The following is a 144,179-nucleotide window of genomic DNA, read 5'->3' on the forward strand; positions in this document are numbered from 1 at the left end:
GGGTGGAAAATGATCCATAAAGTACACATCAGAACGCGAGAGAGACCTTTTTTCATAGCACTTATAATTTGTACTTCATTTTTATGTACTTATTTCTTGTCTTTCTCCTTTACTAGATTATAAATTCCATGAATCATGTTTTATTCACTCCATTACATAAAAAAAAATTAAGGGATTTTAGAAATAAAACACCAGCAATACCAGCTTATGGCAGTCAATTTCATTAATAATAATAGTTATCATTTATTGGATGCTTAGTCCTGGCATGTACTGCCAAATAAATTATTTTATTTGCAGCTGGCCAATACAGGGATTGAACCCTGGACCTTGGTGTTATCAGCACCATGCTCTAACCAACTGAGCTCACCAGCCAGCCTCCTAAATAAATTGCTTTTAAAACATTATCATGCTTGATTTTCACACCAACCCTGTCATGTAGGAGAAGCATATTATCCACATTTTACACATAGGAAACTAAGGCTTATAGAGTTTTTTTTTTTTTTTAAGTTTGTTTGTTTTCCAAAAGGATACATAGCTAATTAGAGGCAGATCTGCTTCTGTGATACTTCGTATCAATGATAATGCATTTTCTGACCATAAAGCCAGATTCTGCCATATTTCTTTAAGAGTGTGATATCTGATTTCAAATTTTACTTTGCTTCTTTTACTCTTTATCTTATTCTTTGGATTTTTCTTAAAGTCTCATAAAAATTATTTCTGAAAAAAAATCCGTTAGTGAACTGTTTCTACTCACAACACTTCTGACACTAACTGTGTTTTTTTTTTTTTTTTTCTTATCTACAACTGGCTCTGACACCAGCCGAGTGTCCTATAATTCAGTGCAATTCTGACACTACCCAGAGTCAGAGTAGACCCCACAGGTTAAGGGCTCGGTCCCACAAGACTGCCCCCACTTCAGACACCATTCCCACGTCCTGGGTCATCACCTATATTTTCTGACCAACCAACTATAAATTGGGGGTTCCCTCCTGAGCTCAATGATTTGGTAGAACACCTCACAAAACTCAAGAAAACAGTTTGCTTATTATTACCAGTTTATTATAAAGGACACACCTCGGAAACAGCCAAATGGAAGAGATGCACAGGGCAAGGTTTGGGGGAAGAGGAGGAGTGCTGAGCTTCTGTGCCCTCTCCAGGCATGCCATCCTCCAAGGACATCAGTGTGTTCACCAACCTGCAATTTTTCCAAACCTTGTTGTTTTGGGTTTTAATGGAGGTTTTATTTGTTAGGCATGGTTGATTAAATCATTGGTCATTGATTATTAATGCAATCTTTAGCCCTTCTCCCCTCCCAGAAGTTAGGGTTGGGGGTTGAAAGTTCCAACCCTCTGAGTTGGTTCCTATAACAACCAGCACCCTTCCTGAAGCTATCTAGGGGCCCACTAAGGGTCATCTTATTCACATAAACTTAGGTATGGTTGAAGGGGGCTTGTTATGAATATCAAAAGATGCTCCTATTACCCCTATCACTCAGGGAATTCCCGAGAAGCTCTGTATCAAAAACTAGGAGCAAAGACCAAAAATGTATTTCTTACAGTATCACAACTAGTTTTCAGTATGATAAGCAGTATTGTTTGCTTTGGCAAGGTCTTAACCACTTGAATAAATACTGACCTATTATAGATTATGTTTCTAGCTCTGTCTACAGTGCCCCATCAGTTCCAGCTCATTTCCCATCACTTTCTCCACTTTTTAGCTTGTGATCTCGAGACACCAAACCACACTCAGTTCCGCCAAAATGGGTCTATGCTTTCAGGCATTCAGAAATTTACTTCTGTCTTAAATGTCCTTTCTTTGCCATCCCTCTCCCCTGGTGGGCACTCACTCTTCAATGATCACCTAAATCCCTTTAAGCAATAGATGTTGATATCTTCACTGTACAATGGTGAAACTGAAGCTTAGAAAGGGACTGTGCACCTGACCTCTCTCCCCAGATTACTTATGGTCTTTTAATGCCTGCACAATTCCCCACCTTCCTCCTTTTGCTCCTGCCACCTCCTTCACCTTGAACCCCCTTCTTTCTTACCCTAACCCATGGAATTCAGGTCTATATTTTGAAGCCCAGTGGAAATGAGACTTTCCCAGGTCCCTTGGTAGGCCCACAGCATTTTCCTCTGTACCTCATTATATCCCCCTCCAGGCAGCTACTGGGTCTAATCATCTTTGTATCTTCCATGGAGTTTAGCAAAAGAATCTTGTACTAGTGGAGACTCAAGATATTTTTGTTATAACAAATAGAATCCAAATGATGCTAGCCCAACTCACTCCTTTTTCCACTGACTAGTTATTTTTAGAATCTCAGGGTTGCCCTAGTATTTTAATACAAAAAACTCTTTGCTTGCTGAGCATGCTCCATTTTGTTTGACTTCAGGAGAAAGGGAGCTAGAAGCCCATTACCTATCGAAGGTGTTTTATTGTATTCACCAAAGGACAATGGGTAGAAGAATGCAATAATGTAACAATGAAGGAAGGAAATGAAATAATTCCTGCTTTGGGGGAAGTCTACAACAGCTGTGCACCCAGCTGTAGGAGTGTTTTCAAAAAGCAAAACAAAACAAAAAATGATTGTGTGCACTGAATCCATACAGTGAGCACTTTTAAGAGAGATAAGGGAATGTCTCATCACTGTAGTTAGCTGCATACTCTGAATTTGTAAATGCTGTCTCAAGGCCCTATCAGGAATGGGATTGCTTGAGGGAATATTTTATGTGAAAAGCACTTTCCATATGCTATTCTTTTTGAACTTCGAAGAAAATAGAATGATCCGACAGGGCTAATAAAAATGAATGAATATTCACCAGGACTTCAGGGATGAGAAAAGTACTACATATGTTGTAAGAGTTTGTCCTCTTTAAATTATGCCCTCAGGTTCAATAAGACGTCTTTCATCGTTGAAAGAAATAAGGGTATGTTAGCTCTCATAGATTTTCTTCATTTCTAAAAATTCTTTTTTCTTTATCTTGTTCACCTGGGTTATTTCAGAAAGACTGTCTTTGTGATTGGAAATTCTTTCTTCTGCTTACTCTAGCCTGCCGCTTATGCTCTCAGTTGTATTTTTTTATTTCCTTGAATCAAACTTTCAGTTCCATGAATGAACTGGGAGAAAATTATGTTAAGTGAAATAAGCCAAGCACAGAAAGAGAAAGAAAGAAACAACACAATAATACATTGAACTTTCAGAAGGAGAACACAGAACTGTGGTTATTACAGGAGAGAAAGGGGAAGCAGGGGAGTTAGGGAGAAATTGGTTAATAGACATAAAGAATGAGCACATTTTGTAATGAATATGCTAACTTTCCTGATTTGATCATCACATATTGTACACAAATACGGATAGTCGACTCTGTACCCCATAAATATGTACAATCATGTTTCAATTTTTTAAAAAAGGAGAAGAAATAAGGTATATTTGTCAATTTTTTTCCCCAAAGAAAAGCCTGTTGGCATTATGTTTGGTTTATTGTCAAAACTGAACACAACACTTTAATAAAATATATGCAGTACAGTAAATGAAGAGAAAAATGAGATTTCCCTAACTCAACAGATAGAATTGAAATAACGATCAATTCAGTTAGACAAATGGCATGCCAATGACAGTGTAGGATTCCCCGAAGCTTCGTAAAATGCACCGTAGAGAAAGTAATTCTATCTAGCCTGGTATTTACAATTGTGGAAGTTGTATAATTGCTACATAAATATTCATCGAGATTCTTGAGTGAAACCAGGTACAAATGAAATAAAAGAAGTTATACATCGGATATCTAGTACGAGGAAAAAAGGAGCTAGACCCTTCCCCTGTGATGTTCCTCACTGCACATCCCAGATTTCACAGAGAAGTGGGGTAAACTTGTGGTCATTCACTCTCCAGGACATCAGCATCTCAGCATGATGATGATTGAATGTCCGCAACTCAGTCAGGCGGCCCAGGAGACAGGCAAAGTGTTGAGGGTTTTCAGGCTGATAAATCTTACACAACTTTTGTAGCAAATCAAGCAGTGGTTCCTGAAGCTTCTCCACGGCCTCTCTATCTTTGATGTATTGTCTGTCTGTTTCGAAGTTTAAAATAAAATGACAAAATAAAAGAGAGGAAAAGCATGAATTTGGCATAAGTACGGCAATGTTTACTGTTTTGAAGTGTGAGTTTACAAATGTTGTATGTTTAAAATGTACAAAATAAGTGTTCAACTTGATAGATTTTTACACACACAAATATATCCCTGTGTAATCACAACTAGATCAAGATACAGAACATGTAATGATCCCCAGAAGCCTCCCTCAATTCCCCTTCCCATCAAAACCCCTAAAGGTAACCCATCTGGTGGACATAAACATCCTTTCTGGTGGAATTGCTGGGTATATACATGCACAACATTAGTAGATTCTGATGAACAGTTTTCTTTTTTTAATCATAATTTTTTATACTAAAATAAAGTAACAACTAGCTTCTGCCTCAATAGCATGTATAAAAATGGTTTAAAGCTAACATTGTAATCACGCTTTACAAACTAGGAACATGACATCACTCCCAAATTATTAAAGTAATCCAAAAATATAGACAAACCTTATGAACAGAGGTACTCATTTTAACATTGTTTAAAACACACACAAAAAATTGGAAACATTCTGAATATACAAATATATGCTAAAGAATAAGTAGATGATTGCACATCCATACAATGGAATGTCATGCACACATTATAACAAACTTTTACCAATGTAATTATTTAATGATTTGGGAAAAGACTTTTGAAGAACTTTAAACTTTGAAAAAGAGACACAGGGAACACTTGTTCTATTTTATGGAATGATGTGTTATCTGACTCTAGAATTGCACATAAAGCCAATTTTGATCTTTAAAAAAGAGAGAGACAATATGTTCTATATTATGTTAAAAAGTGAGAAATTTCACTTAGGTCCCTGCTCAAATGTCAGCCACTTAGAAAAACCTTCCCTGACCACTAATTAAATACCATTCTCAAAGAAAAAAAAAGGAAAAGAAAGAAAATAAAAATAAAGAAAAAAATAAAATAAAATACCATTCTCCTGCTACTTTTCCCCCTTATATTGTCATTATATTTTTTGTAACATTTACCACCTCCTGAAAAATTATTTTTATTTGTTTTTTCATTTATCATCTTTCTCACTACTAGAATGTAAGCTTCATGGGAGCTGTATCCTGTTGTATCCCCAATGTCTAGAACCACGTTCAGTACACAGTAGGTGTTCAATATGAATTTATTGAATGAAGGAGTGTGTTTAGAAAAAAGACTGAGAAGTACACTGACATATTAACTATGGTTCAATTTGAATGGCAACGTTATAAGCCATTTTACTTTTTCTTTATGTTTCTGTGTTTCAGATTTTTGTTTTTCTCTTTCTTTCTTTTTAAATAATTACTATATTTATCATTACACAATGAAATCACTTTTTGTGGCCTTTACCAATTTTCTCACCAGCCCCCCTGTTTCTCCCCCCTTCCCACCTCTTATGACCTCAGTTCAGATCTTCTTTAATAAACATTATATTATTACACTGAGAGAAAAAAATGGCATAAAAATTAAAATGTAACATTGAAATTACCTGGAGAGAGGATAACAATTGCTGTAAGCAGAGCATACTCTTCTTGAGTCATTTTCAATTCTCCAACACTTTTATAAAAACTAAACATAGGTGTTATATATTCATCAGAGATACCTATGGGTAAAAGTTGAAAAATTACAGTCATAATAAAATTTTTGTGTGACTGAAAAACGTAAAACTAGAAACACTTTATACATACACACACGTTAATATTTACGTCTATATGTGCAGGTTCAAATAATTACTGTATATTATAAGTCCCGGCCAAAGGCAGGACATTGCAAAGAGGACCAGGTAACAAAATCCTCAAAATATAGCCTAATTAATGATTTGTACATCTTTGATTTTAGCAGTGACTTTGTTTCAGTCACTACTGTCTGACAATAAATGGTAATGCCCTTGAATGGCCAAAAGAACCTCAGAACTTTACCATTTTCTAGATGGGGTTTAGTTAATCTTTTTTAATATTTCTACCTGTAATCAAGGCAGAGATAGCATCTTAAACAACTAACAAAAAATAGTTGTTCTTCAGTCCAGAAGTATAAACAGCTCCATTTAATCAACTGGCCAGGGTTCTTACCAAAGAGTTCTGATCTCTCTTTTTGGTTCTGAAGTACCAAATCTATTTATCCATTGCCTACTAGGCATTGGTATCTGGCTGCTCTCTTCAAACTCAATATGTCCACAATCAAAGACACCACATACAGAAGTAAAATCCTCCATCGTCCTCCACGTCCACTCTTTTCTCCTCGTACCCATTCTCAGCGACTGGCATCCTCGCTCAGCCAGCTGCCCAGGCCTGACAACTGAGATTCAGGTGCCCGTCCTGTGGGTTCTCCCTGCTTTCTCTCACTCGATGCTCCCTCTCTCTCCACCGCACCTGACATTGACCTGGGTTAAGCTCTCAACTCTTTTCACCTTGATGACTGCAGTTGCCTCCTCACTGGTCTTCCTGTCTGCAGTTTGGTCTCCTTCAATCCTTCCTCTATCTAGATTCCAGAATAACCTTTCCAAAAGTCAAATAACACACTTTATCCCTACTTCTTACAAACCTTCAAAAACTCTCCATGGCTCTTGGTATACAGTCTGAATTGTTTTCCTTTTTACATAGGAACCGCTGCAAGCTATCCTTTGCCTGCCTCACCATCCATGATAATAATGGTAGGAGTTCATAACTACTGAGTACTTGTTATGCAATAGGCACTGTTCTAAGCACTTCTTATCCTATAATTCTATTTCATCTTTCTCACACCCCATGAGGCACATTCAGAGAGGTTATATAACTTGCCCAGGAATCAGGACTCAAGTCAAAGCTGGCAGGCTCCACGGTCCTGATTGTTAGCTACAACTAAGCGTCAGTACCCTTCTATCACGCAGCCTTTCCTCCAGCCACATCAGCCACTTGCAGTTCCCTCAACAATTCACTTTGCCCAGTGTTCGTACACGTTTTTCTCTCTCCTGCTCCTTTGTCTAGCTTACTCCCCTTCATAATTTAAGACTTCTTTATATCACTTCCTCCACTCATTCAACAAATAGTTTGGTGCCTGCTCTGTGCATGGCTCCATTCTAGAAGAGCCTTTGGCTGGGGAATCATGGAAACAGAAAAAAAAAATAAAATAAAAGACTGTGGTGTGATTTATGGATGAATTAAGATGAGGATGAGTTTCCCAGGATTGATCCAGATGAGAATAGACTGCTCTATTTCTTCTCAAACCAGATCTAGGGTCAAAGAACTCTGGCTGGACTGAACCAGAATAAAATTTGATCCCAGATGCTAAAGAGTACAATCATCATCTAATGATACAGTTCACAGAAAGCGAATTTATCAGAAAGTCTAAATCCCCACCTTTACAAGAGTCTAAAAAAGAATCTTCCCGAATTGAATCCTTGGCCTTTCCCTCTTTAGTCAAAATACCGCGCTCTTCTCCCCTTTGACTTTTTATTCTTTAATTGACCCCAGTTGGCTCTATTAACAACAATGTCTCTGTTGAGCAATTTGGGGATTACATCATGTGGAAGCTTGCCCTACATTCTGCTCTTACAGATTGAACTGAATACCCATGACCAAACTAGATGCAACTTAAAATGCAGGGGATTGGAGTATGTGAGCCTGAGAATACCAGTCCTGGTTTCCAGTGAATAAAAGGGTTAAAAGGTTGTGCTCTGAGTTTGAAATCCGACTCCACGACTCGATCTTGGGCACATTACTTAAACTCTTTAAGACTTAGTTTTCTCATCTGTGAAATGTGAATTATATGATAACAGTATTACATAAGATAATATGTAGAGTGTTTAGCACAATGCCTAGCTCATAGTATGCCCTCAATAAATGTTAGAGCAAATAATTATAATAGCTATTATTATTATTATTTGAGAGAATTGGATCAACATATGAATTCATCTTAATCTCAGCTTATCTTACTCTTAAAGTTGTGCACTTTTGTCTTTACAAACCTATATTAGCTTAAAAAAAAAGCATTCTGCAAATTACTGGGGATGAATACAAACTATCTGCTCAGTGATTTGCATCAGTATTTTTCCAGATATTAAAGCTAAACTCAGGTCTGTATTTTTTTTTTTGGTAAGGTTATTCTTCATCATCTTCAAAAAATGGCAGTCTTTATGCTTTTTTCAGCATTCAAGGTCTATACTCATGAGTGTGGTTACCTAAAATAATAATTCATGACTGTGCTATTACTTTAGATAGTAGATGATGATTTGGAGATAATACTCAATGCAGCTGATTTGAAAATATTCAATTTCTATCTATTGAATCAAAATTCAATTTGATTACCTAATTTCTTATTTCCTTTGTCTTTCTAAATCCCCATTCACCCTCCAAAGATGTTACCTCCCTTAGCTATCTAATCATAGTTGCTAATGTTCGGGGGAAATTAGGTAAAAATGTTTATTATGATTGTTTCATCTTCTGTACGTTGTAAAAGCCAAGAGTGAATATTAGAGAGAATGTAGAAAATATGTAATAGGGGAGTTTTTAAACAAAAAATTTTTTTCCTATGGGATAGATAATGTAAATCTGCTTTTGGAATGAGCGTCAACAATCAGAATTAACCATGCCAACATAAATGAAAGGGGTGTTTCGAGTGTTTGTGAACCAGCAATTTCTAACATAAAAAAAAAAAAATGTAAGAATAACATCATCCTGCAGGGGACAGCCTTTTCCTGTTTCCTGCTTACTCCTCCTTCCTGGAGACTTGCTTAAAATTTGCTTCATTTTTGCTGTTATCACCAATCAGCTGAGTTTTGGACACAAGGGGGAGCTATTTTCCAGCTTAACCAGAAAGACTTCGCCATGGAAAAGTTTGAAGTAAAAAAAATGTTTACTCTTCTGCTTCCCCTTCTTATTTGTTTTCCCCCATCCCTTTTTTAAAAAGTGTGTGATTGATAAATTAATTGTTCAATAATCAGAAATATTCTTTGAGAGAATAACCATTTCACAGAATTAACACTATACTGTGTTAAGTAAATTGTTTTAAACTTAAGTGTCTTTTATTTCGTAAGTAAACCCTACTCTTAATTGGGAACAAAAACAAAGCAGAAGTTTATTTGTGTGTGTGTGCGTGTGTATTATATGTAAGTATGCACATTTCCTGGTATTTTTAATACCTCTATGTTATTTGTTATCATTGACAATCCAAGATAAACTAAGCACCTTGTTAAAAATGATGCTATTTGCTCGAAATCATGTAATTTGAAATTTTTCTAGAAATGACCCCACCCCATAGCATAGAGCTTGAGGTATAAGCCCTGGCATGGCGTACAAGGCTATGTTTCCCTTCTGCCTTCCTTTCAAACTAAGCTCTCACCATCCCAATGGTTTCTCTATGAATTAATGACACCAATACTTCTAGGTTCCTGAAGCTGATTCAATTTGTTGCTACACAGCATATCTACCTTCCCCCATCCCTGCCCCATGGCCATGTACTATGGTGGAGGCAGATTCCAGTTCCAGCCCAAGGTCCAGCCACTGCTGGTCTCATTTCCCACATCAGAGGTTGGTATAGTCGGGGATAGCAATGCAACTCTGACTAATGAGACTAAACGGGAGTCTCGTGGGAAGCTCCTAAGAAAGAATCTATACTCGTGAAGAGACCATCTCTTTTTCCTTTGGCCATTGTTGTGCCTGGATGCAATGCCTGAATGGTTGTGGCCATTACAAGTCCAGGGGGAGAAACAGCCAGAGGGTAAGAATAGCAGAGCAGAAAGATAAGAAGGACCTGTGTTTCTGATGATGCCTTGAGCCCCTGAATGAACCAATTCTGCCGCACCCTTCTTCTGGGTTTCTCGTTTGAGTTAATACATTTCCTTACTTTTTTAGGCCATGTTGAGTTGGATTTTCTGTTACCATCAGCCAAGAGCATCCTAACTGACACCTCCCCTAACAAATGAGATATACTCTGTATGTCTTCATGCTTTTATCCTGAAATATAAGGCAGGATCCTTGTTAGGCTAAGGCACCCCACTCGTCAAGGCCAAGTTCAAATTTTGCTTTCTCTGTAGAGCTTTCCCTGTCACAGTAAAGCAGAATTAGTTGCTTCGTTCTCTATGTTCAGTTCTATTGCACCAATCATAATTTGACTCTCTCCTTCCACTGGAGTGTGAAATACCATATAAATTTTATGAGAGCGGGAAGGAGTTACTGTATCCCCAGTGCCTGGCGTGCTGCTTTGCTCGTAAAGGTGCTCCACAGGTGTTTCTTACTCATCTCTGCATCTCTAGTAACTGGCATCCTGCTGAAGACATGGTAGGACATTAATAAATATTTGTTATATTATGCAGTATTATGTTTTGCTTGTTCTTTGTGACAAAGGTGACATAGTTGTGAGATATGATGGGGGAAGGGGATGACATTAAGACAATGGAAACATTCTTGTGGTGCTAAGAGATTGGACTCTGTCCTCTACTTCAACTGTTGAACTCTACCCAGTGAGTCATCCATGCCATATTCTTGGCCTTGAGTAAAAAGCTGCCAACAAATGAGCAATTCAAAAAAGAACTGCTTTCAATGTAAAATATTTAATTTAAAATATTTAATCAATACTGCTTAGTGGCTGTTCCCAGTGGCTAAAAATTATCTGGCCAAATTAAGTCTCACCAATGCTTAGGAGCTGCCAGAGCTTGAAGTGTCAAGTTCCAGATTCATCTCAACAAAATTCACCAATACTTGTATATCTAATATGTGCCAGGCACTGTGAGAGTGCTGGGAATACAGAGCCCTCAAGCGGTTAACAGATTAATGGAAGAGGCAGATACATGAATAAATACACAATGTTCAAAACCAAGCAAGTACAAAGGGCTTGGAGATTGAGCTGAGAACAATGGATTCTGCCCAGAGGCAATAAAAATATCAACTCTTGTAGTCCTTTAATATTTCCTCTTAATTGGAAGATTTCTTCCTATAATTTGAGCCCCAAATTTGTCCATGCTGAAATTATCATGTGACCACTCTGAAAAGCAAAATTAGAGGTGTTAAAAATTCTAATCTTCAGCAGTTATCTTTCTTATAAATATTGTGTCATTTTTTTCTCGATTATTCATTTACTTTTTCACAAAATGTGCAATATAGGTTTTAAAAGATGTAGAAAACATTTTTGCATTAGATAAACATCTTAAAGTATAAGGTGAGACTACAAAACAGTGTAACAGGTTTTCCTCTGTAACTTGTAAACTGAATTAGAAGGCAATTCCCAGAATTCCAGAAATGTTGTGGTGACATTATCATTTTAATTTACAATCAAGATAAAATGCATTCAACCAGGAGTCACAAGGTCTGGGTTCTAGTTGTCATCTTGCATGGTGTGATCTTGAATTCATGTCTTTCAACTTCTAGATATCAGAAGCCCCATCACAGAATGAAAGGAGTTATATCGTGTCATTGAATATCCTTTCCAGCTCTGTTATTCTGTAATGCCATGAAATCAGAATAACATGTGCTAGGCTGTTTGGGGTCAGGGATTTTAGAAGCAGTATTCAAAGTATCATACTTTTAAAATTTCTACTTTTTTGAGTATTATTCCTATCTAAATATACATATGTTTTTATCCCATGTTTTTTGTGCATTTAAATATATATTCCTATTTAATAGCGTCTTCATCATTAGCTGTAAAAAAGTGTCTCAAGGATGTATTTTTCATTTCTTGCTTTTATTTATTGATTTATTTATTTATTTGGCTTCCTTTTTTAATTTCTCCAAGATCTCTTCTGGAGTTGCAGAGGCCAAGAGCTTCATCACGTTTTCAAGAGATTTAACACCCTTATTCAAAACCACATCACTCTTCCCAAGTTCTAAGACCTTGGAAAGATACCAACAGAGCTCTCTGTGTCAGCCTCTTTCAGATGGAGGTGCCTCAATAGCTACATTTATGGCTCCAGCTGTCAAATCTGTTTCAGCATTTTGTCTCGAGCCAGGTTTGGCAGGGATGGCTATGATGACACAACCTTTAGGATCAACTGCCAGAGGACCTAAGGAAGGAAATGTTCTCTCGGGTTCCTTGCTCTGACTTTCACCCTTGTTCCGAGTGGAGGTTCAAGTGCCCAGTCCTGCCCTGGGCTTCCTCGGCCTGCAGCCAAGTTGCAGCATCCCTGCTTGGGGAGGCCTGTCGTTTGTTTCTTTACACTTCCAACCCTTCTTTCCAAGACAGTATCTGGACCGATGGATAATCAGCTTACATCTGCTTCTTTGGAAAATTTAGTTCTTATCATTGTTTTCATTTTATACAAGTTGCAAAGGCTAAAGCAGTGAAATCATATATATTTAAATAACAGAAAAATAAGCACGTATACTTTACTAACATACAATATATGAGTACTTTAGTCTGATACTACTTAACTAGCCACAACTTCACTCTAATAAGAGTATCTCTTTTCTCTGACCTCATTGTTTCTATTCATTTTAACATTTACTTAAAAGTGATTTTAAATAACTAGCTGCTGCTTGTACTTTATTTCTCAACCAAAGGGTAGGAACCATGTTTTACCGGGTCTTTATAGTCCCTCCTAGCCAGTAGTTGGGTGAATATTAGACCCCTGGCGAGTGACAGGTGCAGCAGATAAAAAGTGTGCTGGGCTTTGCATTAGAACACCTGTGTTCATTTCCTGGCACTCTGCTGATTAGCTGTGTGACCTTGGGCAGGTCATCTAGCTCTATAAGCCCATTTCCCCATCTATAAAATAGGAGTGTAACACTCACCTATAGGGGCCGTTGGAAGTACTAAGAAGATGCATGCAAAAACAAATTGTTGCAAAATCATGAGAAATGTGGTCATCCTGATAAATACTTACTGAATTGAATATTTCATTTATGTCTCTTGTGGGGGCCACAAAAGGCCAAGGAACACTATAAATTTCAGGGGTTATTTATATTTGAAATGAACAGAGAAATTTGCTTTGGTCTGTGAGAGGTTATTTCTAATTTCCTTAATGTTAAAATGTAAACTCAGTGTTAACAAGCCTATTTCAGTTATATCGTATTTTGGATATCATGATTATTCCTATTTTTATTAAAAATTCCAGCTTTAAAATCTAGTTTGCATTATAATACTACATTAGGAATAAAATCATTGATGCACTAGAATTTGTGGAAACAACCACAGGTTGTGTCAGATATATGTTCTGAAGCCTCAGTTAGCATAAATGAACACTGTAACTCATTAAGTAAAGTATCTCAGGAGATGGTATCTTTGTGTTTGTAATTGTGATTTAATAATAGCACACAAAAGAGTATAAATTTGAAGGACAAGAAATTTCACATTATATTCTTTAAAGAGTTCTGTAGGCATAAACAGGGTAACTTTGCAATGTTATGTTACTCTATAATTAAATGTACAATAGAAATAAGAATGTGTTATATTAGCATAAGAATAAAAAGTTATTCTGAAAGTTCATCTTGCAAGATCAGGTTTTTATATGGTGTGCAGAAGAGACAATGTTCTGAAAATCCACTGGAAGAAGCAAATTCATAAATATTAATAAATGGAAGCATCATTTTAGATAAAATATAAAGCAGCATGTGAGTTTGGATGGCGTTTATTGTCATAATATGTGGTTCATATTTGGGGAAAGTATTTTATTATGAACTAGAGACATGCATATTTATCTATACAGATTGTATTCTAGAAAACTTCATTCTTGAACTTTTCTGAAACTTGAAGAATCACCAGTTCTGAAACTTAGGAAATTACAAGCAAGGTTTTCTTTTGTTTTCTTTGTTTTGATTATATACATTTTAATAATCTGTAAGACCCTCATCATTTCTCACCTAATTATTCCATTAGTCTCTTTACAGGAGTCCCTGCTTTTTGTCTTGAGGTGTGATGAAAAAAGTTAAGTTTTTGCCAATAGAATGTCAGTAGAAGTCACGTGTACTACTTCTGGATCATTCCCTTATGGGGAGGATGTGCCATTCTTTTTTCCCCCTTTGCCTGCGCACTGTCTGGAATCTGAATGTACCAGAAGGGTAGAGAACCACTTTGGACCATAATGATGACGTCAGCACTATCCGCATGGATGAGCAACAACCCAGGACACTGTGAAGCCACCCTATCAGCCCGGTTCTCCTTATGCCCAAACTATTACAAGATAGGAATAAACTTCTACCTTGTTTGTGCCCCCCCCCCGCCTTTTTTTTAGTCTCTGTTATAGCAGCCAAGCCTCTAACTTAAATCATACATGACACTCAATTGTGATTATTATTTTCCTATCTACTTTCCCAAGAAGACAAAGTCCTTGAGGTATGTGACTTTATCTTACTTATTTTTGTATCTCCGTTGTACCTGGCTCATAGCAATATTCAATAAAAGTTTGTTGAAAAAAAAATAAGTAAACAGATAAACAAATACAAGTCCCAGAGGAAATGATCTTTCACTGTTACTGGATGGTTCAAATTTGAAAGAGTCAAATAGAAATGACAGGATTTTAAACTGACTCAGGGCTCATCAAGGGAGAAGAGGGGGCTAATGAGCCAACAACCTGAGAAATGCAGCGTGTTCTTAAAATCTACCTTTTCTCAACAAGGTCATCTCTTGAGATTGAGGGGTGAGAGATGTTGGAAGTTTGAAGACAAGATGAGAGATGATTTCCCATAAGAATAAGACTAAATAGAGAAGAGGGATAAGTGGGTAGTACTGAAGTCGACTTGCAGTGCACGATCATCAAATTAGGGTACGCCAGTCATACTGTTTCAGTTCTCAGGTTCAAGCCCAGAGTGAGTGGAGAGTTGTATTCAGTCAGGGAAGGGGTTTTCTTAGGTGAGAAAAAGACAAGTAGTTGAGAATATCCAGTGAATGATTCAAGGGAGTGATCGTATCGATGGATTATGAATCCTAAGCCAAGTACTGAGGGAAGTGATGTCAGGGAAAAAATAGAATCAATGGATAGAGGGCTAGTGGATGGAAGTTCAATGAATGGAGGTTATATTGGACCAAAGAATCTTTGGAGTCAGTGTACTAGAAGGGGGTGAGCTGGAAAGTTAGAGGGTAATGTCAGAGGGCAGGAATACGTGGGACTGAGATTTTGGAGGAGGGAAGTATTGGTATTCACAGGGTCCAGGTCTGGTGTAAGATGCATAACAGCTATCTCAAAGTGTTGTGAAGAACAAATGAGATATTTTTGCGTTGGCCATGGAAATGCTCCACTCAGATCTCCCTTTAAGAGAGCCTGAAGTAGGGAGCATAGCTGACTGACAGCCTCCAGCTGCTGCCCTGTGAATGCTGAAGACATACTTATGCCAGTCTTCTCCCAACCAGTGACTGAGCATAGTGGATGTGTTAGTGCTGGTCCATTCGATGGGCCACTCAGACCTGGTCCCTCTCCACTGACCTAGCTTAGACTTTCTCAAGACTGTGCTGTGCTCTGAGGCTCTTCATACCCAATCCTTCATTCCTGCTCTTTTTTCACAGGTGTCAGATCAGCATGGTGGCAGAAATTGTACTCTTTTTAAAATTAAAATAATAAATAAACTAAATAAACTGTAAAATACTCATCTTTAAGGAAGAAGAGAGAAGAGCTTCCTTACCCAAACTGTCTTTTTCCTTTTCTTACATTCAAATGCAAAAATGGTATCTGTCCTCAACACTAATTACCAAAGGTAAGGTCTGGAAAAAACACTTTGTTGGTTAGTTGTCAGTCTGGGATACAAATAACTGATATTCAGGGAAAGAACCACTAGAAAATAGGTAAATGAACCAGACTCATGGCTGCAGATAAACCTTCATTCATTCATCCATTCCACAGATTTCTGTGGAACACCCACTGCAAGCCAGGCATGTGCTAGGTGCTGTGATAAAATACTGATTCAAAAACAGGCAGACCCTGCCTCACGAAGTTTTTAATATCAAAATCCAGGCAAGACTGCAGAACAAGTACTAAATTTACACACGATTTCAAAGAGATCAAATTGCTTATGGGATCTATTTCAATAACTTTTTAAAAAATGGGACGTATAGCTAATAAGTGTTGGAATCTAAATTCAAGGCAGATTCTACAGTCAGTATTCTTAATCACCACTCTTGCTGAATAAAACAAACACGTTAAGTAGAGTAGGATCCTTTGAGAGTTAAAGAGCTCTGTCCATAAAAAGAATAATATTTTGTTACACAAGCCATCATCCCTTTTTATTTTATTAGTTTTTTAAAAATTAGATTTGACACATAGATTTTCTTAAAGAGAGCACTGCCATGGTCTATGGAAGCCAGAACCAAATAAATGACTAAATTCAGCTGGGGAGGCTTTGTCCATCACAGACTGAGGTCATGACAATTTTCTGCATAAAGAGAGAACCACCCAAGTATATTTACTAACCTAAAACAATTAAATTCATACAAGTGAAAATTCGGCTTAGGTCCTTCAACTCTTTCTTAAGTTAAACGGTCAGTTACTAATTGCAGCTTTAAAATTAGGATACTTAAGTAGCTGGCCGAGTGACTGGCAATATCACTAACCAGAAAAAAATGAATCATTTAAGAGAAGAAAAGCAGGAAGACTTGTAGAATGGAATGGTGTGAGCCTTGGAGATTAATTCAGCCCTTCTCCCTTGGTCTAGGCACACACACACACACGCACACAAGAAATTAAGACCCAGAAAAGATAGGTGATAATATCTATGCAGAACCAGAATCCACATTTCTTGACAACATGTCTTTCAAAGGTGAAACACTGACCCAGTATACTCCTATCTCCCAGATCCTTTCTGTCCTCTCCTTTTTTCCTGGCAGTGGGACTCACATCCCGGAAACCTCTTGCTTCCAATAGGTGTCTCCCATCCTGGCCTATCCTAAGTGCTTGATTTTGATGTCTCTCCCTCCTTTGTTCAAAAATCTTCAATGTGCCCTCATTACTTAGAAAATAACAAAATCTTTAGCCCAGTGTTCAAAGCCCTCCATCTGGTTCTGACATTTCTTTTCATTTCCCCTTAATGTGGTCCAATCAGTTCAACTACTCACTCTCCTTTGTGTGCATGCCCCGAGCTTCCTTGACTCTCTCCGTTTGCTCCTGCTGGTCCTTCTCTCCTGCACCTCCACCCTGGGTACCCAAATCTCATCCAAGACCCAGCTCAAATGCCAACAAAACCTTTCCAGAGCCCTCCCAACAAGGCGTCACCTCTCTCTCAGTTCTTCTCTTTCATATTTTATTATGATTAGGTACCGTTCATCTCTTCCCACTAGACTGTAAGCTTCTTAAGGGAGGGAACATGCTTGATTTCTCTCTTTGATGCCACCATAGTACCTTGCCCTCAAATATTTGTTAAATTAGTAAATCAATGAATGTATTAAGAATAATGCATCTTTTAAAAGTGCATGTTTTTAAAATCTATCAGTGATGCTAACTATACTTTTAGTTTTTAACTAGGAGGAAAAGGCATAATTAATGTGGGAAGACTGCTTTTAAAAATGTTTCAGTTTTTAAATTATTTTACTTAAATCACAAATGCAGAACTGCCTGAAAACTTCTCTTCCAGTCTCTATTCTAAAATATTGGTTTTAAAAGTCTTTAAACTTGATTCAGTCCATCACAGAATACTAACACTTTAGAAAGAAAAGATCTTGAGAAGTCATCTTATTTCATTCATTCCCCCCTCCTAGCCCATATATGAAATCTCTCAGGAAAATAAAAACATATTATATTTTAAGAATCTCCTAAGATAAATTGCACATAATTCCTGGCAATTCATCCCAATGTCTCTTGAACTTCTAGGTCACAGTATTACTCTAAGTTAAACTGAGTTATTTGTGCTATTATTTCATTTTGTCTCTTGCAAGGTAGTACAGTATAGTGGTTAAGACACATAGCTTCTGAAGTTAGACTTCCTGTCAGCTTTGGAAAAGTTATTTAACCTCTCTATCTCAGTTTCCTCATCTATAAAAATGAGAACAGAAGTAGTTCTTATTTCATAGGATGATTGCAGGATTTGATGAAATCATATATAAAGTATTAGAACACTGTCTGAAACCTAGCAAGCAATGCATAAATATTGCTATTGTAATTTCTTCTTTTATTTTGGTAGGGATGGATAATAGCTAGTTACCCAGTCGTTCATACCTGAAGGTTGAATAAATGAATCTTTTTCCGGATTGAATAATCCCAGATCCTTTGTGCTATTTTTTCAAATCAGACTAATTTCCCAATCTTTTTAAAAGTCTTCCTTTAACCCTTCATCTTAGTGCAGTAAAGAGAGTACTTTTGGTATTTTGCTATTACAACAGAGATTTTTGAAACAAGCCTCTAAAAGTCCCATGTATTTAGCAAAAATCTTTTTAGAGACATTCTCCATGCCAGGCACAATGTGAATACAATGTTACATAAGACACACAAGAGCCCTGCCTTCATGGGGTGTACCAATTTTTACTTGCAGAAGTGAACTCTTTTACCATTAACCAAATCACTTACCACATTTTCGAATTCTTTCTTCCAATAGGTCAGCATGTCCAGCTGGAAGTTTCTTATTGAAAATCTCAGCTGAACGGAGGAACATAGCTTCAACTGCAGACCCTTTCAGCAGAGCAATCTGATCTTCATGGTCCAAAGTCTGAAATCCTGGGTAAAGATGATAACCAAATCAGTATCACAGAAGTGTATAGGTATAACAGTATTTTATCATCACTATTGATAAAACATTTCTATAAAGTGATTCTGTAATTGTTGTACAATTGGGTGGCCAAGTTGAGTCAATAAGTATCTATTATAATCCCCCAAATAGAAACTAACTTCTATCTTTGTTGAGTAGGATTGAATAAGCAGGTTAGGCAAAAGGAGATGTTAAGTCCATACCAAATACATATATTATGGCAGAGACAGACTGACTCAGATGAAGCAACCCTCAAAAACTGGAGGCAAGCAGACTCTTTGAGCCATTATCTTAGTCATACGTGGAGTTATGGGATCAACTCTGCAGAAAAGAAGAATCCACAAGCGAGAAAAAAAAACTTTATGTGCTCCCAGAATATTTGGCTGACTCATGAGGGCTGACTCATGAGTCTTTAGTCAATCTAGAGAATGGGTAGCATTCCCCACCACCACCCAAAAAACAATCAATGTCATGTGGAGGCAACTGCTCTGAACTCAGGACTGCACCATGCCGAGTGGGGGAAACCAGAGAAATGTGGAATTAATTGCCAACCTGAAGGACTATAAAACTGTCTGAAAAATCCCAAGTTTTTATCCAGGCTTATGTGGTACAGCCCCCAACAGCCTCACTAACTTCATTTCTTACTTGTCCTTCCCCTCCCTCCTTGTGCTCCAGCCACACTGACCCCCTGGCTCTGCTGTGAATACACAGGCCTGCATGAATGTTCTTCCCAGATATCCCCACTCCAGCACTGCAATCAGTCTCTGCTCCAAGGTTACCCTAACTAAAATAGTACTCCCCAGCACTCACTAGTTCCTATCTGCTCCATTTCTGTCCATAGAACTTATTATTACCTGACATGTATTTTAGATTTATTTGCTTATTTGTTAATTGTCTGCCACCTCTACTCAAGTGTAAACTTCTTGGGCACAGAGTCTTACTCTGTTTTGTCTATTTATGTATCCCTAGTGCTTTATTTGAAATATTTATTGAATAATTAAGTGACTGAATGAATAGGAAACAAAACACAAGCTTGTGTGCTTGCTGGTACACATAAGCGCACACACACACACACACACACACACACACGAATAGGGCTAAATAATGCCATCAGGGTGTAAGTGGCTTAGGAAAGGATTAAATAGCAGTGGGAGTTTAGAGAAGAAAGCTATGCTAGGGATTAAGAGTCACTATCCTAGAGAATCTAAGAGCCCCTCTGAGGGCAGGAGACATGCCTTATTCTCCTCCAGGTCTCCAGCACCCTGGACAGTGCCTGACACAAGATATGTTCTATGAACTACTGAATGGAATGACTCAACTCAGTTTTCACAAAATACCCTTTAAGTAGTGATATTATATCACTGTTATTACTATTTTTAATAATGTTTTAATTTTTATAATTATTGTTAAATAAAATATTTTCCTTCTCAAGGTTTTTGTTTTTTTTGGTTTTTTGCCTTTTATTTCCTTCTGTATTTTAAATTTTTTCATTCTGCTTTCCTCATTGAACGCACATTAATTGTACTCTTTCCTTCAGGAACTAGGCTACGTACTGGGAATGAAGAGATGTTAAGATATTGTCATTGCTATCAGATAATCTGCCTTCCTATGAATAAAATTTTGTCTTCAATTATTTTTTGGTTTGAGACCAACTGACCACATGAGCTAAAAAATCTTTCATGTATATATAACCAAATATACATAACCAAAACCACTATATTTCTCCCTTTCCCAATTCTCCCCCCACATTTTTTACTTTTGTGTAATCTTGTTTTTGATCAAGATTGCCTTCAGCTTAATTAGCATGTAATGAATTAAGTTCTTCTTTCATTACTAATAACGAAATGAGAGTACATTAATGTTTCAGTGATAGCAAGAACTTTCTTCCCACATTTATGAGTTTTATGTAGGCTTATGTCTATCTGTGACATATTTAATAAAGTAGTAGCATAATACTCTCAAAAAGAAGGCAAATTAACATGCCTAATTAAAATCCTATGTCAGAAGTTACCTTCTGGAATTTAATATTACAATGTTATGCTACCATACAAAGTTTTTAATATACTCTTCTAGACCATGGGATTCTAGTGCTAATATTTTTTAAAAACACTGAAAAAACTTAAACCTATTGGCTTAGATAGCATCGATAATGTGGCAGAAAGAATTTGAGTCCGGGAGCTAAGCCTCCTGTATTGTCACCATCAGAATGACACATACGACTCTCCCTCACCTAACACATACGACTGTTCATAAATCCCTATCAGTCTTTGAATCTCTCTTCATTTTGTTTCTTCTTCCCTCTCCCATGGCTGTATTGCTCTATTTCAAGCCCTCCTGCCTGGTCTCGTGTAGTAGCTTACTAACTGATCCTCCCTGCCTCCAGCTCTTCCCTTCATATCCATCTTATACGAACCTGATAAAGCCATATCTCTATAGCAAAACTTTCATCGTTTCCCTCTCTAAAAAAACAAAGGCCACTAAAATCTCATTATCATCCAGGGGACAAGAAGTAAATTTCTTAGTTATGCACTTGTCCATCTGGTACCAACTTACCTTACTGTCTAACCAAGAAGCCCACCACAGACATTGTGCTGCAGGCACACTGAATTTTCTTTCCCATCTCTAATAATTCTATTTCTCTTCATGTCTCCTTACCTTTTCACAAGGTGATATCTCAACTTGGAATGTCTCTTCTCCTCCATGTCAATTAGAAAACTCCTTTTACTTTCAGCCCAATTCAAATATGATCCTCTCTAAAGCCTCCCTGTTTTTCCCAGATGTAATTTGCTACTAATTTCTTTCCATTCAAACAGCACTTTGTATGTCTGTCTACCTATCTATATTTTATTGGCGGCCTTTAACCACTCTCCTTAAAGGTAATAGCTAGGCACTTAGTATGGAGTACTATTAAAAACTGCTTATTGAATAAATAGATGGATGAATGACAACTTTGCAAAGTCTCAACTTTTTATCTCTTGATTTGGAAGAATTATTATAAATGATTTTAAATATCCTTTGTGGCTCTAATATTTCATGTCTATAGTAGTTAATAGACATGATTAAATCAGATGTGAGATGACTCCCATTTTGCAATGAACAGACCTGCCTCTCTCAATGTCACAAGAATGCTGTACAGTGTAGCAGAGAAATAACTACATGTAAAAATACCTGGTAATAGTAATACTGATAACAGGAATGTTTCAAGAATGGAACGGAACACTAGATGTAAGTGGTTAATATAATCTGTGGCACATATTTAAATGCTCAATAAATGTTTGCTTTTATTATTTAAAAAAATACCTGGCAGTTTTTTTGTGAATTCTACAAGAATTTGTACATGACTAGTAGCCATTTCCGTTAAAATGAGAAAATTTTCTTCTGCACTGAATTCTTCTTTCAACTAAATTAAGAAAAAAGCAAATGATTAATAAGTAGATAAGGAAATAATAAATCAATATAAAAGCATTAGGCTGTAAGACAGATTTATATAATAAAATTTAAAGACTCAACTCACATTTCTCAGATCTTTGGAGACCAATTACTATTACCAAGGTAGATGTGAGATTTCTTACTCTTTAATTGTTAATGCTGCCACAAGTTTAAATGTATAACTTAAATTCTCAGCTCTAATTATTTCAAATTCACATACTTATGTACAAATTCCACCTCCAAGATAGTAAAAACTCCAGAAAATATTAACTTTAAGCCCATGTATTTTCAGATATTATACGTACAATTTTATTTGTTATTTCCTGAGGCATCCTCTGTTTGCTATATGAATCCATAATATAATGCAGAAGATTCTGTTGATCTGGGGTGAGTTCAGTTTTCTCCTACACTGGCAAGAAAATAAAAGGCGTTAGGGAAGGTGGGTATAAGGCATTCTTCCTATATGTGCATATTCATCTGGAGAGAACTCTTAGCCGAATGAGCTCTAATATAGTGTGTAATTGCTTTCTCTGGGTCTTGGACAAGCCATATCACATTTCACTAAATTTGTTCCAAGTTGCTCATTTTCCTGTCTGTAAAATAGGGACAACAAAATATTCCTTGCATGTATTTCTTTGGAATAAATAATAGTATGGGTATGAAGCCTATTGAGTCCATTCATATAAAAGGTCACTGAAAAGTTCAAGTTTTAATCATAACTAAGGAAATGTTTCTGCATATAGAACGGAGGATCCATCTAAAAGTATTAACGTAGAGAAAGAGTTCTCAAACTCACCCATGGACCAAATCCACCTGGTTTGATAAAAAAATTTTATTGGAACACAGCCACCCTCCTTTGTTTATGTATTGTCTATGCTGCTTTTGTGCTAAAATAGCAGAGTTGAGTAGTTGTGACAGAGGACATGTGGCCAAAGCCTAAAATATCTGGCCCTTTACAGAAAAACATTTGCTGACCCCTGAAACAGAGTTAGTAATCTGGACAATTCAGACCCCAAACATCTCTTTCTCCCATAAGGGGTGTCTTTTGGAGAGTGTGAATAATTGTGTTAACTCTTTGCTATCTTACACCAAAGTGTTACATTAGTACACCTTGGCATCATGGAAAAATAATACTTTTCTATAAAATTATCTTTTTTTCTGAAATGAAATCAAAATAATGGATTCAAAAAACTGAAGGTGGATGAAGTTTTCTTTGTCAATAGTGTAATAAATATTGAGAAAGGTGTGGCTTATTGGTTTTTCAGCTAATGGCAAATTAAAATTCCTCCAAATGTCCTGTGCGTTATCACGGTGTGTTTGTCTAATCATCCTCAGTGCTGTTCCCTTACTTTGTTCCTAAGTGGCTCAAAGAATTTCTTGAGAAATTTGGTCCACAGATATGTATTCACCTTGGTTTACCCATCAATAAGGACTAATTCACAGCTTTTATTGAGTCAAATCCTTCCCAGTCTGAGCCTCCCTTCTCAATAACAGGAAAGAAATGGTCATCAAAACTCAATTGGAAAAATCCATCTTGTACATCAAATCACTCCCACTGGCAACCACTAAGCAGTAGGAGTGGAATGGAAGCAGGGAAAAGGAAAACATTCACTTTTCACTTTATACACCGCTGTTATTTTAATGTTTACACTGAAGTGCATAATTACTCTCTTGATTAAAAAGAAAAGAAGAAATCTATTTTACTGCATGATTGGAATGGAGATTCTGCCATGGCTGTGGCTCTAATTTGAAAGCCCCCCAGCCAGATAGAAGCTCAGCACATGCTGGCTCTGGCGGACACCACTGCATATTATTACCCTGCATGACTTAGTTGTCGAGGTCACTTGCCGCAAGTCACGTCCTTCGCTGTCTTCATTAGTGGTCTGGTCTGCATGCTGCTTCACATTTTTTCTCAGTCGTTTAGATTTACACTGAATTTCAGTCAACAAGCCTGAAAACATAATCGTAGAGACTTCACCAATCACAGAAAATACTGTTGGGTGCATGGTCAGGAAGCAGCCGACGTGTAGTCAACTCAGAAGATCTATGCAATTTGGCACAGAACTAATTCTAGCCCTTTTGACATTTTACAAAGAAAAGGCCAAGATTTAAGACTAGACCTTGAACAGGATATTTAACCTTTGTTTCCTCATTTTTAAAATGAGAATAATATCTACCTCATAGAGTTTTGTGTAGATTAAATACAATCAGATGGTTTTCTAAAAATGTGCTTTATGTAAAGAATTTGTGATACTAAAACATTGTACAAATGCAAGGTATTCAGGCAATAAAAAGGTGAATGACATTCTCCCTATTCCTGGTCTAGAGGACCTTGAAAGCTGATGTTTCAAAGCATAGCATTAATACTATTTTCATCCATGTTTACATAGTACACCATGAGAAGTATATTCAGTTTCATATATAAAACACACATAATTAAACTTGTTGAGAAAAACAAATGTTGACCACCTTTAGGGAAAAGTTTCAAATCAGAACTGTACAAATTATTGAGGATATAGTTAGAGAGAAAAATAACCCAAGGTGACTGAAATTTCTTTCAAATGATCGTACAATATCATGACTGATTTACACTTTAACAGGGCTCTAAAAAATAAGGTCGAACAATCTTCTCTAGTCCCACTTCACATCCTTATTCTTCTCTCATTGTTAATGAAACAAAGTTCTGGGAATTTCTTTATACAGGAAATTTATTTTATAGAATCATGGAAGATCTGCATCTGTCACTTGATGAGTTTGTTTTCATAAATAATATTATAGACTCTTATAGGTGGGCTCATGTAAAGCGCCCTCTGAGCTGCAGCTGGAACAAGTTCATGTTTAAGTGATGAGCAACCTGATTCACCCAGTATCAAAGTGTTTCCATTGCAGGATTGGATTCCAGCAGCAGCCCCTACCGCAGGCTCTTATTTCATGTATGTTAAAATGAGACTGTGATCGGCCACTATAAAACTTTCATCCACCCAGAGCTAGGTTATTTACTCAGACCTATTTTTTCCCTTCCTGCATGCATTATTTCTCTGGGTCCTTCCCAGTTGCCTGTAGAGTCTGGGAACAATAGAACTGGAGTCACCTTCTGAAGGCTTTTATTTCATGTGGCATTCCCTCCCTGAACGTTATCATCCCCTTGGTGACATTTGTTTGTCTATTTGTATTTTGAGGAGGAACAGAACATATCTCAGAATCTGAGTGGCCTGTAGAATTTGCAGAATGAAAAATTAATTATGTTATATACTAGCATGCATTACAATTTTTGATGAAGATTACAGTTCCTCACAAAGCCAACAGTTAATACAATGTCTCTATCAGATCGAAAGACAAAATTATATTAAAACTCGGAGTAGTTAATTTCCGGTGTAAACCTATTCAAATGGGCTCAAAGCTGCACTAAGAAAAGATGGATTCTTAAAATGACCTGGTTTCAAACTCTATTTAGACAGTTCAGAGGCAGTTATACCTCATAAGGCATCCTTATTTTTTTCTACAACTATAAATTTTTATGTTACTTAAGCTATAAATAAGACATATATTAAAATTAAATTTGGAGGAAACATTTAGACTGTCATTCTTTGTAACTCGTTAAAGCATGTTATTTTAACTATGTAAATGTCACTTCTGTTCACATATAATTCGTTGCAACAAAGAGCAACAAAAAACCAGCTGATTCTTGCAAGTGAAGAAAATGTTCTTTAGCTGACAGTTTGGACAATTTCAGTAGTTCATTACCCTTTTCAGGAAATTAGATGGCTTAGTAGAGTCCTACTTTAATATGTGAAGTACCATTCTCGTGATGTATTACCTGACATCTGCCTCCTTAAGAGATTTTTAGCGGAATTTAATTGCTTGAAGTGAATACCTGTATACATACATTCAGCCAACATTCCCATCTCTTTGCACTTCCTTAGTCGACACTCCTGGCATTTTCTTCGCATGTACATATCCATCACACAGTTGCCCCCATTTTTACACTTGTACACGGCGTTTTTGGTAATGCTTCTCCTGAAGAAACCTGTGGAAGAAACACTGAAAAGTGTAAAAAGGCTCCTGACAATTTATCAGAAAAACACATTTGGATTGAAAGATGCCAGAACATTTTCTCAACCACTGGAGAGCACCCAGGTGATCCTTGAGTATACCTGTGCCAATGGGTACTTTCAATTACACAGTGTCATCAAGAATGCTGCGATTTTTAATTTATCTCTCAAAAATAAAGACAAGTTTGAATTATAGCCTCTGAAGAAAAATCTTTGTTTTTAAAGATAAATTACTTTTATATATCTTTACTGGAGAACAATTCTGTGGCAGTGAACACTAGGTGCCGGTGGTGTGAAAGCAAACAATTCATTCCTGCCCTCTTCGAGTTTGGAGGCTGGCTGAGGACAAAGACATGCAAACAACTAAACAAGTGAAATTAAGTGTTGCATGGTTCTGCCAGGAGGCTGGGCTGGGCAGACAAGACACAGAGACAGGTTAATTTTGGATGAAGAGGTCAGGATAGGATTTGCACTGAGCTAAGTCTTGGCAAGTGAGTTGCTATTTACCAGGCGTTAAGGGAGAAAGTCACATTCAGGGTTTCAATTCAGTACTTAATATGCCAGCCTGGTGTAATAATAAAAATGCCAGCCTTGATTTAAAAGCAAACATCTCCCCTGAGAAGGTGTAGTGCAGCTGTGGCCTGTAACAGGGAAGATGCCTAGAGTCTGGAAACGGATGTGACTGGCTTCCTCTCTGTTTCTCTTTTTCCCACTTTCCCTCTCTACTCTTTCTCCTCCATCTGACTAACCACAGATTCTGACACTTCCAGAGGCAAGAGGGCAGAGTTGAAAAGGGGAAAAAAATCACAGGAGGCAAGGGAAAATATGCCTGGAAAGTGCTTACTTGCCTGGTGCTGTCATAAGCTGGCTTGTGCTTAGCAAGTTTTCAATGTGAGTCTTTCTTCCATGGGATGTGGGTCTTTAGAGAACTCCTCTCTGCACTGGGATACTGTCATCTGCACTTCCTTGATGAGAAGTGCATGCATCTCTATTCTAGCCCAAGGCTTGAATCCCCTTCTTCAGTATCTAGCAACATGGCAATTCACTCCAAACTTTTTTCACCAAGGTCCCTCCATGTGGCCCTCTTGGCATGGACCTAAGATAACCTCATGATGGCTTACTCTGGCCCAATAAACCATGAAGCAGGGAAATCTCTCCCACTTATCCATCAGTAGTCAGCCATCCAACTTCCTCCCTCTCAACTTCTCGGGTGAAAGTCGGATGCCAGTCCTCCATGTCCCTCAGCTTAAGCGGATATGTACAAATCTCCTGAAATGACCCTGTTGACCTTTTCATTGGGCCTGGGACAGCAGGACCTCCTTAGTCCTGCTGACTTCACCTGGGAAGGACACATTTTCTTTTTCTAATTCTCACAAAAGTAGTATATGTTCCAGTGGTGACCCCAATGAGAAGAAACCCCTCACCTCTGACACTCCCCAAATCTTTACAAGACCTCTCTACAATTTCCGATTCCTGATCCCTTCATACCCTCAAAATAGGTGAGGTTATTCAACTGACTCTTGAATATTTACTGTGAAATTTCTAAAAGATGAGCTCACTTTGGAATGTAGAACCGAGAGTCTTCATGACTCTACCAATGTTGAGAGTTCTTCCTCTTTTAACAGACTGTTGGAATAACATATAACATTTATTAAGCACTTACTAGCTATTGTTTTAACCTCTTTAAGTGCATTTAGTTATTTAATGCTCATATCAATTTTATGATAAAGATAATACTATATGTCCCCATATTATAGATGAAAGAAAACAAAAAAGGACAGTGAGGTTTAGTACCTTGGCCACGATCACACTGTTAGTAAGTAGACTGAGAGGATTCAAACCAAGGCAGTCATGCTCTAAAGCTTGTGTTCTTAACCACTATACTACGATTGCCTCCTTTGGATCAAAAGAAAGTTGAATAACTTAGTATCAAATACCTACTATCTGAAAGTTGTGTTTTCTGACCTAGGAAATATCAAGATGAATAACACATTCCTTGTCTTCGGAGTTTCCAACTTAGTGGGAAGACAAAAAAAAAAAAAAAAAAAAAAATTAACAGCATGAAACAAGATAGAGTGAAAGGAAAGATAACCAAGTTATAAATATTGGAACGTAGAAGCAAAAGTGACTATTTCAGGGCCACACTGTACACTTGTAAAAGCTGTGCCACATTCGGGGTGAGGGGCAGCAGTTACATCAGAGTCTTGAAGACCTGCCTATTTATTAAGACAACATTCCAGCAGAAGGCAAAAGAAAATTGTTCTAATAAAATAAATATAATACGATGATTTCCCAGTAGCTAGAAATCAAATGTCTTGAGATAAAGGAATTACATGGGATGGGAGCAACCTTGATTAATTCCGAGAAGAGGGAATCGGGGAGGGCTTCATAGAGGAAGTGGAATTTGAGCTGGGACTTGGAGAATAAATAGGATTTTGAAACACGGACCGTGAGGGAGGAAAAGAATTCTGGGAAATGAGCAAAGGCAGGGTGTTATGGAAGTTCCAAGGAAGGGTGGATAACCTATCTTCATAGGAGGGTAGAGGCTGGGGAGAATTCGTGGGAGATGAGTAAGGAAATGTAGTGGGAACAGAATGTGATTAAATGCCCTTGAACACCAGGCAAAGGAGTTGAGTTTTTACCATGTAGTAAGAGAGGTGCCATAAGAGGGAGAGGGGAGGGTATGATCTAACCTGCATGTTGGGAAAAGTCTTTGGGGCAGGGTAAAGAAAGGTGGAACAGAGAGATTGGAGACCGGAGACGGGAAAGTATCACCACAATACCGCTGAGAGGTGCTCAATGCCTGAACCCGGCTGGGATAGAACAGGCAGGAGGAAACCAGAACATTCAGGTCTTGGTAATTAAGTATGAAAACAGAGGCTGAAGGAAAAGTTAGAGATGTCAAGGTTAACAAAGTCATGGACTTGCTTGTGAATTTGTCAGCTGGCATACATTTCAGTAGGAAAGATCTTAACGTTTTCCTAAATGTCAAATCCAACCAAATAAAGCCTAAAAAAAAGACTTTTGTGTTTCAGAGCAGTGTTGATATAGAGAGTGCAAATATCAAAGCATGCATTTTAAAAGAAACTAAAAGCAAAAAGAGAATTTTTTTTTTCTTGGTCTCAAATCATGAGCTCAATGACCACTTTAGCCTATGTGAGTCAGTCTTCTTACTAATCCTCAGCCCCTCCCCCAAACAATTCCTATTAAAACTGTCATAGGCACTGATAGATGCTCATTAGCTAGCAAAAGGAGATCCCTTTTTCCAAGATGAGTCAAAGGACCAGTGCATAGAACAATTCTGCAGGTTTTTTAAATTCTGGTATTAGCCGAGAAAGAAATCATTATCATCTCAATAGCTGAATTAATTAGCTTTCACACTGAGATGGCAACACAATGCTATCATTATATCATTTAAATATGGGTACATATACTTACTGTATTTATACTTATGCAAATCTATCCATACACATAATCTGCCTCTATCTTGCTCTTTCTTGTGCATATTCAACAATGTTCATATCAGAAAAGTCATTTGAAAGTGAATGGAAAGGAAATTTACTGTGGAACAGAGTCTTCCTGGTAATAAAAGATGAGTAAACAAGGTTGGCAGCGCCATCTGAGGAATGTAGCACTAGGGGGATCCCTTAGGTGGCAAGCAAATAGCAATATGATGGTACTTTTTTTTTTTTTTCCACAGATCCCTGCTTTTCTGCTTCTTTATACAGTTGGAACCCACATACCACACCCTATTCCCAAGTCATGCACACATATGTGTATATACACATGCACAGGCCAAACTCCAGTGACTGACACTGGTAGCCACTGTAGCAGGCTACCCATTACTTGGAAATCAATAAAATATTGATTGATATTTAAAAATTTTAAGTGTCTTCAAGCTTTTTAAAGAGCAACAAACACAGAACTGAGTAACCAGACAATTTTACATCCAATATGGCCAAAACAGACACAGTTTTTAGGTCTGTCCCAGTGTATATATCACTTATTTTGTGCCAGGCACTATTCTACACACTTTGCATATGGTGATTCATTTAATATTCATAACAATCCAGTGAGGTAGATACCTTATTATCTCCCTCTTACAGAAGAGACTGAGTTACACTGAAGTTAATTTGCTCTGGGTCCTACAGATAGCAAACTGTAGAACTCAGATTTGTACCTTGATAGGCTCAGTTCAGCCTTCTGCTCTTAACCACTACATTATGCTGTCCTTCGAGTAAAGAATTTACATTCCTAAAAATTGTCTTGAGACATTAATCTCCCCAAGTCTCACACAGCATGGTCAGTGGCCATCCCACAGCAGAGACTCATTACCTTCCCCAATTTGTTTGAGTGCATAAGTGAGTGTTTTGCAATAATTTTAGGAATGCTAAGGTGAAAGGATAGTTTATCAAGTTATTCATGGGTGCTTTGTTCTTGTCCCTATTGCTTTTTCATTTTACTTCCCATCCCAAGCGGCTAATCATCATTTTATGTTCACTTGCTGAGACAAAGACTTAAGTTGTCTAGCTCTAAATGAAGATAACTCTCACAAAAGGCTTTTGTTTTCAACCCCTTGTTGAAAGAGTTATACTGGACCATCTGAAAGATGTTGGAGGTAGAGGTCACTGGTTTTAGAGTTGGGGGACGCAGAGGCAGCTTAGCTGGAAAGAGGTTTGGGCAACTTTTCCAGGGTCTGGGAATAGGATGAGTCTCAAAGGTTCTGAGAGTATTGAACCAGCATCAATAAAGAGACTCCGGAGAGGTGACCCATCTCTAGTGGGATGGCTCTGAGATGATGACAGAAAGACACTAAGAACCATGGCCTTGAAAATGCTGGGGTAAGATGTCCATGTTGAACTGTGGCTGAGTTGTTCACTTTCAAGGAGCAAATGCAAAGCTGGACAAGGAGCATATCAACAGATACAAAATATTTTACGCTGTGTAGAACCTCTGAGATTTGTGCATGATCCTGCAGGAAAGAGCATCTACACACATAGCTCAAATAGAATATCTCATCAGCCAGGAGGGTTATGAGCTTGGAAAAGATTAAATTTGATTTAGAGAAATATAGAGATATGTCATGTCTTACACGTAGTCCTATCTGTTCCAACTACAAAGAATTTCTTAAAGGTTACACATACAGTTAATCTGAGATAGAGATGACTACCTAAAGAACTAAGTGAAAATTAACTAAATGAAAATACAACTTATCAAAATTTGTGAAATGCAGCAAAAGCAGTGCTCAAAGGGAAATTTATAGCATTAAAATGCATATATTCCCACCTCACCTGTAGAGACACACACAGACTAAAAGTGAAGGGATGAAAAAAGATATATCATGCAAATGGTAACCCAAAACAAGCAGGAGTAGCTATTTTTATATCAGACAAAATAGACTTTAAACCAAAAAACATAAAAAGAGACAAAGAAGGCCACTATATAATGATAAAAGGGTCTATCCAGCTAGAAGACATAATAATCATAAATATGCATGCACCCAATTCTGGAGCACCCAAATATATAAAGCAAACGCTCTTAGACCTAAAGAAAGAAACAGATCACCCATTAATAGTGGGTGATCTGAACCCTTCTCTCAGTATGGGACAGATCTTCCAGGTGACAAATCAACAAAGAATCACAGGATTTAAACTACACCTTAGACCAACTGGACCTGGCAGAAATATACAGAACATTTCACCCAACAACAAAAGAATATACTTTCTTCTCATCAACTCATGGAACATTCTCCAGGATAGACCACATATTAAGTCACAAATCTAGTCTCAGCAAATCTTTAAAAATTGAAATCATTGCAAGTAACTTTTCAGACCACAATGGACTAAAACTGGAAATTAATAACAAGCAAAACTCTGGAAAGTATACAAATACATGGAAACTAAATAATAGGCTCCTGAATGACCTATGGGTCCAAGAAGAAATTAAACAGGAAATCAAAAAATTTCTTGAAACTACTGAAAATAAAGACACGTCATACCAAAACCTGTGGGATACTGCAAAAGCAGTACTAAGAGAGAAATTTATTGCAATAAACGCTTACATCAAAAGAATGGAAAGACTTCAAATAAACGACCTAATGCTACACCTCAAAATACATATATTGATTAAGATCTTAAATCAATAATCTAAGCTTCCACCTTAAGAAACTAGAAAAGTAAATTAAATCCCAAGTAAGCAAAAGAAAAGAAATAATAAAAATTAGAGCAGAAATCAATGAAATTTAAAATAGGAAAACAATAGAGAAAATCGATGAGACCAGAAGGTGGTTCTTTGAAGAGATCAATAAAATTAATAAATCTCTAGCAAGGCTAACCAAGAAAAAAGGAGAGAGAAAACACAAATTACCAATACCTATCATTACTAATCCTACAGACATTCAAAGGAAAATAAAGGAATATTATGAATTACTCTAAGCTCACAAATTTGCTAACTTAGATGAAATCCCTTGAAAAACACAATCTACCAAAACTCACACAAAGAGAAATTAACAATCTGAACAGGCCTATGCTATTAAAGAAATTGAGTAGATAAATAATAACCTTCAAAAACAGAAAAATGTTTCATTGCTTAATCCTATCAAACATTTAAAAAAATTATACCAATTCTCTACTATCTCTTCCAGAAAATAGAAGCACTTTATTTTATGAGGCCAGCCAACATTATCTTAATACCAAACTACACAAGGAAAACTAAAGGTTATTATCTGTCTTTCTCATTTTTCTTGTTCTATTTAGTTTATTAGCATTTGTGTTTTTTTAACGTTTTGGTTTTTGTTTGGTTTTTTCTTTTTCTTTTTGTCTGACATTGTGTTTTGATTCCATTATAAAGATCAGTTCATCAGATGAACTTTGGAAGTGATTTTCTTTGAGTTGATTTGGACCAAGCTTCTCATCAGCTTACTGCAAATTTGAGCCTACCTTGGAACACTTTGACTCTAAGCCCCACAGTAAGTCCAACATACTGCAGGGCCTCTCTGTCATCTCTGCTGAGGAGAAGACTCATGTTGGCAACTAGCGGCTCATCAAGATCAACGTGAAGTTGGCCTGGCACATCCTGACTGGGAAAGAGGTATCACTAATAAGACAGAATGGAGCTCCTCCTTGACTCCAGAGACTGTAAAGAACTATGTGCCAGTGTGCGGGCAGCCACGCTGGGCCAAGAGGACTCTGTGTAGTGGAAGGTGGACATGTGCAGACTGCCTGGGAGATCTCTCAGCCAGGTTCAACTTAAGCAGATATCTGGCACCTCCAAGGCTTTTAAAAGCATTGCTTCCAAAACGACCACTGAGTTTAAGCTTTAAAAGGCTGCCGGGAGCTGTCTTGCAGACAAGAGGAGGGACTGGCTATCCTCTCACCCCCAAGCCTCCCACCTCAATCCCCCTCCTCAAAACTGCAGAGACTGGAAAGATGTTTTTCTCCAAAGGCATTTCTCCCCATTGGGCCCTTCTCTGTCTTTTCTTCCATGTTTGTGGGGAGGAAAGATGATTCTGCAAAAATAAATGGACTATCCAAATGACAAAAATCCAAAAAGCAAAATACAAAAAGAAAAACAAATAAACAAACCAAACACTCAAGTGGTTATTAGTGGCTGCCTCTGGGGAGCAAGACTTGGGGTGGAGAGGGGAGGGGCAGGAGACTTTTTCCAATAATATGCCCTCCTTATCATTTGATTTTGAAATCATGTGCACTCACTGCAATGTTTATTAAGTGTTGAAGTAGGCTAAAGGAGTAGAAAGCGAAAATCCTACTGGGTGTCTGCTGGGAGGATGACAGGGGTTACGATGCTCTGTTGGAGCTTGGCTTTGTGTGTCTTTAAGAGCCATTTAGACTCCCAGGTAGGCAAACTCCCAGGAGCTGGTAGCTTACACTGATCAGAGCCTGCTCCCCAGCATCTTCCCTGGGGTGCTGTGCGTCTCCAATAGGAGAATTCCAGCCATGGGAGGTGCCTGCTGGCTGCTTGTAGCTGCCTGAGCCCAAGTGAACTAGTTTGCTCTTTGGTGTTAATCCTTACCCCTGTACTGCTGGTTAAATACCTATTTTCATTTTTTTCTTGGGTATGTATTTTTAACTCTTCTTTTTCAATGATTTATGGTTTAGGAAGTTTCTTTCAGTCACCACTTACATGTGTGCATATTGCTTCTATATTTACTTTAAACATTTTTTTCTTGTGTAAATCTAGTTTTTTATTGTCTTGGGTTTGTCTTGCCTCATAATTTATATATTTATTTGAAATATCAATTCACATCTACTGGAAATTATCCATTTACCATTTTATTTTTCCGTATGTTCTTTTAGACACGATTTCACTGATTTTATATTTTTAAATCCTTGGTTTGCTTCGCTGTTTTCTCTTTTTGTCTGTTTAGCTCAGCTGTGTAAACAATTCTCCCACTTTTGCTTTAAAATGGTGACTATGAGGGCAAGAATTCTTTCTGTTTTGCTTACCACTGCATCTTCTATGCTTGGAATAGTGCCTGGAATATAAATTGGTACTCAATAATGTTTGCTAAATAAATGATTTAATTAATTAATTAATTAATTAACAGGAAGAGAGAGTTTTGAAGAAAGTGTATGACCCAAATTGGGGAGACTGGATGAACCAAGGAATAGAGATGATAAAATCAGAAGAACTCATCAACAAAATAACCATAGCCAATGCTCATTGAGCCCTTGGTGTGCCAGGAACAGAATTTGATGTTTTAAAAATGTTTCATTTTTTGTATCACAACAATGCAGTAATAATAGTAATAACAGCACACATTTATGGAGGATTCACCCTTGAGAGGAACTGTGTTCACCATGTTACATACATTGGCTTATTTTAGTCCTCATGACAACGTGTAGATCCCTGCCTCAAAGGATTACCCTGAAGACGAAATGAGTTAGCACACATAAAGCCCCAGAACAGTGTCTGCACATAGCAGTTGCTTGATAAAGGTTATCTATCATCCTCATTATCACCATGGCCATTATCATCTCACCCTCCATCTCCTCCTCTTTATCATTATCCTCATTTTACAAGTGAGGAGGCTAAAACCCAGAGAGGTTAAGTAACTTAGAACAGCTGGAAAGAGAATCCTCTGGGACTGGAATCTAAATTGACTGCCTCATGCTTCCAACACACTAAAATAGTTTGGAATCTCACCTTGCATCATACTTTAAGATAATTTGACCTGTAGAATTCATTAGGATCACTATTAAATTTTATAAAATCAGTTCTCATTGATATCAAATAGGAGTTCAATAAGTTTCTACTTGGGTCAGGGCTCCTTAGCTTTCACAAATGTTCATAAACAAAGGATCCATTGGAAACACTCTAGGTCTATTTTATGCCAGAATAGTTTCAATAATTTGGGAAACTTTTCAAAAACTTTAGAGCTAAGTCTAACACTGGTTCACTATTTTATTTAAAAATATATTCAAAAGGACAGTAGGTCACTGATTTACTCATACAGTGCCTTTTAAGAATTCTACCATTCTCTTTCTGATATGTGTAGACTCTCCTGGCATTGAGACAGATGTGACATATGACAGACACTGACCTATTTGGAAATGCAGCCATTTGAAATATCCAGTCAGATGTAGATCAGTTTTGTCGGTTGAGATTTGAGGTTTGAATCAAAATTAATTCAGACATTAGCACATTTCCATATGCTGCACTGATAACAGAGGGGGAAGAAAGCTCTCGATTTAATCTAGTGCCCAGCAAATGGCAGTCATTGTCACTATACATTGTGCTTGTGTTCTGCAGTTATTACTTTAAAAAAAAAAATTGACAACCACAATTTCTTTCATTGATGCCGTTAAATGTCTATGACAAATAAAGCATTCAGAAAAATTAAAATATTTCTAATGGAATCAGATATAAGATGAATGAAATCAGGAAATTTAACCATGATCTTTGTTTTGTTTCTAAGTTTTAAAAAATGTTTTCTTGTTTTTTGTTTGTTTTAAGTATCACAGTTCTGACAGATCAGCAGTGAATTCCTAAAGCAAGACGGCTGCCAGGATCTTTACCTGTAATAGTCTTATTTAATCCTCACAAAGATCCTATGAAATAGATAATATCTCATTTTGCAGATTTGAGACTCAGAGAAGGTAAATATTGAATAGACCAAGGATTGGATAGTTTGGTGTCCACTGTACCCCCACTTCTAGTCTAGTGTCCCCCTGCACTGTAGAGGCAGGAAGTAGACACAACCTTTCCTGGACTCCTTTGCAGCTAACATGGTGGGTATGATTTAAGCTCTGCCATAGAGATGGCTTTGTAAGACATTTGGAAAGCAGAAGTGAGGCTAGAGCTGTGCGTCTGATGTTTCTGTGGTTTCTGCTGGCACACAGGATTGTGGAGTTTGGCTGTGGTAGCATCCTGGTTTCCAGCTGCTAGCTTCAAGGGTGTTGAAAGGCAGAGCTCAGGATATTCATCATTTGTAGGTGCAGATTTAGCAGGCAAACCATGATTCTGGAGCCTGTAACTGTAGTGCAGGCAGCTTCCCGATCCCTAGATGGCAGCTACGATGGTGTCTTCCTGGAACCAAGGGTTCTGTGGTGGCTTCCTGAGTCCCTATTTTCTTCTTTCTTTTTTTTTCCTTTATTTTTGTTGATACATTGTAATTGTCCATGCTTATGGGGTACAATCTGATGTTTTGGTAAGTATATATGTTGTATAATGATCGGGTCAGGGTAGTTAATTTAACCATAACCTCATGAATTAATCATTTTTTTGTGGTGAGAACATTCAAAAGCTTCTCTTCTAGCTATATGTAATATACAAAACTTACTTGTTACCCATAGTGACCCTACCGTGCAATAAAACACCAGAACTTATTTCTTCTATCTAATTGTATTGTATTTTTGTACCTGTTGTCCAACCTCTTCCTGTTCTCCCTTCCTCCTCCCCTCTCCAGTCTCTGGTAACCATTATTCTTCTCTGTCTCTATAATATCAACTTTTTTTTTAGGTTCCACAAATGAAGGAGATCATACAGTACTTGTCTTTCTGTACCTGGCTTACTTCACCTAACATAATGACTTTCAAGTCCCACCATGATGCCACAAATGTCAGGATTTCATTTTTTTATTGCTGAATATTATTGCTGAATATATATATATATTTCATTGTGTATATATATCACATTTTTTCTATCCATTCATCTGTTGTTGGACACGTAGGTTGATTCCATATCTTGAATATTGTAAACTGTGCTACAGTAAACGTGGGAGTGCAGACATCTGTTTGACATACTGACTTTCTTTCTTTTGGGTATACACCCAGTAGTGGGATTGCTGGATGATATAGTACTTCTATTTTTAACTTTTTGAGGAAACTCCATACTATTTTCCATAACGGCTGTACTAGTTTGCACTCCCACCAACAGTGTGCAAGTGTTCCCTTTTCTCCACATCCTCATTAACACTTGTTTTCTTTTGTCTCTTTTGGTACTAGCCATTCTAACTGGAGTGAGGTGGTATCTCATTGTCGTTTTGACTTGCATTTCCCTGATGATTAGTTATGTTGAGCATTTTTTCATATGCCCGTTGGTCATTTGTATGTCTTTTTTTGAGAAATGTCTATTAAGATCCTTTGCCCATTTCTCCATTAAGTTATTTGTGCTTTTTTGCTGTTGAGTTGTTTAAGTTCCTTCTATATTCTTGATATTAACCTCTTGTCAGATATACAGTTTGCAAATATTTTCTCCCATTTCCTAGGTTGTCTCTTCACTCTGTTAACAGTTTTCTTTAACATGGAAAAGCTTTTTAGTTTGATGTAATCCCTCCTGTCTATTTTTGCTTTCATTGCTTGTCCTTTTGAAGTCTTATTTAAAAAATCCTTGCCTAGCCCCATGTTACAGATTCTTTGCCCTGTTTTCTTCTAGTAGTTTCATAGCTTTGGGTTTTACATTTAAATCTTTAATCCATTTTGAGTTGATCTTTGTATATAGTTAGATGTAGGAGTCTAATCTCATTTTTGCGCATGTGGATATCCAGTTTTCCCATTACCATTTACTGGAGAAACTGTCTTTCCCCTGATATGTATTCTTGGCACTTTGTCAATGACCAGTTGACTATAGGTGCTTGAATTTATTCTATTCTGTTCCATTGATCTATGTGTCCACTTTTATGCCAGTATCATGCAGTTTTGGTTACTATAGTTTTGTAGTATAACTTGAAGTCAGGTAGTATGATGCCTCCAGCTTTGTTTTTTTCAGGATTTCTTTGGCTATTCAGGGTCTTTTTTGTTTCCCTATGGACTTTAGGATTGCTTTTTCCATTTCAGTGAAGAATACCATTGATATTTTGATAGGGATTGCATTAAATCTGTAAATCGCTTTGGGTGCAATAGCTATTTTAACAATTTTAATTTTTCTAAACATGGGATATTTTTCCATTTATTTATGTCCTCTTCAGTTTCTTTCTTCAAAGTTTTATAGTTTTAATTGTAAAGGGTTTTTACCTCCTTGGTTAAATTTATTCCTAGGTATCTAATAATTTTTGAGTTATTATAAAAGGAATTTTTTCTTGATTTCTTTTTCAGATATTTAGCTATTAATATATAGAAATGCTACTGACTTTTGTGTGTTGAATTTGTATTCTGAAACTTTACTGAATTTGTGTATTAGTTGTAATGTTTTTTGGTGGAGTCTTTAGGGTTTTCTATATGTAAGATCATGTTGTCTGCAAACAACAGGGACAGTTTGACTTCTTCCTTCTCAGTTTGGATGCCTTTTATTTCTTTCTCTTGTCCAATTGCTCTGGCTAGGAATTTCAGTACTATGTTGAATAGAAGTGGGAAAGTGGGTATCCTTGACTTGTTCTTGATCTAAGAGGGAAAGCTTTCAGGTTTTCCCCATTCAGTATGATGTTAGCTGTGCATTTGTCATATATGGACTTTATTGTATTCAGGTACATACCTTCAATACTTAGTTTAAGAGTATTTATTATGGAGAAATGTTTAATTTTGTCAAATGTTTTTCTGCATCAATTGAAATGGTCATATGGTTTAAGTCTTTCTTTCTGTTAATGTGGTATATCAGATTTATTGATTTGCATATGTTAAACCATCCTTGTATCCCTGTGATAAATCCCACTTGAAAAAAATGATCTTTCACTTGATTATAGTGAGTGATCTTTTTAATGTACTGTTGGATTTGCTTTGCTAGTATCTTGTTGAGAATTTTTGCACCTATGTTCATCAGGCATATCACCCATAATTTTCTTTTTTTGTTGTATCCTTGTCCAGTTTTGGAATCAGAGTAATGCTGGCCTCACAAAATCAGTTGGGAAGTATTCCCTCTTCCTCAATTTTAAAAAATAATCTGAAAAGTACTGATATTAGTTCTTCTTTAAATGTTTGGTAGAATTCAACAGTGAAGCCATCAAGTCCTGGGCTTTTCTTTAAGGGAAGACTTTGTATTACAATTCAATTTCCTCACTCTGTATTGGTCTGTTCAGATATTCTATTTCTTCATAATTTCATCTTGGTAAATAGTATTTGTCCAGGAATTTATTCATTTATTCTACATCATCAAGTCTGTTGGCAGATAGTTGTTCATAATAGTCTCTTATGATCCTGTGTATCTCTACAATATCAGTTGTAATGTGTCCTTTTTTCAATTCTGATTTTATTTACTTGAGTCTTTTCTCTTTTCCTGTTAGTTAGTCCAGCTAAAGATTTGTCAATTTTGTTTACCTTTTTACAAAACCAACTTTTAGTTTCACTGATCTTTTCAATTTGTTTTTTAGGGTTTTTTTTTTTTTTTCATTTATTTCTGCTCTGAGCTTTATATGCTCTATGCTGGAGAGTGTTCCATGTGCAGTTGAGAAGAATGTGTATTCTGATGCTGCTGGATGGAATATTCTTAAATGTCAATAAGGTCCATTTGGTCTATGGTGCAGTTTAAGTCAGATGTTTGTTTATTTCCTGTCTAGATGATCTGTTCATTGTTGAAAGTGGGGTGTTAAAGCTCTCTACTATTATTAAATTGCAATCTCTCTCTCCCCTTAGGTCTAATAACATTTGCTTTATATATCTGGGTGCTTTGGTATTGGTTGCATATATATATTAACAACTGCTATACCCTCTTGTTGAATTGATCCCTTTATCATTATATAATGACCTTTTTGTGTCTTTTTACAGTTTTTGAAGTAAAGTCTATTTTATCTGACATATATATGGAACTCCCACTTGGTTTTGGTTTCCATTTGTATGGAATATCTTTTTCCAGTCCTTCACTTTCACTCTATGTTTGTGTTTAATACTTAGGTCTCTTGCAGGTAGCATATTGTTGAGTCTTGTTTTTTTATCCATTCAGCACTTTATATCTTTTAATTGGAGAGTTTAATCCATTTACATTCAATGCCATTACCAATATGTGAGAACTCATTCCTGCCATTTTCTTAATTGTTTTCTGGTTGTTTTTGTAGATCCTTAGTTCCTTTCTTTTTCTCTTGATATTTACCTCTGTAAATTTGTGGTTTTCTGTGGTGCTAAGACTTGTTTTCATTCACTTTCTTATTTGTATATCTGCTACAATTTCTTTTTTCATGGTTAATTTGGGGCTAACATAAAGAGTCTTGCAGTTGTAATAAACTATTTTAAACTGATAGCAACTTAACTTTATTCATATGTGAATACTCTATCCTTCCTCCCTCCCCCACACAAATTATATTTTTGTTGCTTTAATTTACATTTGTATCTGTTGTATGTTCCTTAGCCACTAATTTTAGCTGTTGTGTTTTTGTTTTTGTTTTTGACCATTTTTACTTTAAGCCTTCATACTAGAAAATTGAAGGATTTACATAACACCATCACCTCACTGGGGTGTTCTGAGTTTGAATTATGAATTTACATATACAGGTGAGTTTTGTTCTTATTCATGTTTTCATGATAGTAAAGACCATCTTTTGATTTCCAGTTGTAGCACTCCCTTAATCATTTCTCGTAAGGCTGGTCCAGTAGTGATGAATTCCCTCAGCTTTCACTTGTCTGGAAGGTCTTTATTTCTTCTTTGTTTCTGAAGGATAGCTTTGTTGGATAAAGTAGTCTTGGCTAACATGGTTTTTCTTTCAGGACTTTGAGTATATCATCCCATTCTCTCCTGGCCTGTAAGGTTTCTGTTAAGAAATCTGCTGATAGTCTAATGGGGATTCCATTACTTGTTATTTGATGCTTTCTCTTCCAGCTTTCACAACTCTCTCTTTGCCTTTGACTTTTGACAGTTTGCCTGTTATGTTCCATGGAAAGGATCATTTTGGGGTTGTGTCTAATTGGAGACCTTTGAGCTTCCTGAATTTGAATGTCCACATCTCTCCCAATACATGGGAAGTTTTCATTTGTTATTTCATTAAACAAGGTTTCTGTGCCTTTTTCCATCACTTCTCCCGCAGGAACACTTACTATTCAAAGAAGTCCCCATTTTCTTGACTGTGGCAGAATAGCAACTTCCATGGCAGGCAGGTTCTGCAATGTGGCTCTGAGCATCTTTTGGAGGCTCAGCAGAGAACTTGTTACTCTGGCTCTCCTAACTTCTATATTAATTCTTTTCTGATTGAAATGTTGGTTTCTGTTTTATTTCACTGACATATTAGATAACTTGTTTATTCAGCCAAGAAGTGCAGAGCCTAAATTCAATGTTTGCTGTCTGACCCCAAAGCCCACACTCCCTTTGTTGGAAAGATATGGAATGAAATTCACTTTCCATCTGGTAAATGCAGATATCCAAGAGATGTGGTGGGGAGGGGGAGAGGGGAGGGACAAAGTTGGCTGAGCTGTTAAACCTGCCTGGCATGAGGCACTGTTTCTTTCACTTGTATTCCACCCTATTTCACGCTCCTCTGGTTTTCCTCAGTCTTTTCCCTTTCCCCATTCACTAAGTTGGAACAAATTTCATTTATTTTCTCTAGAGAACACATAAAGAACAAAAAGGAGCCTATGATTATCTTTTCTGTCACAAATGCCTAAGCCCCCAAATCCCAAATACTAGATAAAATTTCCCCAAGTTGGAAGGTGGCAGATAATCAAAGAAGAATTTAAAGGAGCTAAGACGTGTTAGGTCCCTGAAAATGTACTGAGCTCTGTCCCTCTCACCTCCTGTCCCCAGACTTAATCCTAAGATGGGTGAGATGATAGATGATAGAAACCCCATGTCATTTGGACCCTAGAACAGAGGGATTCTTGTGCCCTTTCCTGGGTAGAGCCAGGGAGGCCCTCAGGGCCCTCTGCACTCAGCAGAGCATAGAACAGAAAAAATGGCTGCATGGCTTCCCTTGGCAACCAGACATTCCAACGCAACCCTGGGGGCAACATCAGGAAGCCATCCATTGGAGCTTAATGAAGAAGACACACAGGGCCAGACATGAAGGAGTATGCTCAGAACCCCAGGATGGTGCTGCAAAGACCTTTTCCACTGGTGGCTTAGGGCAAGGTAGAATAATGTGAAGTTTCTACTAGGGCTTGAGATTGATTTAAATCCAATTATTCAAAATAAAGTTACATTTCTTGCATATGTGGGCTGTGGGTTGAGTGTTGTGTTCACTTACTACACAAGCTTCCAGTTAATTATTCATATCTCGACCCTCAAGAGTCATTGGTCAAGAGCAGGGGTCAGTAAATTAAAGCCAATAACAGCCTGTTTTTTATTTTCCTGCTTATTTTTATAAGTAAAGTTTATCAGAACACAGCCATGCCCATTCTTTACGTGGCTGCATTTGTGCTGTAGTGGCAGAGTTGAGTAGTTGCGAGAGAGACTACTGTGGTGCAAAGCCTAAAATATTTACTGTCTGGCCTTTTACAGAAAAAAAAAATGCCAGCCCTTGGTGTAGAACATGATCTCTGGCTGGCTCCATCTTGTCCCTTCCCTTGCATGCTTGTCCTTTTGCTGACACCTTTTGGAGACAAAGTCTCAATTCAAAATCAATGAAAAGGCTCTGCCTTTCTCTGCTCTTAAAAATGTATTTATATCCAAACCCAGCTTTTCCTTCCTAAACTTCTCCAAAGATCAGTTCTCCTCTGACTACTCTCTCTGTCCCTTGCCTCCTGTGCTCCTGCACTTTCCTGGCAGCCTCCTGTCTCTGACTTCTTCTATTGTGCATTTTTTATGGGCTTCTCTTCACCTGTCAGACTTTAAGGTTGGCATTTCCCAGGGTCATTCTTGGCCCCCTTGTCTCACTCTATTCATCCTGCTACTCCCCAGAATTATTCTAAAGAGGACAAAGTTTCACTAGAGAGCCAACTTCCAAAGAGGTAAGCTGTCCTAAGTTACTGATTTTAGGAATTTATTCCCTTGGCTTAGACAATACCAATACCTTAATACCTAAATGGAGCACTTGAGTTCCTTCCTTTGGCCACTGAGTTAGTCAATAATAGCCTTGAGCAAATAACTCAACAGTAGAATGATCACTTAGTGAGCAAGAAATAAAAGGCCTAATGGTCAGTCATACAGGCTCTGGAGTTACATTTATAAGCTGTAATTTTGAGGCTTCATCTCCTTATTAGCTGTGAAGCCTTGGGTAAGTTGATCAACTTCTTGTGCTTCAGTTTCCTCTTCTATAGAATGGGCATAAGATATGAGAATTAATATATTTACTATGGAGTGCAGTAAATATATTACATAAGCTATTAGCACTGGCATCTCCAAACCTCAGCCTCTTTTTGAAGTGATATGCTTACTCCTAACCTTTACCTACCTTCCACAGTTGCTCTAAAGACAAGAGAGAATGTTTGTAGAATTAGCGTGTCATTGGCAGTGAAATTTTTAGGTTCAAAGGTATTTATATTGGAATTTTCCTTTTGAATCAGATTTTCAGAATAAACTATATGTGTTCTTTTCTTTTTCTTTCTCTCAAAGCAAGAAACGTGACTTAGATTACACTTTGTGTCTTTCCAGTTGGGATTGTAGTCTAGATTTTTATCTATTGAATTGTCCTTTAGATGACCTAATGGAAAGCAGCTCCCCCTTCTTCTCTGTTCTCATCCCTGTGGGTTTTACAGTCACAGCACACAAACTGCTTGGCCAGCGGAGTCCCCTCAGATGTCTTTAAGGCACGATTTACACCAGTAGTTCTCAAAGTTTAGCATGTAGGGCTTGTTAAGTCACAGATTCTTGGGCCTCATTCCCAGAAATTCTGCTTCAGTAGGTTTGGAGTCTGACTCCAAAATTTGCATTTCTTAGAAATTCTCAAGTGAGGCTGATACTGCTGGTCCAGGGACCACATTTTGAGTAGCACTGGTCTACCCAGCCAAGGCCAAGTGGCTTCTGGCAATTTGAATCTATTTCAAGTAAGTCTTGCCAAAAAACTGTTAATGAGTTGGGCATCCCTGTTTATCAACATAAGCAGAAAATCGTCACCTTGCCACTACACTCTGTGTAAGTAGATTCTAAGACCATAACAACAAAAATAATAGGCATTTATTAAGTTCTGTGTGCCACACTTTTCTAAGTTCTTTACTCATATTAAATTGATTTTTACATTTTTAGTTTATGATACTAATTGCCTTCATTTTTGTTTGTGCCCAGAATCTCATTAACAGCAAGAAGTATGATTTACTTGTCAAGAGCTATGAGAAAATAGAAAAGGTAAACTTAATACTCATGAGATGTACCCAGCTCAGGGATGGCTACACAGAGCTTTGAATGAACCAGCAATAAACACGGATTTTCATTACGCCATTCAAAAGATGTTTGTTGCGTACTTACTATGTACCAGGCACTATGCTAGGTGCTATGGGTAGTAATAAAAGTGGAGAAGACATAATCTATGCCTTCAAAGAATTTATAAGTTCATTTCACTTACACAAACTTGACTCTCCATGAAAAGGTTAAGGACATTTTGAAGGCCATAAATTAGATTTAAAATTATTTCTTTATAGATATGTTTTACATTTTAAAGTTGGAGCATAAATACTTCTTCATTTAAAAAAAATTCTAATGACTGATACGGTTTTACACAATCTGAACATTTGAACTTTCAAAGATTTGAGATGTCCTTGAGCCATTCTTATGTGACTGGCTCCTTTGTTTATTTTTGTGGCAATCATTGGCATCTGAGAACCCCTCCTTGGCACACCATCCAACCAATTCTGCTCAAGGGACAGTTCCTATTCAGCTTTCAATGTCCTAAAAGCTAGAAAAGTGCCTAATACTTGGTAGGTGCTCCAGAAATATTTGTTGAATGAATAAATATAAAAATAAATAGATGAAAGTATTCTTTTCTCTGAAATCTTATAAACTTATTATCTGTCCCGCGAGTGTAATCTCACGGGACTTTAATTTACACTGAGTCATTTTCCTATTTCTTGTGTTAATATTTTATCCATTCTAAATGGATTGCAATTTTATTATGATTCCCCTTACAGCATCTATCACAAATCTATGTTCTTTAGAAATGAAATATTTGTTGAATATAAGCTATTATTACTTCCTTCCTTCTTTCCCTGTTTTCTTCCTCTGCTTCTTTCTCAATTAACTAAAGTGCATAAAAATGTATTTTAAAATATTTATTGAACAAAGTCTTACTCTGTTTGATCTTAATTTTAAAAAAGATGAGTTCAGCAGTTTCTCTTTTCTTTAAAAAACAAAACAAATTGAACACAACAAAAACAAAACCCCACAACTAAGTAAATTTAATCATCATTTCCTTCTGACTATGTATGAGGTTGTGAATAGAAAAAAAGGTTACTTCTATCTAAGCTTAATACTCTAACAGATTTTCCCTAAACATCTATGACAGCTCAACGAAGGTGAGGAGTTAAGAAGAGATAGGAGCAGAGGAAGAGCAGAGGGAAGTTATTTGGGGAAAAGGGAAGAATCCAGTTTGAGGGATTTCAACAACCAATACAGTAACTCTTAACAAGGAGAAAATTGCCAATCAAAAGATGCGTACCTTTGCACCCCTCACAGGTCAGTGCATTATAATGGTATCCAGATGCTCTGTCTCCACAAACAACACACAGCTCATCCCCTTTTATTCTCCCTGCTGACGTGCCCATTCGGGGCTTCTTTGTGACAGGTATCTCTGCTACCTCACTCTCTTCCTGGTACAGAGTCTCAGCTGGCATTCGCCTGAGTTCATATATTCCAGGAGAGTACCAGTCTTCAGGCTGCTGGGAGTAGAAACCCAGGTTGGAATAATAGGATGATGAGGAAATCTGTGGTTGAACTTGGGGAAACTGAACATTGTTGTACTGTGAGTACGGTTCCACTTCTAGATTCTGTCCCAGAGGTCCTGCCGCTTGTTCTGTTAGTACACCTGAACAAAAGTCACAACAAAACTGGAATTAATGTCATCATTCTAGAAATTAGAGAAGCTTTTTAGCATAATTAGGAGTGTGGGCTCTAAGAAAAGACTGAGGTATTTAACTATGTGAAAACTAACAACTTTTTACAGCATATATTTTATATATATATATAATTAAGTGACAAATTACAAGCTCGGAAAAATATCTACAACATAGAGGACAGACCAAGGATTCATATCATTAATATGTAAGGAGCTCTTGCAAATCAATAAGAAAACATTCTCAAATCCATGGAAAAAAGAATAAAGGACACAAATGAACAGTTTTTAAAAATACAAGCAAAAGTGTTTTATAAACATACAAAAATATTCTTACCCTTGCCAATAATTACATTAAAATTAGAGCTACAATATTATAGCTTTCATTGTTAAATGTGTAAAGTTTTAAAAAGTTTGATAATACACACTGTTGGGAAAAGAAACATTCTTGAAGGGTAATTTGTCAATATCTTCCAACATTTAAAACTCAAATACTCTTTTAATCCAGCATAAATTTTCCACTGCTAGAAAACAATTTTTAGTGATATGCTTGAACCTATATGAAAAAGTGTTTTTGTAAAAATATTTCTTTGCACCAACTTTGCAAGAACCATAAATTGGAAACAATTTAAATATTCATCAGTAAGAGTCTGGTTCAAAAAATTTGTTACATCCATATACTGAAGTATTATGTAGGTGTGAAACAATAATTTTGATCTCTGTGTGCTGATGTGGAAAGGTTTCTGTGATATGGTGCTCACATGGGTATTTAAAAAACTGTGTGAGTGTATGTAAGGCAAATTTCTGCATGATACAAAAGAACCAGACAGTGGTGACTGCAGGAGCTGACATTGCTATTATTTTTCTGAGGTAGTAGATTGCACAATCTTTTTACTGTTTGTAATTTTTTCCCATGTATAGGTACTATTTTAATCATTATAAAACAAAGGAGGAGCTTTTAAAAAAGAAGGCCATGCCTGGAATCTGTCTACCTGGATTCAAATTCCTGCTCTGTTATTTACTATCTGTGTTCAGTTGGCAATTTACTTAACATCTTTAAGTTGCAGTTTTCTCGTCATAAAACAGGGAATAATAATTCTTACCTCACTGGGTTGATGTATTAAATGAAATAATGCATGACAAGCACTTTGCTAAATGTTTGGCACACAGGAAATGCTCAATAAATTATAGCTGACATTAAAATAGAAATAGTAACTATTATTCCTAACACCACTATTTTTTCTTTAGAGGGTGAAAATTGTTATTGGGATGACTTTGGCTGCAAGTAACAGAAAAATTCAAACTTAAATCGAGTTAGTCATCAAAGAAATATATTGTTGCGGGTAACAGGAAGTCAAGAGATAGACTCTGCTCTGCTTCTCAGTGGTCCTTTTTGTTTTATCTTCTTCTGATGTTGGCTCCATCCTCACATTGGTAGGAAGATTGCTTTCGGTTCCCTGGAGTTGGGGACAGTCATCTTCCCCTGAGCCACATGGTGGAGAGGAGTATTGAAAACCTAACAAAATCATGACTCATCTTGATATCTCTTGGAGTCTTCATTACTTGTGTCTTCATTATTGGAGTATCACCAATTGTGAAAATATTGGTTAGTATGACATGATACCATTATGCTGAGATTGTGCGCTTCTGTAAAGAAGTGATATATGATCAAGGAGAAAGCTATTTTTCCCTTACTCAAACTGCAGAATAAAGAAGTTGATGCTGAGACAAACCACAGTTTCCAAGGCTGGGAAGTCCAAAGTCCGAAGAACACATCTGGTGGTAGTGACAGTGACCCAGGGGTCTCACATTGCAAGATGGTGGAAGCACAAGACAAAATACCGCTATTATTAAATGAGCCCCTTATCTATAAAATCTCTACATAATATAAAACTATCTGGTTATAAAAATGCTTCTATTTCCTGGAAGCATAAACTATTGCTCTTTAAAAAATAAATATATTTAAATTATGCAAAACACTAAAAAATTTAATAGATATAAATAAGAGACCTGAAATTGTACAAATGTGTCTGATTCTTCAAAGCACTGTCAGACAACCCCAGACCAAAACTCCAATGCCATCTCTTATGAACAGCGGGATTTTGAGCAAATTACTTAAACTGTTGATGCATTTCAGTTTTTACAGCAGCAAGCTTGGGATGAAAATACCTTTCTCAAGGGTTATGCTGAAGATTGAATGAAGTGATACAGAGCCACCATTCCTCATCTGAAACTCTTGGGGTCACATGAGTTTTAGAATTTAGAAATTTTTGGATTTTAGAACAGAATGCAGTGCTATTTATATATTATATAATACTCCTAGCACAGTCTGGGACAGAACCCAGAATTAAATACAGCAATATGATTTTCCACAGTAAAATGTATGAATATTCACACTAAGTTGAATAAATACAGACCCTAAACAACTTCATATCCACTCAAGACAAGTTTTGCCACCAAAGAAGAGTGTGCCAAACTTTTAAAAAACATTTGGTTTTCTGCTCTTTTGGAATTTGGAATTGATAATTAAGAATTGTGGACCTGTGCATGTATACAAGTAGAATGCTCTACAGTGCTCAAAAGATGGTTGATATTATTACTATTGTTATTGCTGTTATTGGCAGAAAACTTTTACAGTGTCCTTCCTAGTGCCAGACACTTGTATTTTATTTCTCAAAAAATCCTATGGGGTAGGTAATATTATCATTTCCCACTTACAAATGAGTACCCGGAGACACAGAGGAGGTTAAGCAGCTTTACTCAGACTTACCCACGTAGCTGAGAATTGAACTTTGGGATTCTGACCTCAAAGCCCATGCACTGAAGCACTACTCTCCAGGATTATTTCAGCTGTGTGATGTTTCAAAAGCACAATGATCAAAGCCTTTCTCTTCCTCTTCCATCTGCCCTTGAGTTTTTTGCCCTTTCAATGCTTTGCCTTGCATGTAACCTAAAACTAGGACTGTAAGGCTCCGCATGACCCTAACCTTATTTGCTTTTCCAGCTATTTTCCATGTTCCCACTTCTCTGTTCCTTGAATGTGCCTTGCTGCTTCTAGACTAAGAACTTTTTCCACATGCTCTTTCTTAAGCCTGAATCATTCCTCAACACAACCATCCACTCCTAGAGCTTCAACTTACTTGTCTCCACTTATCTCTAAATTTCCCTATAAGTACTGCTTCTCTTGGGAAGTCTTCTCTGACTCTAGATCCCTAGGAGTCGTGGGTCTGAATCTAGTTATATGGCATTTAAAGATGATTACTTACCTATCCTGTCTGGGCCTCCCTTTCCTCATCTGTAAAAAGAAGACTCCATGCTAGATAATCTAGTTCTTCTTTATTATCTAAAATCTCCATATAAGATTTTAGGAGCATTAATATTCGGGGATTTTCTACAATGGCAAAGTGGAATATATACATAGTAAATGTTGACGACAATAATGCATTCTGCATTAACCCAGGAAATGACTGGACACACAATATATAGTATCTGCAAAATCAATTTCCTTTCTTTTATGTCTGATTTATCCATATGAAACCAGCATAAGATTAGTAGATCTAACAGACAAAAAATTTCAGTAATGGTGCTTTGTTTTATGACCATGAAATGCAAGGATAAAGATATGGAATTAATAAACCAAAAAGAAAAGATAAGATGTAAGCAAAATCCTGATTTATTTTATAAACAAATATGACTAAAATTTCTGGAGCAAACAGGATTGAAAAGAACTAAAAAATATTAAAAGCATTAGTTTCACTTATACCTAGATTTATCCTCCAACCTTTCTTACGACCCTCAGTCCCCATTCCTCCCAGCCCCGTTTCTCTCCACCACAGGTCTAGTAAGGTTAAGTAACTTGCCCAAGGTCCAAACAACCAATTAATGACAGAATCTGAATTCCGTAGACTCCTGGGAAATGTGTAACTTTTTGTCCTCAGATGACAATTCCAAGATTTCTGAGCATTATTTCAACAAAACAAATATTTTCATAATCAAGAAACACAAAGGAGTCCCAACTCAAAGCAGATAATGATATCAATGTCATATCAATCTCTAGAATCATCCAGATTAAAATGGAAAACTTTCACAAAGATACAGATAATATTAGGCTAAAGCAATAAAATATGGTAGAACTATGAGAACCGTTCACAATAATATGAAAGAATGCCTCTCTTCTCAAAGCACGTCTCCACAAAGTAAAGAGGAAAATGTACAGGCAACCAAAATGACCATCGTGGCCAACATATTCCAAAATGGTTGGACAGAACAGCTTCCACAATTACCTGACCGTGAGATCTTAAACACTGCCTAACCTTTTTCTGTTTGAATTTCATCTGTAAAAATGGGATTATTAACACCCAGCCTTACTATGTCATAAGGTAGTTCTGAGTATAAAAAACAGCTGTTAAGAAAAAGTTTTGATAAGTCAAGTACCATTAAAGGACATGTTTCCTGAAGAACCTAGCAAAATCCTGATTTTAGTGATAGTTAATTGATAGTTAATTAGTCATTATCAACACAGTCTGTTTTGAGGACATAAGTATTAGGATAGTTATTTCATTATAAATATATATTGAATACTTGCTATTTAGCAGACACCGTGTTAGGCTCTGAGGATACAGCAGTGAACAAGACAGACAGACAAGGTCCAACCTTGGGGAAATGAGTACCAAAAATAAATAAATAAATAAAAGGCCCAAACTTTTTCTTTCTTTTCTTTGTGTATTGGGGTTGGGGGTTATGTCAAGGACTGTGACAAAAAAGTAAACAAGTAAACAAATACAAAATTGATAGAGAATAAAATGTGGAGGGGGTAGAAGTAATTCAACTTTAATTTAGAATACGCTTTTTGAGAAGATAAATTTATTTTTATTTTTATACAATTTAGAAGGGGAAATATGTATTAATATTTGGATTTATGAGCACATTTTTTGGAATCAGTCTACCAAGGAGTATGAGAATTTGGATTCCTTTGTGACAAGAAATTCTCTATGAGAGTTTAGAGAAGAGTTCTTATATGGGAACACATAGGAAGTCTGAGAACCGCTGAAAAAGAAAGCAAAATTCTTCTGAATAGAGGGTCTCTACTTTTCAATAGACTCTCTAAAGGAGTACCACCCAAAGGAACTTTCAGGGAAGGTAAAAGGTTTTGTATCCACCAATATGGTAGACACTGACCACATGGGGATATTGAATGCTTGCAATGTGGCTAGTGATACTGAGGAGCTGGATTTTAAATTTTATTCAATCCTAAATAATTAAAATTTAAAATTAGATAGCCAGGTGTGGCTAGAGACTGCCACATTAGACAGTGCAGCTCTAAGGAGTTTGTGACCAGAACCACCGTGCTCCCAAATGGGAAAATCAGGTTCACGTAATAGCGAAGGCACTTTCCCATGACCTCGTAGTTAATTTCTGATGCTCCTGAGAAAGGGTCTGCGTTATGGCCAGTTTTTCATCTCTGGGACAAAGCTGACCATAGTAAATGTTTAATGAATGTTTGTTGAATTGAAGTGAATGAAAAAAATTGCCTTTTTGGCCTTCCTTTATTTCCTAACCCATGCTTTCTTGACTAGATGACACAGCTTCATTTGTGAAATTGTTTGCTGTTCCTGGCACCTGGCCTTTGGGATGTTGGTGCCTCTCCCTGCTTTGTCAGCTGAACACCTCCTCTGTGAGTCCCGCCCCAGTTACCCCAGGAGGAATTAATCTCTCCTACCCTCTGTACAGACTTCTACTATAGCACTTATCAGGAGCAGGTACAATCGTTTTTATTTATTTATGGGCTTACCTTCCACACTAAACTAGAGGTGGTATGACATCCTAATTAAGAGTGCCTTACTGAGTGGAAAAATCTTGATTCAATTCACCTGCTACTTGCTAAGATATCTGAACTTGGGAAAGATATTGAACTTCTTTAAACTTCTGTTCCTTCCTCTATAAAGTTGGAATAACATAGCACCTATGTGAGAGGTTGTAACAAGGATGAACTAAGACAGAGAATGTAAAGTACATAGTGCCTGACACAATGTAAACATTCAATACATTTTTGTTATTGTTGTGGTTAGTCCGTAAACTCTTTGTGGGGAAATTTATTAGATTATATTCCCTTTTTTTCATTCCTCATACCTAACACAATGCCTGACACATAGTAAATGTTTAATGAATGTTTGTTAAATCGAAATGAATAGAAAATTTGCTTTCCCAGCCTTCCAACTAATTTCTATTTCTAAATACACTGTTGGTCACTTTAAAACATCCATTTAAAACAACATGATATGCTGCCAAGTCTATGATCAAAAATAGCTCACAATTGAAATTATTGTAAAAATGTTTAAAATTTCTTTTTGCTAAGTTTCTGTTTTGAGAAAATATTAAAATAGTATTCATATTATACTGTGTTTTAATTATAACCTATGTTTTAATCCAGAGAAAACAATAGCCTAGGCTTAAAGCTCAACGCTTTGCATATCTGATTTGCCATAGACTGTTGGGAGAAACCTGCTATAAAACTAGTTCTTTAAATTTGTGTTTTTCAATCTCTTTTTATTTATTATTTTTTTATCACAACCCATAGTCTGAAATATACTTTGTATCATGACCCTTGTACACACAAAACAAAATTTTCATGAAACGACTCTCATCCTTGCTTCTTGAGGGGCACTCTAATGTTTCTGTTCTGTTCTATTTTATTCTACTTTTTAAAGCTGGCCATAAGTCACTAAATAGATTCCATAATCCCCTGGCATCTGAGATTGCCATTTTAAAAATACTGCATTAAATAATATACTTTAAAATAATTTTTCAAGTGTCCTTTAACATTATGTCAGAACTGTTAAATGTTTTACTGAAAGAATGGTGCTAATTTGACATAATATCCAATGAGGAATTTTAGGGAAAACATGCTTAGATGTAATCCCGGTAGGGTACTCACCTGCTTATAACCCTAAAAAGTTCACCCCATCTCAACCTCCCACCCTGATCTTCTGTGTCTGAGTCATGTTCAACAGCGATCAATTGCTATGATCTCAAACAAAAGTCTCCCAGATTTCCTCAGTCCCATCGTGGAAGCAAGAGCACCTGTGAGCAGTGTCCTACCTTTCGCAGGCTTCATACTCATCATTTCCGGGACAAATCCTGACAGCGTGCAGCTGTGGTGAGGATTAATGTGACTCGAATTTTCTAACCCCTGAAACTGCATTACCATTCTTAGCTTACTCACAGAGACTGAAACTGAGACTAGGTAAGGCAAAAGAGAGGCCAGAGGTTGTATGGTTTACTGATTAACCTCATTACAGAGCAGAATATTTGTAAATGTTTATGACAAAGGTCCTCGATGCCAAATTGCCTAGTAAGCTGGAAACCAGCCTCTTAGATAAACATTTTCATGGAGCACTTTTCTAGTTTAAGAACTTTTAGAGGATAGATTTCTGTTCAGTGGCTCTAAAACTGGATTTGGAGGTCAAGTGCCAGGCTCAAGGTCTTGACATTTGTTCCTGTCGAAAAGCTACAGAATGCTGTGATTTTGTAGTGTCAGGAAGCATTAACGCTTAATGCTTAACCATGTAAGGTCTGGAGGCCAACTGACCAAGCCAACTGGGTTTGTATCCAGTGATATAGGTTGAACTGAGCCTCCTCCCAAATTAGTATGTTGAAGTCCTAACTCTTAGCAGCTCAGAATGTGACCTTATCTGGAGGTAGGGTTATGACAGAGGTAATCAAATTAAAATGAGGATTAAGGTGGGCCCTAGTCAAATGTGATTTGTGCCCTTAAAATGGGAAATTTGGACACAGAGATAGATACACATAGACGGAAGCTGATTTAAAGAGACAAAGAGAAGATGGTCATTTACAAGCCAAGGAGAGAGGCCTGGAGCAGATTCTTTCCTCACAGCCCTCAGGAGGAACCAACCTTGTTGGCACCTTGATTTTGGACTTCTAGCCTCCATCACTGTGAGATAATAATTCTGTAGTTTAAGCCCTCAAGTCTGCAGTACCTTGTTCCAGAAGCCTTAGCAAACTAATATATCCAGTCTTCTCTTGGCACTTGCTGGCTCTGTGGGCCACGGAGAAATTCCTAAACTATTTTCTGCCTTTATTTTCTCATTTGTAAAGTGAGGCTTATAATTATACAACCTCATAGAGTTATATGCATAGTAAACTTAATAGTATTTATATAATGCTTAGTACAATGGGTGTTTACCCATCATCATCACATTGATGTGAGGATTATTCAGCTTTTGACTCATGTTGTAGCTTGCGTTGCTTATTAAGCAGGACTAATTCCATTTTTTATCTTGTAGCATAACTTCTGGATATCAAGCCTAAGTCTCTTGGTTGTTTTTTTAGAAGAGAGGGCTTTACAAGGGGACTCAGGAGGTCCAGGTTTCAGCCCAGGCATAATGCATCCAGAGGTACTGTGTAACCTTAGCCGAGTCTCTCGGTGTCTCTGAGCCACCCTTGTGTGCATCAACAGATAGAAAACATAGATAATAATTCCTGCCCTGCTTCGCTCGAAGGCTTATTGCGAAGATAAATAAATATGAAAGATATGAAGATAATAAATATGAAAGCAGTTTTGAAAGGCAAAGTGATCTATGTAATGCCACAACTGTTGCTAAGACATTTCTACAGACTTTACAAGTTTACAGAGTGATTCCACGTGCTTTATCTCATGGGATCCTCATGTACATCCTTTGAGGAAGGTGTTACTTGTGACACCCACTATTTCCAGCCCTGTTTTAAAGATGAGGAGAAGCAACTCAGTTGTTTTTCATAGTCACCCAGTTTGCAAGGGATGACGCTGATACTTTAACCCAGGTCTTCTGACTCAAAACCCCACGGCTGGAAAACTAAGGCACACTTGCCATGAAAGAGGAAGAGAGTGGTGGTCTATGGGTGTATTTCGGTTTGGATGGCTCAGTCTAGAGTCACCCTTTGCAAAGCTGTTCCCACTCCTCAGTTTACTTCTGCTCTCATTCCCCTCTCCTCACAATCCCACAGCTATCCTAGCCTTGAGAGGATCTTAGAGGGAGACCTACCCAGAGGATGTGAACCAAGACCAATGCCCCCTGAATCTTCTATTTGGAGTTTTCCACTGAAATAAATGGACCTGTCTGCTGCCCTCAGAAACACCTATAAGGGGCTTCAAAAAGTTCATGGAAAGATTCGTATTACCTCTTAATTTTATTTTTCCATGAACTTTTTGAAGTACCCTGGTATACTAAATATGAAATACACAGGATGCTGATCCAGGAAACTCATTGCTGAGTGAAATTTACACAGAATGTTGTCATGATATGGCTGGCTGGATCGCTTTGATTCTCTCTCAGCGATGACTAACTGCCTCATTTTTCTTTTTTTCTTTTTTTTTTTGTTCTGGAAAAATATCACCTATTTTATTTTATTTATTTATTTATTTATTATTTATTTATTTTTTTAAATTTTATTTTGTCGAGATATATTGTGGCTGATTATTGTGCCCCATCACCAAAACCTCTCTCCCTTCTCCATCCCTCCCTCCCCCCCAACAATGTCCTTTCTGTTTGCTTGTCGTATCAACTTCAAGTAATTGTGGTTGTTATATCTTCCTCCCCCCACCCCCGTTTTTTTTTTTTTTTTTTTTTTGTGTGTGTGTGTGTGTGTGTGTGTGTGTGTGTGTGAATTTATATATTAATTTTTAGCTCCCACCAATAAGTGAGAACATGTGGTATTTCTCTTTCTGTGCCTGACTTGTTTCACTTAATATAATTCTCTCAAGGTCCATCCATGTTGTTGCAAATGGCAGTATTTCATTCGTTTTTATAGCTGAGTAGTATTCCATTGTGTAGATGTACCACATTTTCTGTATCCACCCATCTGATGGAGGACATTTGGGCTGGTTCCAACTCTTGGCTATTGTAAAGAGTGCTGCGATGAACATTGGGGAACAGGTATACCTTCGACTTGATGATTTCCATTCCTCTGGGTATATTCCCAACAGTGGGATAGCTGGGTCATATGGGAGATCTATCTGCAATTGTTTGAGGAACCTCCATACCATTTTCCATAGAGGCTGCACCATTTTGCAGTCCCACCAACAATGTATGAGAGTTCCTTTTTCTCCGCAACCTCGCCAGCATTTATCGTTCAGAGTCTTTTGGATTTTAGCCATCCTAACTGGGGTTAGATGGTATCTCAATGTGGTTTTGATTTCTATTTCCCGGATGCTGAGTGATGTTGAGCATTTTTTCATATGTCTGTTGGCCATTTGCATGTCTTCCTTAGAGAAATGCCTACTTAGCTCTTTTGCCCATTTTTTAATTGGGTTGCTTGTTTTTTTCTTGTAAAGTTGTTTGAGTTTGAGTTTCTTATATATTCTGGATATTAATCCTTTGTCAGATGTATATTTTGCAAATATTTTCTCCCACTCTGTTGGTTGTCTTTTAACTCTTTTAATTGTTTCTTTTGCTGTGCAGAAGCTTTTTAGTTTGATATAATCCCATTTGTTTATTTTTCCTTTGGTTGCCCGTGCTTTTGGGGTCGTATTCATGAAGTCTGTGTCCAGTCCTATTTCCTGAAGTGTGTCTCCTATGTTTTCTTTAAGAAGTTTTATTGTTTCAGGGTGTATATTTAAATCCTTAATCCATTTTGAGTTGATTTTAGTATACGGTGAGAGGTATGGATCTAGTTTCATTCTGCTGCATATGGATATCCAGTTATCCCAGCACCATTTGCTGAAGAGGCAGTCCCTTCCCCAGTGAATGGGCTTGGTGCCTTTGTCAAAGATCAGATGGCAGTAGGTGTGTGGGTTGATATCTGGATTCTCTATTCTATTCCATTGGTCAGTGTGTCTGTTTTTATGCCAGTACCATACTGTTTTGGTTATTATAGCTTTGTACTATAGCTTAAAGTCAGGTAGTGTTATCCCTCCAGCTTTATTTTTTATTTATTTATTTATTTTTTTCTCAGCATTGCTTTGGCTATGTGTGGTCTTTTATTGTTCCATATAAATGTCTGGATAGTTTTTTCCATTTCAGAGAAAAATGTCTTTTGAATTTTGATGGGGATTGCATTGAATTTGTATATCACTTTGGGTAGTATGGACATTTTCTTTTTTTTTTTTTTTTTTAATTTTATTTTGTCGATATACATTGTGGCTGATTATTACTCCCGATCACCAAAACCTCCCTCCCTTCTCCCTCCCCCCCTCCCCCCCAACAATGTCCTTTCTGTTTGCTTGTCGTATCAACTTCAAATAATTGTGGTTGTTATATCTTCTTCCCCCCCCAGTTTTGTGTGTGTGTGTGTGTGTGTGTGTGTATGAATTTATATATTAATTTTTAGCTCCCACCAATAAGTGAGAACATGTGGTATTTCTCTTTCTGTGCCTGATTTGTTTCACTTAATATAATTCTCTCAAGGTCCATCCATGTTGTTGCAAATGGCAGTATTTCATTCGTTATGCCTCCAGCTTTATTTTTTTTGCTCAGCATTGCTTTGGCTATGCATGGTCTTTTATTGTTCCATATAAATGTCTGAATAGTTTTTTCCATTTCTGAGAAAAATGTCTTTGGAATTTTGATGGGGATTGCATTGAATTTGTATATCACTTTGGGTAGTATGGACATTTTCACTATGTTGATTCTTCCAATCCAAGAGAAAGGGATATCTTTCCATCTTCTTGTATCCTCTCTAATTTCTCTCAGCAGTGGTTTGTAGTTCTCATTATAGAGATTTTTCACCTCCTTGGTTAACTCAATTCCTAAGTATTTTAGTTTTTTGGTGGCTATTGTAAATGGGCAGGCTTTCTTGATTTCTCGTTCTGCATGTTCACTATTGGAGAAAAGAAATGCTACTGATTTTTGTGTGTTGATTTTGTATCCTGCTACTGTGCTGAAATCATTTATCAATTCCAAGAGTTTTTTTGTAGAGGTTTTAGGCTGTTCGATATATAGGATCATGTCATCTGCAAACAGGGACAGTTTGACTTCATCTTTTCCAATCTGGATGCCCTTTATTTCCTTCTCTTCTCTGATTGCTCTGGCTAGTACTTCCAACACTATGTTGAATAGGAGTGGTGAGAGTGGGCATCCTTGTCTAGTTCCTGTTCTTAAAGGAAAAGCTTTCAGCTTTTCCCCATTCAGGATGATATTGGCAGTGGGTTTGGCATCTATGGCTTTTATTATGTTGAGATAATTTCCCTCTATACCTAACTTATAGAGGGTCTTTGTCATGAATGAGTGCTGAACTTTATCAAATGCTTTTTCAGCATCTATAGAGATGATCATATGGTCCTTGTGTTTGAGTTTATTAATATGGTGTATCACATTTATTGATTTGCGTATGTTCAACCAACCTTGCATCCCTGGGATGAATCCCACTTGATCGTGGTGAATAATTTTACATATGTGTTGCTGTATTCTGTTTGCTAGTATTTTAGTGAGGATTTTTGCATCTATATTCATCAAGGATATCGGCCTGTAGTTTTCTTTTTTGGTTATATCTTTACCTGGTTTTGGTATCAAGATGATATTTGCTTCATAGAATGAGTTTGGGAGATTTGCGTCTGTTTCGATCTTTTGGAATAGTTTGTAAAGAATCGGTGTCAATTCCTCTTTGAATGTTTGGTAAAATTCTGCTGTGAATCCATCTGGTCCTGGGCTTTTCTTTGTTGGGAGCCTTCTGATAACAGCTTCAATCTCCTTTATTGTTATTGGTCTGTTCAAATTTTCTACGTCTTCATGGTTCAGTTTTGGGAGCTTGTGTGTGTCCAGAAATTTATCCATTTCCTCCAGATTTTCAAATTTGTTGGCGTATAGTTGTTTATAGTTGTCTCGAATGATTCCTTGTATTTCAGATGAATCAGTTGTGATATCGCCTTTTTCATTTCTAATTTTTGTTATTTGAGTCTTCTCTTCTTTTTTTTCATTAGCCATGCTAATGGTTTGTCAATTTTATTTATCTTTTCAAAAAACCAACTTTTTGATTCATTGATCTTTTGAATTGTTTTTTGGCTTTCAATTTCATTCAGTTCTGCTCTGACCTTAATGATTTCTTTCCGTCTGCTAACTTTAGGTTTGGATTGTTCTTGTTTTTCTAGTTCTTTAAGGTGAAGTGTTAGGTTGTTCACTTGCCATCTTTCCATTCTTCTGAAGTGAGCGTTTAATGCAATAAATTTCCCGCTTAATACTGCTTTTGCAGTATCCCACAGGTTTTGGTATGATGTATCATTGTTTTCATTAGTTTCAATAAATTTTTTGATTTCCTGCTTGATTTCTTCTTGGACCCATATGTCATTAAGTAGAATCCTGTTTAATTTCCATGTGTTTGTAAGGTTTCCAGAGTTTCGTTTGTTATTAATTTCTAGTTTTAATCCATTGTGGTCTGAGAAGATACAAGGGATAGTTCCAATTTTTTTGAATTTATTGAGACTTGATTTGTGACCTAATATGTGATCTATCCTGGAGAATGATCCATGTGCTGATGAGAAGAATGAATATTCTGAGGTTGTTGGATGGAATGTTCTGTAGATATCTGCCAATTCCAATTGGTCTAGAGTCTTGTTTAGATCTTGTGTTTCTCTACTGATTCTTTGCCTAGATGATCTGTCTGATATTGACAGTGCGGTGTTCAGGTCCCCTGGTATTATGGTATTAGTGTCTATTTCCTTCTTTAGGTCTAATAGAGTTTGTTTTATAAATCTGGCTGCTCCAATATTGGATGTGTACATATTTATGATTGTTATGTCTACTTTATGGATCAGTCCTTTTATCATTAAGTAGTGTCCCTCATTGTCTCTTTTTATGGTTTTTAGTTTAAAGTCTATTTTGTCAGATATAAGAAAAGCTACTCCAGCTCGTTTTTCTTTTCTGTTTGCATGGTAAATCTTTTTCCATCCTTTCACTCTTAGTTTATGTGAATCTTTATGGGTGAGGTGGGTCTCTTGAAGGCAGCATATAGTTGGGTCCTCCTTTTTGATCCAGTCAGCCAGTCTGTGTCTTTTGATTGGGGAATTTAAGCCTTTTACATTAAGAGTTGTTATTGAAAAATGTTGGTTTATTCCTAGCATTTTATTGGTTGTTTGGTTGTCTTAGGTGTCTTTTCTTCCTTGCTTTCTGATTTACTGTTTGGTTTCTGTGTTTGTTGGTTCCTTAGGTTGTAGATAGCGTTTTTGTTTTCTTGTTTTCTCTTCATGAATGCCATTTTTATTATACTAGTGGGTTTTGATTTTTCTTGGGTTTTTGTGGCAGTGGTAGTTATTTTTCAGGAACCAAACCCAGTACTCCCTTGAGGATTTCTTGTAAGGGTGGTCGTGTGGTAGTGAACTCCCGCAGTTTTTGTTTGTCTGAGAAATATAGTATTTGCCCTTCATTTCAGACATATAGCCTTGCAGGGTAGAGTATTCTTGGCTGGCAATCTTTGTCTTTTAGTATTTTGAAAATATCATCCCATTCCTTTCTAGCTTTTAGGGTTTGTGATGAAAAGTCTGATGTTAGCCTGATTGGGGCTCCCTTATAGGTGATTTGATGCTTCTCTCTTGCAGCTTTTAAGATTCTCTCTTTGTCTCTGAGTTTTGCCAATTTGACTATAACATGTCTTGGAGAAGGCCTTTTTGGGTTGAATACGTTTGGAGATCATTGAACTTCCTGGATCTGAAGATCTGTGATTTTTCCTATACCTGGGAAATTTTCTGCCACTATTTTGTTGAATATGTTTTCAATGGAATCTCCATTGTCCTGCCCTTCTGGAATACACATGACTCGGATATTTGAGCGCTTAAGGTTGTCTGATATCTCTCTCAGATTTTCTTCAATGTCTTTGATTCTTTCTTCTTTCTTTTTGTCTGCTTGTGTTATATCAAACAGCCCATCTTCAAGTTCAGAGGTTCTCTCTTCAACTTCGACAAGCCTGCTGGTTAAACTCTCCATTGTGTTTTTTATTTTGCTGAATAACTTCTTCAGTTCAGCAAGTTCTGCTACATTTTTTTTCAGGACATTGATTTCCTTGTACATTTCCTCTTTCAGATCCTGTATACTTTTCCTCATTTCATCATGATGTCTAGCTGAGTTTTCTTGTATCTCATTCAGTTTCCTTAGAATTATCACTCAAAATTCCTTGTCAGTCATTTCAAGGGCTTCTTGTTCTATAGGATCTAGAGTATGAGATTTATTAACTTTTGGTGGTGTACTTTCTTGATTTTTTGTATTTCTGGTATCTTTTTTTTGATGTTTATTCATTGTGGCAGGGGGTTTCACAGTCCACTGGTTTGATACTATTGACTAACTAAGATGTTGCTGTGGTTGCCAATTTGGTATGGCTACCTCCGTGACTGCTCAGTTGGCCTCTAGTGCCTTGTGTTTATGGTTGCCTCAGGTCTTGGGCCTCTCCGGGGAGCTGCCTTTCTGGTCAGCTTGGACTCTGCTGGGCTGGTGGATCACGTACCACAGGGTGTGTGATCTCTGTTGAGCTTTCACTTCCCGTGCAGGACTTCTCCCTGTTCCGTATGGTCTGGCCCAGGCTGTTGGATCATGTACTGGTGACCCCACAGGGTGTGTGGTTTCTGTCGAGTCTCCGCCTCCTTCACCGCACGTCTCCCCACTCTGTGCACACTGGGCTGGGCTGGGACGTGTCTTCTGCAACCCTCGTCTATCAGCTGGGCCTTCAAGACCCTGCTCGGCACTGCCTCGCCCAGGAAGTCTACCAGGCTTCTGCTAGGCACAGATGACCGGTCACTCTGGGTGCCGTTGTAGCACTGTAGAGCTTTCTCGGGACTTGTTCACCTTTGTATCCCCCTGGCATGGACCGAGTCTAGCGCCCGCCTGCAATCAGCTCTCTGGCAGGTTCAAGCGGACTTGGGAACTCTCCTACCACACTATTCCCAACCAGAAATTGGTTAGGCGTTTTTCCAAGCTGGTGGCCGCAGAGATTGTTTTTGACTCCCAGTAACAGGAAGTTTACCGGGGGCCGGAGTCCAGGGTGTGGTGGAGTGACAGTCGGCCCCGCCTGTACTTCTTTGCCCTCCCAACACTGGCCTGGGACACCCCACGCCACCAGCCCCGCCAGAGAACCGCGGAGAGAGTGGGAGGGGAGGCCAGCCCTCAGGCCCCGGGAAGCCCCGCGCTGGGGCAAGCAAGTGGGAAGGCTCAGTGAGGAGCCGAGCCGGGCAGAGCTGCCAGCACCTGGGAAAATGGAGGCACAAGCTGGGTGGGCGTCAGCCCTCGAGCAGGGCCGGGCCAGGGGTCACTCACAGGGCTGCGTCAGGTCGGGTGCTCAATCTCTGCCTCTGGTTTGTCGCCTTCCCCGTTCTCGACCACTCCCGCCTCGGGCTGCTTGCTCGGTCCCACGGCGTGGCTCGGGCGTTTCCCAGGAATCTTCTTTTATGCCAGCCTGAAACCTCGAATCCTGAATAGAGCAGCTGGCCGCCTTCAGCGCAGCCCTGGCCTCCGGGATCCTGTCTGCATCCACAGCAGCCCTGGCGCCATGTTCCCTGTTTAGAGACTCGTTTTTGCAGCTATGAAACAGTTCTTTTCCTGCTCCATTCTTCAAAGCTGTTGCCTGTAAATGAGGCAGCCTCTCCTGCCGAGGGCAAAGTGGCAGTCAGCCCCCATGACCAGCCAGCAGCAGCGGTCCTCCCTTAAGAAATGGCAAGAGGAAGGTCCACAAGTTTCCCAGCTGTCTGAGGCCCAGTGGCCGCCTTTTCCACCTCAGCTACTCTGCGCCAACCGCCGCAGCCACCGCCATCTTGAAAAACCTTCATTTTTCTAAACATACACTTCTTCCTGAAGATCTGTGCTCTCTGATACAGTAGCTGCTAGCCATATATGGCTATTTAAATTTATTTTTTAATTTAAATTTAAACTAATATAAATTAAATTAGAGTTGGTTTCTCAGTCACACGAGTCACTAAGTATTCAATAACCACATGTAGATAGTGGCTACTGTATTGGACAAAGTAGATCTAGAACATTCCCTTTATCATAGAAAGTTCTATTGCACAGCACTGTTGTAGATGGTACTTGGAGGCAATGTGACTGATCTGCCAGTCATGGTGAGTGGGGCATCAGCTAGGAAAGCATAAAAAAGGGAAGTCCCAGAGCAAATGTTAGCCATGCTTTTCTTAGAACTATCTTTGAGAGGAGACATGGCCAACAGACTTTGAGTGATGCGATCTCAGTGAAAAGACTCTTTCCGCTGAGAAAGCGAATAAGAGTATTCTCTTAGCCTGAAGCCTTAAACATTCAATTTTAATTCCTTGTTCTAATTACGTTTTGGTTGCCTACTTACTACTTATGGAATCTTAGGCAAATTATTTAACATTTTTAAATATTCATTTTCTCACCAGAAAAGGGAAATAGTAATACTATCAACCTTATAGGAGCGTCATGAGAATTAATATTAATGGTAAATAGAGTACTTACAATGTGCCAGGCATTCTTCTGAGCACTTTAATAAATAAGGCAAATAACTCTCACAGAGTTAGGGAATTCGGCTAAGACCACAGAATCGTAGATGGCAGAGATGGAATTGAACCCACGCAGTCTGCTAACAAATCTAAAATGTACTTAGCATGATGTCTGACACATAGAAAGCACTCAAGGAATGGTAGTTGTCATCGTCACAATTCTTTTCATTACTCTAAGCTTATAAATTTGCAATCTAGTTTTATAGTCAATCTTTCTCAGCTTGGTGCCCCTGAGACTCTGTTTCTTAGCCCACAAGGTTGAGAGCTAAGCCCTAGACTACAATGGAATCACCCACCAGCTGGCCAACTTTATAACTCTCCATCTCATAGTGAATGATTTTTCCAAACGATAAATGCCCTATCTAAAAGAAGCAGTAGTCTATTTTGTAATAAGGACAGGCTCATTCAATACTTCTTTCCTTCTCCGATTTCTTTACTCTACTAGCAAGAATATCAGATCTGAGATTCCTTGGGACACAAAAATCCAAAACCACAGTAAATTAATAAAAACCTTAGAGATTGCTTAGAGCTGTGAAAGATATGTGGATAAGAGAGAGTAGTGACAAAATATTTCAAGTATGCTAAAACAAAGCTTGATTTTGTCTGAGACAACAGTAGCTTTCCATCTTCTGGAAACTTTCAGCTTTAATTCACCCCACAAGTCAGAACTACACTCACTTGAGTTGAACTCAGTGAGATGGAAAAATACCTTAAATCAAATGTCAGAAATGTTCTACAAAACTGCATCTCAAAACCTTTAATTGTATTCTAAAACATCTGACTGATTGTGTAACATCTGGAAGATTCTTTTAATTTAATTTTAAGACAAGAGGCAAGAACCAGATTCCAAAGTGAGTATCTTCAAAGAAAAATAAAGCATGCCCAGAGAAAATGGGCACAAACAGCTGAGTGAAGCATAAAGCAAGAAGCAGCCAAAGGAAATGGAATGTAAGTGAACAGGACTGTGTGGGATCTGCCTCCTGCCACTTGCCAGGCCTTGTTCAGAATGGCCTAGTTCAGAAAGACTAGTAGATACAATAATAAAAATAATAGAAAACCTGGATTCCAAAGCTGTTGTTAGCAATGCTGTAATGCCAAGATGAGACAGAACATGTGTTTCCTTCCTTAGAGCACTGAAAAATTTATTTACATATTATTAACACTTGTTGGCTCCCTGAAAATTCTTTGCACTTAACAATGCTAAGATAAACAGTACTTCCTTCTTGGAATGAGTGCAGTGGTATCTATCATCTCAACAGTTTAAAAGGTAACAACTACATTTCAAATCTGGATTAATTACCAAGTTTTATGATGCCTTGCACATGACAGAATACTTTCCCACCCAGCCCATTCATTCCTCCCAAGGAGCTATGAAGTGAAGGTCATTATCATCCCTTTTTACAGGGGAGAAAACTGAAGTTCAGAGAGTGTCACTTGTCTCTGGGACTTTATTTCTTTCAGTTCATTCTTTATTTCCACCAACATTCAGTGAACTTTTCCCAATATCACTGTGCTGAGTTGGGACTCCACTGCCCTGGCAACTTTCTCTTGCTTCTTCTGTCGTGTTACCAGAATGCTTTGTCTATTTACGTGGCCTTTAAAATTCTGTGATTTTTAAGTTTTTAAACTACAATTTGCTAAAAGAAAATATAGATTTTAACTACTATACCACCTCCCATCCTATTCACTGTGTCTAACTGTGGAAAGCTGTGGACTTTGTCATTATTACCTTTTATTATGCACTTATAGCATAAAACATTGCCTTCTTCATTCACAAGAGACTCCTTTCTTAATCCACTAAATTAATCTTTGACCAAGTTTCCTTTCTGGACCTCCCAAAGGAAAGGAGACCTATCTCTGCGAGGTCACTATGTCTTTCCATTTCGAGTCCTCCATGTGGATTCAGTTACTGATGGGTTAGATTCCCATCTGGATTTGTCAGGGATGTCTGACAACAGGATAAATTAAAGGACCTCAGGAAGGTGATTGCAGCCCCATCTCTATAATTCCATTCTGTTCAAGCTTCTTTCTTTCTTTTTCCAGTGTGGTGTCACATCCCTTCAGCCTGCCTGTGACTTGAGCTGCATATGCCAGCTCTGACCTACCCCGGGCTGGCAGCCTGTCGTTTCAGACGAGCATGATGCACGTCTGCTTGCTTTCTGCCCAGAACTTCTCCTATACTACAGGAGACAGCTTCGCCTGGCCACAGGACAGTCCAGAAGTACAGGGGAGTTAATGCCCCGAGGGATGACCTCAGCCAACAGGAGCAGAAGCCGGTTAGGAAACACTCCAGTTCAGACCCCTGAGCTCACCATTCTCTATGTGGCTCCTGGTGGCATCGAGACCATCTTGCCCACAGCAGAGACTTTGATAACTCGCCTGGATGGGTTTTCTCTCCTTCCCTACCTCATCGCCCCACTCCTGGCTTCTCCTCCCGCCATCAGCTCTCACATAAACTGCCTGCACCCAAGTCCTCGCTTCAGGCTCTGCTTTTTGGAGTAACCATTTGCATGGGTGAAGATACTTCCCCTTCACTTTGAGCAAAGCCTTTGGAGAATGAGGGACCCATGGCCACCTCTAGAAGAGGCTGAAAGGTCATTAGTGTCTCCAGCACCCATTAGTGAGTATTCTATAGTATTTGTCTTTAGTACAGGTCATCCCAATGTCTCAAAGTAGGGATTTAATTATGGTCTTTATAATGACCTGCAATGTGGAGGACTATGCCCGGGGCCACCTAAAAAGGACTTGCCAAGTCATGTACCAGATGAATACCACTGAGTCACCACTTTCTGGCATGGTCAACAGCAGCATTTTGTGGACTCAAATGTTAAAACTAGACAGAATCTTAGAATTCCCAGCCTAATAATCTTTCACCAATTGAACTTGGGTGAGTTGTTTAGCCCGCACAGCTGGTTAATGGCAAGCAGGGTCCAGAGCCACCTCTTTAGACTTTCTATTGCCCTAAATAAAAATGAGAAGACAAGGCCCTTCCAAGTCCATTCCAGACTTTGGGGCTTTGCACGTTCTAGTCCCTCCTCTGGAAGTATTTTTCCCTGGCTTCTTGTCTTTCAGTCTCAGCTCAATTGTCAACTCCTTGAGGCTTTCCCTGACCACATGTGACAGCAGCCCATCCATGCAGTCTGTGATCCCACCCTGTCCATTTTCTTGAAGCACTTATCACTCCCTGATGTTATTTAGTTTATGTGTTTATTTACATGTTTATTGTGAGTCCACTCCCCACTAGGATCTCGCCTGTCTTATTCCCTGCTTTCTTCCAATGCCCAACACATCGCTAGTGCTCATGGTTTGAATGGAAGAAATGACAGCTATCTGTATGCTCTACTGTAAAGCTCACTTGTCCTTATGGTAACAACGTGATGCTGTTTTCAGTACACAGTTGGAGCACTGGAAAGCAGTTCAGCTTTCTGGCTGGTTGAACCCATGGTTAAGCACTTCTGAATCTCTGGCATAACTTAAGATCCAGTAGTTGTGAGTTAGGCCCTGCGGGCTACTCATCCGTGGGCCACAGTCTTTTCCCTGGTATCCTCCACCCTCAGCTCAGAGAGGGGCCATAGAATCTATAAATGTCAGTGGGACATACAAGAAGATGGAGAGGAGGAATAAAGCAATCAAAATTTCCTTCCTCCTCCCCTTTGGCATACCTTTAGCTCAGGTATGTTGGGTGGAGTGAGACTGGGGCCCCTGAGGAAAGAGATTTGGAAAGAATGCTTAGAGCTGGCTCTAGGGCTTAGTGGGGAGAAGGGAAAAGGAATCTCAGTGGTCACACATGGTTCAGATTAGATTACTAGAACAGGGGACCAGATAAAGATTTGGAACCTGCTCCAGCCAGGAAAAACAGCTGTGCATTACCCCTCGGGCATCTTGTGTTATGTATGCTCAAAAATGTAAACGCAGTGTTAGTAAACTGGATAAGAACGTGGTCCAGAAAAGAAGGGATGAGGAAACTGTGACACAGGAAGCAGGAGTCAGTGCTCCCTCAGCAGTCCTTTTCAGATGCTTCTAACCTGGCAGCTCCTTCCTAACTTTTTCCTTATTTATTGAGATCTTTTTCACCTCCTGGCTGCTGAGGTCAACCTGCAACCTGATGTGCTTGCTTAAAGCTAAGCAAGTTTGTAAGAGAAACCCTCCAATTTCCTCCCTGTGTACAAATTGGAATTGAATAGATTGGTTTGATAACAATGACACCAAAGTTCAGATTTGGAGATCTCAACATGTAATCATAAAATTTTAGAGCAGAAAATGAGAGTTTTTATTTGAAGAAATAATCTTAAGTGGAATTTTCCTTAGTCTGTGGTAGGTACCAACTGTCCTAATTATTCTGTGAGTTCCAGTTGGAAGGACAAAAAAAAAAAAAGATGTTTTTACATTGATTTTTCTAAAGAGCTATAGAAGAGAAGGCCAGAAGCAAATGGTCAAGTGGCCAGACACAGAGGCAGGGCCTCCCATAACCCTTGACTTCATCCACAGGCTGAAGAAAAGCCAGTTGGGAAAAATAAGATGGAGCAAGTACATGTGAAAATTGGCATTTCTTAAAGAATTACTGCTGCCTTTGGTCTGTCTGAGAGTTACTTATCAACATCTCTTTTTCCCTAAATGTCTTTCCCCCTTCCCTTCTATTATTTATTACTGGATTCTTATTTATCAAGTGCATACTAGGACTCATAAAATATGGTCACTTCACTTAAATGTTCTTATACTATATGGGGGCAGGTAGACACGCAAATAGGTAAGACAAATAATGACTTCTCCTTGGAAATGACATGATAAACCTTTACACACTAAAATGCTAATGACTAGCAGTTAATAGTTTAAACTATTAGTTAATCTCCCCCAGTGGTGTCTGCAACCAAATAAGGGACTATGCTTTAACACATTGAACTTTGTGGAATTTCAAGTGTTTGCATTTTTACTCTCGTAGTCTACCATGGTCCATATACTAATGTAGGGTGAAAACTAGGAGCATCCAAGCTTCCCAGCAGGGCTATTATGCAGAAGGCAATTATTTTAAGAGTAGCAGAAAGGCTCCCTGCCCCACCTAAAATATTGCCCCTGCTGACTCTTTGCTAATGTTCTCAATTGAATCTCTCTATAATGAGATGTTTTTCATAAATGCATAACGTGGAGCAATATATCATTTTATGGTATCATCTAGTTACAGATCTACTGAAAACAACTTAGTACAATTAGTACCAATTCAGCATAAGTGACTAATCCCGACACTGTGCCATAGATCCCCCAGCACTGGAGGAGTGGTGGAAAGGAAACCTACTGCAGACCTATAAACCAAGCAACCTCAGCCTTTAAGAGGTATAATATTAAACCACAAGAATCATAATTTCATACTTTAGTACCTGCTATAATAATATTAGAATTAGCCCTAGAGCAGAAATCACTTTCTATTCCCAGCTCTGTTAATTATCTAGCCTCATGGCCTTGGGCAAGTCACAAAGCTCCCAGAGTCTTGCAGTCCTCGTCTATAAAAAGGAAGACCATTCGGCTCAATGAATCCAAGGTCCAATCCATGGCTAACTTTGCAAAGTGGCTAATATTTATGGAGGACTTAGAAGGAACAAAAACATTTTCTTGACTCTCCGTTGGACTCATCATCTAGGCTTTTTTCTCATGTATTTCCAAACTGTAGTCTGTTTTTGTTGATATTCGAGTGAACTTGACAACTTACCAAATATATTTTCACAAAGAGAAAATTCATCTGTGGCTGGTAAATGGGAGTGTTCGATGAGATTCATTTTTGATCCCATCAAACTTTTCAATTTGAGAATGCACTTTCGTTATGGTGGTCTTCAAGAAAACACTCTGAAAGGCAAATAAATAAATAGTTTGTGGTTGCAGGGGCAAGGGTGGATAGTTAAGAGAAATAGGGAGAGAGAAGAAGCTAATTTACAAAAGGATGAATGGCTTCCTTTGTAGGTATATTGCCGTAGTCTTTCTGAATGTATCTTTTCTCAATATTTATTATTTTTACACCTTGTATGGACTTAAAAATGTCCAAGATGTGTGCTTTCAGAAAAGATACTCTGTAACTTATCTAGGAAAATACTGTATGTTTTCATTTAAATTTCAGCACTTGAGAGATTTGGGCAAGATATGATGAAATTTGGTTGTGTCTTTATTTGTTTTATATGTAGAAAAAGCAGAAACATATATAAACGCTTTGATTAAAAATGGGATGAATCCATGATTATTATCTTAAATTTTATTACAAATTTGAACAGGTCTTTATAAACACATGATAGTAATTTAGAACCACTTCCTGCTGGAATTTTCTTGACTATTTGGGCATTACGTCAACAGATCACAAATTTAGGAAGTATTCCCCCAGGATCATTTTTACTTCTGCCTTTCAGAGAAAATTTCAGGGGCTTGGCTTGTATTTTCCCGCTCATGGTCTACCTTGGTCATATATTGATCTAGGGTAAAAAGAGGTATGGTAGAATGAAAAATAATGGTAAATCTCACCAAAATATCTGATGTTTCATCCTGTAGAAATGTCCAGAATAAATCCAAGAATCCAAGAGAAGCAGTGTTACTTTGAGCTAACTCTCTAGGTCTTCTTTTCTCCCTTCCTCCTAAGTTGTCTTCTATTTCCCTAAAGAAGTAATTTGAAAGATGGAATAATAAAAGATGTGCTGTCAGAACCTCTTTCCCAGGCTGTTTTCTGAGGATGATTTTCAAACTTGTTTATCCTGTCTCCACCGAGAAATATTTTGTTTACAAACAAATAGCTATTTATAATTGCTGCTCAGGAAGGGAATATCAGGTTCTATTGGACAACTATTTATTTCATTAGAATTTCTCCATTATTCATGTCTCTATTTCTTCTTCTCTAACTCACCAAATGTCCCAGCTCAAGCAGAAGTGAGTTTCAGATACATTTGGCTGCTGGTAAGGTAGTCCACCAGAAACCTATTTGCTTCATTCATTCATTTATTCATGCTTTCAACATTCATTGAGCACTTATTATGCATTCAGCCCTGTGCTGGATCTTTGGAGATAAAATGTCAAAAGGAAAGAAAAAAAAAAAAGCATCCATGATTTATGACATCAAGCTTCATGAGGAACAGAGACGTTTAACAAATGTCACACAAAGACATACATAATTACATATTTTCATGAAATGAAAATGAACAGGACACTCTTAATAGTAGAGAGATTTAGGTGTGAAGAGATAGGAAGTCAAGAGATAAGGAGGTGGCTGAGAGAGGACATGATTTCAAGGGCAATTTTTTGGTTTTTTTTTTTTTTTTTTTTTTTTTTTTTTTTTTTTTTTGTCTTTTTTGTGACCGGCCGCACCGCGCTCAGCCAGTGAGCGCACCGGCCATCCCTATATAGGATCCGAACCCGCGGTGGCAGCGCTGCTACGCTCCCAGCGCCACACTCTCCGGAGTGCGCCACGGGGCCGACCCTCAAGGGCAATTTTTAAAGATGGGCAATACTAGAGCACATCTGCATTGCAAAAATATCACAATTCAGATGTGCTCCTGTCATCAGACAGGGAACGATATGCAAAAATGAGACAGAGAATCCTGAGAAAGAACACAAATAGTGCCACTATGGGGGTCCGGCCATATCTGGATCCACCTAGTAAACCAGTGACATAGCCCTACCAACTGGCAATCCACCTGATAAACCAATGGCATAAACCTACCAACTCTACCAAATTGTACTACCAAACTCTCCTATCCAATAAGACAAGGGCTCTGTTGGGAGAAAACCCATTCAAAAGTCAGAGGGAGCTAGTAACCATGACCTTCGCCTCAAATCAAAGCCTCAGTCATTAAAGAAATGCATAATTTTCAGTGTAGCCCTGTTTGACCAGTCCATATTAGATTCAGGAGGCCTTCCTTCCACCCAGAGGTGAGAAGGGAGAGGATGTAAGTAAAATGAAGTCTGGAAACAACTGAGGTATAAGACAGACCCTGCCAACAGAATGCAACAGTAGGAGAGAGAGAGCTCATTTCAACTCCACCCTCACCTTCAAACAGATCTGCCACATACAACAGTAGAACTTTGAACCCCAGAGGGCTCAGGGCCTTTCTGGGGCAATTATGAAACAGCAGCAGCACCCAGGTACTGTTGTAACCCAGGTAGATGTACCCAGCAGAGGAGTCATGACTACTGCTTGGGCACCACTCTGCCCCATGGACTCAAGAGTAGTGGAAGAAGAAGAAGCCAGAACAGACTTGATTATGAACATGAAGAGACTCTAAGCCACACCTGAAATACTTGGGGGGGCAGAGGAGGGAGGCCCTGAAAGAGAGCTGGAGGTCCCGAGGGATAAGCCATTAAAAGTTGAGTTGTTGCTATTAACGGAACCTCATTCATACTAATAAGCTAGTTGAGGACTAGGGAAATTCAACTTTCAAAACTTATATATCAACTGTATACGTATATATTCAATGTGTATATGTGAATATATACACAAATAAAGTATACTAAATGTATATGTGTCTGGGCCGGCCTGTGGCTCACTCGGGAGAGTGCGGTGCTGATAAATGTATATGTGTCTGTATATTGTGTAATAAATGGGTTGAAAAGCTCCCCCAAATTCAGGCAACTATTGTTCTAGATAGAGCTTCTATTATCTCTGGAATAGGAATTTCCACAATTTCCCATAATGATGCTTTCCAGGAACCCACAATGTGAAGACTCAGGAATTTTTCCTAATATTCAACCCAAACATACTCTTAACTTTAGACCCATTTTCTCTCATCTTTAAAAAATTACAGCTCTGTGACTCTGACCAGGTTTCCCTCTGTGGTCTCCTCTCCTCACATCTGTCTTTTTTCACCTTGAGCCATGTTCATCAAGCTCCCTGCACTTCCACAGCACGTGGCAGCTCTCGAATGTTTTCCAGGTACGCTCATCTTCATTTTGTATTTCTGTAATATATTTTTCTCCATATGTTCATATAAACTTGGCACCTTCAGTTCAAACGCCTGGCACACAATAGGCCCCGAAGAAATGTCGGCCCAATGAAATCATCTGTACTTATTGTTTTTCTTGCTTAGTTCTGCCAAATTCCGTGACATTTGGCATGCTCTTCCTGGAGAAATGGCATAAGATAAGGCTTTCATTCTTCTGTTGGCACAAAGGTTTAGGAAATAATTTATCATTTGCTCACCCAAATGAAAGTCCAGTTCCCCTAATTCTGCCTCATTTGGGTTATTATCCCTGGCTAGAGACTCACCATGTGGGTGCCCCTGATTAGCTAACAATAGAGCTCTCTAGGATCCAGATAGTTAGTAAGGTCCACTCAAATCAGGTTTGTTGGGTTTGTGATTCCTGAAGGGGCTTTAAAAATGGAAACTCTTTAATTTTTGAAATGGTAACACAAGCACAAGGTAAGCAATTCAAACAGTACACTGAAAAATAAGTCTTCCTAGCTCAGTCATCTATTTCCATTACCCAAATACAGTTACAATGGCAGTTTCTTGTGTATCCTCCCAGAAACCATGCTCACTCTTTAGCATAGAGGAGCCTTTAAACACTGTCTATCTAAAACCAGAGTTTGGCAAACTATTGCCTGTAGGCCAAAGCTGGCCTGCTGCCTGTTTTTGCACAACCTGTGAACCTAGAATGGTTTTACAATTTCAAATGGTTGAAAAAAATCAAAAGAAGAATATTTTATGACACGTGAAATTGATATGAAATCCAAAATTCAGTGTCCATAATAAAGTTTTATGGACACACAGTCACGCCCATTTGTTTATGGAATGTCTATGGCTGCTTTCTCCCTACAACAGCAGAATTGAGTAGTCTCAATACAAAACTACATGTCCCGCAAAGCCAAAAATATTTACTATTTAGCCCTTTGTAGAAAAAGTGTGTTAATCTCTGCCTTAAACAAATAACAGAAGGTATTCAAAAGAATCAAAGTAATATAGGTAAACTATAAATGAATGTAATGATTACCTTGGGGATATAAACCCACTTGATTATACATCTCATAACAGTAGGATCCTTTTTACCTCTTAACAGCTCCTTACTGGGATTAGCAGCGTTAGCCTAATTGTCAAGCGTTTCCATATATGTTATTTGGTTAATTAGGGTTACTTCTGTGTTTTCCTTTCTTTAACACTTTTCACCTTCTTTTTGAGGGAAGAACTGCCACAGGAAGACTAACTCCCAGGGGACCGCAGACCTTAGCTCTTGAGTCTTTCTTTCCTTTCAAATCCTCCCTTCCATAAAAGGAGTCATTTTATAGGTTGAGGATAAATAATGAATATTCTCTACTAGTGATCTTTAAACAATTTTGCTCATTTACTCCCTAAAAGAAATTTAAAAAGCAATATGCTCCTTCAACACAATTTTTGGGTTGACATCTGAAGTTCTTTACTAAAGAATAAAATAATTGCAATAAATGTAATTTCTTACATATTGTAAAAATTGACATTTTTACCCATTGTTGCGTTACTTAGATCTATTCAATTAAATCTAAATACTACAGCAACTTAATGTACTCCTTCATCCTTTCAAGAAATATATGAAGATGTTCTTTAACAGTTGGAAACTTTTTTTTAATCATTCCTCTTCTACCTTGAGTTCACATTTCATTCCACTCCACTGCAGAATTTTATCGTAATGTAGCATATTTCTATGCTTGAGAAATATTTCTATTATTTCTATTATTGATCATCCTATCATAATTTCCTGTCACTAAAATATGTATATAAATTTGAATTTTTAAAACTTTCTAGTGACCTTAAGATTTTAAACATTTAAAATTTTTTCTGGATTGAGTTTACTACTAGTTATTATCAGTGCCCATTTGATCAAAATTCTGCCTTGCCCATTTGGCTGTCTCTACAAATAGTGTGGTTCATTCTCCTCCGTGCCAAAGAGTGTGAGTAGAAAAAGCAGCTATTGTGGAAGAAGTGCATGCAGCTGAGAAAGGACACCATTGTCAGGTAATAGCGACAGTCAGCAGTTGGCAGAGCACACCAAAACCTCCTTAGAAAAGCAGTTAAAAGTTCTGTTTAAATGATGGACTTTGAGCAACTGCACACAGAGAGCTTAAGAAGTCTTTGGAGTTAGTAACAAAAGCCCTGATAATAGGAAGCCACCATTTCCATTCAGATGAATCCATGTATGTGCTATAATAGAAAGGATTTAGTATAGAATCAGAGCAGATAAAGAATACCTGAATTTCCACCCATCCACTTCCCTCCCTCCCCCCTCTCTTCCCATTCCCCATGCAGCCCTGGAGGGGGGATAAGGTGGATGCAGGACAGATTAACCAGCTGCCCTCTCTGCATTAGCTTAATCATTCTCAATGAGTAGTTTTGTTAACTTAATAAAGTCCCAGCTTTAATGATTCCTGCATGCACTATTTTCCTGAAATTCGTTAAAATTTATTTTGTAAATGAACATAAAAGGACCATTGCGGAAAATTCAGGTAATACAGAAGAACATAAAAAATGCCAAGTTGCATTCTATATATATTATATATATGTGTGTATTTTAATTTACTCCCTCCAACAGTAAATAAGAGTAACCTTCCCATCACACCTTTATTGGCATTACCCATTCTCACTTTGAACTATCGTTTCTAATTTGCTAGGTGATAAATCCCATCCCATTACATTAAATTGCATTTCTTTGATTAGTAGTGAGGTTGAAAAAAAATTTTTTTACATCTTTATTGGCTATATGTGATAGTTTCTTTCCATTTTCTGTTAATGTCCTTTGCTGTTTTTCTATTGAAGTGTTCATCTTTTTCATTGACTTAGAAGTGTTCTTCATATAGTAAATGTATCAGCATTTGGGTATATTTACTACATGCCTTTCAATTATCTTTACCTGAAAAGTTTTGCATTGCATGTAGTTAAACATATTCAGTTTTTTAAGAGGTTATTTTTATTGCTTTTTATCTTTAGTTTACAGCACAGAATTTCTTATTGAATACTCTTTCCCTTCCCCATAGTCTTATGATGCCTCTTTTATTAAGACTGACTTTAGTTTTTCATTGATCATACTGTACAAATATCATCCTTTCCTATCAGCATTCATTCTTTTTTATTTCCTAAGACAGTGTCACTCACTTGTCCTCTATGATAAATTATCACATCTTGCATCACATTTTTTTAAGTTTCTTTGAGAGTTCAAGATGGTGCCAAGCCTAGATATTTAAGGAGGAAGATTTACACCTTTATAATATTCAGTTTTGCTTTTCAGGGGCATGACAGGTCTCCATGTACTCCAATTCCTTTTATAACTCTCAGTTTTGTAGATTTTTTTCTATGTTTGTCCCAACTTGTCAATGGATGCTTTTCTTGTTATTTTTCTTCCTCTTCCTTGTGTGCTAATTAATGTCTAACTTCATCTGTTTTGTCTTCACTTTATCATTGGATTGTAAACTACTAGAAGACAGGAATCATAGCTTATTTTTTGTGTGTCACCATTCACAGCTAGAAGTATCATGCATATGCAGAAATAATAGCTGTGGTCTACTAGAAATATCACGGGGGACAAGACAGGAGAAAATTAGAGGTGGTGCACTGGTTCTGACCTGTCATAACTTCATGCATGACCTGGAACTATTCATTCAACACCTCCTCCCACATTACCACACTGAGCCTCAGGTGAATGAAGGTTTAAAATCTATATAAGTGGGCTGCTGTAAAGTTTAAAAGGTGAAACCTTTCATAGGATTCACCTGTGTATGGGGTGATATGTACAAAAATATTCACTGTGTTGTTTCCAAAGTAAAAAACTGGAAGCAGCACAAATGTCCATCAATGAGAGAATGGATACAATGAATTTAATTGTGAATGGATTCACAATTAAATACTACACAGCAATTAAAATGACTATGAATTAAAGTAAAATAAATAACTGTAAAATGACTATAAACTAGGACTATATGTATTCACATGAATAAACTGAAAAACATACTGAGCAAAAGAATCAGGTTGCAGAATGATACATATAGTTCGATATAATTTGTATACATTTAAACATATGCAGAACAATGCTACATGCTATCACTGATACTATAGAGGTCAGCAGGCTGTGACTCAAAGGCCAAATCCAGCCTGCCAAGGACCCGATTTGCACTTCTGTTTATTTATTGTCTATGGTTGTTTTCTCCAGCTATAACAGCAGCATTAAGTAGTTGCAACACAGTCCACAGGGTCTGTAAAGCCTATAATATTCACTATTTGTCATTTGTAGGAAAGCTGTGATCCCTGCTCTAACTATAAAGACCTGAATGAAAGGGATGAACGCTACATTCAGAATAGCGGTGCAGAACGTGAGTGCTTGGGAATGGGGGCAGTCCCCGTAACATCTGTAATGCTCTCCTTAAGCTGGGCAATAAATACAAGAGAGTTGATTACACTGCTGTAGTTTTTGAGGGTTAGAAATATTTCATAATGAAAAAGATGGAATGAGATTATATATGTGGAAAGCTTTTTCACCTGTAAAGATAAGCAAGTTCATTCAGGGCTCCTCCCTTTCTTACACACTCTCACCCTCACCCACACACACTTTCTTAAAGCTTTGAGGAGAAAGTAACTCCTTCTGATAAAATATTTGGGGACCTAACTATGGTCAGTGGGGAGATATACTGGAAATTTTGAGTGGCACCACAAAAATCTGTATTTGAGAAGATCACTCTAAACAGAATTGTGGTTACTAGAAGTTGTGGGGGGGGTAGTGAGAAATTGTTAATGGACACAAAGAATGATTACGTTTCACAATGATGAATATACTAATTATTTTGATTTGAGCATCACGTGTCGCACACAGGTATTGATATTCAATGCTGTACCCCACCAATATGTTTAATCAATTATGTTTCAATTTTAAAAAAGGATGAAAAGATTTTTTTTTTTTTAAAATGATCAATGAGCAGGTGGGATGGGGAGGGGAGGCATTAAAAGGAGAAAAATCCGAGAAATGGTTGCTGAGGTGAGATGAACAGGGAGCAGACCAGGGTGGCATCTGCAGAGGTGGAAAGGAACCTGAGTACAGCAAACGAGAAGGAGGAGGAGGGGAAAAGAAGCCTGATGATACAAAGTTGAAGCCCTGGGTATTGGTGGCAGTAAGGACAAAATATTTATTTTACTTTATGTTTATTTGAATGATGCTGTGAACTGAGTCTTAACTTAAGGACCCAGGAATAATTTCAGAAATGGTATGCACTATTTGTTTTTATTGTGATAAGGCACATAGTTCCTGGTCGCTGGGCTCCACTTTCTGGTTATCAACGTTTAGTTGTTTAGATACTGTGTGTCACAGGAAGTTCATGGTGTATGGAGCTTCTCTGACTTAGCATAAACCATTTGCAAGTGGAGCCCTTGGAAAGACACTGCTCCAATTAAATAGCTGAGACTCTGATTTAGAGGAATCTCAGTTCTTGGAAGATGAAGATAAAAACCAATTACATGTGCTGGTTCACTATGAACTTTTCACACACAAGGATGTCATCCTTGGTGACATTGTCTCAGATGAACCCAGTTGTTGATGGCAAAGCATACATTTTGCTGAATAGCTATATAATCTATTTTCAAAGGACAGGAAAATAGTGAAGTTTTTCTGGCTGTCATCATTTCATGCTCAGAGGAAGCCCTGGATTCAGCCCAAAGGCTGAACATTTCCTTAATGTTCTTAAGGAAAAAAGAGAAAGAGCTCCAGAAAAAGAAAAATGTTTCATTTTTTAGGTATTTGGTCTTCCCAGCAGCACTCAAAATAAAATAGTTCTTTCCAGGACAAAAATACAGATTTAGAATAAATAGATCCTTCCTAAAGTCCAGAGAGATGTAAAGAACAATGTGCAGCCAGTACTGACCACAGGTCAAATAGGATTGTCTTGGACCAAAATGACCATTGTGACCACATCATTCTGAAAACAGTGCCCTATAAAAACCAGTCTTTGTTACTATCTTAGTAAAAGTTTTACACATTTTTTTTGGGGGGGGGAGATAGATTAAAATAATACCTTTTATTTTATGAGTAGGCAGGCTCCGTGTGAGTTATCTCATTTAATCTATATTAAGCCAAGTAGGTGCTAATATATATACCTTACAGATGAGAAAACTGAGGTCCAAAGAGATTAAGCCACCTTTCCAAGGTCACACCAATAATAAGAAACAGACTTCTCCCTAGCGCTTGTCACTGTTGTTAATTCCACCTTTGTTTCTATGGCGACTTTATCATCTGTCTCTCCCATTGGGCCATCAGCTCTAGGAGATCTTACATCAGATCTTCAATGCCTAGCACACTGCCAGATACATATTAGTTGCCCAGTAGATATTTGTTAATTGATTGAATGAATAAATGAATGGATTAATAAACAAACTAAATATATAAATGAATGAATGAATAAAATACCTTACTAGATAACCACCTTTAGATTCAGAGTTGTTTGAGCCCATAGGGTGCAGATTAGTGAATAGAGGTATACAAAAACAATATGCAAAGCTGAAGACAGATTTTTTATCACATACAAAACCTGACACCTATGTCTGTGTGTCCCCACAGTGTAGCCTAATTAGTGAACTGTAGTTATTTTTATTCGAAATCTCTTAAGCAGTGAGCCTCCATGTCTCCCCACGGGACCCATTTCACACATGATTTGACCACCCCAGGAAATATGAGGGTACTTCAAAACGTTCATAGGAAAATTCATATTATCTTTTAATTCTATCTTTCCACAAACTTTTGAAGCACACTTGTAGTTTTAATAATCCTCCCAAATCTGCCTTCGTTAGTTTCTCTTCCACTAGAACTACCAGGAATAATTTTTTGCCTTCCTGATATTCACTCTTCATAGTCAGAACAGTTTTTTTCTTTTTCCCCACTATCTGCTTTAGTCAAAATGGTCAAGAAGCTGTTTGTTTGTGCTTTCTCCATGAGTGATCTGTCATCTTTTTTCAGACACTTCATTGGATCTTCTGAAATGTTATGCCTGTTACTTATGCAACTTGTTTGCAAAGGTGTCCACCACATCTCATTCCTTTCCACATTCTCTTTTGCAATGTGAGTTTGCCACTCCTCCCATCAATAGATGAAGTCTATTTTCCCAGCTCAGGTGATTATTACATCACCTGATCTGATCTGATAATTTCCTTGATCCCTTGATTGACAGAATGTGGTGAAAATGAGGTTGTGGGACGTCTGAGGCGAGCCTGCAGAGGCCTTGCAGCTTCTGTTTCCTCCGTGTACAAATGCTGCCCTGAGATGGCCATGCTGCCTGCAGATAGCCCAGACAAAAAAATCTCATGGAAGGAGAAGTCCAGTTATCCCAACTGTACCAGCTGATGGCCATGCCAATACCCCAGACATGAGTGAGGCCATGGTGGGCCTTCCATTCTGGTTGATCTTACATCTGAATGAACCACATGAGAGAACACAGGCATAACCAGCAGAGAACTGCTCTGCTGACCCACAGAAATATGATAATTAATGAATCACTATTGTTTTAACCACTAAGCTTTGGGGTAGTTATTACAAAGAAATAAATAACTGCTGTAGAAATCAGTACCTAGAAATGATATGGTATCCAAAAAGAAAAAAGAAAAATGCTAGAACATATGACTTTGGCTTTGGGATTGGAAAGTGGGCAGAGGCAAAAGGGTCATGAGGAGACTGTTAGTGGAAACTGGAAGAGCAGTAAGAAAATTACCACAGGAGGCAGGAAACAGAGTGCGTTATGTTTGTAGTCATATAGTCTTCCAATTCCAATGGTAACTTGGAAGATAGAAATGTTCCTAATAACTTGTAGATTTGACTAAGATTTCTAAGTAATATGGTGAATGCATCAGTTGGCCTTTTTAGCTGTACATGATAAGGTATATGAGACAGAAAAATGAACTAAGGAAGGAACTGTCCATTTTGCAAGCAGATCAGAGTAAATGTGAAAGGTCTGTGTTGTACTGGGTTGAAAAGTAAGACTTTAGCACTTTTGATCTCTCCATCAGGCAAAAGTTTCTCAAAGTAAAAAAATGGTACCATGGTAAATATCAAATCATGGGTATGGGTACAACTGTACTTAATAATCAAGTTAACAGGGGGTTTCAAGATGGCGGTGGCTGCGGCGGTTGGCACAGAGTAGCTGAGGTGAAAAAGGCGGCCACTGGGCCTCAGGCAGCCAGGAAACTTGCGGAACTTCCTCTCGCCATCTCTTAAGGGAGGACCGCTGCTGGTGGCCAGTCGGGGGGGCTGACCGCCACTTTGCCCTCGGCAGGAGAGGCTGCCTCATATACGGGCAACAGCTTTGAAGTATGGAAGAGGAAAAGAACTGTTTCATAGCTGCAAAAGCGAGTCTCTAAACAGGGAACACGGCACCAGGGCTGCTGTGAATGCAGACAGGATCCCAGAGGCCGGGGCCGCGCTGAAGGCAGCCAGCTGCCCTATTCATGATTTGAGGTTTCAGGCCAGCATAAAAGAAGATTCCTGGGAGCACCCGAGCCGCACCGCAGGACCAAGCAAGCAGCCCGAGGCGGCGGGAACCGAGAACGGGGAAGGTGACAAACCAGAGGCAGAGAGTGAGCGCCCGACCTGGCACAGCCCTGTGAGTGACCCCCGGCCCGACCCTGCTTGGGGGGCTGACGCCCACCCGGCTTCCACCTGCATCACCAGGCCACTCACCGCCCCGGGGCTGCCTCCATTTTCTCAGGTGTGGCAACTCCGGCGGGGCTCAGCCAAGCCTCGCCTCCTCGCCTGGCTCGGCTCCTCACTGAGCCTTCCCACTTGCTTGCCCCGGCACGGGGCTTCCCGGGCCCTGCAGGCTGGCCTCCCCTCCCACTCCCTCCACGGTTCTCTGGCGGGGCTGGGGGCATGGGGCGTCCCCGGCCAGTGTTGGGAGGGCAAGGAAGTACAGGCGGGGCTGACTGTCACTCCACCACACCCTGGACTCCGGCCCCCGGTAAACTTCCTGTTACTGGGAGGCAGATACCATCTCTGCAGCCACCAGTTCGGAAAAACGCCTAACCAATTTCTGGTTGGGAATAGTGTGGTAGGAGAGTTCCCAAGTCCGCTTAAACCTGCCGGAGAGCTGTCTGCAGGTGGGCACTGGACTCGTCCGGGCTGGGGGGATACAAAGGTGAACTGTGTGCTGCGGGCTCCTCCACCGAGGAGCTCACGCTCTGGTGTGGGAGATAAGACAAGCACACAAATAACCGCGATACCAGGAGGAAGGTGATTAGTCCCGAGAAAGATCTACACAGTGCTACAAAGGCACCCAGAACGACCGGTCGTCTGTGCCTAGCAGAAACCTGGTAGACTTCCTGGGCGAGGCGGGTACCGAGCAGGGTCTTGAAGGCCCAGCTGATAGACGAGGGTTGCAGAAGACACATCCCAGCCCAGCCCAGTGTGCACAGAGTGGGGAGACATGTGGCCAGGGAGGCAGGGCCTGGAAGGAACCACACACCCTGTGGGGTCGCCACTGCATGATCCAATAGCCCAGGCCAGAGAAAACAGAACAGGGAGAAGTCCTGCACGGGAAGTGAAAGCTCAACAGAGATCAAACACCCTGTGGTATGTGATCCAGCAGCCCAGTAGAGTCCAAGCTGACCAGAGAGGTGGCTCCCCGGAGAGGCCCAAGACCTGAGGCAACCATACACACAAGGCACTAAAGGCCAACTGAGCAGTCATGGAGGTAGCCATACCAAATTGGCAACCACAGCAACATCTTAGTTAGTCAATAGTCTCAAACTGGTGGACTGTGAAACCCCCTGCCACAATGAATAAACATCAAAAAAAAGATACCAGAAATACAAAAAATCAAGAATGTACACCACCAAAAGTTAATAAATCTCAAACTCTAGATCCTACAGAACAAGAAGCCCTTGAAATGACTGACAAGGAATTTCAAGTGATAATTCTAAGGAAACTGAATGAGATACAAGAAAACTCAGCTAGACACCATGATGAAACGAGGAAAAGTATACAGGACCTGAAAGAGGAAATGTACAAGGAAATTGATGTCCTGAAAAAAAATGTAGCAGAACTTGCTGAACTGAAGAAGTTATTCAGCAAAATAAAAAACACAACGGAGAGTTTAACCAGCAGGCTTGTCGAAGTTGAAGAGAGAACCTCTGAACTTGGAGATGGGCTGTTTGAAATAACACAAGCAGACAAAAAGAAAGAAAAAAGAATCAAAGACATTGAAGAAAATCTGAGAGATATCAGACAACCTTAAGCGCTCAAATATCCGAGTCATGGGTATTCCAGAAGGGGAGGAAAATGGAGACTCCATTGAAAACATATTCAACAAACTAGTGGCAGAAAACTTCCCAGGTATAGGGAAAATCACAGATCTTCAGATCCAGGAAGCTCAACAATCTCCAAACGTATTCAACCCAAAAAGGCCTTCTGCAAGACATGTTATAGTCAAACTGGCAAAAATCAGAGACAAAGTGAGAATCTTAAAAGCTGCAAGAGAGAAGCGTCAAATCACCTATAAGGGAGCCCCAATCAGGCTAACATCAGACTTTTCATCATAAACCCTAAAAGCTAGAAAGGAATGGGATGATATTTTCAAAATACTAAAAGACAAAGATTGCCAGCCAAGAATACTTTACCCTGCAAGGCTATCCTTCCAAAATGAAGGGCAAATAGTATATTTCTCACACAAACAAAAACTGTAGGAGTTCACTACCACACGACCACCCTTACAAGAAATCCTCAAGGGAGTACTGGGTTTGGTTCCTGAAAAATAACTACCACTGCCATAAAAACCCAAGAAAAATCAATACCCACTAGTATAATAAAAATGGCATTCATGAAGAGAAAACCAGCAAACAAAAACGCTATCTACAACCTAAGGAACCAACAAACACAGAAACCAAACAATAAATCAGAAAGCAAGGAACAAAAGACACCTAAGACAACCAAACAACCAATAAAATGCTAGGAATAAATCAACACCATTCAATAACAACTCTTAATGTAAAAGGCTTAAATTCCCCAATCAAAAGACACAGACTGGCTTACTGGATCAAAAAGCAGGACCCAACTATATGCTGTCTACAAGAGACCCACCTCACCCATAAAGATTCACATAGACTAAGAGTGAAAGGATGGAAAAAGATTTACCATGCAAACAGAAAAGAAAAACGAGCTGGAGTAGCTTTTCTTATATCTGACAAAATAGACTTTAAACTAAAAACCATAAAAAGAGACAATGAGGGACACTACTTAATGATAAAAGGACTGATCCATCAAGAAGACATAACAATCATAAATATGTACGCACCCAATGTTGGAGCAGCCAGATTTATAAAACAAACTCTATTAGACCTAAAGAAGGAAATAGACACTAATACCATAATAAAAGGGGACCTGAACACCCCACTGTCAATATTAGACAGATCATCTAGGCAAAGAATCAGTAGAGAAACACAAGATCTAAATAAGACTCTAGACCAATTGGAATTGGCAGATATCTACAGAACATTCCACCCAACAACCTCAGAATATTCATTCTTCTCATCAGCACATGGATCATTCTCCAAGATAGATCACATATTAGGTCACAAATCAAGTCTCAATAAATTCAAAAAAATTGGAATTATCCCATGTATCTTCTCAGACCACAATGGATTAAAACTAGAAATTAATAACAAACGAAACTCTGGGAACTATACAAACACATGGAAATTAAACAGCATTCTACTTAATGACATATGGGTTTAAGAAGAAATCAAGCATGAAATCAAAAAGTTTATTGAAACTAATGAAAATAATGATACATCATACCAAAATCTGTGGGATACTGCAAAAGCAGTATTAAGGGGGAAATTTATTGCATTAAATGCTCACCTCAGAAAAATGGAAAGATGGCAAGTGAACAACCTAACACTTCACCTTAAAGAACTAGAAAAACAAGAACAATCCAAACCTAAAGTTAGCAGACGGAAAGAAATCATTAAGGTCAGAGCAGAACTGAATGAAATTGAAAACCAATAAACAATTCAAAAGATCAATGAATCAAAAAGTTGGTTTTTTGAAAAGATAAATAAAATTGACAAACCATTAGCATGGCTAATGAAAAAAAGAAGAGAGAAGATTCAAATAACAAAAATTAGAAATGAAAAAGGTGATATTACAACTGATTCATCTGAAATACAAGGAATCACTTGAGACTACTATAAAGAACTATACGCCAAAAAATTTGAAAATCTGGAGGAAATGGATAAATTTCTGGACACACACAAGCTCCCAAAACTGAACCATGAAGACGTAGAAAATTTGAACAGACCAATAACAATAAAGGAGATTGAAGCTGTTATCAGAAGGTTCCCAACAAAGAAAAGCCCAGGACCAGATGGATTCACAGCAGAATTTTACCAAACATTCAAAGAGGAATTGACACCGATTCTTTACAAACTATTCCAAAAGATTGAAATGGATGCAAATCTCCCAAACTCATTCTATGAAGCAAACATCATCCTGATACCAAAACCAGGTAAAGATATAACCAAAAAAGAAAACTACAGGCCGATATCCTTGATGAATATAGATGCAAAAATCCTCACTAAAATACTAGCAAACAGAATATAGCAACACATATGTAAAATTATTCACCACGATCAAGTGGGATTCATCCCAGGGATGCAAGGTTGGTTCAACATATGCAAATCAATAAATGTGATACACATATTAATAAAGTCAAACACAAGGACCATGTGATCATCTCTATAGATGCTGAAAAAGCATTTGATAAAGTTCAGCATTCATTCATGACAAAGACCCTCTATAAGTTAGGTATAGAGGGAAATTATCTCAACATAATAAAAGCCATAGATGACAAACCCACTGCCAATATCATCCTGAATGGGGAAAAGCTGAAAGCTTTTCCTTTAAGAACAGGAACTAGACAAGGATGCCCACTCTCACCACTCCTATTCAACACAGTGTTGGAAGTACTAGCCAGAGCAATCAGAGAAGAAAAGGAAATAAAGGACACCCAGATTGGAAAAGATGAAGTCAAACTGTCCCTGTTTGCAGATGACATGATCCTATATATTGAACAGCCTAAAATCTCTACAAAAAAACTTTTGGAGTTGATAAATGATTTCAGCAAATTTGCAGGATAGAAAATCAACACACAAAAATCAGTAGCATTTCTTTTCTCCGATAGTGAACATGCAGAACGAGAAATCAAGAAAGCCTGCCCATTTACAATAGCCACCAAAAAACTAAAATACTTAGGAATTGAGTTAACCAAGGAGGTGAAAAATCTCTATAATGAGAACTACAAACCACTGCTGAGAGAAATTAGAGAGGATACAAGAAGATGGAAAGATATCCCATGCTCTTGGATTGGAAGAATCAACATAGTGAAAATGTCCATACTACCCAAAGTGATATACAAATTCAATGCAATCCCCATCAAAATTCCAAAGACATTTTTCTCAGAAATGGAAAGAACTATCCAGACATTTATATGGAATAATAAAAGACCACGCATAGCCAAAGCAATGCTGAGCAAAAAAAATAAAGCTGGAGGCATAACACTACCTGACTTTAAGCTATACTACAAAGCTATAATAACCAAAACAGTATGGTACTGGCATAAAAACAGACACACTGACCAATGGAATAGAATAGAGAAGCCAGAAATCAACCCACACACTTACTGCCATCTGATCTTTTACAAAGGCACCAACCCTATTCACTAGGGAAGGGACTGCCTCTTCAGCAAATGGTGCTGGGATAACTGGATATCGATATGCAGGAGAATGAAACTAGATCCATACCTCTCACCGTATACTAAAATCAACTCAAAATGGATTAAGGATTTAAATATACACCCTGAAACAATAAAACTTCTTAAAGAAAACATAGGAGAAACACTTCAGGAAATAGGACTGGACACAGACTTCATGAATACGACCCCAAAAGCACGGGCAACCAAAGGAAAAATAAACAAATGGAATTATGTCAAACTAAAAAGCTTCTGCACAGCAAAAGAAACAATTAACAGAGTTAAAAGACAACCAACAGAGTGGGAGAAAATATTTGCAAAATATACATCTGACAAAGGATTAATATCCAGAATATATAAGGCACTCAACAACTTTACAAGAAAGAAACAAGCAACCCAATTAAAAAATGGGCAAAAGAGCTAAGTATGCATTTCTCTAAGGAAGATATACAAATAGCCAACAGACATATGAAAAAATGCTCAACATCACTCAGCATCTGGGAAATGCAAATCAAAACCACACTGAGATACCATCTAACCCCAGTTAGGATGGCTAAAATCCAAAAGTCTCTGAACGATAAATTCTGGCGAGGTTGCAGAGAAAAAGGAACTCTCATACATTGTTGGTGGGACTGCAAAATGGTGCAGCCTCTATGGAAAATGGTATAGAGGTTCCTCAAACAATTGCAGATAGATCTACCATACGACCCAGCTGTTGGGAATATACCCAGAGGAATGCAAATCATCAAGTCGAAGGTATACCTGTTCCCCAATGTTCATCGCAGCACTCTTTACAATAGCCAAGAGTTGGAACCAGCCCAAATGTCCATCATCAGATGAGTGGATACGGAAAGTGTGGTACATCTACACAATGGAATACTACTCAGCTATAAAAACGAATGAAATACTGCCATTTGCAACAACATGGATGGACCTTGAGAGAATTATATTAAGTGAAACAAGTCAGGCACAGAAAGAGAAATACCACATGTTCTCATTTATTGGTGGGAGCTAAAAATTAATATACAATTCACACACACACACACACACACACACACACACAAATAAATAAATAAATAAACTGGGCGGGGGAAGAAGATATAACAACCACAATTACTTGAAGTTGATACACAAGCAAACAGAAAGGACATTGTTGCGGGGGACGGGGGAGGGAGGAGGGAGGGAGGTTTTGGTGATGGGCAACAATAATCAGCCACAATGTATATCGACATAATAAAATTTAAAAAATAAAAAATAATAATCAAGTTAACATGATTCAATATTGGTTGTTTTGAACTTGATTAAATTTAAAAATGACATTTTGTGATATGCATTTACTCTAAGAAGCTTTAATAAATTTCTGGTAATATAAAAAAAAAATCATGGGTATGGCTGTAAGATTCTCTGCTAAGAGCTCAAAAAAATTAAGGGAATGCCAAGTAATTATTTGGATCTAGGTAAAAGATATTCTAAGAATGTCAAAGGCATTATCCCACAGCATTGTCCCACAGTAGCATGACATGTACAAAGTAGAAATAAGCCTGTTTTTAAAAATTATGGGTGTGGGCTTTTAGGCATGGAGTGAGCCCTGTAAAGACTCATAAGAAATCCACAATGTTTTAAGCAAATTTCATTAGTGAGAGCAATGCCATCTTAAACCAGAAGCTGACTTTGCCATTTCTCCCATAACTAAGTGAAGTCTATTTCTCCACCCCTTGAATGAGCTGTTATTATGACTTGCTTTGGTGAATAGAATTGAATTACTTCTGAAGCTAGGCCTCAAGAGGGCTGTGACTTCTAGTTTTGCCCTCTTGGAACACTGTCCTCAGATCACCATGCTGTGTGGAGACGAGGGCTGAAATACAGTTGGAGAAAGAGACCCAGCCGTTCCAAGTGTTCCAACCAGAAGCTGGTATCAAGGTCCCAGGTAAGGGGGTGAGGCCTAGCTGACCCTCCAGTTGAAATCAGTTGCATGATTGAGCCCAGGCAAGACCCTTGGAAAAACCACCTTGCCCACATAATTTTAAGAAATAATATATCATCATTGTTTTAAGCCATCAAATTTGGGGGTGGCTTGTTACATAGTGTTAGACAACTGATAAAAATCCCCCAAATGAACTATATGGCATGTTGGCTATTGTCCCATTGGTGTCTAAAGTGAACATTTTCTTAAAAGTACCATATTTACTTTTTAAAAATGGCATCTCAGTGTCAATTTCCAATTTATTCACTCATTTAGTCAGTCAACATATATTCCATTTATTGACTGTGACAGGCACTGGGCATATAAAGACAAAAAAAAAAAAAAAATCACGGTCCTTCAAGAAGCTTAGTGGAAAAGCCAGGCAAGAAAAACCCAATTAAAATAGTGTGAGGATTACTACAATAGTGGTAAGCACAGGTCCCTTCAGGAGCACAAACTGGGACATTCATTCATTCAGGATTTATTAACTCTCTGCCAAGTACCAAGAGTTGGCCTAGGTCTCAGAAATACAGCAGTGGATGAGGCAGAGAGCTTACACTCTAGAGGGAGAGTTGATAATACACAAGCAAATAAGTAATAGGATTTCTGATGGTAATAATAAGAAATAAAGGAGATAAGGAATAGAGTGGTGCAGTTGGACACCAGTTTGGACAGGGTGATCAGAGAAGAACTCTCTGAAAAGTGGACGTTTGAACTGAGATAAGAGCAAGAAGGAGTAAGCCATGCAAAGGGAAGATGAGTCCAAGCAGAGTGATCAGCAAGTGCTAAGGACCTGAGCTTGCAGTGCTGGAAGAATAGCACAAGCCCACCGATGCTGGAGATGAGTGAGCCGAAGAGGGAGTGCAGGAGATGAGGTCTGAGAGTAGGCAGCTCTTGCAAAGGAGTTTGGGTTTTATTGTAAATGGAAGTCATTGGCGGGTTGTAAGCAGGAGTGTGGCTAGGAGAATGAGGGAAGTCTTTCTGAGGATAGGGGGTTGATTCTTGGACTTTTGTCTTGAAGAAGTAAGCAATAGACTAGGAAAATGGCATGCAGTTGGAATGGCTATAGGAAGGGAAAATAACATGCTGTATTCTGAGCAGCCATTAGTAGTTCTCTATGCTGCAGCTACTGGATTCAGCTCAAATCAGTAGAAGAGGCTTATTCAGGTAATCATGTTAGGAATATTAACTATCCTTTGGGGGCAAAACTAAAGAATTCTATCTTGTATCATTCTTGAAAATAAGTCTCAGAAGGATTAAAGACTTTAAAATTATGAAATCATTAGAAGAAAATATATATATGATCTTTATGAACTTTGGGATTGATACATTAAAAAGAAATTAATGGGAAAAAAATTTGACAACATTAAAATGCAAGACAGAAATTAAGACACTGTAAACAGAGCTAAATATACGAAACTGCAAGGAAATATTTACAACAGAAATAAAAGCCAAAATATTGCTACAAACAATATATAAATAATTCCTATAAATAAAAACAGATAAGATAAACATCCAAGGGAGAAATTGGCAAAGAATATAAAAAGGAAATTCACCAAAGTGGAAACACAAGTGACCAAAAAACATAGAAAACATCTGAAACTAATTAATGATTAGAAAAACCCAAGTTAATATGACTAGATACCGTTTCTTTCTATCAGATTGTCAGAAATTTTAAAGTTTGATAATATTCAAAGTTGGGGAAAGTATATGGAAATACGTATTTTCATACACTTCTAGTGGGGGCATAGTTTTTCATCTTTTTGGAAGGCTCTTTAGCAGTGTGTATTAAAATAAAATGCAATTCTAATTCTTAGGTATCTTTCCTGGAGAAATCTTTGAGCTCATGCGCTCAAGGATGGTGACTGCAGTGTTGTTTCTAATGGTGAAAATGTGGAAACTACCTAAATGACCATCAACAGTGGAGTGGCTGAATAAACTGTACTCGGTCTATAGTAGCAAATATTAGGCAGTGTTTAAGAAGATTGGGTTTTTTTGTGTGTCTTAACATTGAAGGAGAAGAGAACAGAGTCAGGGGACGGTCAAAAAAGATTTTAGACTTAGTTATAATGTTATAACTTTTCACAGGATGAATGCATCAAAGTATGTCAGTTTCCTAGGTTGTCATTCCCTGTCCTCCATTTTGCCAATTATACGCATAGATGCTATAAACAGGCACACTTAGATTCTCTAGGAGAGAGGGGTTTGGTTTGTTTTTTAAAGTATTTTTAGGATTGTGCAGCATTTTTGAGCTTTAATGAAAATTACAAGCCTCTCTCTAGGAAAAACATATATAAAAATTACAGATTTTTAAAAAATTAATAAATTTTTTAGAGCAGTTTTAGGTTCATAGCAAAATCAAAAGGAAAATACAGCGTTTCCAGATACCCCCTGTCCCTCTAAATGCACAGCCACCCCGCTACCAACACTTGGCACCAGAGTGGTACATTCGTTATAATTGGTGAACCTATATTGATGCATCATCACCACCCAAGGACCACAGTGTACATAAAGTTTCACTGTTGGTGTTATACATTCTACGAGTTTTGACAAACGTGTAATACATGTATCCCCCATTGTAGTATCATACAGAATAGTTTCACTGCCCTAAAAATCCTCTGTAAAATGCATAGATTTTTAAATATCCTCCCAAAGGATCCCTGGCCCACAGAAGCCCAATCGTGTCTTCAGAGTCAGAGTCTGTTCCAGGAGGGCACAGATCTTCCACACAACCACTTTGGTATGACATGGCTTCGTCCTACCACTGCCTTCCCTAGCCTGGACCACAACTAGCCCTTGCTCCTTAAGCCCCACACTAGTGTAGACTTGGCAACTACATACACCAAGAGCTTCCAGAGCTCCCTAGGAAATGGCAGCATGTAGTTATCTGTTCGGTCAGGGACAATCTTAACCCCAGAAGAGTGGGCTTTTCTCTGATCAGCAAGATCCCTAAGCAGAACTGTCTTCTCCATGGACAAGTAAATTATTACCATGTCTTCCCGATAACCGGGCTTGAAGTGCAAAGCCACACTCCTTCCTTTTATTGAATTAATGACATTGATTAAAGTATGAGAGACTCAAGTTATTCCAGGCTCACTGGGACCAGTAAAAGACCATCTGAATCTATTTAAAATGGGAACCAAAAACTCAACGTTTTATTAGGATTTTATTTTGAAAAATGAAAATTAATAAAAATTTATTTTATATTCATACATATTAATTGTAATCACCAGAACCCTATATATTTCTTAGACCTAACAAAGAATAAACAGTGGGGTTTTTCTGTACAATATTTGCAATGCCACTTCGCAATCAGGTTCTATTGTACTAGCATTTTATTGACATACATTTACTAAGAGGAGAGAGAGAATCAGGATAGCAGACATTCCTTTATGACCAAAATTGGGAAGGGGCAAACTGAGGGAGAAAATAACTCACTGTGGAGTGCAAAGGGATTAAGGGATTCCAGAGCAAGGTGAGAGAGGTGGGAAGGAAGAGAGGAAGATGGATATTTTTATGTAATGATGATTTTTGCCTTCGTCATGCAGCTTGGTGGCTAAGGACACTCACGCAGTGATGCCTTTTAGATATAACTCCACTGGCAGAAAATGCAGGGACAACAGGAAATAGCCGGGAGGAACATTGTTCATATTTCTTTTAGCCCCTTCATGATCTATGTTGCTAGGACATAAGAGAAAAATGAGAGTGGAAGCAAAACAAAGGGAAAACCCTACCAAGAAAAGAACCTTCTTTCTTTCCCTTATGCACCCACCTAATGACAATGTGAGCCTTTGAAAATCTATCACATCGTGATATGTATTCTCACGGCATTTATAACCTGAAGACTGTGAACCACAGCAGTTCTGAGCTCCTCTAGGATGGCCCTAACCACAGCACCATGGCGGGTTCATTGTAGTCTTTAATTAAGATGCTGATAACCGAAGTTTCCAATCTGCTATCCTCAACTGGCCTCTGGGTTAAACAAATAGTGCTGCAAAGTTTCCAAGTCCCCTGCTGACAATGCAGTCAGTAGAAAATGCCCTATGCATGAGGTTTTCAGAATCTTCAAAATAGCTCTGGGGTTTAACAAATCACCCCTGTCAAGCTGGAATGTTTGCAGGCTAGCCCGCCTGCTCCCCCGTCATTCCAGATGTCAAGTTTTCCTCGCCTCCAACGAGGAAGCAGGGAAAGGGCTTTGGAGTCAGAAAGACCTACCCTCAAATTCAGGTCCTGCTACTTCCTAACTGTCTCCTGGTGGACAGTTTACTCATCCTCTTTGAGCCTCAGTTTTCTCATCTGCAAAATGAGTATAAGAAAAACTTCTACAGTGGGTTGTTATGAGAAGGAAACAGGCAATTTAGGCAAAGCCCGGGACACGTTAGTAGACATTGAATAAACGTGCATTGCACACTCATGCACGCACACACACTTCTTTTTTTTTCCTTACAGAGTACTCAGGGCCTCATGACCCTTGTGTAGTGCATTACAGTTGGGCTCGATCCTGGAGGTGAGAAAATAAAAGAAAGGACAAAAAATACACTACTTTCCCTCCCCAGCTGTGGGGAGAGGGCGGAGGTCGTGAGAAACAGCGCTGCAAACACTGAGGAAGGGTCTCAGGACGAGAGCTTTGTCCCTGGCCAGCACTTTCTCAATTGACTAGAAGTTGCATCAGTCATGTTGCAACATTTTCAGAAAACAGAAAAGTCCACCGTGCAAATGGCACAGGTCCATAATTTGGAGGATGGGGGAGGGATGACACAAAGATTAAACTATCATTTTATACATAAAATCACAGCTATATCTTTTAGGAACAGGAAATACATATATTTAAACTATTTTATTGAGGTATGATTGGCATACTAAAAGCTGTATATACTCATATTCAGTGTATACACTCTGATGGGTTTGGAGAAAAGTATACACCAGTGAAGAAACCATCACCACAAGCTATTCCATAAACCTATCCTTCACCTCCAAAAGTTTCCTCTCACCTTCTTATTTATTATTAATATTATTTTTAAGTGTCTCTACTCCTCTTGTCAATACTGCTGAAGTGATTCGAAGATAGCACCAGCGGCAATATCCGATTTCTTCAAAGCTCAAAGCCTGGGAATAAGTTTCTCTGAGAAAGAATTCAAGGTGAGTTATTTGTCGTCCTACTCCCTGCCCCTCCCTTCTAAATAAAAACCCAATTAAGAGAAAGGATCCAGGACCCACAGTTGCCTAACTCACTGTCAGTAAGCAGAGAGGGAGATGCCTTATCTACAGATTCAGTCCTGAAACAATTCTGATAGTAAAATTCTTCCTCACATTTTCTATCTTTTTAAAATATTCCATCTGATTTTTCCATCTGATATTAATATTAAAAATGGAAAGCAATAGAAGAGTTTACAACGGAAGTCAAAAGAGAAAGCTTTTTAAACCTTCTCTTCTCCTACGGAAAATTTTCATTTCAATTAAGCATAACTTAAATGCCCTATTCCTAAGTTACTAAGTCATCTGATACGAGCACTATTCCCAAACTCACATCAAGATCTGATAAATCTCCAGAATACAGCATATTATACAGGTTAAATTGTCTGTGAAGTCAGAACAGAAACATTTCTGAAATTTACTATCTCCAGTGATTCTCCCTGGGTGACCACAATGTTACAAGTATATTCCTAAATAATTTTTCAATAGGTGAGAAATTATGAGGCCCATTAACTTCTGATTCTTTTTGTTTTTAGAGTCTTTTTTTTTTTTTTTTTGATTTTCAGGATTTCACATCAAACTCTACTAACTTAAAATTCACTCACAGACAAAAATTGCTGACGCCAAAGAGAAACCTTTAAGTGATGACTTTTCCTCTGTTGCAATGACATAGACACCCCACTCCCAAAGGAATTAGGTACTTACTTGGATCGTTTGGGCTCAGAGATGAACTTTCAAGGCCCTGGGAGCAATCTGAGTTCAGTCCTCCTCTGCAAATCCCAGCAATATTGCTACAAGTGCTCAGAACCTGATTTTGCACTGGGGCGAGTCAGGGAGATGGTGGAATGAGGAGGAGGAGAGAGTTCTAGCAAAAACTGTGGGTGATCACGGGCGGCCTCCCGGCCTAGCAACAGCATCTCTTCCTTGGCTCCGTGCCTTATAGACACAGATTAGTCATTAACAATCCTCCCCTGCTAAATGATATAAACATAAAAAGGAACTTTGAGAGAGGCTTGAGATTCCCAGGACAAACCCACGGAGCCCCAGAATAGGGAATGTAACAGAGCTGAGGAGCCCTGCAGCTCGCCTTTCAAAACATTTCTTCTCCGGCCCTTTTGTAGGCTCCTAGGTACACATCATCTGAAACTGAACTGCCATCTCCCCCCGCCCTTTTCAATTCCTTTTAGTAGCTCTAGCACTTCCCAGGGACTGAAGCTAGAAACTCTGAGCTTTCTCAACCCTTCCCTCTCCCCCGTCTCCCCTACCCAGTAAAAACAGATATGTGTTGACTCTATCTTTGGAATGCCTCTTATTTCCAACCCACACCATCCCTCTGCTAATTGGGGTCTACCAGAGCTTTCTTTCTGAAGAAGAGCATTGGTTCCATAACTCCTTTATCTTCTCTCCTCTTCCTTTTCTGTTTTCCAAATTGCATAGCCCTGTAAACATGGGCTCCAGTCAGACGCCCACCCACTCGTCACAATCTTGAGCAAGACAGTTAGCCCCGCCAAGCCTCAATTTCCTCATCTGTAGAACGGATATAGAGAAACTATCTCATGGGCCGTGGTGAGAATTACATGTGTCCTTAAAATGTTCAGAAAAGTGCTTGGTGTACAGCAAGCACTCAGTACAATTTGGCCATTATTATTTCTGTAATTTATTAGTTGAACAAACATTGATTGACTTGCTACGTGCTCCGCTAATCAAAAATGCCCAATGGGTTCTCATTGCCTAGAAAATAAACATAAAATGCCTGACATGTAGAACTCCCTCCACCCCCAACAATCTACCCCTAATCTATCTTTCCAGAATTTTCTCATATCTTGTCTCTTCATAGACCCCAACCTCTGCCCACCTGTACCAAGCTCCCCTGCCTTCGTGCCTTTGCACAATATCTTCCTTTGACCTGAATTACCTTCCTTTCACATCCACACGTTTTCCAGGCACGGACCAAAAGCTGAATTCTCCCTGAAGCCAGCTCCGTTTCTCATCCACCCCTCCTCTGCCTACCAAACTCCCCTGATCCTTTACTTGCACTCCTCTTACTGTCTCTTCACTCTTCTGACCTTACATATTATAGTTTTCTACCTGTCTTATCTCTTTTACAAGGACAATATTTCAGGAAGACAGGCACGGCAGCAGGCTTGCCTTTGTGTTCGTCCCTTGGCCCAGCACAGTGCCTCCCCCTGAAAAAGCATTGCACAATCATTTGTTAATTCAATCAATGAGTGAGCTGAGAAACAGATGACTTTCAAAAACAGCGTGGCTGCACACACGTGTGTGTGTGTGTGTGTGTGTGTGTGTGCACGTGCGTATGTCTCCCATTGTAAAGTCAGCTAGTGGAAGGCCTACATTCAAATCTGTTAGAAATGCTATACTTTGCTTCTCTTATTAAATAGCATATGTAGGCCCTACAGGCTCACACCTGCTACATCTGTAGGGTCCCAGTGTACTACATCCAGCACATTCCCCAGCCCCTGTGTCACAAGGAAGAGGGGGACCCAGCCCTGCAAATTCTTGCTCATTTGAAGAGTCTTTGCACTGATGCTCACTGTGCTCTGCAGCTCTGGGCTGCCCAGGGGACTTCTGTGTGACTCCAAGTCCAGTTCTTCTTGGGTGAGAAGAATCTGTTCTGTGATTTCATTCTCTAGCGGCAGTGAAGGTGATGATTGAAGACACAGCCTCTGGAGCTGGACCGCCTGGGTTCAAACCCCAGCTCTGCCACTTATGAGCTGTGTGACCTTAGACCTTAGGCTTTTACTTAGCATCTCCATGTGTCAGTTTCCTCATCCATAAGACGAAAATATAATTACTATTATTTCATGGGGTTATTGTAAGAATAAATTAATATATGCAAAGTGCTTGTACACATAGGGTTCCTTATACACTGAAAGTGCTATGTAAAGGTCAGCTGTTATTATTTTCTCTAGGCATTTCACAGCAATTTCATATTTGCTCAACTGGACTAGATACTCCATCAGCGGGGAGTGTTCCCCATTCTTGTGTATCTGTAATGTTGTACAATGTAGTGCTGGGCATGACATAAGTGCCTTTTCAAAAAGTCTACAATTATCTGTGTTCTCTTCATACCACACAATTAGTCCATTAGGAAGTCCTTACATTTTACCTTCAAAACATATGTGCCAAATCTGATGCCCTCACACCACCTCCATGTCCATCACTGTGGTCTAAGCCAGCTTCCTCTCACCTGGATTTGTGTCACAGGCTCCTAGGTGGCCTCCCTATGTCTGTGCTTACCCCCTATAGTTCATGCCTGGCTCCGCAGCCCTAGTGATCCCCCTAAAACAAAAGGATCGTATCATTTCTTTGCTTGAAACTCCCCAAGGCCTTTCATATCCTCCAGAGTAACAGCTGAACTTCTCACAGTGACCCACAAAAACCTACATGGCCCCCCAGCACCACCCTATTTTACCATCTGTCTAACGTCTTCTATCACTTGCTCCAGCCACACGGCTTCCTGGCTATTCTTTGAACCCATAAGAAGCATGTTCCCTTCTCAGGGCGTCTACGTTCTCTGTTCCATAGCCTGCAATGTTTTTTGCCCAGAGACCTTGTATGGCTTCTTACAGGTTTCTACTCAGCTTAGCAGAAAGGCCTTTCCCGGACACACTAAATAAAATGACATTTCTCCCCCAAATCTGATACCTCTCTTTTCATTCTTACCTCGTTTATTTTTCCTCATAGCACTGGACACCACTTGGCATACATTGACCTGTTTAATGTCTATCTCACCATACAGAACATAAACAGACGGTGTCTGCCTTGTTCACCATAGTGTCCCAGATAACTAGATGTCAGAGGCTCACAAGGACAGCCCCAGAGCCTAACCCCTGGATGCCCACCATCTAGTGAAGGAGGGAGACGCTCAGCAAGATAATAATAGCAATAATAATAAAGAAAATCACTTAAAAAATTAACAACATTTAATTGTGATGTGTGATAAGATGGAAAAGTCCAGGGTATCATAAAAGTACTCTCCATTGGTCATGATAACAGAAAACATGCTCTCTATTCATGGGATCGATTCTAACAAGCATAGGGAGAAAGAAGGGGAAAAGGAACAAGGGTTTATTGGGAACTTAATGTTTTCCAGGCAGTCTGTTAAGCACTGGCAAGTCAGCAGTGAGCAAAATGATGTGGTCCCTGTCTTCATGCGACCTGCAGCCTAGTGTGGGATACAAACAATTAATAAAAATTACACAGATGACTTCATAATTTCTCTTGTGACAGCATTTTATGAAGAAAAGGTACAGGGTGCTGTGATAGTATTTATCAGAGGGACCCAACCTTGTCAGAAGGGTTAAGCAAGACTTACCCCAAGGAAGTGGTGTTTTAGTTAAGATCCAAAAGATCTCAGATGTGCTGAGAGCGAAAGGTGTTGAGGAGGAGAAAAGGGAGTATTTCAGGGTAGGGAAAGGCAGTGGCAAAGGCTCTGAGATAGCCTGGAGAATCCCATGGAATAAAGAGAAGGTTGGTGTCTTTCAAGTAGGGGTGAAGGAAGAAGGAAGAAACAGGGGTAGCCCAGGAGGTGAGGGCAGTGGTGTGCTGGTAAATGATTGACAACCAGCTCTCAGAGGGGTGGATGTACACACATACATGTTTATTTTAATTTTTACTGTATGCCAGATATGTAACATGTTTTACACATAATAATAAAATATATAATTTTTGTATATTGTAAGTTCCATGTAGTCAATTGAGTCAATTGGGAATGTTTTCATTGAGTTTTACTAAACTGAATGTCTTCACTGAGTTTTATCAGTACCCAACTTATGACTTCAGTTCAACCATGATTTGACAAATGGAATTGCATCCCAGACCACTAATTCTTTTCCCAATACAGTTATTCTCCTGAAATTTTATGTGATCTACCATTAAACTGCTACTCTTGTACAAATTATTTTAATTAAACGGAACCCTCTTTCAGCTCCAACACTATGTATGTTGGAAATTCACTAGTTCATCAGTGATGTGAGCAGCTTCCTTTAAATACCGAAAGAACATTTCTTCTTTTGTGTGTGTGTGCTCTTCACAATGTAACAACTACAAACGCGTCACGCTTTTGAGTTTAATCTGCATTGTTAACAGTTTCTCCATGACTTAGGCCAGCAGTCAACAAACTTTTTCTCTAAAGGGCCAAAAAGTAAATATTTTAGGCTTTGCAGGCCACATCTAGTCTCTGCCATATTTTACAACTTTTTAAAGATGTAAAACCTCTCCCTAGCTTGCAGACTGTATACAAACATCCATGGCCCAAATTTTGCCTGCTGACCTTAGTTTGCCAACCCCTTAGACCAGCAGCTGCCAATGGAGAGAATGAGGGAACTTTGCCACCCTTGGAGACATTTGACAATATCTGGAGACAGTTGTGGTTGTCATGATTTAGAAGGAGTATCATGTAATAGGCAAAGGCCAGGGATGCTGATAAACGTCCTATAATGCACAGCACATCCCTCCACAGCAAAGAATTATCCAGCCCCAAATGTCGATAGTGCCGAGGTTGAGAAACCCTGCCTTAGACAGTCAATAATACAATAAATCAAGTCTTGATTTGTAGATTTTGCTCATTGTTATGGTATAAATACTCTCACCATGCCAATTTCAAACTACCAGTGTAATGTCACCAAACACAGAGTTAGGAAGACATGTACAGTGACACACCAATATGCAGTATTTCCACCAAATGGGTACAACAGACATAGCACAGATCATTGTAAAATACGAGTATAGTAAAATAATTAGGATGTGATTAATTTTGAGTATTTATTACTTTGTTTTTAAAATGTCTAATTGTAAGGAGTTCTGGTCAAGATGGCGGAATAAACAGTTCCCAGCGTCACTCTCTCCCACAAATCAACCAATTTACAACTATAAAAATGTAACATCAGCCAAGCCGGGGCCGCTGGAGCTCAGGGGGAAAGGAGGAGAGACCTATCGAGTTCATGAAGGTGGGAGAAACTACAATGAGAGAAAGAAAAAGCTGCTCTGAGCATTTCGGGTCATGGCTGCTTTAAGGCTGGAGCTGATGAGTGCATGGAGCAGGAGCCAGCAGAAGCCTCAGCTGTGCCCTCCAGATGGAGTTACTTGGAGGCAGCAAGAGAGAAGAGGGCCTTGGTGGCCCCCAGGACAGCAAGACCACTAATAGGGTTCCCACAGACCCACACAAGAGTGAAGAACCAGAACTACAAAAAGGGGAGCCACTGAGGCCAGTGAGTCATCGCAAGGGACAGCACCGGCAGGTCCCATGGGAAGCGTGGGTGGTGAGAGAGATGGGAACACCAGGAGAACACTGGGACACAGCAAGGATAGCCAACCTGCCCCCCAATCAGCCCAGGACTACTCAGAGGAGACTGGTTGGGAATACAGAATTGCATGGGGTGCAGTTTGATGAAAAAACTCAGGTCCAGATCAGAGATTCTACAGAACACAGATCCACCGGGTCTCTGGAGAGCCAGAAGTACCTATAAACCCTGAGCTGCACAAAAAGCCTTCCCAAGGGAAACAGCAGCAAAGTAGCAATTTAAACAACCACACACTCAAGTACTGGCTCCCACAGGAAGTTTCCCTGTGTTAGAAGCAAAGGACGAAAAATTAGTTTCGGGCCAGGCACACCACCAACACCTTGGGGCCTGCCTGGGAACTGAAGGCTTGGATCTGGGGATCGGACCCCACTCCCACTTCCAGGCAAACTGCACCAGTGCCTCAGGGGCCAGCACAGGGACACGAGGCACGGAGAAGGGGACTGGATCCCTCTCCCACAACCAGGCACACCATACCAGCACCTTGGGGCCTCCCGGGGGACCCAAGGCAGGGAGAAGGGGAATGGACCTCTCTCCCACAACCAGACACACCAAAGCGGTGCCTCAGGTTCCATCCAGTGACCTGAGGTATGGAGCCGGAGACCGGACCCTCCTCCCACACCAGGCACAAAACGCCAGCACCTCAGGGCCCACCTGGGTGCCTGAGGTATGGAGAAGGGGATCGGACCCTCCTCCCACAACCAGGCACATGGCACCAACACCTTGGGTCTCACCCAGAGACCAGCATGGAGTAGGGGACCAGACCGCCCTCCCTCAACCAGGCACACCAAGCCAGCTCCTTGCATCTTGCCTGGTGACCCGAGGCATGGAGAAGGGGACTGGCCATCCCTCCCACAACCAGGCACATGGCACCAGCACCTTGGGGCCTGCCCAGGGACCAGAGGCATGGAGAAGGGGATCAAACACACCCCACAACCAGGCATACCGTCAGTGCCACAGAGCATACCAAAAACAGCACCTCCACGTGGGTGGCCCAGCACAGCCTCCAGAATAACCATGGCTGCGGCAAAAACAGCTAGACGGCACAACCACCACACAGATGGTCTGCCAACCACTGGAGTGCATTCACATAAGGAGAGTCACCAGCAGAGACAAAGAAAAGGATGTCTCTTTCCACAAAGCCCATTTCAGAGTGACAGAAGAAGCATCTGCTCTATGATAACATTGGGGAACCTGATCACATCTCTCAGCATTGGACAGATCATCCAGGCAACAAGTTAACAGAGTAACCATTATTTCAGGAGGAGAGAAGAAATCTAGGGCAATTAGACAGAGGAAGGGGAGGGAATGGTGGAAGGGGAGGGAATGGTGTAAGGGGAGAGGTTTGACAAGGGGCATAAAGAATAATTATGATTTGTAACAATATATATGCTAGTAATGTCGATTTAATCAACATATCTCAATGTTCAACCCCCAATATATGTATAATTGATTTTGAGTCAATAAATAAAATAAATTTTAAAAATAATAATACAATGTCTTTAATTGTAATTTTATATAACTTAATTTTTGATAAAAGCTATGTTTAAAAACCAGCTTAGAAGTTCCTGAAAATTTAACAATTGACTCTCATGAACCAGAATAAGCTGCTCCAACACATCTCTGGGAGAATGGAGACTTCTTCCACCTGTCCTTACAGGCTAGGAGCTAGGTAGTATTATTTCCTTTTTACACATGAAGAAACTAAGCCTGAGAGATTCAATGACTCATCAAAGTGACAAAGCAGGGGCTTTGAATTTAGATTTGTTTCTCCAAAGCTAATATACTTTCTCCTATACTTTACTACCAACCCAAGCAAAGTGAGATCAAAATATTTATTCTGTGAAATGCTTATCAGTATTGGGATATTTTAATTCATTGCTAAATTTTTTAAAAAATGAAAGAAGTCATTAACATATTGTTAGTGATCAACTCTGGTATAATATGAGGGATACAGCAGAAAAGTCATCCTGCTAAAAAAGACCTCCATCCATAGAAAAAAAATTTTTTTTGAATAGTGCTTTGATTTCTTAACCTTCTCCAGGATTCTCTCTTTCTAACTCAAAATCCCCCCTACATTCCTCCCCCACCCCTGCCATGCATTAGTTCATAATAGGTCAGGGACTATAAAAGATCCTGAAGCAAACAGGAAGCAGAACAGCTGAACTTTGAATATTGGTGTATGGAGGATGCGGCCTAGCCCAGAATCAGAGGCCTGAGTGATCACCACAGTCAGAGGACAGAGTCAGAGCACTCAGTCTCACAATGGGGTGACCACCAGGCGGATACTGAAGTGGACAAAGAGAGAGAAGGAGACAGCACGGAAAATCAAGCTGGCCCCTTTCTCCATTGGCTCAGGCCTGGCGACGGGTACGAGTTTCTGTCCCAACATGGAATCAGTTTATTGGAAATTGTTTGGTGTCTGCAGCCTTGAATAACTTCTTTTTTCTTATTAGACACCATGACCCCAAATCTCTAAGACCTGGAGGCAACATGGTAGAGGTGGTGCTGGAGTTAGAGTCAGGGACTTGGGTTTGAGTCTAGACTCTGGTCTTTTCATGTGACCTTGGGCAAGTCAACCTCTGGGCCTTAGTTTCTTCATCCAAAAAAATAATATAGTAATGGTCAAAGAATGCCTGTGTCATGAGATTATTTTGAGGGTAAACATGAAATATCACATGGAAATGGGTGTTTAAAAAACATCAAAAGGGAAGCAATTGACAAGGCCCCATCAGGTATGAAATCTTCCAGAAGCTAGTAGCCATGTGGGGCCCCCACCCATCTCTCTTGCAATCAGATGTTTTCAGTGACTTACTGAAGTCCCTGGGTTCACATTGTGGAGAAACTACCCTATAGATGGATGAAAAACGAAGTTGAACATCCATCAGAGCTTGAACATACAGCGCTAATGATTAGAACCTTAAAAAAAAAAGTTCACAAACTGCTTTATTGAATACATAACCCATGAGATAAAACATTACTAATTTGTACTTAGGAAATTGCAAATAAGTTTCTTCACTATTCTATATCAAATGCTTTCTTTATCTTTCATGCTCCACCTTTCTTGTAGGAGGAGTCCTTTACTGTTGTTGTTGTTGTTGTTTAATTACACAAGTCTTTTAAATTTAAGTTATGCAATGGTCACTGTAGAAAAATTAGAAAGTACAGATAATCAGAAAAAAGAAAATAAAAATCACTTATAATCCTATAATCCACATGCTATGGACAGAATTCCACCTCCCCAAAATTTATAGGTTGAAGAAAAATGTGACTAACCCCAAATGTGAATGTATTTGGAAACAGGGCCTTTCAGAAGATAATTAAGGTTAAATGAGTCATAAGGGTGGGACCCTAACCCAATAGGACTGGTGTCCTTATTGGAATAGGAAGAAATACCAGGAGTGCATGTGCACAGAGAAACGGCCATGTGAGCACACACAGGAAGGCGTCCATCTGCAAGCCAAGGAGAGAAGCCTCAGGAGAAACCAAACCCACCGACACCTTGATCTTGGACTTCCAGCCTCCAGAACTGTGAGAAATAAATACCTATTGTTGAAGCCACCCAGTCTGTGGTATTTTGTTAGGGCAGCCCTAGTGGACTAATGTATCAATGGTTGATATGTTTTCCTGTAAACTTTTAAATACAGATTTATACATCCTTGTCTTCTCCATAAAAAATGGAATCACACAGTATATATTCTGCATCTGCTTTCTTCATTTAATGTATTATAAATATCTTTTTTGTGTGTGTGTGACCGGTAAGGGGATCGCAACCCTTGGCTTGGTGTCGTCCGCACTGCGCTCAGCCAGTGAGCACACTGGCCATCCCTATATAGGATCTGAACCCGCGGCCTCGGCGCTCCCAGCACCGGTGCGTTCCCAGCACTGCACTCTCCCGAGTGAGCCATGGGGTTGGCCCTATAAATATTTTAATATCATTAAATCTTTGATTACGTAAATGACATAATTTAATGGCAGTATATCCAATTCATAGATATATGTCCTCATTTGACCAATCCCTTATTGTCGAACATTTAATTTGTTTCCAGTTTTCCTCCATTATAAATGATATTGCATTGATCATCCTTTGTAGCTAAATCTTTGCCTGCATCAGTGATTATTTCCTTGGCCTGATTTTAGAGGTAGATCTGCTGAGTCAGAGTGAATACCTTTTTAAGACTTTACAGTAAACTTAGCAAATAGCTTTCAGAAAGATTGTACCAATTTATATTCCTCCAATAAGGCCCTAATGTGTCTATTTCCTGCTCTTTCACCAGCGCATTGGGGCTTTGATGGTTCTGCCTTTTTCCTGAAGAGTTTTCCTGTGAGATGCCCATTCTTCACCTACCCCTCCCAGTAGAGAAACAACATGACATTCAAGCAGCGTTTTTTGAATTGTGTGATATGACCCATTAGTGATTCATAAAATAATTCAATGGGTTGTGAATGGAATTTGTTTGTTTTCAATGAAACAGTATATAAAAGAACAGCATAGCAAATACGTGCATTGTAGGTAGAAATATTGATTAATAGAGGTTTTGTTTCACATGTATATATGTCAGTTGATGAGACCTAGATTTTAATGTAACACAGTTGTAAGGTCATGGTTTAGAAAGTTTGAAAAGTATGGGTTAGTCAAAAGTTCATTGACTTGTGGCCCAGGAGATATGGATTCTGGGCATAATTTGGAGGGGAAGGGAGCCAGGAACAGAGAATGGGCATGCACCCCGTTTTCTTGCCCTGGTGGAAAAATGTTGGTAGAAATGTGATAGAACACTCAAAGGTTCACAAAATTAGCAGTCTAAAGAAATTTATGATGTGAGTCATGGTTTTATACAGAGGAAGTCATAAATTTCAGGGTGTGGCAAATAATCTGCACCTTCCTTCTCCACATATTTTAGTCACATTATTTCTATGGTGGTAGATCTGGCTCTGCCTCTACTCAGTATGTTTCATACCCTGTGGTAGTCATTTTGAAATTCTTAATAATTTTTTAATAAGGGGCCCCATATTTTCATTTGCATTGAGCCCCACAAATTATGTAGCTAGTCACATCCATTAACTCAGTCAACATGCAGTATTCCTGATAGGAAAGTGGAATTCTTCAGCATTGTTGAGAGCTGAAGCAGTAACTCTCAACCTTGGTGGATAAGGGACGAGCTGCTTTAAGTGTTTATAACATACAACATTTCAAAGAATCAGCTGTGTACTTGAACCACACATAAGGGAATCTCTAGCTGTTTAGAACTTTTGTTCTGCCCAAGGCTTGTGTTCGATTGTTCCAGCCCCAGCTGGAGTAGATTGTCCAAACTGCATTCAACTCTTAAAAAAAATAGCCTTAAAATAGGATGACCCACTTAACACCGCATACTGCTATAAAGGTTAATTGGATGTGAAACCTTCACAATGGGTTCTCAATAAGAGATATAATAGAAAGATGAAGGTCACTGTTCGGCCTGAGTGCTATATTATGTCCAACCTGCATTTAAAACCCAAAGGTTGCTAAAACATTATTAATAGGTAGAAGAAAGTGCTACATTTGGAGACATGGCCCATTTTATATCGGGAAAGGCCCCCACCTATTTGGGAAATTTAGCACTTTTATATATTGCTGGTGGGGATGTAAGTTGGTACAACCTCCAACAAGGACAAATTATAAGTGTGAAATGATTTTTGAACACAGAGCTAACTTCGCCTGGTATGCTCCAGAGCTGGTTGTTAAAATACTGAAATGTGTACTTACTTATTAGTAAATACTGCTGCCCTGAGCCCACCCAGTACTCCACTGCCACCCTGCCATCCAGCTCCTCCCCAAGAATCCCCAGACCTTGCTGCAATTCAGCAATTCAGGAGGTAAACACCTGGGACCATGCTTCAGCACTATGGCCAGCATCTTTCTAATTAGTTAGCTCCCATACTGTAATGGTTGTTAAATATTTGAATATCACTCCATGTTCAAGGTAATTCACTGGAGCACAGAATGCCATAGAAAACTTGGGGAACAACCTAATCAACAGCTAACATTTATTGGAGCATACTATGAGCCCTAACTCTTCTAAGTACGTGACATTGATGAACATATTTAATCCTCACAACATCCCTAAAAAGAGGTACTGTTGTCATTCCCATTTTACAGATGAGAAGGCTGAGGCACAGAGAAGTTAAGTAAGTTTCCCAGAGGTCATATAGTGAATAAGTGATTGAGCCAGAATTCTACCAGGGTAGTCTGATTCCAAAGTTTATGCTTGTAAAGTCAAATGTCCTTCAGTAGAGATTAATTAAACAAATTAGGGATTATCCATAGAATAAAATATCATACAGCCATAAACAATATGGGGAAGAGGTTTATAAATTCATAATGGAATACTATTCAAGCTATACAACTAAAGAGAAAGTACAGAAAAATGTGTGTAATGGTTACCTAATTTGTGGATAACACATATATGTATATGTATGTGTATGTGTATGCATGTATGTGTATATATATCACAAATTGGATATGTGTCACATATAAATGTGTGTGTGTGTGTGTAAAATCAAAAATTAGATATGTAGTATATCTCTGGAATGATATATAAGAAATGGGTGACACTAGTCACCTGCCTCTGGGGGACAAGGTATTAGGAAAACTGTTTGCTGAGGGTGAACTTTTGTCCCTTTTGGATCTTATACCATTGTATATATTTTCTATTTTAAAGATTAAACTACAAACTGATAGTTTAAATTAAAAAATACTGATATGACCTGTACACAAACACTGAGGCAGAAAGTAAAAAGAACTTAGAGAGAAATAGAAAGACATACATCTGGCCAGAGGTGGGTGAAAGTCCAACCTCCTGGTCATCAGAAAGAGCTGAGCATTTGAGTAGAGCCTTATAAGATGGGGAAGTTGTGAGACTATTTGGAGAGTGGGGGAAGGGCATTCTAGGGAGAGAGACAGGATTAAGGAGCTGTGACAAATTTTAACCATTGCGAGCCACAAATGAGGAGAAGGTCACTGGAGACACATGTGCCCTGTGCAATTGTAAGTGGATTCATGGAAGCTAAGATCTGGATGTGAAGGGGTCCAGAAGGGGCTGTCAGGGCACCCAGAGGCTGAATGCTGATTAGAAGTCAGCCCAGTTGTGCCCACCTTAGGGAAATTCAGAGGAACATACACTAGAAGTGCCCAAACCTTGTCGCATCCCCACATCCAATGCTGATAAGGAGTTAAGTTGTGGAGCTATCCCCAAGATGCTGGGCAAGAAACAAAGAAGTAATTGAAGGCTTGGGAGAAAACAGGGCCAAGGAAAAATGGTTCAAGGAGCTGAGATTGTTCGTTCTGAAGGAGGAAAATTACTATCCCCTACTTGACGACACATCATTGTCAGTGGGATGGTGACCAGCTGTTCTCTGTTGCCACGAAGGAGACAAGGAGAGAAAGGGCTTTAACTGCAGCGTAAGCAATTGAAATTGGATTCAGAGAAAATCTTCCTGTCAGAAAAATGAAGTTGTTAAACACTGAGGAAACAGATTCGAAGGGAAGATGTGGTATCACCATCCCTCCCTCGAGTTTAAACCTGATGATATGAGAAATCAGCTTGGGTTTAAATTCCCATTCTGCAGGCAAGTCAGCCCCCTTTTTGGTACCATGATGCTTTCATCGTAAGCAGTAGGAAATAACAGCAATCTCATAAAGTCATCATAAGGATTAAAAGAGATCCTGTGTGTACAGCACTTAGAACAGGGCCTAACATACAGCACCTTCCTAATAAATAGCAGCTATTGTCCATTAGAGTGAAAAAGACAGTGTCTACTAACCATGAACGTCTTAAGTAATTTAGACAGTTACTTGAGATGGTCCCCGAAGTCTCTTTGATTCAAGAAAATATGCCAAGTGTTTCACTAATAATTGTATGTACACAATTTCACAATGAAATCTTAACTTTTCTGTGATAAATATTAGACCATTCATTTCATCGGCTTTGGTTGTAAGGCGTTCTGTTGTCAGTCGTTTTCCCAAAAATCACATTTCTAGCAACCTCACCCTATGGATGAGTGGTGTGCAGAGCAGGGTTTTTGTTTTTGTTTTTTTGTTTTTGTTTTGTTTTTGTTTTTTAATTTTGGACTGTGATCCATAGTAATAAATTTCATATCCCAACACGGTATATACACACACACACATTCATATACATGTAACTGAAATGAGAGCTTACAAGAAAATATTTAGGTAATCTATGTGTCACCTATTTTGATATTTTCTATTTTATTTTATTTACTTTTTCATTAAAAAAAAAAAACACTTGTCTTGACCCACTAGACTGATTTCATTAACCACCAGTAGATTGTAACGCATAGTTTGGAAAACTTGTATAAAATTTAAGAGCTGTTACTCCTGCTGTTGGGCAACATCGAGCAAGTTTTCTCACTGCTTTGAGTGTCTCCTTGATCACAGGTGAAAAGGGATGAAATTATCTATATCTTAGTGTCTCGTGAAGTTTAATTTAGGATACCAAATTCACTGAGCCTCACGTTTATTTAATAGACTCCTCAGAAAAAGTTGATCACATTATTGAAGCGGCTGCTGCAGAGCTCCTGTACTCTAAGTCCAGAGTCTTATTAGCTGTTATTTGGCAGGAATCCTCCCCAGTCTCGGTGCTTGGTTCCCCACCAAAACCATATGCTCATCAGCAAACTGGAAATGCTGATGAGCACGTCAGAGCAATGTGAGTGGCAGCAGCAGTGGGAGGGACCAAAGCACTCCAAAAGCCACCAGGGGACTGTCCTTAGTACTAAAGCCCAGATGAGAATGGGTGATCACAAGCTGCAGAGAGAAAGTAAATGATGTCCTGTATTCTCCATTTTAAAGGCAGGGTACAAGAGAGTATATTTTAGAAAAAAATTCCATTCCCAATGGCAAAAATACAAAAAATAGCTAAATATTTTGTTTCTTTTTTAAAAAATTTTTATTATTAGCATATTCATTTTTACAAATAATGATGTTTCTTTATGCCCTTTGCCCGACCTGTCACTTCCCAAGCCCCCCCTGCCCCCCATCTCTAGTATCCTTAGGTTTGCTCTCTCCTTCTGAAAGTTCAGTGTATTGTTGTGGTCTGTCTTTCTTTCTTTCCTTCCTTCCTTCCTTCCTTCCTCCTTCCCTCCCCCCCACCCCCGTCCCTCCTTTCTTCCTTCTTTCCTCACAGCCAGTTATGAGTGAGAACATGCAGTATTTCTGTTTCTTTGTCTGGATCATTTCACTTAACATAATTTTCTCCAGACTCACCATGTTGCTGAAAATGGCAGAATTTTATTCTTTTTTATGGATGAGTGGTATTCCATTGTGTATATATGCCACATTTTCTTTATCCAGTCGTCCAACACTGTGGGTGGGACTGTAAATTAGTACAGTCACTATGGAAAACAGTATGGAGGTTTCTCAAACAACTACAGATAGAGCTGCCATATGATCCAGCAATCTCACTACTGTGCATATACCCAAAGGAATGGAAATCATCATGTTGAAGGGATACCTGCACTCCCACGTTCATTGCAGCTTTATTTAGTCAAAATATGGAATATTTTGTTGCTTAAAGGAATACATCTTGGGTGTTAAAAAAAAATTAAAGTGGAAGAGCTCTTTCTTCATATATAACTGTAGTTTGGAATATGTTGCCAGAAAAAAATGGTTGGGCATTTTACCCATAGGTATGTATCCTAGGGCCCCCCTTTAACCAGGCAGTTATAATTCCCAGCTTTGGTCCCAAATAAACTAAATGAAGACGGTTTTCAAATTTTGCTTCTGGTCCTATTTAGAACTTGTAACTATGACCAGTAAGGCTGGATATTAATGGAATGATCACTGTGTGTGTGTCGTCCCTCCTTGCCAGTCTCCCTCCAAAAAAGCTTCCACTCTGAACAGCTGGATGGATCTTGTGCATTTCCTTTTCTCTGTCACACACGCTCACATGCATACACATGCCAACTGAGAAGAAGGCGGAGGCTACTGGAAGGTAACCCTCCTTAAAGACAGGTGTACTGGGAACCAGAGTGGAGAGAGGATAAGAGACTTCTCAGCAAGATCAAGATTTTTAGAGACTTGGTACTGAGAGGAATATGGTGTTGACATCACCGTTCTCTGAACATAATCCGAAACAGAAACCATACCAATCCATATCATCAGTAAAAGGAAATCCAATTAAATTTAGGCTTTTCTTTTGGATCAATAAAATTATTTTTGTAATATTAAGTTCTTTTAAAAGTTTCTCTGTGTGTTTTTATACGTGTGTGCCCCCCTGCATTTCTAGTGCCCAGATGGACTATTGAGTCTGCCTTTGGGCTCATCTAGCACTTAGTTCTTAAGAGGGAAGATATTCTAAGACTGGGCAGTGGTAGAAAGTTAGGAAACATGCATGCCCCATTCTGCTTTGGGTAGTGGGAAGGACTTCTGAGAGAATAGCTACAAGGGGCTTCTAGAAAGTTTGGGCTCTAGGCCCAGGGATTTCAGGTCTTGCCAAAGATTTGGATATTCTAAGTGTGGTGCAGAAACCTCTGAGTTTCAGGGCCCCATGCAGGCTGGGACAATGCACAGTCCAATGGCAAACACTATGGTGATGTCTCATGGATGGCAGAGCTTTGACTATGGGTAAGGTCTTGACATCACACTGGAGCAGAGTCCTAATAATGACCAAGACTTATTTCCTGGCTAGCCTGGCAGAATGGAAAATAGGATTATTTTTCACAGACTTGAATCTCAAGTCACTCCTGGACCCAACATGTTGGTGGTCCTTCTGCAGTGTGGCTGAAATATTCCTTCCTGGACCGTGCAGTCTGTGGCCTTTGAGAGACTGCTTCTACCATGTCAGGGAAATGTCTCCCCTGGTCCATCCCAGCCAATCAGACTCTACCCCTTGGGTATATGCCCACAGGTTGCTGTCTTACAAGCAGGACTGGAACAACAGGTAAAAGATTAGCTGAATATCTACACTGATCTCTAGAATTTTGCATTTCAGAAATAAACTCATACTCCTACTACAATGATTCATCATCATCCATCATATTGGGAGGACATAAAACAAGGTGACACTTTGGGGAGGCACATCTCACCACAGAATGATGAATTATTTCAGACAGAAGATGCTGTGGGCCCAGCCCTTTCTTTCCTGTCTCTAGGCAAAGGAGACAAATGTGTCTGTTTCGGGTTTGGGGATCAGATATTGCAGATGAAACTAAGAAGGGTGAATGCTTTGTTATCAAAGCCATTTTCAAAGCGTTGTTTCTCCCTGCTACAGTACATATCAAAGAGAATCAGATTACCATCAGAACAAGGCTTAGCATTATTTTATAAAGAAAGCTAGATCATTACTCATTGGGTTTTAATTACTGGGTTTAATTTTGTTGATGCCTTCTCCTTTAATTCTCTTCCTCTGAAGAAAATTCTTGGAAGTTTCTCTCATCTTTTCTGAATTTATTATTACCTCTCTATGACTATTAAATACCTGGCTTATTAACATTTTTTCTTAATTGATTTTAAAAATTCAATTCTAAATACCAGTCTCTATGAATTACTTTGGTAATATCTTCTCTGTGAATCTGTAGCCAATGATTAAATATAACTAATCATGGACTTTTTCATTAATGGCTAATTTGCTAAAGTATTGCTTTTATAGCATAATAATGAACCATCTGTCAGCAAATGTGGGCTTTCCTGAACTTAAGTGCCGAGTGCATTGTATTGAAAAAGCACAGCTACATGAGCAAACATGTCTATAGCAACTACATAGGAAGTCTCAAGTTTTCTCCCTCCTAAGGTGTAAAAGGAAGTAAGATGGAGAAAGGGATTACAAAAATCAAACAGATCTTCAGCAATAGCAGAAAAAGGAACATGAAGTTCAAGATGGCGGCGGCTGCGGCGGCTGGCGCGGAGTAGCTGAGGTGGAAAAGGTGGCCACTGGGCCTCAGGCAGCCGGGAAACTTGTGGACCTTCCTCTGGCCATCTCTTAAGGGAGGACTGCTGCTGCTGGCCGGTCGTGGGGGCTCAACGCCACTTTGCCCCCGGCAGGAGAGGCTGCCTCATTTACAGGCAACAGCTTTGAAGTGTGGAGCAGGAAAAGAACTGATTCTTAGCTGCAAAAGCGAGTCTTAAAACAGGGAACACGGCGCCAGGGCTGCTGTGGATGCAGCCAGGATCCCGGAGGCTGGGGCCGCACTGAAGGCGGCCAGCTGCCCTATTCAAGATTCGAGGTTTCAGGCCGGCATTAAAGAAGATTCCTGGGAGCGCCCGAGCGGCGCCGCGACTGAACAGCCCGAGGCGGCAGCGCCGAGAACACGGAAGGCAACAAACCAGAGACAGAGCGAGCGCCCGACCTGGCACAGCACTGTGAGTGATCCCTGGCACAGCTCTGTTCGGGGGGTGAATGCCCACGCGGCTTCCGCCTGCACCACCAGGCCACTCACTACCCCGGTGCTGCCTCCATTTTCCCAGGTGCGGGCAGCTCCGCCCTGCTCGGCCATCACTGAGCCCATTTGCTTGGCCTGGCGCGGGGCTTTCCGGACCCTGCGGCCGACCTCCTCTCCCACTCCCTCCGCGGTTCTCTGGCAGGACTGGGGGTGTGGGGCGTCCCGACCAGTTTTGGGAGGGCTAGGAAGTACGGGCGGGCCGACTGTCACTCCACCACACCCTGGACTCCGGCCCCGGTAAACTTCCTGTTACTGGGAGGCAGATACCATCTCTGCGACCACCAGTTTGGAAAAAAGCCTAACGAATTTCTGGTTGGGAATAGTGCGGTAGGAGAGTTCCCAGGTCCGCTTGAACCTGCCGGAGAGCAGGCTGCAGGCGGGCACTAGACTCGGTTTATACCGGGGGGATACAAAGGTGAACAAGACCCGAGAAAGATCTACACAGTGCTACAAAGGCACCCAGAGAGACCGGTCGTCTGTGCCTAGCAGAAACCTGGTAGACTTCCTGGGCGAGGCGGTGCTGAGCAGGGTCTTGAAGGCCCAGCTGATAGACGAGGGGTGCAGAAGACACGCCCCAGCCCAGCACAGTGTTCACAGAGGGGGGAGACGTGCGGCCAGGGAGGCGGAGTCTCGACAGAAACCACACACCCGGTGGGGTCGCCACTGCACGATCTAACAGCCTGGGCCAGAGCACACGGAAAGGGGAGAAGTCCTGTACAGAAAGTGAAAGCTCAACAGAGATCACACACCCTGTGGTACGTGATCCACCAGCCCAGCAGAGTACAAGCTGACCAGAAAGGTGGATCCCCGGAGAAGCCCAAGACCCGAGGCAACCACACACACAAGACACTAGAGGCCAACTGAGCAGTCACAGCGGGAGCCATACCAAATTGGCAACCACAGCAACATCCTAGTTAGTCATTAGTCTTAAACCGGTGGACTGTGAAACCCCCTGCAACAATGAATAAACACCAAAAAAAAGACACCAGAAATACAAAAAATCAAGAAAGTACACCACCAAAAGTTAATAAATCTCATACTCTAGATCCTATAGAACAAGAAGCCCTTGAAATAACTGACAAGGAATTTCGAGTGATAATTCTAAGGAAACTGAATGAGATACAAGAAAACTCAGCTAGACATCATGATGAAATGAGGAAAAGTATACAGGATCTGAAAGAGGAAATATACAAGGAAATCAATGTCCTGAAAAAAAATGTAGCAGAACTTGCTGAACTGAAGAAGTTATTCAGCGAAATAAAAAACACAACGGAGAGTTTAACCAGCAGGCTTGTCGAAGTTGAAGAGAGAACCTCTGAACTTGAAGATGGGCTGTTTGAAATAACACAAGCAGACAAAAAGAAAGAAAAAAGAATCAAGGACATGGAAGAAAATCTGAGAGAGATATCAGACAACCTCAAGCGCTCAAATATCCGAGTCATGGGTATTCCAGAAGGGGAAGAAAATGGAGATTCCATTGAAAACATATTCAAAAAAATAGTGGCAGAAAACTTCCCAGGTATAGGAAAAATCACAGATCTTCAGATCCAGGAAGCTCAACGATCTCCAAACGTATTCAACCCAAAAAGGCCTTCTCCAAGACATGTCATAGTCAAATTGGCAAAACTCAGAGACAAAGAGAGAATCTTAAAAGCTGCAAGAGAGAAGCGTCAAATCACCTATAAGGGAGCCCCAATCAGGTTAACATCAGACTTTTCATCACAAACCCTAAAAGCTAGAAAGGAATGGGATGATATTTTCAAAATACTAAAAGACAAAGATTGCCAGCCAAGAATACTCTACCCTGCAAGGCTATCCTTCCGAAATGAGGGGCAAATAGTATATTTCTCAGACAAACAAAAACTGCGGGAGTTCACTACCACAAGACCACCCTTACAAGAAATCCTCAAGGGAGTACTGGGTTTGGTTCCTGAAAAATAACTACCACTGCCATAAAAACCTAAGAAAAATCTAAACCCGCTAGTACAATAAAAATGGCATTCATGAAGAGAAAACAAGCTAACAAAAACACTATCTACAACCTAAGGAACCAACAAACAAAGAAACCAAACAGTAAATCAGAAAGCAAGGAACAAAAGACACCTAAGACAACCAAACAACCAATAAAATGCTAGGAATAAATCAACACCTTTCAATAACAACTCTTAATGTTAAAGGCTTAAATTCCCCAATTAAAAGACACAGACTGGCTGACTGGATCAAAAAACAGGACCCAACTATATGCTGCCTACAAGAGACCCACCTCACCCATAAAGATTCACACAGACTAAGAGTGAAAGGATGGAAAAAGATTTACCATGCAAACAGAAAAGAAAAACGAGCTGGAGTGGCTATTCTTATATCTGACAAAATAGACTTTAAACTAAAAACCATAAAAAGAGACAATGAGGGACACTACTTAATGATAAAAGGACTGATCCATCAAGAAGACATAACAATCATAAATATGTACGCACCCAATGTTGGAGCAGCCAGATTTATAAAACAAACTCTATTAGACCTAAAGAAGGAAATAGACACTAATACCATAATAGCAGGGGACCTGAACACTCCACTGTCAATATTAGACAGATCATCTAGGCAAAGAATCAGTAGAGAAACACAAGATCTAAACAAGACTCTAGACCAATTGGAATTGGCAGATATCTACAGAACATTCCACCCAACAACCTCAGAATATTCATTCTTCTCATCAGCACATGGATCATTCTCCAGGATAGATCACATATTAGGTCACAAATCAAGTCTCAGTAAATTCAAAAAAATTGGAATTATCCCATGTATCTTCTCAGACCACAATGGATTAAAACTAGAAATTAATAACAAACAAAACTCTGGAAACTATACAAACACATGGAAATTAAACAGCATTCTACTTAATGACATATGGGTCCAAGAAGAAATCAAGCAGGAAATCAAAAAGTTTATTGAAACTAATGAAAACAATGATACATCATACCAAAACCTGTGGGATACTGCAAAAGCAGTATTGAGGGGAAAATTTATTGCATTAAATGCTCACTTCAGAAGAATGGAAAGATGGCAAGTGAACAACCTAACACTTCACCTTAAAGAACTAGAAAAACAAGAACAATCCAATCCTAAAGTTAGCAGACGGAAAGAAATCATTAAGATCAGAGCAGAACTGAATGAAATTGAAAACCAAAAAACAATTCAAAAGATCAACGAATCAAAAAGTTGGTTTTTTGAAAAGATAAATAAAATTGACAAACCATTAGCATGGCTAACAAAAAAAAGAAGAGAGAAGACTCAAATAACAAAAATTAGAAATGAAAAAGGCGATATTACAACTGATTCATCTGAAATACAAGGAATCATTCGAGACTACTATAAACAACTGTACGCCAACAAATTTGAAAATCTGGAGGAAATGGATAAATTTCTGGACACACACAAGCTCCCAAAACTGAACCGTGAAGACGTAGAAAATCTGAACAGACCAATAACAATAAAGGAGATTGAAGCTGTTATCAGAAGGCTCCCAACAAAGAAAAGCCCAGGACCAGATGGATTCACAGCAGAATTTTACCAAACATTCAAAGAGGAATTGACACCGATTCTTTACAAACTATTCCAAAAGATTGAAACGGACGCAAATCTCCCAAACTCATTCTATGAAGCAAACATCATCCTGATACCAAAACCAGGTAAAGATATAACCAAAAAAGAAAACTACAGGCCGATATCCTTGATGAATATAGATGCAAAAATCCTCACTAAAATACTAGCAAACAGAATACAGCAACACATACGAAAAATTATTCATCACGATCAAGTGGGATTCATCCCAGGGATGCAAGGTTGGTTCAACATACGCAAATCAATAAATGTGATACACCATATTAATAAACTCAAACACAAGGACCATATGATCATCTCTATAGATGCTGAAAAAGCATTTGATAAAGTTCAGCACTCATTCATGACAAAGACCCTCAATAAGTTAGGTATAGAGGGAAAGTATCTCAACATAATTAAAGCCATATATGCCAAACCCACTGCCAATATCATCCTGAATGGGGAAAAGCTGAAAGCTTTTCCTTTAAGAACAGGCACTAGACAAGGATGCCCACTCTCACCACTCCTATTCAACATAGTGTTGGAAGTACTAGCCAGAGCAATCAGAGAAGAGAAGGAAATAAAGGGCATCCAGATTGGAAAAGATGAAGTCAAACTGTCCCTGTTTGCAGATGACATGATCCTATATATCGAACAGCCTAAAACCTCTACAAAAAAACTGTTGGAATTGATAAATGATTTCAGCACAGTAGCAGGATACAAAATCAACACACAAAAATCAGTAGCATTTATTTTCTCCAATAGTGAACATGCAGAAGGAGAAATCAAGAAAGCCTGCCCATTTACAATAGCCACCAAAAAAATAAAATACTTAGGAATTGAGTTAACCAAGGAGGTGAAAAATCTCTATAATGAGAACTACAAACCACTGCTGAGAGAAATTAGAGAGGATACAAGAAGATGGAAAGATATTCCATGCTCTTGGATTGGAAGAATCAACATAGTGAAAATGTCCATACTACCCAAAGTGATATACAAATTCAATGCAATCCCCATCAAAATTCCAAAGACATTTTTCTCAGAAATGGAAAAAACTATTCAGACATTTATATGGAACAATAAAAGACCACGAATAGCCAAAGCAATGCTCAGCAAAAAAAATAAAGCTGGAGGCATAACACTACCTGACTTTAAGCTATACTACAAAGCTATAATAACCAAAACAGTATGGTACTGGCATAAAAACAGACACACTGACCAATGGAATAGAATAGAGAATCCAGAAATCAACCCACACACTTACTGCCATCTGATCTTTGACAAAGGCACCAAACCTATTCACTGGGGAAGGGACTGCCTCTTCAGCAAGTGGTGCTGGGATAACTGGATATCGATATGCAGGAGAATGAAACTAGATCCATACCTCTCACCGTATACTAAAATCAACTCAAAATGGATTAAGGATTTAAATATACACCCTGAGACAATAAAACTTCTTAAAGAAAACATAGGGGAAACACTTCAGGAAATAGGACTGGGCACAGACGTCATGAATACGACCCCAAAAGCACGGGCAACCAAAGGAAAAATAAACAAATGGGATTATATCAAACTAAAAAGCTTCTGCACAGCAAAAGAAACAATTAAAAGAGTTAAAAGACAACCAACAGAGTGGGAGAAAATATTTGCAAAATATACATCTGACAAAGGATTAATATCCAGAATATATAAGGAACTCAAACAACTTTACAAGAAGAAAACAAGCAACCCAATTAAAAAATGGGCAAAAGAGCTAAGTAGGCATTTCTCTAAGGAAGATATCCAAATGGCCAACAGACATATGAAAAAATGCTCAACATCACTCAGCATCCGGGAAATGCAAATCAAAACCACATTGAGATACCATCTAACCCCAGTTAGGATGGCTAAAATCCAAAAGACTATGAACGATAAATGCTGGCGAGGCTGCGGAGAAAAAGGAACTCTCATACATTGTTGGTGGGACTGCAAAATGGTGCAGCCTCTATGGAAAATGGTATGGAGGTTCCTTAAACAATTGCAAATAGATCTACCATACGACCCAGCCATCCCACTGTTGGGAATATACCCAGAGGAATGGAAATCATCAAGTCGAAGGTATACCTGTTCCCCAATGTTCATCGCAGCACTCTTTACAATAGCCAAGAGTTGGAACCAGCCCAAATGCCCATCATCGGATGAGTGGATACGGAAAATGTGGTACATCTACACAATGGAATACTACTCAGCTATAAAAACGAATGAAATACTGCCATTTGCAACAACATGGATGGACCTTGAGAGAATTATATTAAGTGAAACAAGTCAGGCACAGAAAGAGAAATACCACATGTTCTCACTTATTGGAGGGAGCTAAAAATTAATATATAAATTCACACACACACATACACACATACACACACAAACCGGGGGGCGGGGAGGAAGAAGATATAACAACCACAATTATTTGAAGTTGATACAACAAACAAACAGAAAGGACATTGTTGGGGGGGAGGGGGGGAGGGGGGAGGGAGGGAGGTTTTGGTGATGGGGAGCATTAATCAGCTACAATGTATATCGACAAAATAAAATTTAAAAAATAAATAAATAAATAAATAAAACTGAAAAAAAAAAAAAAAAAAAGAAAAAGGAACATGAGAATATCAATCAGGCCAGTGAGGGCATGGGGAGGGTTTAGACCCCTTAGGCCCTGCAAAAACAGAAAATATCCTCAGGTACAGTGTGATATTAGAAGGACCATATTTTCCAAATCAGAATCAATAATGTATAGTGTGATAAGGATAAACGTAATTATGGGCCCAAGTGCTCCCTACTTCGCCCTCATTCATTCACTTATTCATTCATTCATTCACCCATTCATTCAATACATACTTACTGAGCCCCTGTTCTGGGCCAGTCACTGGTCGTACAACAGTGCACAAGACTGACATATTTCCTCTCTTCATGAAGCATAGTATCTAGTAAACTCTAAACCAATTTCACGTCAATAAAACAAAATGAAAAAATGCATAAAAGTAAAAGGCAACCAAAGAGAGTTGAGGTAAATCCCGATTTAAACCTCCATGGCTACAAATAAAAGAATCAAAGAAAATTAGATAATAATCGTAATTGTCATGTATTGACCTGCCATTTTTCATATAGTTATTTTAATACTAACGCAAAGTTTCCAAAGTAGATCCTGTTTTCTTCTTTACATCTGAGGAAGCTGAAGCAGACTAAGGGGCTTGCCTAAAGCCAAGGGCCAGAAAATCCAAATAGAGGAGTTTGAACCAAGGCTCACATGTCCCAACACTATACTCCTTTCCTATTTAGGGCAATCTCTGGGCACAGGGCTTTTTCTTTACTAAGAATCAGAGGGATCTGGGAAGGTCTGCTGGACATGAGAACATGGCTATTCTTCTAGCAGTCGAGGCCCAAAAAACCACAATTAACGCACACAGGATGAGACCCTCACCTTGCACAAGGCCCCCAAATCTACAACGATCCCGTGTATCTATCCCCTCAAAGCCATCTACTAACTGCAAACCTGAGTGAGTTCTGTCTCATTCTCCCTGCTCACATTTCTAGAAGGAAACCTGTAGTGGTAGCTGGGTTATGAGAAGTCAGGAATATTTCTTTCTCCATTAGGTAGCAGGAAAGAATATGACCCTTAAACCCACGGGCCATTCTTACTGATGTTTGTATCCCTCCCTGGGTTTACCGTCAGGTTTTACACACAGCCCAAATGCTCAATAACTGTAAGATGAGAGGGTAAAAGAAGAAACGGGCATAGCAAATGGAAGTGGGAGTCGGTCTGGACCTCAGTCACCTAGAGCTGCACACACTGAGTTGCTCACAGCTGACTCTCAGTTTGTCAGGTCTTCGTGAGTCTTGATTTTCTGTCTCTCAAACCCAGTCTCGTAATTCTACAATCTCTGAGCTCAATCATTGCATCATATTAGCACAACAGAAGGAGACATACCTAGAGCATATTAGCTTAGCTCCTCATAGAAATGTTTCATGAGGATTCGCCATCTGTTTCCTAAAGACCATTAGAAAAATAACTTTTACATATAAATCATTTCCATTTCTTCCGAAATACTGCAGTTGAAGACATCATTGTTTATGGTACCCCTATTGTTAAAGTCCACACAATAAATTGTTTCACTAAGCTTCTTATGCTAGATATATAATTCATCATGTTTCCCATTTTGCTCTAGCTTCTAGGAACTTCCAAGTTAAAACTCTCTAATTTTAGTTTAATTTATTCATTTATTCATTCAATGAACATTATGAAAAATGATTAGTTTGATAATCTTGCCCCTATCTCAAAGGGCTTTTGATTTCCTTTTTATCTTTATGGTAATTGTTTAGCTTTTATATGTTCATTACAATGTATTTTATTATAAGTGTCTTTTGGAAGAAGTCAGAAGAGTATAAATGTAAACAATAAGTAAACAATTAAAATATTTTTATTGTAAAAATGATAGGATCTGGACACACTGTAGTATAGGGAATAAGCACACAGTGTGGAATATCACAGACTCTGGATTCAAATATCAGTTCTGCTCCACTAGCAGTATAAACTGACATGAATTATGGTTTCCGAACCTCAGTTTCCTTATCTGTAAAATGGAGCTAAAAATTCACACATGAGGTGTTTATGAAGATCAGACAAGATAATGTATATAAAGCACCTAGCATTGCCTGGCACACAGTAAGTGTTTAACAGTCACTTCGTGTATTAAATAGAGAATAAATAATTCTATTTATGAATATCCAGTCTCTGAGATGGGTTGAGCTTGGCTTCCATGGAAAATAAACGGACATTTTTAAAACCTCAAAATTTATATTAATTTTAAACTGCTTCCATTTGGTCCTCTGTAACATTCTCGGCCATGTTCCATCACGCCTTGTTGTTGAGTGCTCCTGTCTAATTATAAACTAAATTCTGGCTTGTTAGTAGGGAAGATTTTCTCAGGCTCTGTTCTGTAAACAATACCAGAAAAATCACAGATGCTTTGAAAACTGGGAGGGCTCTCCCAGCCTGCAGTTTTTTTGTTTTTATTTTTTTAATCTTAAAAATCCCACAAATGACTCTGGCTTTAAAAGTTGATTTGCTATTAACAAGCACAGCACATTAGGGCTTTCTCTCCTACAGTGTGCACCACACTGTCTTGTAATTGTTTATTTGCACGTCTGCCTCACCTAGTGTAACTCCTTGAGGGCTGGCAGCATATCTCGTTCCCATTCGTCCCCTGTTCCTAGCCCAGTAGGAGGCATATAGTAGGTGCTCAATAAATATATGTTGAACCAATAAATGAACAAATCAATGAATGAAATGCCATGTGAAGGCAAGGACCAAATCTAATACACTGTGTTCTCTTCCATAGCACTTATCTTAGGAAATAAAGGAATATCATTTAGCTGAGTCCCCTTGAAATACAAAGAACTTTTAAAATAATAACAATTAAAACATAGTTTTTTACCTTAAGCCACAAAACAATAACTTTTTAAAATCTCAGAGTCAATTTTTAGAGACCTTTCTAAGCCATGCCCAGCATTTAAGATACGGACTATTTTTACCAGCATTCTCAAACGTTATCAACAACACAAAATTATTAAGTTCCCATGGCATTCTGCTATGGAGTGTTGGTGTTGTACTTTTTCCCTAGGGATGGAAGAAGTTTGGGCAGAGAGAAGTGAATGGACTCCCGCAGAGCAGACCGAATTTAGCAAGGACCTCAGATGTGCCCTGGCTCTTGTCCTTCCTGGGACTCAGGCCTAGCTGGAAGCCTGGGGAAGGAGACCGGCCAGTGGCTCATTCACTATGAAAACCCAGGAGACTCTGGGGAAGTAATTCTTCCAAAACTGGGTTCAAAGGCAACAAGCCAGTGCAAACCTGAAGGGTGGTTCTAAGCACTTCCCTCTGTGAACTGTTCACTTTGTCAAGCGCTCGGCCTGCCATGCACTACACGGGCTCACACATGAAACTCAGCCCTTTTCCTGAGGATTTCCACACGCCCCTGAACACCAGCCTCACAGAGCCTTTGTTTGTGTGGCATACTTAGTATAAGTGAAGTCCAGACTTCTGTCAAGTCACTTGGCACTCTCTCCTCTGTAGAAAAAAAAAATCAAAACTCCTTTTATTCTACCTTCTCTTTCTAGTCTTTGCTCTGCCACTTAAATTTTCACACCCAAATGACTCAAAAAGATATTTCCCTAAACAAAGGCACTTCCCTCCCTAAGAAGAATCTCATACCAGCTGTTGAAGAACTATTTTTTCCACCTGAATAAAGACAGGTTCCTAACTGTTTCTCAGTATCAATCCTCCCTTCATTGACTTAGAACTCTTGAATTTTATCTGGGTACATGGATGCCCAGTATAAACACTATCTTTCTCAGCCTCCCTTGCAGCTAGATGCAGCCATGGAATATGAGCAGAAATGATGTGAGAAGCTCACTAGTCATGGAGCATGTCCTCCTCCTTCCTACTGGATGAAATGTGGGCGTAATGGTGAAAGCTGGAGCAGCCATCCTGGACCATGAGAGGACGTGTGTATTAATAATGACAGAGCAACAGGATAGAAGGAGACTGGGTCCCTGCCACCACGGAGCCACTACTTCAGTCTGGGACTGCTTAGACTATTCTGGGGGAGAGAAATAAACTTTTCCCTCATTTAAGCTTCTTTTATTTTGGTTCTTGGTGACAGCCACTAAAACCTGCCTCAGACACCTCTTTACATAGACATTGGCAAACATTAGCAGCATCAGTGGAAATGCGACAGACATTCTAATCAGATTATCCATTAGAGTGAGCCCCACTCATTTCTCTGGCTTTTTTCATTCTTCTTTCATTTAGCATCATCCTGCAGGTTCCTATCAAGTCAACAGACCTCTGTTGTTTTGGGTTATAAATAGAAAATGTTAGCATTTTATGTGAGATAAGATTTTTTTTTCAACCAATTCCAAATAATAGTGCATGTTTCTGAATTTAACTTCAATTTACATTTGATTTAAATTCAATTTTAAAATTCTATTTAAATTTTATTAAACTTAAAATTTTTATTTCCAATTTTTTTCTTTTTAGAAAAACATTTTGGTATGAACTCCAGACATTTAGAGAAACAGAATTTTTTTAACACCAAGAAATCACTAACCAATCAAATTCAAGAAATCTTAAGATTTTGTCAGATTTCGTTAGGTCTCTATGTGAATGAAATAAAACCTTACATATAATTGGAAGCCCTTCACACCCCTCCCTGATCCCATTCTTCTTCCTCCTTGCATAAAGGTAGCCACATATTTTTACGCCTAATCATAAATTAATTATAGTATTCTTCTGTGTGTTTTTAAACTTCAAACAAATTTTATGCATATCATTCTGCAACTTGCCTTTTCATTCAATATTAGGTTCTAATTTTCTAGTTTTAATTTTATTTTATAATTATTCCAGAATGTATTCATTCTCCCATTGATGAACATTAAGGTTATTTTCACTTTTTCACTATTTCAATCAATGCTGCAATAAACATTCTTGCATCTAACTCCAGGTGCATTGATTCGAATGTTTTCTAGGATGTGCGCCTAGAAATGAAATTGTAGTTTTATAGTGTATGCATATTTTAAACTTTAATAGATTTTGCTAAATGCTCTCCAAACTTACTTTACCAATTTATATTCTCATTTCTCTACTATCTTCACTAATATTGACAAGTTTTTTACCAATAATATTCTCAGGTTTCTGGTCAATATGATGGGTATGCAATGGTATCTCGTTATTTTAAATGCATTTCTTTGATTATTGGTTAGGGTTATTCGCCATTCAGTTTTTCCACTATGATTTGCCTCTTTATGTTCTTTGCCCATTTTACTATTGGGCTGTTTGGCTCTTTTGTTAATTTGTAGCTGTTCTTTATATTTTGGAGATCTTAAGCCTTTTTAGTTATATGTATTGTCAATATCTTCTCCCAGTCTCCGGGCTGTCTTTTAACTCTGATGCACAGAATTTAAACGTTTTAATGTCAGTCCTTTCTGCCAATGAATTGTGTTTTGTCTTCTTTTTTTTTTTTTTTTTTTTTTTTTGTCTTTTTTTGTGACCAGCTGCACCGCGCTCAGCCAGTGAGCGTACGGGCCATCCCTATATAGGATCCGAACCCGCAGCGGGAGCGCTGCTGTGCTCCCAGCGCAGCACTCTCCCGAGTGCGCCATGGGGCCGGCCCCTAATTGTGTTTTGTCTTCTGATTAAGAATCCTTTCCTACTTGGAATCATAAAAACCTTTTCCTATATTTTAAGCCAATAATTTCAAAGGTTTTTCTTTTCAAATACAGGTCTTTAATCCATGAAGAAGTAAATATAAATTTAAATGTTTTAATTTTAGGAATACCAAATGATAGCTGATCTTTGAGGGACTGGTGAAAGGAAAACAGAAAAAAAATTAAATTTTTAAAAAGTAGAAATGATATTCAAAAATATCCAGAAATATATCAAAAGTAATTAAAAGAATTGCCCTGCGTTTTTAAATTTTTTTCAATTTTTAAGTACTTTGAAAGTACTTAATTCTTTCATTCATTTCTCATGCAGAGTATGACTCTTATTTTATGTGTTGGACTCAAGCTGTGTCACACTCCAGATCTAATCCCCACGTACTCTCCAGGCTTGGCCACTTGCCTTTCTTCCCAGGCTGGAACAATCCCACAGATGGCTCACATCCCAGCTGCTGCCACCATCACCTCATATCCTAATGGCTCCAGTTTTCTCAGTCTCCTTAGGATTGAGGTCTGGCCAGAGACATGTTGCTGCAGTGGGTCCTGTGTGTGCCTTCAACCTGACTGTGCCCTATGGAGTCTCAGGTTTTCCTAGCCAATGGTACTACAACCAGCAAGTGAAAAAGACTCAATGCCTTGCAGGGCAGGCTTTCACCAGTGAGGTGGAAAATACAAACATGCATGCAGATTAATTTCTTGCCCATATTGTTGTCCTTCCACAGTGGACTGTTCTGAGAAGCAGTGATTCTACGTGACCACTCAGGAGATGTTTTACATTAGCTAAAAACCTTTTCTTAAGAAGGTCTGCCTAAGCACGGCAACATACTAACTTGTATTACTTTCTCTCCTTCTCTGCCTTATTACCTTTCCCCCTCACTCTTCCTTCTGTAGGATTGCATCCTTCTCTGTAATAAGCAATAGCATGTAAGTTTTGCTTTATACTCTTTAGGGATCCCAGACTAAGAGAATTTGCTAATTAGTAACTAAAATTCAAAATTTCTATTAATACTGATAAATAGTTCCATTAATGATGTTAAAACTATAATCAGTAAATTCTGTAAATACTATGTACATGAGTTGGTTCATTGGTGAGTCAATCATTTGGTGAATTGGCTTGCTTTTATGGAAGGGAGACAAAGAGAGGTCCAAAGATCTGAGTTATATTTAGAAGATGCATTGGATAGGAATTTGTTACTGAATAAATGTGAAGGTTAAGGGATAGGTGATATCAAGGATTGCACCTGGGTTTCTGTGTTGGGCAGCTAAATGAATGGCAATGTCATTCATGTCATTAAAACAGAAAGAACAGGTTTGTGCTTGGGGTATGGAGGGGCCCCAGCATTTAGGCAGAGGACTTTCAGGGAAGATGATGAGTTCATGGAATCTGAGGGGTTTTAGATATTTGGTAGGCATTTGCATAAATGGGTCTAAACTTCATGAAGTAAATCTGAGTTGGAGACACTGATTTTTGAATGCTGTGATTGACCTTACTGATTGACCATCGTACAACCATTTCTCCCATCTTCCTTGCTAACAGAACCCCAGTTTTGTTTAGGCAGTGATGTACTCAGTTCATGCAATGAATAAGAATTGGTTAAGTCAACCGTGTTAACCTGATTTCTCTTCGTCACTAATTGGTTGAGGTTGCATATAAGATCCATTACTAAGGCAAGGGAAGTGTGCTGGGGAACTTCTAGGAAGGATTTTCCTCCCTGATAAAACAAAGAGCAGCATGAAAAGAAAAAGCTCTTCTACCTTCAAAATCACCTTCCTTTCCTCTTTAAAAATGTTATGTGGGAACCAGGGGTGTGGAATTTCAGCTGCCATCTTGAAACTCTGAGACAGTTCTGCAAATGGCAGAGCTGAAAGGCAAAAGAAGCTTAAGGACTCAGTGACATCTCTGAGCCCCTGAATCAACCCTGGAACAGACTATTTTCAAACATTGTTATCTGAGATACTTAAATATCATCATTGTTAGGCCATTACTGGGGACTCTGATATTTACAGCCAAAGTTTCCCAAAATAACATAGATATCTTCTTCACACCATTGGTAATTGGAGCCATAGGAGTAGATGAGACCAGCAGAGACGGCCTTGGATAGAAAGAAAAATGCCAATGTTACAAGGACAGATAGAGGAGAGAGGAATCGAACAAGGGGTATGAGAAGGACAAGCCCAAGAGGTGATAACAATCCCATACCAAAAAAGTAGCAGTAGTCATAATTTAGCAGTACCACAGGAAATAAATGAAAAGAAATGTAACCCTGAACATACTCTGTATGATACTGTAATAGTGAATACATATCATTATGCATTTGTCCAAACTCATAGAATGGGCAACACCAAGAGTGAACCCTAATGTCAACTACAAACTTTGAGAGATGATGATGTGTCAATGCAGGGTCATCCGTTGTAACAAATGCACCACTCTGGTGGGGGCTGTTGATAATGGGGAAAGCTATACATGTGGGTGGACAGGGGATATGTGGGAACTTTCCTTTCAATGTTGCTGTGAGCCTAAAACTTGCTCTAAAAATATTCTTTTTAAAAAAAGTAACTTAAAACTATCAATTTAGCTCTTTAATTGCAAATATGTTCAAATTTTTGGCTAAAGATAAGATGAGAAATGGGAGCCATAGGTTTTTATCTCAAGAAAGATTTTTCAATTTCTAGGACCTTCTTTCTTTTTTTCCTCCCCATTATCCTAATCAAGAGTTAGTTTGGAGTCATCCTTTGATAGATAAAATCCATGCCTAAGAGTTTCCTATGTGTTTGGGTCATGAAATTCAGTTGGCCCTGGAGAAATAATTGCTTGTCAATGTGAAGCTAAGCTGATGAATAATTTTGACAACACCATGCACCAAATCAGTGAACTGGCCAATTTCAAATTTCTCAACTAGCTACTGTTTTGCCAAATGTTTAATTGTGAATGGACGTGATAAGTTATCCCTCTCCCTTCACTTAGAATAAATATTTGTAGACTCACTGACATTATCCTGTCCACATAATGCATTTATCCTTTCATTGTGCTGTTGGTGGTTTCAAGGCATAATACTCTATTGGACCATTGCATAAAAGATAAGGTCAGGGGATATTCTATGTGAGATAAGAGCACAATTTTAGAAATGTTCAAGGTAAACTAATTTAGCACAAGGGAGAGGAAAGGGCATGGGAAAGAGTTCTGAAGTCAAACAAAGTTGGTATTAAATTTTGGCCTCACTTAGAAACTGTGAGAAATTAAGGAATTTTTTTTAATGCTTTCTGAGTCTCAGTTTTCTATCTGTCAGATAGGAATAATAATATCAACTCCATAGGGTAGTTTTGAGAACTAAATTACGTCTGCAAAGATCTAGCCTTGTGCCTTGTTCATAGTACATAGTTGATAAATAACTTAAAGTTCTAAATCAATACGTATAGATTGTTTTTAATATTGGAAAAGTTATCGAGGCTAAATATCTGTTAACTATGTTGCAAAAACATTCTCCCCAATCAGTCACACATTTCTTAAATTTGTATATAGTGCCTTTTTGGGGGCCAAACAAAAATTCAATTTTTGTGCTAATGTTTTATTTAAGATTTTTTTCATCCATTTATAAATGGGATGGGAATAAAATTTCTTTTGTGTGTGTACTCTCCGTTATAGTTGTTAAGTTATTGTCTCTCGGTTCTAAGCCCACCTGTATTAGTCCATTTTTGTTGCTTATAACAAAATACATGGAACTGGGTAATTTATAAAGAAAACAGAAGTTATTGCTTACAGTTTCTGAGGCTGGGAAGTCCAAAGTCTAAGGAACACATTTGGTGGTGGCAACAATGACCCAGGGGTCTCACATTGCAAGATGGTAGAAGCAGAGAGAGCAAGAGAGACAGACTCTCTGCTCCTTTTAAAGCCATCAGAACCACACCCCTGACTACCATTTTTAATCCATTGACTACTGCAAGGTCCTACAGTCCAATCACCTCTTCAGGATTCCACCTTTCAATTACCATAAGATTTCCCACCCTCTTTACAGTAACAGTGGGGGCTAAGTTTCTAATACATAAAACTTGGGGGACACAATTCAAGCTTCAGTGAGTTCTGGGGGGACATAATTCAATCCACTACATTCTTCCCCTGGCCCCCCAAAATTCATGTTCTTTTCACATTCAGATACATTCATTTCATCCCCAAAGACCTTACTTATTTCAACTCAAAAGTCCAAAGTTCAAAGTTCCATGTGTGAATTAAAAACAAGTTATCTCCTTCCAAGATGCAGTGGTGAGACCAACATAGGGTACATATTCCCATTCAAAAAGGGAAAAACAGGTCAAAAGAAAGGGGTAACAGGTCCTAAGCAAGTCCAAAATCCAGCAGGGCAGGCATTAAATCTCAAAGGTAGTGAATCATGTATCTTGACTTCATGTTTGATGTCCTCTGCATGCTGGTGTGGGGGTTGGGTCCCCACGTCCTCTGGCAGCTCCGCTCCTATGGCTTTCCTGGTCTCAGGTGATGCTTTAGCTCTCATAGGCTGGCATCGCACAGTGGTATCTCCACAGGTCTGGGGTCTCCATGGCAGTCCCACTCTCACAGCTCCACTAGACGTGGTGCTAATGGGGTTTCTCTGCTGCAACTCTGATCCCATGTTTCCACTTGGCATTGCTCTAGTGAAGGCTCTATGCCATGACTCTGTCCCTGTGACAGATCTCTCCCTGGGTACCCAGGCTTTTCCATACATCCTCTGAAATCAGGGTGGAGGTTCCCATGCCTCCACAGCTCTGGCATTCTGTGAGCCTGCAGACCTAACACCATGTGGACACCACCAAGGCTTCCAGTTTGTATTTTCCAAAGCTGCAGGTCGAACCACAACTGTGGCCCATTTAGCCACAGATTGAGCAGCCAAAGCAGCTGAGATGCTGGCTTAAGGAGCAGCATCCCAAGGTGGCACTGGACAGTGAGCATGTGGAGGGTGCTTCCAGCCTGTTCCCCAAGACCATTCTGTCTCCCTAGGCCTTTGGGCCTGAAATGGAAGGGTTGGCCCCAGAAGATTCTGCAATGTCTTCAGGGCTTTTTCCTCCTTCTCTCTCTTGATAATCCCTTTCCTTTGTACTGATCTTCTTAGCTAATGGTCACTGGGCTGCGCCACTGCATGCTCTCTGCTTCTCTACCACATGGCCAGGCTGAAATTTTTCCAAATCCTTATGCTCTGCTTCCCTTTTAAATTCTGGCTTTACGTCATGCCTTTGCTGCCATAACTCAGCGTAGGCTGTTACAAGTAGCCATGCAGCTTCTTTAATGCTTTGCTGCTTAGAAATTTCTTCCACCAAACACAACTCTTAAGTCCCACCTTCTTTAAAGTCCTAGGCATGGACACAATGCAACCAAGTTCCTTGCTATGGCATAGCAAGGGTGATTTTTTTGTCCAATTCCTGGTAAGTTCCTCATTTGTGTCTGAGACCTCATCATCAGCATGGCCTTTACTGTTCACGTATCTATCAACATTCTGGTCACAACCATTTTACCCTTTAACTCTAAAATGTTCCAAACTTTCTTTCATCTTTTTGTCTTCTAAATCCTCCAAACTCCAACCTTTGCCTATTACCCAGTTCCAAAGCAGCTTCCACATTTCCAGGTATCTGTATAACAACACCCCAATCCTCAGTACCAACTTTCTGTACTAGTCCATTTTGTGTTAATATAACAGAAATATCTGAGACTGGGTAATTTTCAAAGAACAGAGGTCTATTTGGCTTATGATTCTGGGACAGCTGCATCTGGTGCAGGCCTCAGGCTGCTTCTACTCATGGTAGAAAGTGGCAAGCAGCCAGCAGGTACATGCAGATCATATGGCAAGAGGAGAGATCACATGAGATCACATAGAGAGAGAGAGAGAGAGAGAGAGAGAGAGAGATGGATGCCGGCATCTTTTAAACAACCAGCTCTCTCAGGACTAATAGAGTGAGAACTCACTCACTACCCCCAACCTCAGGGCAAGCATTAATCCATTCATGAGAGATCCGCCCCCACGACTCAAACAGCTCCCCAAACTGCCACATTGGGGATCAGATTTCCACATGAGTTCTGGAAGGACAATACATCCAAACTCCATCATCACCCTTCTGTACTTTGATATGTGATGCTGGGGCTGGAACTTTGCAAACCACAACTCTGCTTCGCCAGATGACTTCTTATTAGGCTCTAACTAATAAAAGAGATGGCAAGGCTAGAAGAGGAAGAAAGAATTTGCTCCTCTCTGACACCTTGCTCTAATCTTTCTGTTTGCTTCATTTCCTGTGCGTGACAGCCCAGCGATGCTTCTTCATTCGTGCAGTAACATTTCCCCATAGCAGCAGCTGAATCCAGTTTGAGACTTTCCAGCATTTGCAGAACCAGCCTTGTCATGCCCCCTCCCGCTCAGAGATATCAGAACAGGTGGGCCAGCAGCCCCTCCTAGAAGATCTGAGTTTCGGTTCATGGGACCCCCCACCCCCCAAACCTCTATATTTTAATAGATCCAACTTCTTCCCTTTATTCCTTCACCCCCTGGGGCAGAAGCTGCTTTCTGCAGCTGCTATAATTGTGATAACTTAGAGTTCTCTTTCTATCCTTTCAGTTATCTGGGTAACAGCTTTACAATCTAGTTACCAATTCTCTCCATTATTTTATCATTTTTCAATAACCAGCAAGGGTTCTGTATCCTGACTAGACCCTCACTGGTACACTATCCTTGCCTGGCTTTGGTAACAGAGTCTGGTAGTTTCTTTGAATGAGTTAGAAAGCTTTTCATATTTTTTCATCTCTTCCTTGAAGTTCAATAAAATTCTCCTACAGTTACTTTTAGGCCTGATGCCTTTTTAATAGGTACATATTGAAATTAATTTTCAATTTCTTCTGTGAATATTGGTCTATTCAATTTTTCTACATCTTTGTGAGTCAATTTGGGTAATCATTATTTTTCCAAGAAAATCATCCATTTCAACTTAAATTTTCAAATTTGTTGCTAAGCTGTTCACAATATTCTCTTCAACTTTTACTATCACTTATACGCTAATTTGCCTGGTTATAGAATTTTAGGTTCCAAATCAAATTCTTTCAGACCTTTGAAAATTTGGCCCATTGCCTTTTAGCATTCTGCCAATGAGAATTCTGTTAACTACTCAGCTCCTCTTTTTTTTTTTTTTTTTTTGGAGAGAAAGCTTTCCTTTCTCTTTTCTTTTCTCTCCCTCTGTAGAAGTTTTCTAATTTTTTTCCTTCTTTATTCTTAGTTAGGAAATTTCACCAGGTGGATTTGGTTGCATTCACTCTGCTCGGGATTCTCTGGGCCCTTTCAATATAAGAACATGTGTCTATTCAGCTCTAGAATTTTTTTCTGTTGCTTTGGTAATTTTTGATTATTTCCTCTCTATATCTGAAAATCTTATCAGATAAGTGTTGAACCGTAACCATGATTAAAAGAGACTGGCTTTATGCTCTCACCTTAAATAACTGAAAAACCAGACAAAATATGTAGAAATGATGATTTTTAGACATTGGATAATAGGATTTAGAACTATCATCCCTGAGAAAAGTAAAATAAATGAGGTGAGCCTTACAATTATTCCAGCTTGCTGCCTGAGGCTGTTTCCAGGCCCCAGTGTGGGGAGAATTATTCAAACAGAACTCACTGGCAATCTTGTTGAGGGCAGAGGGCAGAGTCTGAGGAGGTACCATTTCTTAGTTATCAGACTGACAAAAATTAAAGAGTATTACCACACTTTGTGTTGACAAGACTCTGAAGAAACACACCCTTATACATTGCTGGTGGGAATGCACACAGGTAAAACTCTTCTGGAAGGAGATTTGACAATACATTACAAAACTACATTTGCACTTACTTTTTGAACTTTTAGAAATCTATTCTGAAGGTACACCTCCAAAAATACAATATATATTCATATGTATGCATATGTGATTTATTGCATCACTGTTTGTAACTGCAAAATAGTGAATAACCTAAGTGCCCATATTTGGAGACTGGTTGGATAAACGATGATATATCCACACATGAGGTATTATGTTGCTGTAGAAAAAGAATAAGGAAGATTCTGTGGGCTGATGGTATACAATCTTCAAGATATATTGCCAGCTAAAAAAAAAGTCAGAGTGCAAAAGAGCGTATATAATATACTACCCTTCAAGTAACAAAGGTGGCTATATAAGAAAATATACCTATTTCTGCTCATTTGTGCAAAAGAAATGCAGTACGGATAATCCAGAAACAAATGAGATTGTTACCTACAAAGAGTGGGTGGGAATGAGGTGGGAAAAGAATGTGGAAAGGAGAATGGGGTAGTAGTGACACTTGTCTGAATACACCTTTTGGACAGTCTTGACTCTTAGAATCAATGTAATGTTTTACATGCCAAAAAATTAACAATTAACATCAACTAAGTGTATGCATGGGGGTGGAGAAAAGGGGGACCCAAAAATGGGATATAAATAGTAACAGATGAACCTAACCGTATTACATGAGAATGATGTAACCACACTTGCTGCAACCCTGCAAAGCTGAATCAGAGACCAGACAATACAGCAGCGACTGCACAAGCCTATTGACTTTGTCTCATGCTTTTCCATGCCTGCACATCTGGATCCCCTCAATTGTTTTACTGGGTTTCACATATTTATCATCATCCTAAATGATATCCTTAGCAGCTGGAGAAGCCATAGGTTTAGAAAAATGCTCATGATTTTTAGATTTGGCTCTTAGTTTCAGAAATATCTAATATTGAGCCCAGGACCATGCCCTGCCAAACAGGGAGCAGAAAATGAAAGAGATTGGCATAGGGTTGGTAGAAAAGGAAATTCTTCTCTTACGATATAAAGGGCACTGCATTGGATGAGATCTCCTAATCATCAGCTTCTACATGACTTTCAAATGCTCTTCATGCTCATTAACACAGATTAATAATAGTTAGCCTTTTCAATACAATCAAAGTTATAAGAGAAGGAGGCACAGGTTTTAAAAGCCTGGAGAGAAACTGAATAAGTGAATGCGTCAATGCTTGCTGTTGGGGACCGTAAACTCTTAGGTATCACAACCATGTGTTAAGTATAATACTGAGAAATGATCAATAATCAAGTCATTTTTTCTCTAACTTTAAAAAATATAGACCCAGTGATTTCACATTTAGCAATTTCTCATGAGGTCATCATGAGAGACATACACAAGTATTTATGTGCAAAGATTGCAGCATTATTTTTAATGGGCCCAAAATGGAAAGTACCTAGATGTCCAAAAATAGAGAAATAGAAAAAGGCATTATATTACAGCTCTACCATGGTATATTATGCATCTATTAAGAATTACTTTTTCTAAAACTTTTTAGTAACATGGGGAAATACTCAGAATATTAGAAAATAATGCTACAGGGAACTTTTCTGCATTATACTGTCTGCTAACAGAAAAGTGTTGGGTATCAATAGCTTAGCAGTATTTTCACTATCTTAAGTTTTTATAAAAAAAAAGGAGAAATATGTAAATATGAATATGTATACAAATAAAATATGTATATTTTATATTTATATATAAAATCCTGGAATAATTAACAAGGAAAAAAAATGATCAGGTGAAAACACACCAAAATGTTAACAATGATCATCTTTAGGCTATGGAAATTGTGGGCAATTATTGCTCTCTTACTTACATTTTAGATATTTTCCAGATATTCTGCATTAAATATTATTTACTTTTACTAATTCTATTTTTCCTGTTGCTCAGGCCAAAAAAATTTGGCACTATTCTTGACCTTCTGTCTTTCTCTAATACCCCACATCTAATCTGTCAGCAAGCCTGTCAACCTTACCTCCAAAAAATTCCGAATCTCTCTGCCCAGTTCTTACCACCTGCACGTTTGATAATCCAAATCCCCATCTTCAGTTTCCTGGATTTCTACCTTCTTTCTGGTCTTCCTATCTCTACACTTGCTCCCCGCCCCTGCTCCAGTTTCTAGAAGGACCAGAGGAGAGTTTATAAAAACAAAACAAGCTCTCTGCTTCCACCATCTTGCAGTGTGGGATCCCTGGGTCACTGTTGCCACCACTGGATGGACTTTGGACTTCTCAGCCTTGGAAAATTTACTCTAGAGGAGTTTGCAAGAAGTATCATGGATGGGGAAAAGAAGGTTCAAGAAACCTAGATTATAATCCCTAATCCATAATGTCTGCTAAATTAGGAGGACACCTTGAAGAAAGTGAAAAGATAACCTACAGATTATTCTCGGGGGATCCTAAGATGGCGGTGGCTGCCACGGTTGGCGCGGAGTAGCTGAGGTGGAAAAGGTGGCCACTGGGCCTTAGGCAGCCGGGAAACTTGTGGACCTTCCTCTTGCCGTCTCTTAAGGGAGGACCGCTGCTGGAGGCCGGTCGTGGGGGCTGACCGCCACTTTGCCCTCGGCAGGAGAGGCTGCCTCATTTACAGGCAACAGCTTTGAAGTATGGAAGAGGAAAAGAACTGTTTCATAGCTGCAAAAGTGAGTCTCTAAACAGGGAACACGGCGCCAGGGCTGCTGTTGACACTGCCAGGATCCCAGAGGCCAGGGCCGCATTGAAGGCGGCCGGCTGCCCTATTCAGGATTAGAGGTTTCAGGCCGGCATAAAAGAAGATTCGTGGGAGCGCCCGAGCCACGCCGCAGGACCGAGTGAGCAGCCCGAGGTGGCGGCAGCCAAGAATGGGGACAGTGACGACCCAGAGGCAGAGAGGGAGTCGTCCGACCCAGCACATCCCTGTGAGTGACCCCCGGTCCGGCCCTGCTTGGGGGCGAACGCCCACCCAGCTTCCACCTGCCCCACTGGGCCATTCACCGGCCCCGGGGCTGCCTCCATTTTCTCAGGTGGTGGTGGCTCCGGCCCGGCTCGACCAAGCCTGTCCTCCTCGCCCGGCTAGTCTCCTCACTGAGACTTCCCACTTGCTTGCCCTGGTGCGGGGCTTCCCGGGGCCTGCGGGCTGGCCTCCCCTCCCACTCCCTCCGTGGTTTTCTGGAGGAGCTGGTGTTGTGCGGCGTCCCCGGCCAGCATCGGGGAGGGCAAGGAAGTACAGGCTGGGCCGACTGTCACTCCACCGCACCCTGGGCTCCGGCCCCGGTAAACTTCCTGTTACCGGGAGGCAGATACCATCTCTGTGGCCACCAGTTCGGAGAAACGCCTAACTGATTTCTGGTTAGGAATAGTGTGGTCGGAGAGTTCCCGAGTTCACTTGAACCTGCCAGAGAGCTGACTGCGGGCAGGCACCAGACTCGGTCCGTGCTGGGGGGATTCAAAGGTGAACTGTGTGCTGCAGGCTCCTCCCCCAAGGAGCTCACGCTCTGGTGTGGGAGATAAGACAAGCATACAAATAACCGTGATACCAGGAGGAAGGTGATAAGTCCCGAGAAAGATCTACACAGTGCTACAAAGACACCCAGAGAGACCAGTCGTCTGCACCTAGCAGAAACCTGGTAGACTTCCTGGGCGAGGCAGTGCCGAGCAGGGTCTTGAAGGCCCAGCTGATAGATGAGGGCTGCAGAAGACACGTCCCAGCCCAGCCCAGTGCGCACAGAGTGGGGAGACATCTGGCTAGGGAGGCGGAGACTTGACATAAACCACACACCCTGTGGGGTTGCCACTGAATGATCCAACAGCCCGGGCCAGAGTGCACAGAACAGGGAGAAGTCCTGCATGGGAAGTGGAAGCTCAGCAGAGACCACACACCCTGCGATACCGCCCCATGATCCAGCAGCCCAGCAGAGTCCAAGATGACCAGAGAGGTGGCTACCCGGAGAGGCCCAAGACCCGAGGCAACCACAGACACAAGGCAGTAGAGGCCAACTGAGCAGTCACGTATGTAGCCATACCAAATTGGCAACCACAGCAATATCTTTGTTAGTCAATAGTCTCAAACGAGTGGACTGTGAAACCCCCTGCCACAATGAATAAACATAAAAAAAAAGATAACAGAAATACAAAAAATCAAGAAAGTACACCAACAAAAGTTAATAAATCTCAAACTCTAGATCCTATAGAACAAGAAGCCCTTGAAATAACTGACAAGGAATTTCGAGTGATAATTCTAAGGAAACTGAATGAGATACAAGAAAACTCAGCTAGACATCATGATGAAATGAGGAAAAGTATACAGGACCTGAAAGAGGAAATGTACAAGGAAATCAATGTCCTGAAAAAAAAATGTAGCAGAACTTGCTGAACTGAAGAAGTTATTCAGCGAAATAAAAAATACATCGGAGAGTTTAACCCCCAGGCTTGTCGAAGTTGAAGAGAGAACCTCTGAACTTGAAGATGGGCTGTTTGAAATAACAGAAGCAGACAAAAAAGAAAGAAAAAAGAATCAAGGACATGGAAGAAAATCTGAGAGAGATATCAGACAACCTTAAGCGCTCAAATATCCAAGTCATGGGTATCACAGAAGGGGAGGAAAACGGAGATTGCATTGAAAACATATTCAACAAAATAGTGGCAGAAAACTTCCCAGGTATAGGAAAAATCACAGATCTTCAGATCCAGGAAGCTCAACGATCTCCAAACGTATTCAACCCAAAAAGGCCTTCTCCAAGACATGTTATAGTCAAATTGGCAAAACTCAGAGACAAAGAGAGAATCTTAAAAGCTGCAAGAGAGAAGCGTCAAATCACCTATAAGGGAGCCACAATCAGGCTAACATCAGACTTTTCATCACAAACCCTAAAAGCTAGAAAGGAATGGGATGATATATTCAAAATACTAAAAGACAAAGATTGCCAACCAAGAATACTCTACCCTGCAAGGCTATTCTTCCAAAATGAAGGGCAAATAGTATATTTCTCAGAAACAAGCGGGAGTTCACCACCACACGACCACTCTTACAAGAAATCCTCAAGGGAATACTGGGTTTGGTTCCTGAAAAATAACTACCGCTGCCATAAAAACCCAAGAAAAATCAAAACCCACTAGTATAATAAAAATGGCATTCATGAAGAGAAAACAATCAAACAAAAACGCTATCTACAACCTAAGGAACCAACAAACACAGAAACCAAACAGTAAATCAGAAAGCAAGGAACAAAAGACACCTAAGACAACCAAACAACCAATAAAATGCTAGGAATAAATCAACACCTTTCAATAACAACTCTTAATGTTAAAGGCTTAAATTCCCCAATCAAAACACAGACTGGCTGACTGGATTAAAAAGGAGGACCCAACTATATGCTGCCTACAAGAGACCCACCTCACCCATAAAGATTCACATAGACTAAGAGTGAAAGGACGGAAAAAGATCTACCATACAAATAGAAAACAAAAACGAGCTGGAGTAGCTATTCTTATATCTGACAAAATAGACTTTAAACTAAAAACCACAAAAAGAGACAATGAGGGACACTACTAAATGATAAAAGGACTGATCCATCAAGAAGACATAGCAATCATAAATATGTACGCACCCAATGTTGGAGCAGCCAGATTTATAAAACAAACTCTATTAGACCTAAAGAAGGAAATAGACACTAATACCATAATAGCAGGGGACCTGAACACCCCACTGTCAATATTAGACAGATCATCTAGGCAAAGAATCAGTACAAAAACACAAGATCTAAACAAGACTCTAGACCAATTGGAATTGGCAGATATCTACAGAACATTCCATCCAACAACTTCAGAATATTCAATCTTCTCATCAGCACATGGATCATTCTCCAGGTTAGATCACATATTAGGTCACAAATCAAGTCTCAATAAATTCAAAAAAATTGGAATTATCCCATGTATTTTCTCAGACCACAATGGATTAAAACTAGAAATTAATAACAAACGAAACTCTGGAAACCTTACAAACACATGGAAATTAAACAGCATTCTACTTAATGACATATGGGTTTAAGAAGAAATCAAGCAGGAAATCAAAAAATTTATTGAAACTAATGAAAATAATGATACATCATACCAAAACCTGTGGGATACTGCAAAAGCAGTATTCAGGGGAAAATTTATTGCATTAAACGCTCACTTCAGAAGAATAGAAATATGGCAAGTGAACAACCTAACACTTCACCTTAAAGAACTAGAAAAACAAGAACAATCCAAACCTAAAGTGAGCAGATGGAAAGAAATCATTAAGATCAGAGCAGAACTGAATGAAATTGAAACCCAAAAAACAATACAAAAGATCAATGAATCAAAAAGTTGGTTTTTTGAAAAGATAAATAAAATAGACAAACCATTAGCATGGCTAACAAAAAAAAGAAGAGAGAAGACTCAAATAACAAAAATTAGAAATGAAAAAGGCGATATTACAACTGATTCAACTGAAATACAAGGAATCATTCGAGACTACTATGAACAACTATATGCCAACAAATTTGAAAATCTGGAGGAAATGGATAAATTTCTGGACACACACAAGCTCCCAAAACTGAACCATGAAGACGTAGAAAATTTGAACAGACCAATAACAATAAAGGAGATTGAAGCTGTTATCAGAAGGCTCCCAACAAAGAAAAGCCCAGGACCAGATGGATTCACAGCAGAATTTTACCAAACATTCGAAGAGGAATTGACACTGATTCTTTACAAACTATTCCAAAAGATCGAAACAGACGCAAATCTCCCAAACTCATTCTATGAAGCAAATATCATCTTGATACCAAAACCAGGTAAAGATATAACCAAAAAAGAAAACTACAGGCCGATATCCTTGAAGAATATAGATGCAAAAATCCTCACTAAAATACTAGCAAACAGAATACAGCAACACATACGTAAAATTATTCACCACGATCAAGTGGGATTCATCCCAGGGATGCAAGGTTGGTTCAACATACGCAAATTAATAAATGTGATGCACCATATTAATAAACTCAAACACAAGGACCATATGATCATCTCTATAGATGCTGAAAAAGCATTTGATAAAATTCAGCACTCATTCATGACAAAGACCCTCTATAAGTTTGGTATAGAGGGAAAGTATCTCAACATAATTAAAGCCATATATGCCAAACCCACTGCCAATATCATCCTGAATGGGGAAAAGCTGAAAGCTTTTCCCTTAAGAACAGGAACAAAGACAAGGATGCCCACTCTCACCATTCCTATTCAACATAGTGTTGGAAGTACTAGCCAGAGCAATCAGAGAAGAGAAGGAAATAAAGGGCATCCAGATTGGAAAAGATGAAGTCAAACAGTCCCTGTTTGCAGATGACATGATCCTATATATCGAACAGCCTAAAACCTCTACAAAAAAACTCTTGGAATTGATAAATGATTTCAGCACAGTAGCAGGATACAAAATCAACACACAAAAATCAGTAGCATTTCTTTTCTCCGATAGTGAACATGCAGAATGAGAATTCAAGAAAGCCTGCCCATTTACAATAGCCACCAAAAAAATAAAATGCTTAGGAATTGAGTTAACCAAGGAGGTGAAAAATCTCTATAATGAGAACTACAAACCACTGCTGAGAGAAATTAGAGAGGATACAAGAAGATGGAAAGATATCCCATGCTCTTGGATTGGAAGAATCAACATAGTGAAAATGTCCATACTACCCAAAGTGATATACAAATTCAATGCAATCCCCATCAAAATTCCAAAGACATTTTTCTCAGAAATGGAAAGAACTATCCAGACATTTATATGGAATAATAAAAGACCACGCATAGCCAAAGCAATGCTGAGCAAAAAAAATAAAGCTGGAGGCATAGCACTACCTGACTTTAGGCTATACTACAAAGCTATAATAACCAAAACAGTATGGTACTGGCATAAAAACAGACACACTGACCAATGGAATAGAATAGAAAATCCAGTAATCAACCCACACACTTACTGCCATCTGATCTTTGACAAAGGCACCAACCCTATTCACTAGGGAAGGGACTGCCTCTTCAGCAAATGGTGCTGGGATAACTGGATATCCATATGCAGGAGAATGAAACTAGACCCATACCTCTCACCATATACTAGAATCAACTCAAAATGGATTAAGGATTTAAATATACACCCTGAAACAATAAAATTTCTTAAAGAAAACATAGGAGAAACACTTCAGGAAATAGGACTGGGCACAGACTTCATGAATACGACCCCAAAAGCACGGGCAACCAAAGGAAAAATAAACAAATGGGATTATATCAAACTAAAAAGCTTCTGCACAGCAAAAGAAACAATTAACAGAGTTAAAAGACAACCAACAGAGTGGGAGAAAATATTTGCAAAATATACATCTGACAAAGGATTAATATCCAGAATATATAAGGAACTCAAACAACTTTACAAGAAGAAAACAAGCAACCCAATTAAAAAATGAGCAAAAGAGCTAAGTAGGCATTTCTCTAAGGAAGATATACAAATGGCCAACAGACATATGAAAAAATGCTCAACATCACTCAGCATCTGGGAAATGCAAATCAAAACCACATTGAGATACCATCTAACCCCAGTTAGGATGGCTAAAATCCAAAAGACTCTGAACGATAAATGCTGGCGAGGCTGCGGAGAAAAAGGAACTCTCATACCTTGTTGGTGGGACTGCAAAATGGTGCAGCCTCTATGGAAAATGGTATGGAGGTTCCTCAAACAATTGCAGATAGATCTACCATACGACCCAGCTATCCCACTGTTGGGAATATACCCAGAGGAATGGAAATCATCAAGTCAAAGGTATACCTGTTCCCCAATGTTCATCGCAGCACTCTTTACAATAGCCAAGAGTTGGAACCAGCCCAAATGTTCATCATCGGATGAGTGGATACGGAAAATGTGGTACATCTACACAATGGAATACTACTCAGCTATAAAAACGAATGAAATACTGCCATTTGCACCAACATGGATGGACCTTGAGAGAATTATATTAAGTGAAATGAGTCAGGCACAGAAAGAGAAACACTACATGTTCTCACTTATTGGTGGGAGCTAAAAATTAATATATAAATTCACACACACACACACAAAAAATAAAACCTGGGGGTTGGGGAAGAAGTTATAACAACCACAATTACTGGAAGTTGATACGACAAGCAAACAGAAAGGACATTGTTGGGGGGGGGAGGGAGGAGAGGGAGGAGGGAGGGAGGTTTTGGTGAGGGGCAACAAAAATCAACCACAATGTATATCGACAAAATAAAAGTTAAAAAAATAATAATAAAAAGAATAAAAGTAAAAACAAAACAAAACAAAATCATGGAAGCAAAAGAGAGTTCCATTTACAGAGCAACAGTTGGCCAAAGTCTAAGGAGGATCATCTCTAATGGTGGATTGAGGGAAATGGCTGATACATTTCAAGGAATACTGAAGTCTGACATTGCATAGGAAGTTGTTTTCCTACTCTGTGTTTAAATTAAGCACCTCATCTCCCATTATCCACACAAAACACACAGTACAAATCTCTTATCCATAGTAACCTTGAGTCAGTGGTGCTTTGGGTTGCTTGTGGTAAATCCATATGGAGAGAGCACAGAGAAAGTGGAAGCAAGGTGAAAACGGAGAGCAGAAGAGACGCTGGAGTAAGAAGTGGCCACCAGGAATCCCAAAAAGCTTAGAGTAGGAGGCTCGAGCCATCTTATTCTGATAAGAAAGAAAAGGGACCTCAAAAGTGTATTAAGAACAAGCACTCAAGCACTTATGCTGCATTAATATAATGTCAGGAAAAAGACAGGTTGGACAGATGTCATTTTCACATTGTCTTCTAATTGGTTTCATGTGAGTATCTCATAAGCGGAGGTAGTGTCTCATTCATCTTTGTATCCCTTGCTTGTACCACAGCATCTGCCACAAAACAGGCATCCGAAAACATTTATGAAATGAATAGATTAGTGAAAGAAGAAGGAAAGAAGGAAGGTAGGATGGAAGGAAGGAGAGAAGGAGGGAAGGAAGAGGGAAGGAAAAAGAGAAGAATGAATGAACCTGCAGGTAATAATAAGAATGGCTAGTGGTTCTTGAGGATTTGCTATAGCCAGACACCATTCTAAGTGCCTTCATGTACTGACTCATTGGCTCCAGATTACAATTCAATTCCCCCTGGCTTTGTGTACCTTGTATATTTTCACTGTTAGCTTCACCAATGATCAGATTCATGGTACAAAGAAACTCTCTAACAAGACTGACAAAAGAGCAGATGTTCTTAATTTTAAAAAGGATGCTCATCCAAGCTGTTCTTACATAAGTTGTCCAGGTGCTGTTGGCTTATGAAATTGCGTAGAAGCACCAGAGGCTAGAAACTCTGAGGAGATGTCCTTATTATTCCATTATATGAACAACTAGAAATGACAGGCTGAGTCAAAGCAGGGTAATTATTCTGTTAATTCAGGCCTCCCCCAAAGCTGCTTGTCTCAGCAGTTGCTTTAGTTCACTATTAATTGACCTAACATAGATCGACGTATTTTTCCCAAAGGACTTTGAGTACCTTCTCTTTTATTTAGTCACTCCACAACTATTTATTGAGAACTTACTATGTGCTAGGCACCTTTCTAAGTGCCTGGATAGAGCAGTAATCCCAACAAAGTCACCGCTTTTGTGAAGTTTATACTACCTTACAATTAAGGAAGCATAACTACAATCTCCATTTTATAGAAGGCTCAGAAAGGTTTATTGAGTCCCAGAGAGGCTGAGTAACTCTAATCACGGATCAAGCTGAGGGATAACAGCACTAAATTCTGATTCTTGCTACTTAGAATTTAAAACACTGTAACTTGTATAGACTTCCTTGTTTGAGTGAAATAACTTGCAGTGTTTTGATTTCTCCTCAGACTGTAAAGTACTTTGTCATGTGTGACACACACATCGTGAAGGTTCTTGAACCGACCATTCTCTTGTGGCACTGCTGCTTAGAGGATTCATTCGGGGCAGAGTGGTAGAGCCCGGGTAGAAAAGCTGCAGGTACCCTTGGCTGGTCTCTGTCTCTCAAATCCCTCAGCAGACCTTATCCAGAGCCCAGTCCTTCCCTCCACCCCCACTGCCACCACCCTGTTCTAAGCCATCCCTTCTAGATTACTGAAGTAGATGCCTATGTCTTCTAGCCATCTTTCTCACCCCTTACTTTCCTCAACACAACAGCCAGAGGGATTCTTTTAATCCATAAACGGGACTCCTCCACCCAACACCCTAGGAAGACTTCCTCATTTCACTGAGAGTAAGAGCCAAAGTCTTTACGGTGGCATCCAAGGCCCCACACAATCTGGCCCCCATTTCCCCGACCTCAGCTCCTCCATTCTCCCCCTTTACTCTGATCATAGTAATCTTCTCCATGTTTCTCAGCCCCACAGGGCATGTTTCCACCTCAGGGCCTTTGCACTAGCTCTTCTTTCTGCCTCAAATGTTTCACTCCAGATGTCTGCATCTTCACCTCCTGCATGGGTCCCAAGCAGAGGTCAAGGCTTTACTTCTCATCGGGGATGTGGCTTGGGCTGCAGACATGGCCACTGAGCACCAGAATGAGGCTGAGCTGAACCTCATGTTGTCCCACTGCACTGGAGCTCCAGAATTATCTTCTTAACAAAGCCTCCCCTGATTACCCTGTTTAAACTTGCCACATTCTTGAGTTCTTCCAATCCCCCCTACCTTGCTCTATTTGTTTTCCTCATCACAATTAACACTATCTAAAAAAACAGTACTAATTCCTTATGTATTGTGTTCATTGTCTTTATTCCCCCACAAGGGCAGGAATTTTTCTTTCTTTTATTCACTTGTGTGTTCCCAGAAACTAGAATAATGCCTGCTATTACTGGTAGGCACCCAGTAAATATATATTATCATGATTATTATTACAATTATTTTCATCTTCATTATTGTTTGTGAATGTCAAGGGACAGAAACTATGAGACCTTTAGAGAAGAT

General features: G+C 39.1%; 1 protein-coding gene across 5 annotated transcripts; it reads right to left on the minus strand.

Moving 5' to 3' along the window:
* Nucleotides 1–3,828: 3,828 nt before the first annotated feature.
* NR1H4 (nuclear receptor subfamily 1 group H member 4) lies at nt 3,829–69,679 on the minus strand. Of its 5 annotated transcripts, none has more exons than XM_063075471.1 (9): nt 69,601–69,679; nt 46,064–46,429; nt 25,998–26,138; nt 23,929–24,062; nt 22,417–22,515; nt 21,983–22,082; nt 18,505–18,651; nt 5,602–5,715; nt 3,829–4,067 (listed from the first exon to the last, which is right to left on the minus strand). In XM_063075471.1, the coding sequence occupies exons 1-9, from the start codon at nt 69,677–69,679 to the stop codon at nt 3,829–3,831; spliced, it is 1,419 nt and encodes a 472-aa protein (XP_062931541.1). The 5 variants fall into 5 exon arrangements, with proteins under 5 accessions (XP_062931541.1, XP_062931540.1, XP_062931539.1 ...); XM_063075470.1 differs by having other exon boundaries at nt 25,986–26,138; XM_063075469.1 differs by lacking the exon at nt 69,601–69,679 and adding an exon at nt 53,555–53,663.
* Between the last annotated feature and the right edge of the window lie 74,500 nt (nt 69,680–144,179).

Source organism: Cynocephalus volans, chromosome 12 (genome assembly GCF_027409185.1).
Source record: "Cynocephalus volans isolate mCynVol1 chromosome 12, mCynVol1.pri, whole genome shotgun sequence".
Lineage (NCBI taxonomy): Eukaryota > Metazoa > Chordata > Mammalia > Dermoptera > Cynocephalidae > Cynocephalus > Cynocephalus volans.

Excerpts from the sequence above, each read along its gene's own strand:
- NR1H4 (XM_063075468.1), bottom strand. The coding sequence starts at position 53,663 with ATGGTAATGCAGTTTCAGGGGTTAGAAAATTCGAGTCACATTAATCCT. Across the intron at positions 24,063-25,985 it reads GGCTGAATGTATGTATACAG|GCTTGTTGACTGAAATTCAG; the intron begins GTATTCACTTCA and ends TTATGTTTTCAG. Across the intron at positions 22,516-23,928 it reads CGACAACTAAGTCATGCAGG|GAGAAAACTGAACTCACCCC; the intron begins GTAATAATATGC and ends TTGCCAGTGTAG.